Source organism: Raphanus sativus, chromosome 8, assembly GCF_000801105.2.
Source record: "Raphanus sativus cultivar WK10039 chromosome 8, ASM80110v3, whole genome shotgun sequence".
NCBI lineage: Eukaryota > Viridiplantae > Streptophyta > Magnoliopsida > Brassicales > Brassicaceae > Raphanus > Raphanus sativus.
The window spans coordinates 25846030-25988998 of NC_079518.1; the positions used below are offsets into that span (position 1 = coordinate 25846030).

At 33.6% G+C, this 142969-nt stretch overlaps 16 protein-coding genes, 2 long non-coding RNA genes and 2 other non-coding genes across 41 annotated transcripts in view; 10 read left to right on the top strand and 10 right to left on the bottom strand.

Moving 5' to 3' along the window:
- LOC108822275 (phosphoenolpyruvate carboxylase 1) overlaps positions 1-1579 on the top strand; it is a 4496-nt gene extending 2917 nt beyond the window's left edge. Inside the window, exons 8-10 of the mRNA XM_018595312.2 lie at positions 1-388; positions 572-958; positions 1041-1579. The exon at positions 1-388 is cut by the window's left edge and continues 611 nt beyond it. Of these exons, the coding sequence (XP_018450814.1) occupies positions 1-388; positions 572-958; positions 1041-1328 (1063 nt within the window). The 3' untranslated portion in view covers positions 1329-1579. The remainder of the gene's footprint in view (positions 389-571; positions 959-1040) is intronic.
- Positions 1580-2735: 1156 nt separating this feature from the next.
- LOC108822455 (TPR repeat-containing thioredoxin TTL1) lies at positions 2736-5969 on the bottom strand. Its single transcript, XM_018595536.2, has 6 exons — positions 4880-5969; positions 4479-4674; positions 4222-4406; positions 3797-4130; positions 3415-3726; positions 2736-3333 (listed from the first exon to the last, which is right to left on the bottom strand). Exons 1-6 carry the CDS (start codon positions 5680-5682, stop codon positions 3181-3183), a joined length of 1983 nt encoding a protein of 660 aa, XP_018451038.1. The 5' UTR covers positions 5683-5969; the 3' UTR covers positions 2736-3180.
- Positions 5970-15313: 9344 nt separating this feature from the next.
- Positions 15314-18448, top strand: LOC108820431 (protein DJ-1 homolog B-like). 2 transcript variants are annotated; one of them, XM_056991845.1, is made up of 4 exons: positions 15314-15871; positions 16193-16273; positions 16475-16657; positions 16732-18448. In XM_056991845.1, the coding sequence occupies exon 4, from the start codon at positions 17015-17017 to the stop codon at positions 18353-18355; it is 1341 nt and encodes a 446-aa protein (XP_056847825.1). In that variant the 5' UTR covers positions 15314-15871; positions 16193-16273; positions 16475-16657; positions 16732-17014; the 3' UTR covers positions 18356-18448. Both variants share the same exon structure in this region, with proteins under 2 accessions (XP_056847825.1, XP_056847826.1).
- A 7840-nt stretch (positions 18449-26288) lies between these two features.
- On the bottom strand, positions 26289-29161 carry LOC108820942 (ABC transporter G family member 10). 3 transcript variants are annotated; one of them, XM_056991963.1, is made up of 2 exons: positions 29028-29161; positions 26289-28378 (listed from the first exon to the last, which is right to left on the bottom strand). In XM_056991963.1, the coding sequence occupies exon 2, from the start codon at positions 28163-28165 to the stop codon at positions 26399-26401; it is 1767 nt and encodes a 588-aa protein (XP_056847943.1). In that variant the 5' UTR covers positions 28166-28378; positions 29028-29161; the 3' UTR covers positions 26289-26398. The 3 variants fall into 3 exon arrangements, with proteins under 3 accessions (XP_056847943.1, XP_056847944.1, XP_056847945.1); XM_056991964.1 differs by having other exon boundaries at positions 26289-27989; positions 29028-29140; XM_056991965.1 differs by lacking the exon at positions 29028-29161 and having other exon boundaries at positions 26289-27989; positions 28081-28169.
- Positions 29162-29250: 89 nt separating this feature from the next.
- LOC108820430 (uncharacterized) lies at positions 29251-30959 on the bottom strand. The gene is made up of 6 exons (XM_018593374.2): positions 30805-30959; positions 30393-30691; positions 30268-30320; positions 30122-30159; positions 29659-30049; positions 29251-29595 (listed from the first exon to the last, which is right to left on the bottom strand). The coding sequence occupies exons 1-6, from the start codon at positions 30957-30959 to the stop codon at positions 29371-29373; spliced, it is 1161 nt and encodes a 386-aa protein (XP_018448876.2). The 3' UTR covers positions 29251-29370.
- Positions 30960-31080: 121 nt separating this feature from the next.
- On the top strand, positions 31081-33534 carry LOC108820927 (UBP1-associated protein 2C-like). The gene is made up of 2 exons (XM_018593957.2): positions 31081-32197; positions 32375-33534. Exon 1 carries the CDS (start codon positions 31163-31165, stop codon positions 32192-32194), a length of 1032 nt encoding a protein of 343 aa, XP_018449459.1. The 5' UTR covers positions 31081-31162; the 3' UTR covers positions 32195-32197; positions 32375-33534.
- Positions 33535-39139: 5605 nt separating this feature from the next.
- Positions 39140-41030, bottom strand: LOC108820998 (uncharacterized). Of its 8 annotated transcripts, none has more exons than XR_008937625.1 (6): positions 40751-41027; positions 40454-40650; positions 40232-40327; positions 39903-40142; positions 39658-39806; positions 39140-39526 (listed from the first exon to the last, which is right to left on the bottom strand). It is a non-coding gene; the product is annotated as an uncharacterized LOC108820998 (long non-coding RNA). The 8 variants fall into 8 exon arrangements; XR_008937624.1 differs by having other exon boundaries at positions 39140-39519; positions 40751-41026; XR_008937622.1 differs by having other exon boundaries at positions 39140-39806; positions 40232-40349; positions 40751-41030.
- A 563-nt stretch (positions 41031-41593) lies between these two features.
- LOC108822930 (malate dehydrogenase 1, mitochondrial) lies at positions 41594-43684 on the top strand. Its single transcript, XM_018596137.2, has 7 exons — positions 41594-41930; positions 42091-42264; positions 42509-42677; positions 42803-42864; positions 42964-43085; positions 43173-43290; positions 43378-43684. The coding sequence occupies exons 1-7, from the start codon at positions 41688-41690 to the stop codon at positions 43513-43515; spliced, it is 1026 nt and encodes a 341-aa protein (XP_018451639.2). The 5' UTR covers positions 41594-41687; the 3' UTR covers positions 43516-43684.
- A 2461-nt stretch (positions 43685-46145) lies between these two features.
- LOC130498464 (transcription factor TCP3) lies at positions 46146-47711 on the top strand. Its single transcript, XM_056991849.1, has one exon. The coding sequence runs from the start codon at positions 46323-46325 to the stop codon at positions 47382-47384; it is 1062 nt and encodes a 353-aa protein (XP_056847829.1). The 5' UTR covers positions 46146-46322; the 3' UTR covers positions 47385-47711.
- A 3047-nt stretch (positions 47712-50758) lies between these two features.
- TRNAI-UAU (transfer RNA isoleucine (anticodon UAU)) lies at positions 50759-50832 on the bottom strand. Its single transcript has one exon. It is a non-coding gene; the product is annotated as a tRNA-Ile (tRNA).
- Positions 50833-52562: 1730 nt separating this feature from the next.
- LOC108819332 (sodium/calcium exchanger NCL-like) lies at positions 52563-53744 on the bottom strand. Its single transcript, XM_018592345.2, has 3 exons — positions 53469-53744; positions 53071-53385; positions 52563-52987 (listed from the first exon to the last, which is right to left on the bottom strand). Exons 1-3 carry the CDS (start codon positions 53727-53729, stop codon positions 52739-52741), a joined length of 825 nt encoding a protein of 274 aa, XP_018447847.1. The 5' UTR covers positions 53730-53744; the 3' UTR covers positions 52563-52738.
- A 5332-nt stretch (positions 53745-59076) lies between these two features.
- On the top strand, positions 59077-66907 carry LOC108822451 (ABC transporter F family member 4). Of its 10 annotated transcripts, none has more exons than XM_056992548.1 (16): positions 59077-59280; positions 59454-59576; positions 59674-59785; positions 59890-59927; positions 60023-60076; positions 60365-60433; positions 60591-60719; positions 60793-61001; positions 61082-61490; positions 62378-62423; positions 62641-62792; positions 63047-63106; positions 63778-63857; positions 63956-64015; positions 64350-66520; positions 66659-66907. In XM_056992548.1, the coding sequence occupies exon 15, from the start codon at positions 64358-64360 to the stop codon at positions 66488-66490; it is 2133 nt and encodes a 710-aa protein (XP_056848528.1). In that variant the 5' UTR covers positions 59077-59280; positions 59454-59576; positions 59674-59785; positions 59890-59927; positions 60023-60076; positions 60365-60433; positions 60591-60719; positions 60793-61001; positions 61082-61490; positions 62378-62423; positions 62641-62792; positions 63047-63106; positions 63778-63857; positions 63956-64015; positions 64350-64357; the 3' UTR covers positions 66491-66520; positions 66659-66907. The 10 variants fall into 10 exon arrangements, with proteins under 10 accessions (XP_056848528.1, XP_056848527.1, XP_018451032.2 ...); XM_056992547.1 differs by having other exon boundaries at positions 60799-61001; XM_018595530.2 differs by having other exon boundaries at positions 60799-61001; positions 61119-61490.
- A 4564-nt stretch (positions 66908-71471) lies between these two features.
- Positions 71472-72291, bottom strand: LOC108819323 (ethylene-responsive transcription factor 8). The gene has a single exon (XM_018592337.2). It carries the CDS (start codon positions 72185-72187, stop codon positions 71633-71635), a length of 555 nt encoding a protein of 184 aa, XP_018447839.1. The 5' UTR covers positions 72188-72291; the 3' UTR covers positions 71472-71632.
- A 15629-nt stretch (positions 72292-87920) lies between these two features.
- LOC108819570 (uncharacterized) lies at positions 87921-88403 on the bottom strand. The gene is made up of 2 exons (XR_001944266.2): positions 88264-88403; positions 87921-88175 (listed from the first exon to the last, which is right to left on the bottom strand). It is a non-coding gene; the product is annotated as an uncharacterized LOC108819570 (long non-coding RNA).
- Positions 88169-89427, top strand: LOC108819569 (uncharacterized). The gene is made up of 2 exons (XM_018592632.2): positions 88169-88918; positions 89008-89427. Exons 1-2 carry the CDS (start codon positions 88187-88189, stop codon positions 89287-89289), a joined length of 1014 nt encoding a protein of 337 aa, XP_018448134.1. The 5' UTR covers positions 88169-88186; the 3' UTR covers positions 89290-89427.
- Positions 89428-102274: 12847 nt separating this feature from the next.
- Positions 102275-104953, top strand: LOC108822990 (sodium/calcium exchanger NCL). Its single transcript, XM_018596208.2, has 7 exons — positions 102275-102706; positions 103024-103209; positions 103291-103472; positions 103563-103708; positions 103780-104059; positions 104131-104445; positions 104529-104953. Exons 1-7 carry the CDS (start codon positions 102316-102318, stop codon positions 104775-104777), a joined length of 1749 nt encoding a protein of 582 aa, XP_018451710.1. The 5' UTR covers positions 102275-102315; the 3' UTR covers positions 104778-104953.
- Positions 104954-110328: 5375 nt separating this feature from the next.
- TRNAI-UAU (transfer RNA isoleucine (anticodon UAU)) lies at positions 110329-110402 on the top strand. Its single transcript has one exon. It is a non-coding gene; the product is annotated as a tRNA-Ile (tRNA).
- Positions 110403-116284: 5882 nt separating this feature from the next.
- Positions 116285-117749, bottom strand: LOC108820427 (uncharacterized). 2 transcript variants are annotated; one of them, XM_056991743.1, is made up of 5 exons: positions 117274-117749; positions 116978-117090; positions 116769-116880; positions 116627-116664; positions 116285-116531 (listed from the first exon to the last, which is right to left on the bottom strand). In XM_056991743.1, the coding sequence occupies exons 2-5, from the start codon at positions 117011-117013 to the stop codon at positions 116406-116408; spliced, it is 312 nt and encodes a 103-aa protein (XP_056847723.1). In that variant the 5' UTR covers positions 117014-117090; positions 117274-117749; the 3' UTR covers positions 116285-116405. The 2 variants fall into 2 exon arrangements, with proteins under 2 accessions (XP_056847723.1, XP_056847722.1); XM_056991742.1 differs by having other exon boundaries at positions 116294-116531; positions 116978-117100; positions 117274-117747.
- A 17743-nt stretch (positions 117750-135492) lies between these two features.
- Positions 135493-137420, top strand: LOC108820425 (beta-glucuronosyltransferase GlcAT14A-like). Its single transcript, XM_018593369.1, has 4 exons — positions 135493-136039; positions 136114-136189; positions 136293-136408; positions 136885-137420. The coding sequence occupies exons 1-4, from the start codon at positions 135493-135495 to the stop codon at positions 137418-137420; spliced, it is 1275 nt and encodes a 424-aa protein (XP_018448871.1).
- Positions 137421-140776: 3356 nt separating this feature from the next.
- The window catches only part of LOC130498920 (probable serine/threonine-protein kinase At1g54610), a 3110-nt gene continuing 917 nt past the window's right edge, over positions 140777-142969 (bottom strand). For both annotated transcript variants that reach the window (XM_056992756.1, XM_056992757.1), the window contains 5 exons: positions 142320-142922; positions 142005-142232; positions 141807-141907; positions 141221-141731; positions 140777-141144 (listed from right to left, as the gene is read on the bottom strand). In XM_056992756.1, coding sequence (XP_056848736.1) covers positions 140926-141144; positions 141221-141731; positions 141807-141907; positions 142005-142232; positions 142320-142922 — 1662 coding nt within the window. In that variant the 3' untranslated portion in view covers positions 140777-140925. The remainder of the gene's footprint in view (positions 141145-141220; positions 141732-141806; positions 141908-142004; positions 142233-142319; positions 142923-142969) is intronic.

A 142969-nucleotide genomic window follows, 5' to 3' on the forward strand; every position in this document is an offset into this window, starting at 1 on the left:
GCAGTTATACAAAGCTCAAGAAGAGCTTGTGAAGGTTGCTAAAGAGTACGGTGTGAAGCTAACAATGTTTCACGGTCGTGGTGGCACTGTCGGAAGAGGAGGCGGACCGACCCATCTTGCTATATTGTCTCAGCCACCAGATACTATTAACGGCTCCCTCCGTGTCACGGTTCAAGGTGAAGTCATTGAACAATCTTTTGGAGAGGAGCATCTATGCTTCAGAACTCTTCAGCGTTTCACCGCTGCAACACTAGAGCATGGTATGCGTCCTCCAGTTTCTCCTAAACCGGAGTGGCGTGAGTTGCTAGATGAAATGGCGGTTGTTGCAACCGAAGAGTACCGGTCTGTTGTGTTCCAAGAACCTCGCTTTGTCGAGTACTTCCGCCTTGTAAGTACTCAGAATTTCACTCTCCGACATAATGTTAAAACCAATGTTCAAGATGTCACTAAGTAGACGTTTTATATGAGATTATTGATTAGGAGTGTACTGGAGTGATTTTTTGAATGTCTAAAACATTGTTTCGTTTAGGTACAGATTTTTAAACATTTAAAACATTTAAAACCTATGCAGGCTACACCAGAGCTAGAGTATGGTCGTATGAACATAGGAAGCAGACCTTCGAAGAGGAAACCAAGCGGCGGCATTGAGTCTCTCCGTGCCATTCCATGGATCTTTGCTTGGACTCAAACGAGATTCCATCTCCCTGTGTGGCTTGGATTCGGAGGAGCCATCAGACACGTGATTGAAAAGGACGTCAAGAACCTACACATGCTTCAGGACATGTACAAACACTGGCCTTTCTTTAGAGTCACCATTGATCTGATCGAGATGGTGTTTGCTAAAGGAGATCCAGGTATCGCTGCTTTGTACGATAAGCTTCTTGTCTCAGAGGAGCTATGGCCTTTTGGTGACAGACTCAGAGCTAACTTCGAAGAAACCAAGAAACTCGTCCTCCAGGTTAGACCAAAAAAAACAGAGCTTTCTTGATTTTCTTGATTGGTGACAAAACTCAGAACTAATCGCGTTTCTTGTTTTGCAGACTGCTGGACACAAGGATCTACTTGAAGGAGACCCTTACTTGAAACAGAGACTGAGACTTCGTAACTCTTACATCACCACACTCAATGTCTGCCAAGCTTACACGCTGAAGAGGATCCGTGACCCGAGCTACAATGTGACTCTACGGCCTCACATCTCCAAGGAGATTGCTGAATCCAGCAAAGAACTCATCGAGCTTAACCCGACGAGCGAGTACGCGCCTGGACTCGAAGATACACTCATCTTGACCATGAAGGGTGTCGCTGCTGGTCTACAGAACACCGGTTGAGTTAAAAAACAGAGATGAGCCTCTCTGTTTCTCCACAGTCCGCTTCTTTTTATCTACTGATTCGAAAATAATAAATTATGCGGTTGGTTTGTATGTGAATCCACCGTCAAAATGTTGATCTTTGTGTACGATTTACTCTTTTGAGATCATGAACACATGCTCTGTTTTTTTTCTCTCGAATGTATCAAAACAGAGCAAGGGAATCTTTTCTTGTTTGTTTGTCTTTTACTTAACCATCCTCTTTGTCGTTACTTGTTGCTATTTGATTTCGGTTTGGTTTGTTCTAAACCGGATAGTAAGAAATAATCTTTGGTTTAGTTTCGCAGCATATACACTTGCGTTCGTCTCGACTCGGTTACATTCCTGTCGGCTGAGTATGTGCGTGTGGTCCCGAGAAACGGCAGACATGTTTGAGAAAAGAAATCGTTGAAGAAGGAAAGTGGTGCGAAGAAAACGACACGGTGTCTGGATGTTTGGCTATAGACACGCCTTGCATTTTTTCGATTCGGTAACGTCCCAACGGTTCTATTTATTGTGGGGAATTTATTATAGTGTACATGTACGGTATACCTGTTTCTTTTTCACTAAAACGTACTTTATGCGTAATTAAATAACTCACAAAGGTCAAAAAGTCCACACTCGAAAAGTCGGTGTTTGTTAACCACGCGCCGCCACGGGTTACATTGGCTTTTTGTGATATTTTAAAGAAGACGACGAAAGATTATATTATCCACAAAAGAAAACATAAACAAAAGGATATATACGTGTCAGTGGACGACGAATACAAGGCACCGACTAGAGCCGGCGCAGTATAGCACCAGCCAACCACCGTAAAGACCATAACCTTCCAACTTTTTTCATTTTTTAAATAATTTGGGTGTTGGTTAATGGTTATCTTTATTTTTGGGCGTTATATTCATAATTATCTTCCCTTTACAATAACTTATTAGTTAAAAATTAATTTTAAAAGAACTTTGTATGGGATTCTCTTTTCTTTTCATCCCTTAAAAAGAGGGCAACTAACACATAAGAACAAAAGCATTAGCTAAAGTCGCTTGCATTAACAAACTAAATCATTCTCTAATTAATCCGTATCTCCTTTTTGTAGTTGGTAACGACTAAAGTATTTTTTTTTAAATCATCTTTAAAATCAATCACCTATCTCCCTTTTCTTTGGTTGAAAATTTACAGTAACAGTCAAATATAGTATTTATTATTTAATGATAAATATAAAACTATAACCAAATTCTTTTTGTTGGGGAACAACTATATCCAAATTCATTTTTGTCATTTAAATAGATAAATACACATTCAGTAATCTCACATTTTCCCACAAATTTTTCAAATGTACTTATACATGAATTTGAGTTGGATGTACGAAAATAAATAGCATTAATTTTGAGGAAATGAATAAAATTATATATTTTTATTGATGAAAATGTTGTGAAAAAAAGGAGAAATGAAATGACAAGTTTCACTAAGCTCTAAGAGTAACAAAGGGGAAAAAATGAAGAATCCAAATCATCCTCTGTTTGCCCATTTTAGTAAATAAAACCCCTTCTTCACTCACATACAGACTTCTCTTATGTACACAGAGTAATATCCAACCAGTAAACATCTCTCAATATACCTAAACAAGTGAAGCTGAAGAAGGAGCCTATGCCAATCTCAATCTGCAGAGAAAAATGAATGGAAGAAGAAGAAGAAGAACACAGACAGAGAGACAGATCACAGGGCATTGAAGAGGAGGGGAATGAATGAACAAATCATAAAGAGCTGATAACTCTACACTAATGAGGTTCCCTGGTAATGAACTTAAGTGGGATTATTGAGGGGTAAATGAGTGTATTAACTAACTGCTATAGTGTCTCACTGAGTACTCCAACACTTCTTTGCTTGGACAGACTATCTCCTTTACACGAGTACCGTTCTTGTATATCTTTACTGTCGGTACAACCCTCACGTTCTCTGCGTTACCTATAGACGGACATTTATCTATGTCCACCTAACCAATTAAAAAAAAGGTAGAGATTAGTGGTCATTCACTTCCTATGTTATTATGAATTAAAGAGACATGTGACAATACCTTGAGGAAGTGTATAGAAGGATAACGAGTACATAGCGAGTCCACAAACGGAGACAACTGCTTGCACTGATGATCAGAGGCCGTCGAGAAATGAATTACCGAAACTCCCGGTAGGTTCATGGCAGCTTTAAACTGTTCACGGCTGTAAACTTCCTCAACTTCACCACCAAACTCCATATTCAAAACTTCTTCTCCGCGAGACTTCTTCAACGCGACTTGAGCGTGGAACAAAGATTCAGCTACTTCCTTATCATGAGGCAGTTCCTTCCTCAAGGCTTCGTAATCACTCACTGCAGCCGCCCATCTCTCCATCTACACTTCAAACAGAGAAACCTTAAGCAACCAGCTTACTACAACAAGTTATAAGTTGATAGTGTGTTACCTTGCTATATGAGGCAGCTCTACGGAGAAGTGGCTTTGTGTAACGTGGTTGAAAACGCAGCGCTTGGTTACAATCTTCGATAGAGCGTTCCCACATTCGAAGTTTGAACCAACAAGCCGCTCGGTTACAATACAGAATAGCGTTGCAGGGATCAAGCCTAAGGCCTTCTGCGTAAGCTGAGCTTGCTTCCGTGTATCTTTCTGATTTGTACAGATCGTTACCACGAACACGAGCCCTAGCAACCAATGTAACAGTATTCTGTAACGTGGCGACTTCGTTGCTTCGTGGATCTATTTGGCTAGCTTTATCAGCAGCCATAACTGCATTTTCAAACCTGCAAGACATCATCATCATCTGCTCTTTAACCCTTTTTATATTAACTGATAATAGTTTTATTTAACATTTTGGTTTCTTGAATCTCTCACCTTCCTAAAGCCATCTCGACTTGAGCTTTGACATAATACGTATAAGCTTCACAGGACATACCAGAGAACCGAGTCTGAGAACAAGATGCTGGAAACGGCTCTACTTTGGGAGCTTCTAATAGCTTTGATTGGGCCGCATCAAGCCGGTGAAGTTTCAATAGTGCTTCTACTTTACACATACCTAGCTGCATTTTATCAAGACACAACATTTGATTCCGGTTCTGACTCTATGTATCCGAGATAAGTTGAGTTCATACCTGAGGAGAAAAGTCTGCTCCAGAGACAATAGCTGCATCTACTTCCATCAAAGCAGCTTTCCAATCACCTACCCTTCTCGCATCAGCGCATTTGCTCATATGTTTCTCAACAGCTTCAAGCTTTTGCAACTCCATAGGATCTGATGGCTTCCCAAGGAAACAAAGATGCTTCCTTCCACTATCAACCTGCCCTAATCTGCAACCAAGTAAATTCAGACAAACATTGAAACAATGTTCAAGAAAATCACTAGACGTTATTATTTTTTAAAAGTGCGCCTAGACTGATTTTTTTTTTTTTAAATTATCTATAAAACGATATTTAGAACACTGCAAGTTTGAAGTTTTCAGACAACATAAAAAAGGCAAAGAGATTTGTCTCCTCAATGCACCAAGAAACTAACCTAATAAGCAACGAGGCCAAACGTTGATGAGCTCTTCCATAGTTAGGATCCAATCTCAAAGCCTCCTCACACTCCTTCACAGCTTCACCGACACGACCCAAACCCGTCAACGCGGCGGCGCGATTGCTCCGGTAAGCAGCGTTCGCCGGCGATAAAGCTATCGCCCTATCGTACAGCTTCAACGCCTCGCCGAACAAACCTTTCCTATACATCTCGTTCCCCACTCTCTTCACCTCCTCCGCGTCCGAACCAAGAACCGCTTTCTTCCACACCGTCTCGCCGCTTCTGCTAGTCACCGGAGCGACGGTTTTCGCCGGAGATACGCCGCTGCTTCCTCCTCCGCCGCGCATTATGCTGCCGTGGCCGTAAGTCCCCGTGCCGGATCCGAGAACGTCGCTCCTGGACCGGCTCTGCGTCATTCCGGTGAGTTGGATCTTCCCGGAGGGGCAGATGTTTCCGGTGGGAAGCACATTCGACGACGGGGAAGTGGCGGAGGAGGTCGAGTTCGATGTGACCGAGTCGGATCTGGTTTGGTTCCCGCTGCTCGAACCGGATTGAGTACTACTACTACCACCGCGAACCGAACCGGATCTTGAGATAACCGGGGGATGTTGTTGTCTAGTTAGAGATCCGGAGGAGCTAGAGCTGCTGCTGCTTGTTGTTGTGGTTGTGGTGAGTCCACGTGGCTGAGAGCGAAGCGGAGAAACCGGTGAACCGAGATCTAGCTCGCGGAAATCCGGTTTGTTGATCTCTGAGGTGGTTAATGAATCACGGGGAGGGACCGGTTTACCTGACGGTGACATTTTCTTTTATTTTTATTTATTAAGAAACAAACAGTGAGTAAAAAAACTAACGGAGGTTTTCTTGGTGTTAGTGATTGAGAGCAATGAGCCGTCAATGGAAACGGCGAAGAAGTGAGAAGAAGGAGACGAAGGGAGGAGGATTGGATACTCTGAACAAAGGCATGGAAGGAGAAAGTGAAAGAGAGAGAGATGGAGATGGGGATCTTGTGATTTAAAAGGGTGAAGCAAAGAATGAATGTGAGTGCCTAGAGAGAGAGAGAAGAGAGAAGGTTCACAGAAGAAGAGAAGAGTGAAGATGGAGAAGCAGACCGAATATTATATATTAATTTATTTCATTTGACAAGGAAAATAAATTGATTATTGTAAAAAAATCGGAAAGCAAAAGTATTATTAAATTTAAATTTGACAGGACCTTTTATTAACGAACCCTTTAAATTATGGATAAGCAGAAATAGCATGTATATATTTTTGCTTTTAAATCATCTTTAATTAATAATAATCTAAATTTTGTAACTTTTTCAAGATTTGTTTGAGTAAAAGTAACTTTCTCTGCGAGTTTTTTAACTATAAGATGAATAGAAAATTTCGGAAATAACTATATACTAAATGTACAAAATAACACTTCTTCTTCACCTGCTGCTTCACGAGACATGTTTATTTTTACTTTAGTCTTTCTATTTTTTCGCTTTATCGTTTAATCAGAAAATTTATTTTATAATATATCTTGTCTTATTATATAAATATATGATAATTATGTATATTGTAGATAAGTATACTTACAAAATCTGCTTACTTCGATACTGTTTGATTTTTCTTTGTACTTTGACGCTTACATTACAGAAAGCCCACTCGCGCTTATGGGGAATGATGTCTACGCTCTTAGACAATCTATTGTGTGATGTCCTAAAAAGACAATATATGAAGAGCAACTTTTATATATTTTGGCATAAACGCTTTTGGTTACTTCTTGTTAAGTGAATTTGAAATTGATTATAGCAAGTAGAGAAAATTATGTGTTTAATACATTTTACCACTACGTACTTTCTCGTAGTAATAGGCTTCTTAACTGCTTCTTGTTTTTTTTTCACAATAAAACAATTATTGTATACTTAATACTATTTGTATATTGGATGAATAAGTTCAATGTATTAGCGACTAAATGAAAATAGAGAGTATGTCGTACAAGTCACACGCACATAAATACACTTTAAGGTTCCTTGCAAGAGCATCTCCAACCCATCTCTTAGAAGATAATACCACTGATAACACAAAATCCGATAACATGTTTAATTGTTCAAAGTCAGTCAAGTTAAACAACTTTTTACTGACTAGTTCGCATAAGTTCATTGTATTAGCAATGAAATAAAAATAAGTCTCTCGCACAGAAAAATCCACTTAAGATTATTTGTTGGCAAAATATATATCTTCCTCCCAATAGAGTATTTTTTTTTCTCAAATAGGCGAACTAGAGCACGAAAATGAAAAATTCTATAAAAACGAATACTACCCAATACATTAAAACTCATTACCAACTGATACATAAAAAGTGTTTAGAATTCTCACACATAAAAAGAAAATTAATCAGCTCTGAACAAAATGTTGGCCACTGGGTAATCAGTTAATCAGACGCATTTATAATTAGTAGTTCCTTGCTCTCAATTCTTATATATTTTGATTCATTTTATTTTGTAAATAGTGTTAATAAAATTATTTCCGGAGTTTGATCAAAAAAAAAAATTATTTCCGGAGAAAGTTAACAAGTATGATAGGTTTGGGTATGATAGCAAATCAGTAATCACATCAGTGTAATAAGTTACCTCGTAGTTTGCAAGGATCTCTATGGCTTCTTTCGCACGAGATTTATTTCTTCTGGTTTCTTCGTTCCCTTTCTTTATTCTATCTTTAACGCACTTTCGTATACCCAATTATACGCTTACATTTACATGTACACCCAAACGTAAACATCGCATCTAATTAATACGATTACATGTCGATCCGAATGTTATATCAGAATTTGAAGTAAACTTAATACCTTCATCTTATACAGCTAGTTTTAAAAGATTAAATCAAAAACTAAAGTTTTAAAAGTTCTACTATCCAAACGACAATAATATAAGATGTGATTTGTCCAACACCAACATATACACCTTCTTAACATTTGCACCAAAAAAAAAAAAAACATATATACACCTATAGAAATCAGAAAAATAATAGCATACTTTGTGACAAAGATATATGCAGCTATATGTAATCATTGCAAATTTTCAACAGCTGGAAACAGATTCTGTTATTAACATATGAGCTTCCACTTTTTATATTCGACCATTTATGTCAAAGTAATTGAAGATCGAACCATTAAAGTGTGTGGTGCGTATATAGACATATATGTGTCTGTCAATAAACAAAAGCAAAACGTTTGAGTCGATTATACGTATGCCAAAGTATACCTTAGTTGATAATGGAGCCGTTAGAGTATTTTCACTGGAATAATATTTGAAAATATGGGTTTAAACAAGTTAATGAAGTATTTTAATAGAACGTAGTCATATAGTTGAATTATAATATTTAAAGGAAATCTGAAACAATTGGAAAATAACAAAACGTTTCCATGAGTTTTCATGAAACAGTCAAATGATAATATATTTTGGTTCTATTCATTTTCTTTCTTTCTTTTAATCTTGAGATACTTTTTCAGAACCTTCCATCAAAAATGTTTTTGCAAGTTATATTTTTTTTAATGAGATTGGTACAGTGGGGTTTGGTATACTGACATTTGCATATTTTATATGTTTTATCAAAAAAATTGTTTTACAACAAGAAATTATTGAACGTACGTAGAATTTTATGTCATCATCCTCCCGTCTCCAAAAAATGTTTACGGCATGAACTACAAATTTTTAAAAAACTATGATTTAATCATATATAATCCCCAGTGTATATGTATTTCTGCATAACATTTTGTGTGTGTTTTACATAAGGGTTTCCGTACTTAATATTTTGTTTACGCATATAATATTCGGAAATCTTGTGTTATACTTCATATGCTTCGAACTACACGTTTTAATGTGCGTATACTTTGAAAATATGCCATCATGTATAAAATTGATGGTGGTTACGTTTGGAACAAGTTAGGTTGTTTAAAGAACATGAAAAGAAAAAGCTAATTAAAACTTAATTCAAAAGCCTCTTTTCTATATATTATTTAATCTCGTTGACAACTGGGATCTCCGACTCACAAGTTCTCAATAGTGATAAACATGAATCTTGATGTCATCTTTTCATTAAAAAGATACATTTGCATAATACGTCAAACTAAATTTTATATTGATTAATGTATTATGAATAATTCATTAGCTGCTGCATACTTGGCTAGGACATACGGCTTGATTAAACATAGTTTACCATACCAGTAATCTGTCGTCCAAAATTAATGGACTGGTGGTGAACTTATTGAATAACGACTTTATAGGAATGGAGAAAGATGCTTTCTATATATCTTTATTGGTTGTACTCAGAGAAAGTGTTCTATGAATCTTGAATCCAGCTTAGAGATTTCATTTAAATGCAAGTGTCCTATAAATCTTGAATTGTTCATTGTCTATAGCTGTTATGGCTATGAATCATGACAACTAAAATAGAGGTAGTGTTCAATCTACGCTCTTTTTAATTCTTAAAAAGGGAATTTGAAAAGCAAAATTAATATGGGTTAATTTATTTTGATTATTACAACTATATATGTCCAAAGATCATATTAATTCGCCATGATTTCAAATTATAAACATCTTGTTGGTTTTATATGGCTTAAGTCAAAACCTATGGTGTGTTTTTGTTGTCTTTTGACAAACGTGGAGTGTTTACATTTTCAAAATCTCTTCGTGATTGATCTGGACTGGACTATATCACATTCCACTCGCTTCTACATCATCGGTCAAACAAGATTGACTCCACTCTGGTCGGATCGCATTTGTAAATGATCTATATTTGGAGAGAACGCAATAACACATGCTACAACAAGCCTTGTTACTCGTCTCTTTCCCTTTCCCACAGAGAATATCAAATAATTGAATCTCTCACCATGTTTTCTTTCAAGCATATGAAATCCTGATATATTGTTTTACCCGGTTGTCGTGACGGATGTGAGAAGATATAGATTAACAGATGAATGAATAAGAAGAATTGACACAGAGATTTAACGTGGTTAACCCTTAGAGTTTAGTCCACGGGCAAAGAGAGTACTTTATTGATGGAGGCTAGATTTTCAGAGTACAATTCGTGCTACACAATAGGGTAAAACCCTAGATGTATATATAAGAAAGTCTGTAATGAAACTTTCCATATTTCTCGGATTTGGGTACTATCGACCGATACGATAGCACGTCTATCGATCGGTACTCCCCTTTCATATATCGCCCGATCCATGACGTCTGGATCGCCCGATATAACTCAGCTCGCAGATTCAAGGCATATTTTAACAAATCTCCACCTTGACTTGAATCCTCCATAATCAGATGTACCAGAATGCACTTCTCTGTGCTCAGAATACAGATGTACCAGACTCCCTCTTTGCCTCAGATGTTCCGTCGAACTCAGACGTCAGATGTCCCGTCGGACTCAGATGCTCCTCAGAGCCAGATGCCCCTTAGGGCTAGATGCCCATCAGGGCCAGATTAACAGCTTGAGATGTTCAGCAAATCAAGACAATGCTTGAACTTGCTGTGAGGAACCGCCTTAGTGAACATATCTGCAGGATTATCAGCTGTTCCTACCTTCTTCACTTCAATCCTCTTTTCTTCTCTCAGAAAATGATATCTTACATCAATATGTTTGGTTCTCTCATGATGAACCTGATCCTTGGCTAAACAGATAGCACTCAAGCTATCACAGAACACAGTAGCCTGATCATGATGAAGACCAAGATCACTGACCAGCCCTCTTAACCATATCGCCTCCTTAGCAACTTCTGTCAATGCCATATACTCTGCCTCAGTAGTAGACAAAGTCACCGTCGACTGCAAAGTCGCCTTCCAGCTCACAACAGAACCACCCAGAGTAAATACATAACCAATCATAGATCTCCTACTGTCCACATCTCCTGCATAATACCAATCAGAATAGCCTATAACCAGGCTCAGATCCTTGTCTTCATAGACAAGATCAACATCATATGTACCTTTAAGGTACCAGATTGACCTCTTTTGGCCAATCATCTTGCGTCTCTGAAACTGTCGTACCGAACGATGCATAAGTGCTGGTGTCGATCGATTTTCCTTTGTCTTGTCTCTATAGACAAAACCAATCTCAGATGTACCCTTGAGGTACCAGAAAGTCTTACATTCAGAATTCAGTAGCTCTTTCAACTTCTGAACATCACACATTTTCTTGACAACTATCATCTTGATATCTACATACAACACCAGATAGATATGCGAAACATCCTCCACCTTGCTCATGTAAATACAACAGTCATAAGGACTCATGTCGTAGCCCAAACTGACCCTATAGCTATCCAACCTCTTATACCACTTGCAAGTCACAACCTTTCTCCCAAGTAATAGTGTAACCAGATCCCATGTGTGATTCTTCTCGTAAGATTCCATTTCAGCTTCCATTGCAGCAAACCATCTCTCAGACGCATAACTCGAAATAACTTCTCTGTAAGTGGATGGCTCGTAAGTATCCACTTCCTCTGCAACCTGTAGTGCATAACCCACCATATCTTCAAATCGATATCTCGCTGGTGGCCTGACATCAACTCTCCTTGGTCTGTCTTTAGCAATACTGCGTTTTTCAGACCCAACATGTTGATTTCCAGAATAAGAAGACTTTTGCTCCTCATCAGACAACGATCGCTCGATCTCTTCTTGCAGATTGATTGATCTCGTGCTGTCGGACATCGATCGATACTGTTCGTCTGACGTCGATAGACACTAACCATCCGACGTCGATCGACATTGTTGATCTGTCGTCGATCGACACTGATCATCTGAAATCGGTAGACACAGATAATTTGTCGTCGACCAACATTGTTGATCCGACTGCACTTCCTGCAGCTCCACCTGCTTGTCAAAACCCTCTGTAGCCCATAACATCTTCTCTGAACCATTATTTGAAAGCATGCACCTCACTCTCTCATACAAAGTTTGGTTAATTCTCTTTGCTACACCATTCTTATTTGGTGTATCCCTGATTGTAAGATGCTTAGTAGCTCTTGCATCCTTACAAAACTGACTGAACTCTGATGAACAGAATTCCAGACCATTTGCTGAAACTGTAGAACCTTCCAACAAATACAGAGTACCATGAATGAAACCTCTCAGAATCACATCTGAACCCCTGTAGACACTCAGAACCCCATCTCCACCTGAATATTTGAAACCTCTGCTATCCAAAAGACTAACTGAGATCAAGTTCTTGGACATAGCTGAAACATGTCTAACTCTGGTTAATGTGCAAGCTTTACCACCATGTGCCCTGAGCTTTATAGAACCGATTCCTGCAACATCGCAAGCAAAGTCATTTGCCATCTTGATCTTGCCATCAGTCACTGCCTCATACTCTGAGAACCATTCTCTCCTTGGACACATATGATAAGATGCTCCTGTGTCTAGAACCCACACATCCCTATAATGTGTATTTCCATGAGCAACTAGAGCAATATCGTCATCAGACTTAGCTTCATTCTCTGCTACAGCAGCGGAATCAGCTTGTTTCTTCTTAGGACAATCAGATTTCCAATGTCCTTTTTCATTGCAATAATTGCAAATATCAGTTGGTTTAGGACCCTTTGAGAATGACCTTTTATCTTTCGACCTCCTGTCTTTCCCATAGTCCTTTCCACCACCTACAAACAATCCAGAAGCTTGATCGTCTGTACCAGAACCAGATGCCTTGTGACGCAACTCCCTATTGTGAAGTGCCGACCTGACTTCCTCCAAACTCACTGTATCCTTACTCCCTATGAATGACTGAACAAAATTCTCATAGGAGTTTGGTAGTGAAACCAACAAAACCAGCGCCGCATCCTCATCCTCCACCTTAACATCAATATTCCTCAGATCCAACATAATGGAATTTAGACTGTCAAGATGATCCTGAAGCTGTGTAGCTTCCTGCATCCTCAAAGCGAAGAGACGTTGTTTCAGAAATAACTTCTTAGTCAGAGACTTTGTCATATATAGACTCTCTAACTTCGACCACAAACCAGCTGCAGCATCAACACCAGAAACTTCGATGATGATCTCATCTGCCAGACACAACAAAATAGTTGAAAACGCCTTTTCTTCAATAATCTCCATCTCAGCTGTAATAGATTCAACCTTCTTCCCTGACAACGGTGCCCAAAGACCTTGTTGCTTCAGCAACGCCTTCATCTTGATTTGCCAGAGACTGAAACTGTTTCTTCCAGTAAACTTGTCAATCTTCAAGTTCATCCCTGACATCTTCTCACCAGATTCAACCTGAAGCTCTAATACCAGTCTGTTGTGACGGATGTGAGAAGATATAGATTAATAGATGAATGAATAAGAAGGATTGACACAGAGATTTAACGTGGTTAACCCTTAGGGTTTAGTCCACGGGCAAAGAGAGTACTTTATTGATGGAGGCTAGATTTTCAGAGTACAATTCGCGCTACACAATAGGGTAAAACCCTAGATGTATATATAAGAAAGTCTTTAATGAAATTTTCATATTTCTCGGATTTGGGTACTATCGACCGATACGACAACACGTCTATCGATCGATACTCCCCTTTCATATATCGCCCGATCCATGACGTCTTGATCGCCTGATATAACTCAGCTCGCAGATTCAAGGCATATTTTAATACCAGTAATATGAATTGTGTAATCTTTATAGTGATTGAAACTTTGGTCACTCGCCACTTCTGTCCCGCTTCAATTTTCATTTGCTATCATATATAATTAAATTTGCTTTTTCCATATGTTTTAGTTTTGGATTGAGTTAACTTTTTCTAATAGACAACTTCAAATAGAAAAATCAAATATGATACAACTAGGCGAAGTAAATTGTGTAAATGTTTTTGCTCGTAAAAGAGAAAGCAAATTTAGTTTTGGTCAACGATGACGCTTGTCCTTCAAAAGTGGCGTCAGAGACTCAGAGTACGAATTATCACTGGATTATCTGAGTTAGATAGATGTGATTACGCTTCTGCACACTGGCATTGACCACCCACAATCCAATATTAACACGTACACTTATTAATTAAATGATTGTTTTTGTCGTCACTTTTCCTTATTATTATTTTTAAAATATATATATTTCTATAAACTTAAAAAATAAAAAACCGAAAACCATATCAGACACTTCTACCTGTATTTATGTGTATCATTTATACATATCCACACAATAATGTAATAAGAAAAAACAAAAGTAGAAAATGCAAAAAGAAAACAAAAACAAAAATAGAAAATGCAAGTTCCAAAGGAGTGAAACTGAGACACCATCCAAAAGAGGAAGCTACATAGATGCAAGAAAACGAAGTAAATTCAGAAATCCCAAACGGTTTCACTCACTCTTTTTTAGAATGGTTCCATCAGATCATATCTTCTTCCCTTAAGTATTGATTCGTACGGACACTTTTTATAATTTTCACGAATACTATTAAATACTTGCAAGAATTTTATAGTTCGGATTGGAAAATGTATCTATTCAGAATTGAGAGACTAATCGTAATGAATGCTCTATAGATTCAGCACATGGTCATGCCAAGCCACCCACGTGTAACATAATGACAAAAAAAAAAGTTATTCTTGGGTTCACCCCCTAGGTGAACTTTTAGGTTTACCAACCAATAGAAACTTGTTATCTTAGATTGAATATCTTTTTAAAAAAGAAACAAAATAATTATCAAATTACATTATGTTTTTAAAATAAATGTAAAATAAATAAAAATATTAATTAACAAAAAACGAATTTTTGAAAAATAATTTTAAATCCGCCAGCAAAAAACTATACCCTAAACCCTAATCCTAACCCCTAAACCCTTGGGTAATCTTTAAACCCTTGGATAAATCATAAATTCTAATTCATAAATATCAAACTCTAAATCATAAAAACACTGAATTTTTTAATTCTAAATCTTAAACCTTTAGATAAATTCTAAACCTTAAAATTTATATATAGTTTTTTAAAAATACATTTATACAATTACTATTACTTTTATTTATTTTTACTTTTTTAATTTTAAAACATAATATAACTTGACAATTATTTTGTTTCCTTTTTCAAAAGATACTCAATCTAAAATAACTAATTATTATTGGTTAGGTTCATCCTACGGGGTGAACCCAAGAAAAAGTCAAAAAAAAATCCACCCATTTTTCATTGTTACCAAAACGACAGAAAATGCATCAATGAAACTATAAAACGGGACGTTGTGCTCTTCTTAGCCAACCAACTACGCGCCGGTTAACAGATTTCTCCTAAACCATTTTTTTTCTTTCCCTATCGGTACAATGACGTGTAAAACTCAATGGCCTCAGTGTCACATCGTACCAATGATCATTAGACACGTCACGATAATGCTCCGTTTCACGCTTCTCTCTGATGTTAACGACTCTGTCTTCGACCTTATTATGCTACCTGTACGTCTCTGATCCAATCTGGCTTCGCGAGCACGTAACCGAACAATTAGGGATTCGATTGAATATCAAATCTGTTTATATGCATTGATTTCAGATTTTGAATTCATTAGTATATATGAATGAATGGTTTGCATCAGTTTTATGTCTTGTTTATGATATATGCTTTAGAATTTGATAAGTGTAATGTTCTTTCTTAAAATGTATTTGGTGAAGGGAGGACTACCCCTGGGGGAGAGACTCTTAAGGACTGTAAACCTTTAGAGAGTATTATGGTAAAGAAACAAGACACTGATGGACGACTTAATCTGCTATCTGCTGTGCTCCTGCGTTGGCGCTTGTTACTTGGGGTCTACTAGAGGGTAAAAAAGTATGTATGCAATGATCAGTATCCAATAACTTTTCTTTGTTATCCGGTTTTTGTAGAGAAGCTAGGAGCGACGTGTGGAACAGCTGTTGAGTCAAGAGTGGAAGTAGATGGGGGGATAGTGACGAGTAGAGGACCTGGAACCACCATGGAGTTCTCTGTCACGCTTGTGGAGCAGCTATTTGGGAAAGAGAAAGCTGCTGAGGTCTCTGCACCCTTGGTATGTCTCTTGTCCCTCATTATTCTATCAAACATCACTTTAAGTTCACATATTGGGGAATGCCAGATCTTAGCTACCATTTTTATTGTTGCGAAGATTAGTCCAAAGAGTGATAGTTTAAGTAGCTGTTTATAATTTGATGTTCTTTTAATACCATTCCTGAGAGATTACATGCAACTGAAAGATATAGGATACATGAACTTCTCTGTGACAAAAAAAACATTAACTTCTTATTTGCACAAGGAAAAAACTATTCTCTGGTAGCATAGTCGTTGTTCCATGGTATCCTCTTATACTTTCTTCTTTCTGTTTTGACATCAGGTGATGCGGCCGAACCCCGGTGATTAGTACACCATTACCGAGCTTAACCAAATGAGCTGGTCGTTTGACTGCACCCCACAGGTAACTTTCAATAGCCGATAGTCACTTGGTTGTCACCCTTATCATTTACAAAAGAGTTTAGTTTTATTAAGCTATCAGTTTTCTATATGATGAGTATCAAAACGAAAAAAGTTGACGGGCATAAGTGCTCACACTTTTTGTAATGAATGCATGTACTCAGACTCATTGGTTTTCATTTTCAGATTCTTGTACCCATTGCAGGATGGCTCGGAGGAAATGGAAGCTGTTGCTATTATTGAAATCCTGAGGCGGGCAAAAGCAAATGTTGTAGTTGCTGTGCTTGGTAACAACTTGGAAGTGGTAGCATCTCGTAAAGTCAAGCTTATTGCAGATGTGCTTCTTGACGAGGCTGAAAAGAATTCATACGATCTGATTGTGTTTCCTGTGAGTGCTAACTTCTTCAAATGCCGAAAGAATATAATGTCAAACAACATGATGAACATATTTTAATTCACCAGGGTGGTCTCGGTGGTGCTGAAGGATTTGCAAGTTCAGAGTGTAAGCCCAACATCATCCACTAAGCTCAATCCAGATGGAACGGTGAAGAAGCGTAGAGTGAGATTGGTTGCAAAGGGTTATAACCAGGAAGAAGGACTAGATTATTTGGAAACTTTTAGTCCGGTTGTCAGAACTGCCACCATCAGATTGCTGCTGAATATAGTTCTTGCAAGAGGCTGGTCTGTTAAGCAATTTGATGTCTCCAGTGCATTCTTACATGGGGACTTGGTGGAACCTGTATACATGTATCAGCCTGACGGTTTTGTTGATGAAACACGACCAACTCATGTTTGCAAACTGACGAAAGCCCTGTATGGACTTAAGCAGGCACCAAGGGCCTGGTTTGATACCTTTAGCAGCTTCCTCATTGACTTCGGCTTCAGTTGCAGTCGGTATGATCCCTCACTCTTCACCTACTATAAAGATAAGAAGAATCTGGTGCTTCTGCTATATGTAGATGACATCCTGTTAACGGGAAGTGATGATAAGCTCCTCTCTGAACTCATTCAACCTCTGAACACTCGCTTTGCTATGAAGGATATGGGGAGGCCTAGCAAATTCCTTGGGATTGAAATGCAGCCCTACGACGATGGAGTGTTTCTTCAGCAACAAGAATATGCTCTCGACATCTTACATCAAGCTATGATGTCTGATTGCAACCATATGCCAACCCCTTTGCCTACTCGCATTGAAGATACTCCATCTCCTCTGTTCCCAGAACCAACCTATTATAGAAGTCTAGCTGGCAAGCTTCAATACCTTACTATCACTAGACCGGACCTGCAATATGCAGTCAATGTGATTTGCCAGCGGATGCATGCACCTACCCTCTCCGACTTTGCTCTCCTCAAAAGAATATTGAGGTATATCAAAGGTACAGTGAACTATGGTCTTCACATCAAGAGAGATACAGGTCTTGTGTTGTCAGCATTCTGTGACAGTGATTGGGCAGGTTGCAAGACTTCTAGGCGTTCAAGCACTGGTTTCTGCACGCTGCTTGGACCTAACCTCATCTCCTGGTCAGCCAAGCGCCAGCCAACTGTCTCGAGATCTTCTACTGAGGCTGAGTACCGAGCTCTGAGCTCAACGTCACAGGAGATCACCTGGTTGTCTCATCTTCTTCACGATCTGCAGCTCCCTCAAACCCAAGCAATGAAGCTGTTCTGTGACAACCTTTCTGCAGTGTACCTGAGTACAAACCTGGATCTCCACTCAAGATCGAAGCATTTCGATACAGATTACCACTACATCAGGGAGCAGGTAGCACTGGGGAATGTTGAGACTCATCATATTCCAGCAGAGAAGCAGCTTGCAGACATCTTTACCAAGTCTTTGGCCAGACGACCTTACACTGAACTGCGCGGCAAACTTGGAGTTGGTGTTTTCCCCACCTCAAGTTTGAGGGGGAATGTAAGCCCAACATCATCCGAGGCCCAACTGCAGAAGACGAAAGCCCAAGCCTCAGTTGCTGTTCAACGGTCGTCTTCCTCCTCAAAAGTAGAAAGACAAAAGAGGAGTACGGAAGCAGAGACGTTGAACCTCCTCAACAGATTTGATCCTCTACAATCAATCACAGCAGGATGACAAACCTTTACAGCTGTGAATCTTATCTCTTTGTATTCAATCTAGATTGTTCTCAAGCCCCTTTATAAGAGCATTGTAAACCCTCTGTTATGGTGATCGAAAATACATTTTGAAAGCTAAAAACTTATCTCTTTTCTTACATCGCACACAGAGAGGCTAGTGAATATGTTAAAGAAACAGGCAGAATCAAATAAACCATATGGAACAATTTGTGCCTCTCCTGCTCTTGTCTTCGAGCCACATGGTTTACTCAAGGTAACAAAAATAAATCAGAGTAGCATACACATCGTTAGCTAATAGTAGACACTCAGATGCATAGGATATTACTACTTTACTTCAATTTTATGGATGTTTGTATAGGGTAGGTAAGAAGGCGACAGCTTTTCCAGCAATGTGCAACAAACTGTCTGACCAGAGTCACATCGAGCATAGAGTGTTGGTCGACGGTAATCTCATAACGAGCAGGGGTCCAGGAACCTCGTTGGAGTTTGCACTCGCAATTGTAGAGAAGTTTTATGGACGCGAGAAAGGACTTGAGCTCGCAAAGGCAACACTTGTGTAAACTCAAGGAGGTGAATGTCTTAGGGAAGAGTAACTTTAACAAGAAAAAGGCTTTAGTACAAGCTATCAATGAGTGGACCCTTTGTGCTGAATGTGATGCTTGATAATGTTTTATAAAATAAAATAGGTTACTCTGTTATATTTAAATCACAAAACAAATTCAAACAAACTAGGTAGTGATCCGCACCTTGTGCCGGATGAAATGTTTGTAAATTAATTGGTAAATATAACAAAAACTTATTTTCCATCATTATAAAGCAATATAAATGATGATTCATGTTACTAAGAATATTGTATGAAGAATATTGATATTTTTATTTACATTAAGGATCCACAACACCAACCAAAACTCCACATAAATCTGATTGATATTTTTAAACATTATAATATGATTAAATACACTTTAAAATATGACTACCTAAACATACGATGCAAAAACTTAACCAATAAATGGTCATCTTAAAAGATATTTTTTTTCCAGTATTCTCTAACGTATGCTCAATTTACATATTTTTATATTAAATTAATATAGGCTATGTTTCTTTGAAATATGTTTTTGAATTATCTTATGATAGAAAATATGTTAAACTGATTAACTAAATTTTTTAGCATAAAATTTGTTACCCTATATTAATAATTTTACTAAATATGTAGGAACAATAAGATTGAAACTGAATAATAATGAATATGTAGGAAAATGACTTTTGAATAGGTTAATGGCCATCTTATAAACTTTTGGCAGCAACTTATTGTTTCTAAAAACGTACAATTTTCATTTTTATTTTTATAATAAACTTGAAAGGTTTTAGATAAAAAATGAATTAAGAAAACCAATTTGTAATATAAAATAATTATAAGCATAGGAGATAATAATGCTAAATAAAAGAATTGATTAAAATGGATATGCAAAGCTTATTATATAGTGAAAATTAGGTTTAAGATTCATGAGAAATATATTAAAATTGTCACAATCAAATTCTTTAAGTAAATGAATAGAAAATAAATACATAAAATTATTTAGAATTCTATATTAGGAAACACTAATGAATAAATGTTACTTTCCTTAATTTTTGATAAATATGTATGTTGAATAAGATATTGTTTAAATCTATCTTATCTATCTTATTAAAACAGAAACATTATAACTTCTTCTAGGTGGATTTTTAAGTTGGACATCATATTATTATTCTTAGTCTAACTTTTCTTTAAATATCTCCTTAAAAAGTTTAATATCAACCATCTATCATTTAACTCCACTATAAGATCTATGTCTTACATTATATACATCTATTAAACAAAATATCTATTCTTTTCGTTAGAATATACTCACATTATCATATTTATATTATATCAGAGTACAAATATAACACTCCCTCTTTTTTATTATAGTCAAATGAATACAATAAATGTCTCCAATATAAATATTACACGAGTCTGAATTCTTCAAAATATAAATATAAATAGATAGAAATAAAAATAAATATTACACATTTTATTAAAAATATAAATATTATTACACGAGAGGTTGACAAAAAAATACAACTATTACACGAATCTTTTAGCCTGTTATTATACAATTTTGACTATCTTGGTCTGGTTATCTTCTAAACCAATTGATTCAACTAACCAAATAACTTAAGAACACGTTTCCTCCCATCATCAAACTATAATTATCTTAAACACAAAACCCCTTTTAGTTAAAAAAATAATTATTTGGCATCTAATACTGATGAATCTGAAATTTTAAATAGCTTAATACAGAACTTTTGAAACTCAATACTAAAGATATCAGAATATATTTTCTTTGATGCTCAAATAATCGAGGTTTGTTTTGAATATACACTAAATAGAATATACTAACGTATATTCTTATTTCAATAACAGAAACATCAATTTATACTTTAAAAAATCGATTATTGGAAAACCTCTTCACCAAGTTGAGTCTACTATGCCTAAAATCTCGGTTACAATCAAATATTCACAATCAAATTGACAGGTTTGAAAAATCATGAATATGGAAAACCCTCTTCTCCAAATTTATTCTACTATACTTAAAAACTCGGTGTCAAGATATTTTGTATTTATTATATCTAACTTAATAGGTTATAAAATATTCATTTCCTCCCAATAAAATGTGTGTATGAGTACTTGCTTTCGTATTCTTCATTGGGCATTTACAAAACATTCAGAAAAACTCTTAAAAAGCACAATGTCAAAACCAAATAGTATTGGTTGATATTTTTTTTTGAAACTCAATAGTATTGGTTGATATTATATTAGTGTTTTCACCATACATTATATTTTTAATACACCAATAAAAACTATTAATAAAAAAAACAGTTTTAACATTGTTCTTAAACAATACGTTTTGGACAAACTCGAAATTATATAAAACCACACATTATGTGAAAAGTACAAACTCCAAATTGTATTAACTATTATAAAATATATGTTATGTGTTAAAAATAAAAAATAAAATCTGCGCGGTCGCGCGGGTCATGATCTAGTTAAAACAGAAACATTCTATTGGACCTAACATTTATTTTGTAAGTTTTTAAATTAAATACACTTTTATACTTTATAGTTAAATCTACGTTAAATCACTAATGTTCTTTTCTTTATACTACTATCTATTTTTCCAAACAATATACTTTATTCTTTACACTACTATCAATGTTTCCAAACAATATATTTTATATACTACTATCAATGTTTCCAAACAATACAATAATTAATCTTAGTTATTTTATATCCATCATTTTCTCTTTAAAATTTTGTAGAAACGTCATAATTTCATAAATTGCAAAATAATGAACTTTAAAATTTGGATTATAAGATTACAAATTATGAAACTATTACAATTTAAATCAAATTAGATTACATATCGGTCATCCATCAGTTCAATCAATTAGTCTCGGGTTTTAGTGATTTTTTAATATGAATATTTTAAAAACCTAAATTGAATTTTTAGATCTCCGGATTAACCGGTATAATCACAATCAGGTTGAATTAAAAACACTGATTTAAATACAAAAATATTTTAAATACACTCTTTAAAAGTTACCAAAATATTTGTTGAGTTATTAGTGAAATTTTTCATCATAAAATATTCCGCGCTTCCAAAGCGCGGGTCAAGATCTAGTCATTGTTAATTGAGATGATTTTGATTGAAACTGAAAATGAGATGATTTTGCAGTGTAACATGTCTTTTTTAGAACCTAACTGAACATCAATGATAGTTTCAATTAAAATTGTTAATTGGTTAAAATATAATACATCAATTATTTAGTTACCATATATTTTTTATTTCCATATCTATTTCAAAACCTATAGCACATAATGTATGGTAATAGGAATGAGATAGTTACCATAACTTAATTAAATTTAATATATAATTATAATTATTATGATTTATGAAAAAGGTTGAAATAAGTTATATTTAAATTATAGCAATAAGCAAACGATTATGGTTAACCATTTTAAATAAGAATAATATTTTTCAGTTATTACTATAAGTTTATTAAATTTAATACAAACTATTGATTAATATAATTAAATATATTTGAAGTTTATAAATTACTAAAAGAATATTTTGGTACTGTTTTATTTTAAACTCAGTTATTGCTGTAATTGTATTAAATATATTTAATTTTGTTGATTACCAAAAATATATTTGATACTGTTTTGTTTCAATAAATTCAAAATAAGAATAAAAACATGAACTAAGGAGAATAAAAACAAAAGGACGGACAATAATATTTTTGCACTATTTTTGCACAAAGCTCAACAACTTCTTCATCATCATCAGCTTTCTTACAGAAACCTAAGTGTTTGAGTTTCTCTACTTTGGAAAGGACCATAGGTTGAGCTGAAGTGAAAATGGTTTCTTAACCATTCTCGCTTGAGAGAACCCTCTTCTTCCCAAACCACCAAAATGGCAAGAGAGTGAAAGAACCACCAAAATTTGAAGAACTTTATTCATTTTGAAATTCAAGAAAACTTTGAGTTGAGAGAGCGAGCAAGACTGCCTCCTCATATAGCTTAATTGAGTTTGAATTAGGTAAAATACATACCATAAATGTACAAGATTGTGAAAATAAAGTGAAAACATTTTGAAGATTCTATATGGCAATATAATCTTGTGGGATCTCTGTTATTTGACTGTATGGGGGATCTCTGTTATTTGACTTGTGCAGAGGAGAGGAGAGGAGACGTATGCTTTTCTTGTGTGTCTTCTTTCACCGTAAATGTACTAAATAGTGAAAATAAGGTGAAAACGTTTTTAAGATTCTATATGGTAATCAAATCTTGAAAGTATGGGGGATCTCTGTTCTCTGACTTTGTAGCAGAAAAGAGGAGAAGAGACGTATTCTTTTCTTGTGTGTCTCATTTCACCGTACATAAAAATTCATGATGAGTACATTATATAATTGTTTATATATGAGGTTTTATGTCATTGTTTTTCTTTTGAAGATATACTGAATATATAAATTTATCTTCCAAATTATTTGTATGTATATTCATAAATTTTCTTATTGGTTTTGAATTTTTCTACTAAGTATACTAAAATTAGACAATAATCAATATATGTACTTTACAAAACTACAGATCAATATATATATATATATATATATATATATATACAGAACTTACATTTTCTCCCAAAATTCTTTATTCAATATATATATATATATATATATATATATATATATATAGGGTTCAATTTCAATATTGAATTGTTTTTTAATCTATTAGTACTTCAGTATTTTTAAATCTTGATTTAGAGACAATGTTTGAATGTTTGAGCAGCGATGAGTTTGCGGCTCTTTTTCTCTTGTGATTTATTAGTTTATTTTCTTATGTAACTTGACGTGAATCCCGTTTGATCTTGGATCAGCCTTTTTTCTCAGATACGAGAAACTGATGCAACTCAAACATGTTCAATCTTCGGTTCTGATAAGAGGTTTAGTTCTGTAGCTCAATATTTTTAGCTTCAATAATGTAATGAAAACTTTCTATAATCAATGGATGCCTTTTATACCTTTTTTATAATAAAATGTTTTAAGTAATTTTTGTATATTTCTTCTGGATATGTGTGTATTTCGTTTAGGCAGATCTCAGTCATCTTCAGTTGCAAATCGTTTCTCATCTATAATGGTGTCTCCCGCATCTTCAGTTACCAGAAACTCGAACTTGTTGACCACTGTAAACATAGGGACAACAAGTTCAGGTGTTAACAGTTGGATCAAGCTTCAACTAGCTTGGGAAGCAAGCTACCTAATCCTAGTGTGTTTTGGTTATCTATGAGGATTAGGAAAAAAACTGTTTGTGATAAGTCTAATGAATTTAGGAGATTTGTGTTGCTATATAAGGATATGCTGAAATGTAGCATAACTTAGAGATTTGAGAGTTTAAGGTCTTTGAGTTAGTTTTCCTTAAGAAGTGATTAATAAGAAGTGATTAATAAGAAGAGGTTCTTATTTGAGTTTATAATCTGAGTTTGTGAGATACTAAATCGTGTGACCTGAGAACTTTATTAACTTCCCATTGTAATCCTCGGTCTTTACAAAACCGATCCTCACCTCACAGAGAACAAAAAACTGTTACATTGGTGAAAACAAAGCATAAAAATACAAAACATAAACACGCGTCTCTTTTTATATTCTGAGGGAGATAGTAACTGTTGTAGGAACTGGAATGGGTAGAGCATGGTCGCAGCTAAAAATTTAAGAAATAGTTGTAGATGCTAAAACACACACTAAATATTCGAGAGTATTTGTATTTGTGTTCTATGGATTTTGTGCCCTATTTTTTTTTGTTTACAAAACAAAATTAGAGAACAAAACTAGAGAAAAAAAAATTAGGGCACAAAATCCCTAGAACACAATGACGTAAACATATCTGAGTTGACGAGAATGAACTGTATTGATGAATATTGGATTACAAAATCAATTAGGTGTTTTGCCCTCACATACGAGTAATACTCATTTAACAATTACTAATTCAAAGACTACCATAATAAATTATTTTTATGCTTTCAGAAGTCTTAAACCAAAGTATCAAATTATATAGATATATATATATATATATATATATATATGATAAATTTATTCATCAAAATATATATATACATTACTACGTTAAACTTTTTGAAAAATCACAAATATTTTAAATACCTTTTTATACACCATATTCATTATCTCATAAAAAATATTTGAAATCACTCGATATTCTCTTTTCTACTATATAAACTAAGAATTTTATTAATTTCTATATATATATATATATATATATATATTTAACTATGTGTTTTTACAAAAAAAAAAAACTAAGAAAACACATAGTTTTTTTTCTCTTTACAAAAAACTATGTGTTTTTAATTTTAAACTTTTTATGATTAAAACATATTTTCTGATCGATAACATTATATTATATATAGAAATGATTTTTATTTAAAATACATTAAAATATACTATTTTCGGATAATAACACAACATATTTTCTATTTTTCCATAATTTTTATTATATCAGCTTTTAATGAATCATTTGACTGATAAATTTAAAATTTCGTTTTAATTTATTCATCAAGGATAATAATGATTTTGTTACTCTAACTTTCAACGCGAAAATTTGAATACAAAAGTCACTTCACAAAGTTACAAATTAAGCTAAACAATATATCTATTTACTAAGTTTGAAATAGTTAAATTATTTAAAGCAATGACTCAGCAAAAAGCTAATAATAAATCGGTGACTTAACTAAACCTAATTAAAATATGACAAATAGGTAAAATCAACTAAAATCATGAAGAAAATGATAAATAATCAAAATTTAGCTATAATATAATTGAAATATGACAAATAATCAAAACTAACTAAAAACATGAAGAACATGATAAATAAACAAACTTAGCTAAAACCTTATTAAAAGATGACAAATAAACAAAACTAACTAAAATTATGAAGAACATGACAAATAAACAAAACTTAGCTAAAACCTAATTAAAACATGACAAACATTAATATCATAAAATTAATAGTATATTTTCCAGTGATGTTTTAACTTTAATCATGTAATAATATGTATTTGGATTAATATTTTCCAATAAGAACTATCTATCTATGTATATAAAGTAGACTTTTACCTTTTCTTATGACATGTGAAAGAGGAGGTTTTGCTGACTTGTGTCTTTTTTTTTCTTTTTACATTTTAGATCATTTTTCCTTTGGATTACTACAATTTAGTTCATCACTTTCCAATTATGAATTATCTAATCCTTCTAACACTAATCATCATCATTTTTAGTTTGATAATCTATTTTATTGGTCAAAAATGTAAAATATCATGCTATCTATGAGTGGACCTTTGTGCTGAATGTGATACTTGATAATGTTTTATAAAATAAAATAGGTTACTCTTTTATAATCACAAATCAAATAGAAACAAATTGAATTATAGCTGCAGAAAATGTTGTTATTAACCTAGCTTTTTGTTCTGTAACATCTATACCACAAGATGAAGAACCCAAGAACTCTGTAACCAACAATGAAACTTGCCATGATTCCAAGATTGCTCCATTTCTGAGACTCCTCCAGGTCTTGTTCCTTTAAGAGCACGTCTCCTCTGTACTCATTGATCATCAGACATTCGAATGGATACTTGAAGAGGCTAAGATAATGCATGAACTCCCAGTAAACCGGGATCCTGTCCTTTGCAATGAAATAACCAGAGAAGAGGAAGAAAGATCCCATGAGACCGGAGATCACTGATGTCCCCATGATGAAGTTTGGGACAAGAGCACTGAAACATGCAACAAAGGAGTTTGACATGAGAAGAACAATCCATATCACCAACGAGAAGTAAAGGAACCCGTCTAGCTCTCTTCTAAGACCGACCAGCCAGTAAACCGGTGTAGCGAAGAGCATGCTTATGATCAACAGGAAGGGTATGAAGATGAGTGTATCTGCTAAAACATAAGACAAAACTCTGTAAGCTCTTCTCGATGTCTCTCTCATCAGGATCCTCCTGTCTTGCAAGAATATTGGAAGTCCCTCTGTTGTGGAAGAGAGTAAGAAAGTGAGGGTAAAGGCGAAAAACCCGGTCCGCAGGACTCTCCCTTCTTGCTTGTGATCTCCAACGTTCAGGTAAATGGATCCGAGTATTAGACCGGCTATGGAGGCTTGCAAAGCTCTGGTTGTGAACAGCTGCTTGGTTCTGAAGATGTTCTTGCATGATCTTTGCCCAAGTATCTGCACTTCCTCTAACACCGAGTTGCTGTGAGAGTCAGATTGATGAAACTCTCTTCCTGCGTTAGTACTCTTCCATGTTTTGCCATGACCGTAACACGAGATCTCTCTGCAGCTCTGTGTCATGACCGGTTCAAGGGTCCCCGCAATATCAATAGCGTACTCCAAGACATTCACACGGCGAGGAATCTGGTGACCAGAGAACTTGATCTTCTGATAAAGACTATTAACCGATCCGTTCTGAACAACCAGTCCACTAGAGAGCAACACTATCCGGTTTATCTGCTCGAGAATGCGAAAACCGGGCTGGTGAATCGTCAGGACAATGGTTTTGCCTTGTTTGACGGTCATATCTTTGAGAAGCATCACAACTTGAAGAGCAGAAGCTGAGTCCAAACCAGAGGTTGGCTCGTCAATCAATATAACATTAGGGTCATGAACAAGCTCAACTCCAATAGAAACCCTTCTTCTCTCCCCTCCAGAGATCCCGGATCTTGATCCTTCCCCGATCCTCGAACCCGCGACATGTTCAAGACCGAGTTCTTCCATCAGCTTATTCACCTTGGCGACCGCCTCTTTCCTGTTCGTCTTCAGCCTCAGGAGTGCGCTGTACGTCAGCGTTTCTTGCACCGTAAGAAACGGAAACAGAGCATCTTCTTGTGGTACAAACCCTGAAACCCTCCTGTACTCAGGACCATCCATAGGCCTCCCATTGACAAGCACTTGCCCTGAGACTTTCCCCTGAGATACCTTCCCAGCTAGTATCTCTAGTAACGTTGTCTTCCCAGCTCCACTTGGACCCGCGATGGCAGTGATCTCTCCGGACCTTGCGTCACAAGAAACATCTTTCAAGATAACCTTCTCTTCTTTTTCACTCAACAAGCCACATAAGTTTGAAAACTTTGAAGTGTTTCCACCTATTCTATATGATAGATTCTTGGTTTCTAGTCTATAAGAGATTTTCCGGTTACCGGAAACGGGAGCTTTCACCGGTAACTCCATCTAAGAAAGAAAGTGGGAGAAAGAAAGCATCAAGCTTTGAGAGATAAGAGAGGTCAAAAAAAATTGAGCAAGGAGTGTGAGATTAAGTGAAAGAATAAATGGTAGAGAAGATGAACTAACACACCAAACTTTAAGGAACCTGCTTTAGTAGTATTCAAACATTTTGAAAGCTTAAGACTTTATTAGCGTTCTCTTGTTGCCTTCCATGAAAACCTGAAAAGCATTGACTGAGACTAGAAAAAGCATAGATATTTATTATTCCAAACTTAAAATGGATTTTTGGTTCTTAAAAATATTGATATGGTTCGATAAATTCTTATGTTCATATTTTACCAAAAAAAAAATTCTTATATGTTCATAAAACGTACTGCATTTTGTATTTTAAATATCCAATAAAAGTGGTTGCCAAAAAAGTATATCTAATAATAGTATAAACATTTTGTCTTTTCCTTTAATTGGGATTTGAACTTGTGAAGAGGTAGAAGAAAATAATTAGTTTAAAAGAGATGGTTTCTTGTTTAACAAGAATTAACAAGAAAAAAGAGAGCAAAGAGATTGGTTTTTATGGAGATTCTCAATTACTGGTGAGCAGAAAACTTGACCGTAAAACGTTTGTCTTGTTGGTGAACCCTTTTTAGCTAATTTCATTCCTTTATTTTATTAAAAAGAGGGAACTTAGTTTGGTGGTTATATACCTACAAATTTAATTACGTGTTCCGTAACCTCTGATCCATCTAGAGGGTTCACTTCATATACTCGGATTAGTGAAGATAATTATGTCAATCTTTTTTTTTTTCTTCCTTAAATTTCCCTTTGATTTAAAAAAAAAATACGAAATAAACAAAGAGGTAAGTTGATTTACCCGCACAGTCGTGTGCAGTGTAATCACAATATGTGCATGTTGCAGTCTCATATACCACCACCGAACATGAACGAGATCTAGACAGTCTGCAGAGGGCCTCCACTACCTAAGATATAACCAAGTTAGTTTCTTGATTTGTCTGAGGCGTCCAAGAAACTCAGTGTTAGTTTCTGCCTCCACTACAATCCACGGAACTCAAACTAATATGGTCAGTGTTCGTCAGTTAAGCAGCACTCGTTCTGCTAAGAATTGGTTTGTTTATCATATATTTTCAGTCTTAAATAAGTATATAGTGGAACAAGAAGTAAAGGGGCAGCTCTATAAACTATTGAGTTGAAAAGGGTTAATCAAAGTCTATTGATTTCATGGCAAAAAGACCAAATCTTGATGAAAAATCGTTTCCTCGTTGGTTCTTGGCAGCTTGGATCTGATCAGCAAGTGATATATCTCCTCTTCTTCTCTCTTTCCTTATCAGCTCCAAGTCCAGTTTCTCCAGCTTGGCTGCAACTGAGACTACCCTATCCTTTTCAACAGCGATTTTACCAAGACTTGTTTTCTTCTTGTGAATCTGACAAGAACTATCAAGTTAGTTTGTCTGAGGCATCCAAGCAAATAGTTTGTTTCTTTTTACCTTTGTGAGTCTCTTGTTCAGTTTAGAGCGTGAGGCAACGGTTGCACACTCCATGTTCTGCCTTGGTTTTCTAGCCTTTCCTCCTCTTTGGTGTCTCTCTTGACGTTCTTTCTTTCTTTCCACAACTCTCCTCTTCTTCTCTGTCTTGTTTTCTTCCTTTGTTCTTGCTTTCTCTTGAGCCAATTGAAGCTTTTGCTCAGAAGAAATCTCTAGTGCTGATTTCTCGTAGCTGTCCCAATCGAGTTCCACTTCGCCACTACCTCCTCTCCTTGCAGCTTCTGCAATGCTCTCTGACCACAGTAAAGTGAACTTCTCCTTTAATCTCTTGGATCGTAACCTTTCTGCCCAAATTTGTTTCATCGAAGCTCTGATCTTCTCCTTGGTTTCATCACTGCAAAGGAGACAAACTCAGCATTTCTAATTCTACACTTATCCACTATATGTAAACGATGAAGGTACTAACCTGTGTGGTTGTTGATGCTCAGACATCTTATCCCGAACCTGAAAAAGAAGGTAAAAAGAGTTCATTCAACTTTGCCATATGGGTTCTCTCATGTCTAATCTTAACGAGTAGAAAACAGATATGAAATGAGTCTTACTTGACATCACCTTGGGGTTTCTCAAAGCTTCAATAGTTCTCTGCTTGATTCGTCTTCGAGTGTCTGTTTAAGAGGTTGATGATCAAACCAAATTCAGATGTGAAGGACAATTTAAAAAAAAAAAAACAGTCTAACCTGGAGTGTGTTTAATTCCTTTGTTCCATGGAACCTTTCCTTTATTAGCTAACCCAATCTTCCTTCTCCTTTCCTCTTCTTTCACCTTCCTATCAGATTCTGTCTCTTTCTCCGTAGCCGCCTGCATCTTTAAAAGTCCTCGCTTGCTACGAATCTCACACACATTGTACAATGAACGTCCAGTAGCAGCAGCAGATTTCAACGAATTTGATGTGCTAAAGGTGATGTGTTCTTTGAGATTCAAGTAAACTGCATTTGGGAAGCATCGAATTGGGCATTTCATCTCCATCGGTAGCCCTCTGCAAAATACACACAGTACTTTCAAATTAAAACAAAAAAATCTTCGAAATCGAACCAAAATTAGGTCTAATAAACTCAATCTGAACCCCCAAATCAAACAACAAACACTCACAAATGTAGCAACATTCCGCCACGAAAATGAACCGGAGAAAACAAAACGGCACGAAGTTTCTCCTCTTTCAGTTTGATCGCACTCCGGCGAGTCCAGTCCCATTGACGGAGAAGAAGAAGAGTGCGCAGAGCGGGAGAAACGGATAAGGGGAGCATTAATAATGGGCCGTATGGGCCTCGTCTTATTTTATCGACGTCGGCCTTTTTCTAAAAAGCCCAATCTAACCTTATAAATGTCATTCAATTCCGCCTTTTTGGTTTATTTGAAACTCTGTTTCGTGCGTTGCTCTCTCTCTCTCTCTGTCTCGCTCGACTAGGGTTAAGGATTTTAAGATCTTCTACACAAAAATCTTCGATTCATGGACATGTTGAAGAAGCGAAGACTCGATGTGAACGGCGCCGTATCGACTGGATTGACGCCACAGGACGCGAGGAAGCTAATGGAGCGATTCTCCACCGAACAGCTTCTCGACATCTTGCAAGACGCCGTCGCGCGTCACCCCGACGTTCTCGAACTTGTCAGATCGACCGCAGACGCCGATACCACTCAGAGGAAGCTCTTCATCCGCGGCCTCGCGGCGGAGACGACGACCGAAGGTCTCCGGTCGCTTTTCTCCACTTACGGAGATCTCGAAGAAGCCATCGTGATTCTCGACAAGGCGACTGCGAAATCGAAAGGGTACGGTTTCGCGACGTTCAAACACGTGGACGGAGCTCTTCTCGCTCTGAAGGAACCGTCTAAGAAGATCGATGGGCGCGTGACGGTCACGCAGCTCGCGGCGTTTCGGAATCAAGGTTCGGTTGCTGCTGCTCATGTGTCCGCGAGGAAGATCTACGTGGCGAATGTGCCGGTTGATATGCCTGCGGATAGGTTGTTGAATGTGTTTCTCGCTTACGGGGAGATTGAGGAAGGTCCTTTGGGTTTCGATAAAGTTACTGGTGAATCAAGAGGCTTTGCGTTGTTTGTGTATAAGAGTTGTGAAGGTGCTCAAGCGGCACTTGCTGATCCTACAAAGGTGGTTGATGGAACACATCTGCAGTGTAAGTTGGCTATTGAGGGTAAGAAAGGGAAGCTATTGGGCCAGGATGGTGGTTCTGGGCCTGGACGTGGTAGTATGGTGTGTCCTCCTCCTCCTGGACCTTATGTTGGTTACTCACCACAGCCGCATCACATGAACTCCACACCATGGGTTGCTAATGCTGGTCACTACAATGGTCCATATAGAATGCCGCCACCAAGTTCCATGTCTGGTGGTGATTTTCCTGTGAATGGGCACTATTGGCATTCATCAGCTTCATCATATCCTGGACAGCATCAGCCTGTTGGTTCCTCCCCAATGCCAAGAGTTCCTCTTGGAGGAATGTACCCAAACTGTCCACCAAATTACTGAGCGGTGAGATGGTTTTCCTTCTATTTGAGTTGTTCTTTTTGCTTGATATGGCTAGTGGTAGGGCTTTTTGCTAGTGAGATGGTTTTAGCATAGGTTGTTTACCTGTTTTTGCTTGTTGTGCTTAGTTTTGTTTGCTAAGGCTAATAACCAAATTGAGTTGTGAATGGATGTTTGAATCAGGTCTGTGACAAGGCGAAGATGCTTTTTGTGTGCTTAGTGGTGATAGAGTGATTGTGGACTCTTTTAATAATCTCTGGATTGATGAATGTACTGCTGCTTTGACCTCTGTCTCTCTGGACTTGAACTGAATGTGGGCCTTGGCCTCTGAATCCCTAGTTTCTCTATGAATTATTAGCCTAGGATGTCTTCTTATAATTTTTTTCTTGCATAGACAATAGTTGGCAGATTTGTTTTGTTTGCCAGATTAGTGATTTTCAATAATATTGGTTGTATGTGTCTTTTCTACCTTGTTTCCTGGTTACTCTTCCTTTACTCTTGTGGAACATTGACCCATGTCTCACTTGTGTGTGATCTTTGAGGACATTTATATGGTGAGAATCTTTTACATGACATAAATATAGTGGCACTAGAAGATTGTCTTTGTGAATTTATTTTTGACTGGTGTATTCATAAGTTAAACTCAAAAGTGTTGAACATGTGTTGCTTTAGCAGCCTGAGATACAGGAAATTGTATCCTGTCTTTCCTGATTTCTAAGCAGACTTGTGAAGTTTTAACGTTTAGTAGTGTCAAAACCGGACATGATATAATTTTCCTGAAGAGTGCATTTTACGTTGGCATTGTTTGCACACACAGAAGAAATTCTGTTTCAGATGATAACAAATCTAATTTGTCTCTTTTGTGATAAATGCCAAATGAAGAGAGTTAGTTTCCATGATCGTGTTTTGGTTCAATTTTCAGAGGTTTTTGTCATTTTTTTCTTCCTGATATATATGGCTTTGTTTGTTTGGGGAAAAATACATAATCCCAATGGTTTGTGATGTTAAGAGAATTTGGTTGATTATTCTCTGATGAAGACAAGGACTTTAATCTTATCTCTTGCTTCTTGTCCACAAACTGTTTGGCTTGTGTGTCATTATCAGGTATCATTCGGTCACACTAACTTGTGAGTTGTGACCACTTAGTCCTTTTATTTTACCCTTTATTTCATTTTTCCTTTTTATTTGGCGATTTTCTGGTGTGACGGAGGAGGTGTGACAATGAGAGTCGAAGAGCAATGGCGGAATCATTTATTTGGATCATGTAATTGAATATGTGTTGTTTATACTTTGTACGCTGTCATATTCACGTTCTAATAATATAAGCTACCCAGGCCTTTTTTCAAAAAAATAATATAAGCTAACCACGCTAAAACCAGTTTGGGGTGACTTGATGATGAATTTAAGTTTTTTAAATATTTTTTTAGGAATTGTAATTTGTTTTTGCTTAAAATCTCTACTGTTACCATTGTAAACTATGACATTCTTTGTATACTTTCTACTTTTTAACATTCGAAATCATAAGATTAGAGTTTAGTTCTAGATTTAAGTGATACCTAAGAATAGTGTAGCCAGTAACACGATGATTAGTTTTAAAAATATAAAATTTATTTACACTCTGAATAGAGATCAATCTTTGAATACATACAAATTATACTTCTGATTAATTTGGAATAATCATGTTTCCACAAGGTTTCAAATTAAAATATTCACACTCTTACATATCTATACTATTAGAGCATCTCCAAAAGACTCTCTATTTTAGAGTTTGCAAAAACTCTATATTTGAAGTTTCAAGATGTTTTTCTCCAAAAGCAAAACTTCAAACTTAACTTCAAAACTATTTGTATTTTACTCTATGGTCCTTGTATTTATCATAATTAATGTAAATCCATATTTTTTTAATAAATAACTAACACATATATAAAAATATTACAGAAATATTAATTAATAAAATCTTACACTAAAAGATAAAATTATAAATAGAGATATATAATAAAAAAAATTTATGAAATAATATGGTATTTTGTTTGTAGTTTAATATCTAATTATGCATTTTTATTTATAGTTTTATTTTAAAACTAGAATTAGACAACAAGAATATTACAAAAGAAACTTAATAATTTTGTTTAAAAGGGTACATGAAGACATAATTATTATACAATGTGGTATTTTGTTTGTAGTTTAATATTTGATTATGTATAATAATTATTTCTTCATGTACCCATTTAAAAAAGTTTTTTATTATGTTTCTTTTGTCATATTTTTGTTTTCTAATTACAGTTTTAAAATAATATACATTTTATTTTAATTTTTTATTTAATTTATGTGTTAAAATTGAATTTATTAAAACAAATCTGAAACAATTGTGAAATATAAAAACTTTAAGGACTAAAATGATAGACAAAAATAACAATTAAGAATCATAAATGTTATATGTAATTAATTATAAGGATTAAATTGCAAATAAAAAGATGAAACTTCAAATTTGAAGTTTTGAGTAGTGAAACTTCAAATATAAAGTTTTACTCCACAAAACTCTAAATTTGAAGTTTTGAAGTTTCTTTTTGGAGAGCAAAAAACTCTATATTTGAAGTTATAGAGTTTCTTTTGGAGATGCTCTTAAAGCAGGATCCTATTGATTTTTTTACTAAAAATACCTTTTTCTTTACTAACATTTCATATTTCATTAAGGGCAATCAAGTAATATTAATGACATATCTATATTGGATCTTTTTTTTTAATTCAGCCCACTGCCCACATCATATTTTTCTTGGACCATTTGGGCCTGGAGAAAATAAAATTTAATTTTCTAAACATAAATACTCATTAGACCTGGACGTTCGGGTATCCATTCGGGTACGGATCGGTTCTTTTGGATATCAGATTTTTTGGGTTTTGAAATTAAACCCCATTTGGGTATTATAAAATTTCGGGTCAGGTTCGAGTCGGGTTCCGGGTTCGGGTGGGTTCGGTTCTCATGCATAAGAACCTGGAAAAATAACCAAATAACCAAAATATCTAAAACGGGTTCGGTTATTTGTACTCAAAGTAACCAAAGTATCTGATTCGGTTCAAATTTTTGTATCCAAATTACTCAAAAATAACCAAAAGTGACCAAAAATATCCATTATATACAGTTTTTTTGGGTAAACTTTTATCCAAACTATCATATTTTATCCAAAAATCCTCAAAAGTATCGAAAATAACTACTATAGTTAACTTATAATATTAGTTTAAAATATTAAAATAATTATAAATATAATTATAACATATATTTTAGATATATATATATATTCAGATTTCAGATATCTTCGGGTACTCATGCGGTTCTCAGTTTGGGTCGGGTTCGGGACCGGTTCTTCGGATATAGCAATTTAGAACTCATTCGAATATTTATCCCGAGTCTGATCGGGTTCGGAACTCTGATTTTCGGGTCAATTTCGGGTTGGTTCTCCGGGTCCAAATATCCCGAGTCTGATCGGGTTTGGAACTCCTTTAAAATGAAACACGATAAAGAAAGATAAAATGTTTAAGTTTTTTATAAAAAAACAAATATATAAAAATATGATATTTACTAAATATTTGTCAATTTAAAAAAATAATAAAGGAAAATAAACCCGCGCTTTGAAAGGGCGGATCAAAATCTAGTTTTTCCTTTAAAACTAAACTAGGTTTTGATCCGCGCTTTAAAATCGCGGGTTTGTTTTTCTTTTTTTTAATAAATTTTGAATAAGTTTTTGAAATGAAATATTTTTATTTATTTTTATTGTATTGTTTTATTTTTATTTTTATTGTATAAATGGGTATTTATGTTTAAAATTGAACTTGTTTTTTTTTGCAAACATTTGAAGTGGTATTTTAAATTTTTTCAATCAATTTTCACTTTTATGTACTGAATTTTTGAAAGATATAATTTTTAACAGATTTAACTTGTAAATAAATTAATATTATATTCTTTTTAACAATTTTAAGTCTTTCATTATCAATATTAAAATATTTTCAGAAAGTTTTAATTATATTGAGAAAAATAAATAATAATAATTATGTGTAAATATTTGTTAATATCACTATTAGAACTTGGCCCAAATGGCCCAAACGAAAAATGATAATTAGATAAATATTAAAATCGGCCCAATGGCCCAAAACCGTGAAATTAAAGGAACAAAAAAAGTTTGGGCCTATAATTAAGAGACCCATTAATTGAAAATGATATAAAATAACAGAAATACCCTTAATGAAATCTGCGACTTCTTTATTATAGAAGGGTAGGTTTAGGTAAAAATTCAAATAGGATTCTGATTTAATAGTATACACTAGATTTTGACCCGCCCTTTAAATGGCGGGTATATTTTTGGTTTTAATTTAATTTTCATATTTTTTGTTTTTTTTTGTGATTATATTTGTATGTTTCTTTATAATCATATTTGTGTGTAAATTTTAATCAAAATATATTTTATTAAATAATAGCAATTTAAAAATTGATCTTGTATACGCTCGGTTAGGGCTGGATTGCCGGTCAACCCCCAACACACGGTTTCAATTTTGTTTCGGCCAAAAAATTTGTACTGGTATCCGTCCTATTTAATTTTGCGGTTATCTGCAGGTTATAAATTGTTTAAAATAATTATTTAATTTAATTATTATAAAAAATAAAAAATTATATATTTTTAAAATTTTAATTTTTTAATTACCATATTTTTTAAAAAGTGTTTACTCTTCTTTTTATTTGAAATACTTTTCGGGTCCGCGGCCGTAATCCAAAATCTACCAACCCGCACTCACCCGAATAAAATACTCATAATCTGCATCCGCAAATCGATTTTTTCAAATAGTTGAACCAAATTTATGATCCGCCCTTAAAAGGACGGATATATTTTTGTTTTATATTTTCTAAGAAATATAATTTTTATAAAATGCAGGCTGTAACCAATTATATCTCTGAATATTTCATTTTTTTCTAGGATATATTTAATTTTTCTCTCACATCTCTGAACTTATAAAGGTAGCTGCAAAAATTATACAAAATTCACAATTGAGAGTATGATAAAAAGTTCGATATAGATAGACTTTTAAAATATGAGTTTAAGTTCCATGATAAGGAGTTTGATATACAAAAAATATAACATTCCTGAAAATATGAATTTATTCTTATGGAACTTTTTTGATGTTGTTGCAGTTATATCTCAGGCATATACAATTATATATAGGTTACTAGGGGAGCCCGGCGCGTAGATGATAATATATGTTCTAGTGAAATTTAAATTAATTTTGTGGTCTTGAAAAATAAAGTATCCGTATAACATATGAAGATGCATTACTTTTCTTTTACTCATGCATCATTGTTCCTAGAATTATTTTAAAAGAAAATAAAATTTCAATATATGGATAAGAATATATTAGTATTTTATAATAGAGTATTTTGTAACATTTTTGATTATATTACATTTAATTTAATTTTTGAGGATCCATTCAAAAGTTAAACGTAGATTGCTTTTGTTATAATGAAGCTATAATGTGGTAAAGACCAAGCAAATATTATTATACATAATCCCATTTTTCTGGTCGAACTACAATTCATTAAACTAAAAGCAAGTTTACCCAACACAAAGGAAGGGCAAGTTTAGAGATAAAAGTGTTGAGTTTGCCACTGCATCAGCCTCTACATTTCATAATCATATTATAGAAATGGCAAGCTTTAAAGAAGCTGCTGAAATGTTAAATATCAAAGAAAATGACGTTAGTCTCCGTGGTGAGTCTATCTTGCAGCATTCTAATTAACACCTGCAAATTAGACAATAGGAATGCCTTAAAATTGAAACAATAAATATGAAGAATACTTTGTTTTTCATTAGGAAGAATATGATACCTATAAAACATATACAAATGATGTAATGTTCTCTTATATTAGTCGATTTTTATTTAATTTCGATTGCCATTTGTTTTAGATTCAAAGGGTTGGTTATATGTTTTTGTGAATCTTTATGTACGTGTGATTTTCCCTTATATACGGTGTTATGATATTTAGAGCTGAAGTTATTGTGATTGACTAAATCGTATAATAATATAATTGTGGTTCTCTCAATGATTAATTTTAATTTTTACAGTGTATTTACTTGATTTTGTTTGATTTTTTTATGTCATCAATTATCATTATGTGCTGATGTCTTCTTTGTAGAGCTTTTGTGTATTATGAAACTCAATCTCGATTTTTTAAACTATTCACTTTAATTTCAAAGCTAATGTGCGTGATGCCATTTTGCTTTATTCAAGGAATGTGTTGATTCTTTAATGGTAGTAATATGCATGATATCATCATGTTTGATTCATGAAATATTGTTACTTTTCTGAAAAAAAATATTTTGATTATGTATTAATCAGTAAGTGTTATTTTCTATTATTTTATTGTTATTTATCTCTTTTCCAATCTTATAGACTTCTCTATTTATTTTGAATATGTTTAAATATTGTGTAATTTGTACTAAACTACTATCTCTTTGTTAAACTTTTCATCAAACCAAGTTATATTATGTACATCACTAAATTTTAATTAATCTTTTTATATTTTTTAAACTATTTTTAGTATTTTATTTTGATTATGTATCAATTATTAGCAGAATCATTTGTTTGATTGTGTTGAGACTGAACTATTTGTGCTATTTAAGTTGGTGGGTAATTTGTTAATACAACAAAACTACATGTGCTGGGCTTGGTTGAATATGTTAATTGTTTGACATAAGTTATCCAAAGTAGTTTCCTTTTCGTAGTTATATACTTGCTTGTTTGCTTCTTCTTTTTTTGTTTACTTTGTAGACTATTGGATAGTATATATTTATCCCTCTTTTTCTTTCTCAACACTATATATTTATCCCACCTTTAGATAGTTTCATCTATATTATAACTTATTAAAACATTATTCAGTGTTTTTAACTTAATTAGGCAAATAAGTAAAAAAAAAAAAACACAAATTATATATTATTTGCAGTCTTATACATTTGTTTCTTAGATCCATTGATACTTTTACTTTCCTTTATCTTTTATCTGTACAAAAGACTAATCTGTAGCTTCAATTTTTCTTTAGAAGGCTAAGAATGGATGCTCTTCTCTGTCGGGTCTGTTGTTGATGTGTACTGTTGCTTCTGTGAAGTCTCCATGATCAGTTGTTCTGTTAGTGTCGGCATCAGCTTATAGAAAACAGGAAAAATCAGTTCTTTTAGCATCTTATTATGGATATAAAGATAGCCTAGAAAAGAAAAGTAAAAGACTTCCATCTTCCACAAAGTGTTGGACTTTGTATTTGAATAACCTTGCATCATCCCTTTTTCTCACTATATTCTCCAAGTTTTTTACGAAGAATGAAACATCAGATATATTATTTACACATAATACAAAACGAAGCACAAACCTCAAATCATGTTGCAGCATAGGAATTCTGTGCAGGAAAATATTATAAATTAAATACTTACCAAGTCTAGTAGTCAAGAAGAACATATGTTTGAAATGTTCTAACAATAAGAATTTGAATTGCTAGAAGCTTTCATCCGTCACCATGAATAACACGGCCTGATTTTCTTCGTTGTCGTGTTATTGATGCCACAAACAACACGGAAAATATCTGCAGAAAACTTTGGTTAGAAAGGTTGAATACTCTTGGACAATTATTAAACCAAAATTTTTAGCAAATTGAAAAATCAAGATTAGAAACAAATACCCAGCAAATCCACGTTTGTAATAACTAAATGCATTAGCTGCTCATATTTCTGAGACCTGAACTTTCGGTAGAATAAAAGCAGTTATCTCATTGGTCTGGCCATTGATGCGAATGGAAACTGGTGAGTCAATGAGTTTGAAGTTGATATTACTTTCTTGTCAAATTGGATACGCTTAGCTAACAGATGGTACCTTCCTTCAGCAGGTGCTTCAAAGTTTTGAGTATGAGCCCCCGTAGAACCTTGAACCAAGGGGGATTGTAAAAGTTAGCAATACTGGTGATCACTTTAGAAATTTCATAAACGTGCCAAAAATGTTGTGATTTCTTACCCTTTTGAAGATTGAAAATTTCTTGAAGAGCTTACTTTAGTGCTCTCGCATATGTGGCTGCAACACATAATGAAACCAAACAGTTGTGGTTGCAACCTGCAACACATGATGAATCCAACTGTAATCTGTTCAAATCCTCTGTCTCTAATAACTCTTAAGAAACATATAAGAAATCAGTATTAGAAAACAATATTCTTTTTGGGTATGATTGGATGGTCATACCAGGGATTTTTATGGCAATCAAAGATCTGGGTTTTGCCACCGTAGATGGAAGAAGACAGCGCCGGCGAACGCTCTCGACTCCTCTGATTCCTTTGAGATGACTTTGTGATTTCTCTGAGTACCCTGGCGCCATATATATCAAGGTGAGAAATGTGATGAGGAGAAAGTTGATGAATTGATTGCATACATCTACCTGACTTCAAATTGGAAAGCAGCGGAGTTAGCCATTGACAGAGAATAAGTTTTGATTGTAGTTTCATGGAATGAGAAGATGATTTTCAAAGGAATGAAACTAACCTTTCTATAGGAAGAGAAGCCTACATGCACCGCCTTACATAAAACAAATTTACATTGAATGAAAGATAGTGGATGCATTGGGTCAAGTGATTTAAGAAGGCCATAAAGGCGATGCATCTGTAACTCCAAACCATTCGATTGATAATGAGGAAGACTGAACGACGCTATGAAAAACACACAGAGATTCTTATAATCGATTTTAGGCAATCGATTTATCAGAAACTCCATAAACTAAAACGTTGAAGCCCAAACTTTTTTTCCCGAGACCCATGAAAGAAAACGAAGAGGACACGTGCAAGGCTCCCCTTAATTTACTTAATGACGTGTCTCTCTCTCACAGGAGAGAAAACACTAATTTATATAAATAGATAGATTGCAGTTATATATAGTTTATAATTATATAAACTCCACCTATCTATGTTAGTTATGATGATAATATATATTGAAACAAAGAAAATAAAAATGTAAATTTACATAGGAAAAAAAAACATCTATGTACTATCACATATGCAAATAAAAAGGTGACTATTTATTTCAAATTCTATGTGAAACTATATTAGGCTAAATATTATTTGTTCAGATTTTCTAAAGATCTCTTCAAAATATTTTAGATAATTTAAATATTAAATATTTAATATATTTCAGTGGAATTCCTGTAAATAGTTTGAAAAACTAAGGGGATGTATGTTGTTTTAATTGTATTGATTAACCTAAAAGTTTCTTTTTATTACAACAAGTAACCCAGTATCTGTTTTACACAGCAACTAACCCAAAAGCTTTTAGAAAAAGACAAAAAAAACACCCAGGGAGTGGAAGTGCATTAAAAGCAAAGAGTCAAGAGACATATCTCATCATCATCGAGTGTCTCGCCCAAGTGCTTCACCACAAAAACTAAAAAACAAAAAAGACATCTTCTCTCCTCGCAAATCCCCCAAAAATGTTCAGATCTATGCTTGTCCGATCCTCCGCCTCGGCGAAGCAGTCGGTTCTCCGCCGCAACTTCTCATCCGGATCCGTCCCCGAGCGAAAAGTCGCAATCTTGGGAGCCGCCGGTGGAATCGGTCAGCCTCTTGCTCTCCTCATGAAACTCAACCCTCTCGTCTCCAGCCTCTCCCTCTTCGATATCGCCAACACTCCTGGAGTCGCCGCTGATGTCGGTCACATCAACACCAGATCTCAGGTATATAATACTACTAGATCGTGTCTTTGATTTGTCTTTCTCAATTCATGTTCACTTTTAGGCTTGAGAGTGCGTTCTCGATCTGTTATATCAGCGAGAGATCTGTTGCTTTCTAGGCTTATATTGATATAGTTGCTTCATTCATTTGTGTTTTTAATAGGTAGTTGGATACATGGGAGATGATGAGTTGGCGAAAGCTCTTGAAGGAGCTGACCTCGTTATCATTCCAGCTGGTGTCCCCAGGAAGCCTGGTATGACCCGTGATGATCTTTTCAACATCAATGCTGGCATTGTCAAGAACCTTGCCTCTGCCATCGCCAAGTACTGCCCTCATGTAAGACCCTCTCCCATCTCATTTTGCAGTTGAATTTTAGTTGTAAAAATGTCTCCTTTTGTGGTTTTTTCTAATCAAATGGCTAACCTTTGGAGTTACTCTTTCGTTGAATCATGCACTTGTTAATATGCTTCAGTGTGCCAAGAGCATGATTGTTGATTTATTTATTATAGGTATTCTTTTGTGTGTTTTTTTTTAATCAAATGACTGAGACCTTTGGAGTTGCTCTTTTGTGTTGAATCAGGCACTTGTTAATATGATCAGCAACCCAGTGAACTCCACTGTTCCAATTGCAGCTGAGATATTTAAGAAGGCTGGTATGTACGATGAAAAGAAGTTGTTTGGTGTTACCACTCTTGACGTCGTTAGGGCCAAGACCTTCTATGCTGGAAAGGCTAATGTCCCTGTTGCAGGTTTGTGTGGATTCATAGCTGTGTGTTCAAGGATGTTTGTTTTCTTCACATTTTAGCACGATAGGAAAATTGAATCCCAATCCTGAGTCCTAATAATTGAATGCTTGTTGTGTCTCTATCTACAGAAGTGAATGTTCCGGTGATTGGTGGTCATGCTGGTGTTACAATTCTCCCACTCTTCTCTCAGGTTACCTCCCGCTTCCTCTCTCACTCAATCTTCTTATTTCTCTCACTCAATTCTCCCACTCTTCTCTTAATCTCTCTCATTGTGTTGTAAACAATGTAGGCCACTCCTCAAGCTAACCTGTCAGCTGATGTGCTTACCGCTCTCACCAAGCGTACCCAAGATGGAGGTACAGAAGTCGTGGAGGCTAAAGCAGGAAAAGGTTCAGCTACATTGTCAATGGCGTAAGTAATTGTGCTCTGCCCTTTTCGTCGTTAATCTTTGATCTTCTTTGATTTATTGAATCTTGTAATCTGATCATTGTCACACAGCTATGCTGGAGCACTATTCGCTGATGCATGCTTGAAGGGACTTAACGGTGTTCCAGATGTTGTTGAATGCTCATACGTGCAATCCACAATCACTGAGCTTCCTTTCTTTGCCTCAAAGGTAATCCTCAAAACTTATCAAATAGTTTTCATCCTACGGTCTCATGGCTCAAGTTGATGAATGTGATGATTTTGTTATGTAATTCAGGTGAGGTTGGGAAAGAACGGCGTGGAGGAGGTTCTTGATTTGGGCCCACTCTCAGACTTTGAGAAGGAAGGCTTGGAGGCATTGAAGCCTGAACTCAAGTCTTCCATTGAGAAGGGCGTTAAGTTTGCCAACCAATGATCAAACCGGTTTGACTTGGTGGTTGTTTTTTCCAAATTTTCCGGCTAGAGTTTGCCTTCCATAAGATACTACATGATTTGAGTCTGTCTTTTGTTTTCAAACAATCTGTTTTGCGGGTAATAAATGTCACACACCATCACAAACTAATAAGATTACGTGATAGTAACTAGTCTTGGCTAAAAAGAGGGATCTTTAAGGACTTTGATTAAAGTTTTAAAGTCACTCTCTTACTGGATATCTTCAAAACAAGATTTATAATACAGTTTGACATCCCATGTCAATGCTATTGCGTCGCTTGTAAATTGTCCGAGGGATAGGATTAGGAGCGAGCTTTTGCACATGTCCATCACAAAAGTTCCAACCTACAGGACTGTCTTAAATTATCAGCCCATAACCCATTCAACCTTCGGCTGTGAGGCTTGTAGATTTTGCATCTGCTCTTTTACACCTCCCCCATTATATACTCAAATCACCGTGAACGTACTTACTGCCACACATGCGGCCGAAGAACAAGAATCCACGAAAGTAGTAGATTCATACCATCATTGGAAAACTTATGTACTTGTAGAGTAGGTGGAATGGCAGGTGAGTATCATTTATTTGCGCAGTACCATTATTTTCATGAATACGGGCGTCCAGTTACATCATCATATGTCAAAGTTGAAAAATACAAAGCAAGTATAGTATTATACTGAAAATGTAAGAAATGGTCGGTGTCTCTATGGAGAAGTGGTTGGAAAGAAACTGATTACAAAGAGATAAGGAAAATGAGCATAGCCTCATAGCTATGTCCGACATTTCCTCAGTGCTCATGCCACTTTTTTTTTCATATTATAGTATTATAATTATGAATAATTTATATACATAACTCTACAACCTACTGTTTAATTGTTTTACGACATTGATTTTGATTCGTGATTTTAAAGAACGGATTTGATTTTTGGTTAAAAATGATAATTAATATTAAGTACTATTTTTTTTTTGAATTTTGATCTACATATTTATGTTCAAAATAGATATTTAATGTTCTTATATTCGATCCGGATTCGCGGTTAAACATATAAATCCGGTTGATCTGTATATAATCTAGTTCAAATTTAATGCAAGTTTCATTAATTAAAAATTTAAGAAATCAGATAAAAATCTAAAAAATTATCTATAGCCCGTGACCTAATCCTGGTTGACCCATTAAAAACTAAAGAAAAGTGATAATATTTCTAAAATTAAATTTTAAATACTTTTAAGTTGTACACAAAACTGAAAAAACTATTGGATTTGTAAATTTTGTACTTTTATGAATTTTTACTGTTCAAAAATGAAGAAAATAATATTAGAGAAAACCAAAATTAATTTATATGAAAATATTAGTTTTTTGTTATTTATTGTTTGAAGAACAAGTATATAGATGTCAGATCAAACAAAAAATATTTCAAAATATTTTTTTTGTTACTATTGTGAATATATAAATTTAAATTGTTAGGGAAAATTAAGATATATTAACAACGTAGTTAAAAAAATAATTTTGTTTAAATTAATTAAGATAAGAAGACATTAATTTTTTTCCTACAAATAGTATCAATTTATCAGAAAATCATTAATAATCATCTCATTTAAATTGTTACCATAAATAAGACAACAATTTATGGTGATTTTATTGTAAAATATAAATACATTAGACTTAAGGTTAATGTTTTTTGTCATCAACATAAATAAACTCATGTAAACTCTACAAACCAAATGTGGTAACTATACATCTATATAAACGACAAAATACGATTGTTTCTTTGCAATACATATTAGACTTTCTGTCCTATTTAAAGATAATGTTGTAAGAGTATTAACTATATTATTTAGTAGTTTTCAATTTTTTTTACCTAGAAATAAGTTGAATCCAATTTTATGATTCTCTTATAACAGTATTGATTCAAGATCACCTTATCAAATTGTATGCCTAGTCGATTTTATTTGCACAAATTGTATGCCTAATTGAATTGATTTTGCACTATAATGAAGATCTTATATAATCATTTCTTCCTTTAGTCGATAATTGTTTGATAAATTGACTTTTCCTGAACTCAAGGTTGAACTGCCGAATAAAAAACTAGGTAATATCGTACAGTTTTGTATAGGCTATGTTAAATTCAAGTTTTCAAGTATAGAAAATATTAATAAACTTTTAGTCAAACTATCAGATTAATTAACTTTCCACAAATTTGGAAGGTAACAATAAATAAATTATAACCAAAATAACTGATTATGTTGAATTTTTATTGATTCAATCTTTTCAAAATAGTCAGTCACATAAAATGATATATTTATAATCAAGTGTTAACTTTAATCAAAAATTATGTGAATTTTTTTAAAAAATCTACTATTTATAAACCATTAATGTCCGTGAAAGTTAAAATTTATGAAAATTTATTTTTTCAAAAATAAATTTTCAATTTTAAATGTATTTTTATTATTTAAAGAAATATTAACTAAAAATCTCTAATTGATTTAAGTATCATTGATTAATGATCATTTAAAATTATGTAGTAAAAATATTTATTGTAATGTTAATATTAGTAAATACAGTATTATATAAAATCTTTCTTGAGGCACTACAAAACTTCATTTTTCCATCAAAACATACAAGCATACAATTCCAAGAACAGTTCACAAATACGATTTTAACATAATTCAAAAATGAAATAAAAAGCAGAAAGTGTGCAACAGTGATGTGGTGACATATCTTTCTATGACTACCAGCCACTCTCTTCTTCCTCACCATCACAATACTTCATCTTCCTAGATATGCTCCAACAATGGCTGATGAAGAAGAATCCAACCACCACCATATAACAGACTCATCCTCGCCGCCTCCTCTCGGGATGAGACACCAATCAGCGTTGGAGCACGGTGGTTGCGGCGAGATCGTGGAGGTTGAGGGAGGCCACATTGTGCGATCAACAGGAAAAAAAGACAGACACAGCAAAGTCTGTACGGCTAAAGGACCACGTGACCGGCGCGTGAGGCTCTCAGCTCCAACAGCGATTCAGTTCTACGATGTTCAAGATCGACTCGGTTTCGATAGACCAAGCAAAGCCGTTGATTGGCTCATCAAGAAAGCTAAGTCCGCCATTGATGACCTCGCCGAGCTTCCTCCGTGGAACCCCGCCGACACAATCCGTCAAGCTGCTGCAAACAAACCCAAAAGATACAAAACTTTAGTTCCTCCGCCGGCGACGGAGATTCACGGTGGTTCCGGAGAAGAAACAGAGCATCACCCGTCAGTTTTTCTCCCGGCGTCGATTTACCATCAGCCACCGTCACGAGCCGATACACAAAGCCAAGACCTTTGTCTCTCGCTTCACTCCTTCCAAAAGGCTCCTCCTTTCGCCGATGAAACAGAGCATGAAACAGAGCATGCTCTGTTATCCGGACAGAGCAATCCGTTAGGGTTTGATTCATCGACGGCGAGCTGGGACCAGTCGCAACAGAACCATCGGCTGGTGACGTGGAACAACGGCGGAGCAGCTGACTCCGCCGCAAGTGGAGGAGGAGGAGGGTTTGTGTTTGCTTCTCCGGCTACTACAACGACGTCGTTTCAGCCACAAAGTCAGTTTTTTTCTCAGAGGGGTCCCCTTCAGTCCATTAACACACCAATGCTTCGTGCTTGGTTTGATCCTTACCATCACCATCAGTCCGTTACGACCAACGATCATCATCATCATCATCATTACCATCCTTACCAATCAGCAATACCAGGCATTGCGTTTGCCTCTAGTGGTGACTTATCCGGTTTACGTGTACCAGCCCGGTATCAGAGTGAACAAGATGATCACGGCGACAAGCCATCGTCTGATTCATCTGATTCTCGCCATTGAACTAGATCCAAAAAATAAGATTGTGCATTAGAAATGGTTTCCACTCATCAAACTGGTAATAACGTTTCATGGAGCTTGTGTAATAAGGAATGTGTTCTTGTTGTTGTGTGTTTAGGATATGGAATGACTATGTGTGTTATCAAGAGTTGCAGATTCTTGTTTCTTCCATGTAACCAAGCGTTTTGTGATTTAAATCTAATTTGTATCAGTTAGACAATTTTCTGCAAACTCTATTGTGTTTTTCTAGTCATGCAAGCTCACGTCTTGTGTTATTGTATCCTGATTGTGTAGCAATGTGTTCTTGTATTAAATAAATGTGTAATTCCCTTATACTCTTTTTTTTTTGTGTTGGAAACCTCCCTTTAACCCCACTTGAAGCTAAAATCGCAAGTTTTTGTCCTTTATTCCATGTGGGTTTAATGCTTTACTCGAGAAATATTTCTCTTTTTTTCTTCTGCCAAACCCAATGAGGAACAGTGCTTCTATCAATCTACATCGAAATGTTAATAAATTTGTTATTTAGGTTTTAGGTTCATTCCCACTGCTCATACTTGAGTGGCAAAAAGAATTTGGAACAATAATTGTTCTTGTGTTTTCTTAATCACTTCTTTTGGCCCCATTGATGAAGAAGAGTCATTTTCCATGGACATAGTTTTGCAAGTGTTGCTTTTGTGGAATTCAGGATTTAGAATGATGCGGTTGTACAAAGATAAAAAGGAAAAAATAATAATGAAAAAGAGCAAAAGAGATTTGGAGTGTACTAGTATCAATAATGTGTCTTCTTTTAACACATACTATACATTAAGAAGGGTGTAGGAGATCCACCAAACTTGAGTGTGACATATAGTCTTTAATGAGTAAAGAAGAATGGGACATGAGAGTAGTACATGAAGACACCCCATGTTGGTCTAAATGAAGGAAACTCGGAAAAGAAGAGCAAGTCCCTTTTTTGTTATTTTCTTTTCTTTCTTTTCAGACCAACCAATATGTTAGTCCATAACATATTCACATCCATAAGAGAGTAAACTAATAGGGTTAATGTTAATGTTAATTTCATTGTAAATGTGTTTGTCTTTACGCTATAATATTTTGGAAGACTTTAAAACTTTCGCATGTTTAAGAAGAATGACATGAATTCCAATTATATTTTCAGAAAATGATGGAACCAAAATGGGATAAAGGTGGTCAGCTTTAGAGAATTAATGGTCCCCTCTTTCTCTTGTCAGATCTCAATGTTTACAGCTGTTCATGATTTTCTTCATTCTATTCCATACCCCAATGATCAAAAGATTCAAAACTCTAGATTGAGAATTTTTTTGTTTGGTCAAAATTGGCTCATAACTTGATTGTGGGCTGTGTAGTTGTTTAAACCCAATCTTGTCAGTGTGACACCTTTCCTTTACTGATCGTCGAAGTTACAACTTTTGAGCCTTTGAGGTGTAAATAGAAGAACCAAATTTGATCTACTTGATGAGATAAATAATTAAATTAGGACCCCATTATGAAAAAAATGAGAAGATATAAGATGGTCTTTGATGATCGACTATGTTAGTATTGGGTTCCAGGTTTAAAAACTTGTGTAGATGATTTAATTTTTGAATTAAAAGTAAATTAAAATAATATCACAATTATAATGGAGTTTTCAGAGATTGGATCATAAAATTTGGGGGCAAGAGAAGAGATGACCTCAGTTACAAAAAAAAAAAAAAAGAGAAGAGATGACTTCCCCAAAATAGAGAAAAGTGAGAAGTATATGATGGTCTTTGAAGCTCGACCATGTTAGCATTGAGTTCCAGATTAAAACTTGATTTCTAAAACCAAATATAACTTGTTTTTGGTCTTAGTATTTTTCCATGTTCGAAAATACGCTAGGCATGAGTCGGACGGTTGGTCTACGCCTAGCGATTTATCAAGAAATCGGGGATTAAACGGAGATTAATCGGGGATTAATTTTAAGGCACTATACCTTTATTTATTAGTTTTGGTTGATATGCTCAGTATGTTCGTGTAGTCTGGTGGTCAAGAAGTTATAATATAATTATAGAGATCAGGGTTCGACCTACCCCCATGCCGCATTTACATTTTTTTCACTAAACAGAAAATTTACGATTTTGCCTCCATCTCTTTAATCAATCTCTGCAACCCTAGCCGTCAAACTATACATTTTTTCACGATTTCTTTAACTTTTCATGCTTTCTACAGCAGAACAAAAGTAAACAACTATCAATTTCAACGATTCAGATGAATATATAGCAGAGTTTTAGAAGGAAATTAAGCAGGTTTGAGTTATTATGCACTGATTTTTCAGATTACTCCATTAACTCCGAAAAAACTTGCTCCACCGCCTAACCTCGCCGATCTGCTCCATCTCGCCACGGTAAGGACACGAACAGCGAATAACCGGCCGAATACGCGGGCAATCCGGCGCGTTTTCGAACACGGGTATTTTTGGTTCAGACTGGGTTTGAACCCGTGATCTTCGGTTCATAAGACCAACGCTCTAATCAACTGAGTTACGATATCTTTACGATAAAATTATGTGTTAACATAAAATGAAAAAAATATTAAGAGCAGTTGTTAAATGTTAATACTTAGACCATCTCCAATGTATTTTGCTATTTTTTCCTCTATACTAGAGGAACTCCATAATAGAGATGTGATTTGCTCCAATGTATTTCCTTAAAATAGAGATCTCTAAAATATAGATCAAAATATAGAGGAATGCTATTTTTTCCTCTATAAATAGAGGAAAATATAGCAATCACTATTTTAGAAGAAGAAATAGAGTAGAGTTGGAGTGATTTTGGTTTTAAATGCTATTATAGAGGCAAATATAGAGGATGGTTGGAGATGCTCTTATGTTTATGACGATTATGTACATCAGTAGCAATAAACAATCATTATTTAATTCATTTCATCTTTAATTTCCTCTCTTTGTATTCTGCAATTGATGCTGCCGTTTTTATCACCTGCAGAATTGTTAATGACGGTTTTTATCACTGGCGGAGGTTCTATCACCTTCAACCCAAATAAAAAAGTTTAAAGAAATTAAAATCGCAGAGAACAAAAAAAAAGAGAAGAATAATAAAATAAAAAGCTATAGATAGATTGGAATCTCTTTTTTTGTTATTATTATTATTATTATTATTATTATTATGAGTAAATATGAATGACTTAATTTTGAATTAAAAACATTATTACAATTAGAATGGTTCTTTTAGAAATCGGGTAATAAGATATGGGAAAAGAGAAGAGATGACTCATCCAAGATAGAAAAAAGTGAGAAGATAAAAGATGGTCTCTGAAGATCGGCCATGTTAGCATTGGGTTTCAGGTTTAAAACTTGATATCTAAAATTAAATATAACTCCCTTTTGGTTCCGGCGGGGCTCGAACCCGCGACCTTCGGCTCATAAGACCAACGCTCTAACCAACTGAGCTACGGGACCTCTTCAATAAAATTATGTGTTAACACAAAATGAAGAAATTATTAAGAGTAGTTGAATGCTAATACTTATATTTATGACAATTATGTACATCAGTAGCAATAGCCAATCATCAGTTTTTTAATTTCATCTTTAATTTTCTCAAAAGTTGATAAATTTCAGTCACATGAGTGAGATTACAAATGTACTCTAGTTTCTTTTGCAACAACAAGTAATAACATCCGCAATAATAGTAGAAGAAAGATACAAAAAGGGTAGAATAAGATAATATACCTGAGACACAAGAAAGATAATATATAAGCTTTCAAACAAACATAATCACTGAAAAATCTCAAGAATTTAGCTAAAGTTTACACTCTCAAATCCATAACATGAGAGAAAGAAAAACAAAACATGCTATAGAACAAACTCAGTTATTGTCACCAAACCTTTTTGAACTAAGACCAGCCAAACCAGTAATCCAGAATATAAACCAGACCCTAAGAGAATGGGTAAACCAAATATGCTATGAAACATGTCCAAAGGGGATAAGTTGTGCGGAAGCTAGCAAAACCTCCCATCACCAGTAAAACTATAAGAATAACCAACACTTCCGATGAGAAGTTCCACGTTAGTCCTCTTAGGCTAACGATCACTAAGAACACTGAGAGATAGAGAATGTTGTTCATTGTCACTCCACCACATAGATGTGACAAAACAAACACCATGAAAGAGGGCTATAGTAAACTATAAAGAGATAGAAAAATGGCTCAGTTCATTAAACAAACAGACATGGGAGAAAGTTAGGGAAGTTGTTATGATCTTTTTACGAGAGGCGAAGATGATGGCAGAGACAGCTTCACTTGAGTTGGTGGCTGAGGCAAAGCAATGAAAGAAATGAAGAAATATGGGATCCATGTTGCTGCTAAGAAGTTATTAAATGTGTCCACTAAAGGATCAGCAAATGACTGCTCCTGAGAGTAGCAAAAAAGCTTCTTTATTGGTGATCCATTTCGGGTCTGCAATCTCCCCTGATTCCTCATCATTCTCACCATTTTTATTATCTCACAACAGAGCGTGCTCTCTCTCTTTGTTTGCTGCACAAGACACACAAAAAATAAGTTCTAGCGAGAGTTTCAAATGAGGTATCTGTAACGCCCCGCCAGCTCACTCGTCATGTGGGTCCCGTTCCGTCTGACAGACAGTGCATTAATTTTTACAAAGACTTGAATTAATTGTTTACTAACCCTGAAATCACCACATGACATTTTTCCGTGCTTTGGTCTCACTCGCACGCTATCGCGAATAACTTCTCGATAGATCACACATCTTTCCACTACTCAAACTCAAGCACGCTTAACTCTGGAGTTCTATACGGATGTTTGTTGGAAGATATAAGCGCACTTTGTTGATATAGGTATTCAAATCAATTGTCTTAAGCCTTTCCATGTATCACAATTCGAGATGTTACAATTCACCTCCTCTCAAAAAATGCAACGTCCTCGTTACGCCCCACGACATGTCTCAAGACGCCTATCGGATCCAAAATTTTGACAAAAATGATGCGTTGGAAAAGTTCTCTAATGACAAGACTCTTGATGAGCAAGTTGATCATGAAGAGTTTATATGTGGGATTAAGCGTTGGCTTATTCAGGCAATGGGAAATGCTTGTCCTTCTGCTCCTGATGTCGGTACTAGTATAATGAAGTACCTTAAAATCTCAGGAACTAACTTTAAGTTATACACCAAAGAAATAAGAAAGATAATATATCTTTATTCTTTAATAGTGAGTATTTCAAACATCCATCATCACTGACAAATCTCAGGAACTAACTTTAAGTTATACACTCACAAATCCATAACATAAAGAGAGAAATAAAAGCAAAACACGCCAAGAACAAACTCAAGTCTTGTCACCAAATCTTTTGAACTACGACCAGCCAAACCAGTAATCAAGAATATAGACCAGACCCAAAGAGAATGGGTAAAGCAAGTAAGCTATGAAACATGTCCAAAGAGGATACGTTGTGCGGAAGCTAGCAAAACCTCCCATCACCAGACAAACTATGAGAATCACCAACACTTCTGATGAGAAGTTCCATGTTAACCCTCGAACGTAGACGATTGCTAAGAACACCGAGAGACACAAAATGTTGTTCATTGTCACTCCACCACATAGCTGCAAAACAAACACCATTAAAGAGGGTTTTAGTAAACTATAAAGAGATAGAAAGATGGTGCAGTTCATTGAAATAAACAGACCTCAGAGAATGTCAAGGAAGCTGTTCTGATCTTTTTGCGGGAGGCGAAGATGATGGCAGAGACTGCTTCACTTGAGTTGGTGGCTAAAGGCAAAGCGATGAAGGAGATGAAGAAAGATGGAATCCCAGTGGCTGCTGAGAAGTTGTTAACTGTGTCCACTAAAGGATCAGCAAACGCAGCTGCAATGGCTGCTCCTAAGAGTAGCAACAAAGCTGCTTTGATAGTGATCCATTTCGGGTCTGCAACCTCTCCTGATTCCTCATCATTCTCACCATTCTCATTATCTCCCAACAGAGCATGCTCTCTCTTTGTTTGCTGCACAAGACGCACAAAAAGTTAGTTCTAGAGAGAGTTTCAAATGAGGTATCATCAACAGTCTCTCTGTCTCTCTTTCTCACCACATGGAAATGGTCAAGGTACTTCATGGTTCTAGGACCAGCATCAGGACCAGAAGGACCAGCAGCTCCCATCGCTTGAATAAGCCAACGCTTAATCCCACGGACAAACTCTTCTTGATCAACTTGCTCATCAAGAGTCTTGTCAAAATCTTGGAGAACTTTTCCAACAGCATCATCCTTGTCAAAATCAATATCTTCAAAGCTGATACCGATGATAAGCGCCTTAAGCTCAGCAGCTGACAAGCTCATCATCATTACCATCCTTACCAATCAGCAATACCAGGCATTGCGTTTGCCTCTAGTGGTGAATTATCCGGTTTACGTGTACCCGCCCAGTATCAGAGTGAACAAGATGATCACGGAGACAAGCCATCGTCTGATTCATCTGATTCTCGCCATTGAACTAGATCCAAAACATAAGATGGTGCAATAGAAATGGTTTCCACTCATCAAACTGGTAATAACGTTTCATGTTGTTTGTGTAATAAGGAATGTGTTCTTGTTGTTGTGTGTTTAGGATATGGAATGATTATGTGTGTTATCAAGAGTTGCAGATTCTTGTTTCTTCCATGTAGCCAAGCATTTTATGATTCAAATTCAGTTTGTATCAGTTAGACAATTTTCTGTAAACTCTATTGTGTTTTTCTAGTCACGCAAGCTCACGTCTTGTGTTATTGTATCCTGATTGTGTAGCAATGTGTTCTTGTATTAAATAAATGTGTAATTCCCTTATACTTTTTTCTTTGTGTTGGAAACCTCCCTTTAACCCCCACTTGAAGCTAAAATCGCAAGTTTTTGTCCTTTATTCCATGTGGGTTTAATGCTTTACTCGAGAAATATTTCTCTTTTTTTCTTCTGCCAAACCCAATGAGGAACAATGCTTCTATCAATCTACATCGAAATGTTAATAAATTTGTTATTTAGGTTTTAGGTTCATTCCCACTGCTAATACTTGAGTGGCAAAAAGAATTTGGAACAATAATTGTTCTTGTGTTTTCTTAATCACTTCTTTTGGCCCCATTGATGAAGAAGAGTCATTTTCCATGGACATAGTTTTGCAAGTGTTGCTTTTGTGGAATTCAGGATTTAGAATGATGCGGTTGTACAAAGATAAAAAGGAAAAAATAATAATGAAAAAGAGCAAAAGAGATTTGGAGTGTACTAGTATCAATAATGTGTCTTCTTTTAACACATACTATACATTAAGAAGGGTGTAGGAGATCCACCAAACTTGAGTGTGACATATAGTCTTTAATGAGTAAAGAAGAATGGGACATGAGAGTAGTACATGAAGACACCCCATGTTGGTCTAAATGAAGGAAACTCGGAAAAGAAGAGCAAGTCCCTTTTCTGTTATTTTCTTTTCTTTTCTTTTCAAATCAACCAATATGTTAGTCCATAACATATTCACACCCATAAGAGAGTAAACTAATAGGGTTAATGTTAATGTTAATGTCATTGTAAATGTGTTTGTCTTTACGCTATAATATTTTGGAAGACTTTAAAAACTTTCGCATGTTTAAGAAGGATGACATGAATTCAATTATATTTTCAGAAAATGATGGAACCAAAATGGGATAAAGGTGGTCAGCTTTAGAGAATTAATGGTCCCCTCTTTCTCTTGTCAGATCTCAATGTTTACAGCTGTTCATGATTTTCTTCATTCCATTCCATAACCCAATGATCAAAACTCTAGGTTGAGAATTTTTTGTTTGGTCAAAATTGGCTCATAACTTGATTGTGGGCTTTGTAGTTGTTTAAACCCAATCTTGTCAGTGTGACACCTTTCTTTTACTGATCGTTGAAGTTACAACTTTTGAGCCTTTGAGGTGTAAATAGAAGAACCAAATTTGATCTACTTGATGAGATAAATAATTAGGACCCCATTATAGAAAAAATGAGAAGATATAAGATGGTCTTTGATGATCGACTATGTTAGTATTGGGTTTAGAGATGTCAATCATGGACCTGGACCGCGGGTCTGGCCCGTAAAGAACTGTCGCGGGACGGGATTGGGCCGAGATTTTACAGACCCGCAAATTAGCGGGCTTTGCGGGACGGGTCTTTGCGGGACTGGGTCTTTTGCGGGACGGGACGATGCAGGTCTGCGGGATTACAAAGACCCGCATTTTTTTCCTCCTCAATTCTTGTTTTACCTAAAAAAAAAATAAAAAAGAGTAAAAAAGGTAATTTATATGACTTTCCTCTGAAAAAAAGAAAAAAGCTTTCAGCAATGATGATTCGAGCTCCGACGATGATGTTTTGAGCTCCATTAGTGTTTTAATTTGGTGTTTTTAATTAATTTTGGGATTAGCAGCTTAGTTTTGGTGTTTGATTATATTTAGTTTTTATTCATTAAAACTAAAAAATTGGTTATAAACTTAGGAGTTATAAGCTAATGAAAAACATATTCTGAAATTATCTTTAATTGGTATGTAAATATGTTTGAGTGTGACAAAATTAACTATAACTATTTTATTTGGTTAAGATAACATGAACAAGACTAAGCTCTGATCAAAGCGGTAACGAGAATAAGCTATGGTTAGAGCCTTGATCGACTAAGCTATTTAATTCTATAACAATGATGTCATTCAGCTGAAAGAGTTAGTCTTGTTACTGATTAGAGCCTTCTTCGATATGTATTTTATTCTTCATGTTCTCTCGTTACTTATCATTGTTATCTTGTTACATCAATAGAATAGAATATACATTAACATCTCATTTTTACATGCACTTTTTGTTTGGTTATGACTTCATATATATATATATATAATCATCTCATGTTCTATATGCACTTTTAATAGAGAAATATGCATAATATATTACAAATTTTGAAGAATTTGCATTGTAGACATTTCATGTATATTAATTATGTGAACTTGGTTATGTAGGGGAGCAGCCTGAGGCATCTTAGAGCAGCATGCAGCATCAGGAAGTGTTCTGGAGCGGCCTGCAGTGTCAAGCATGATCGGATACATTACATTAACGTATGTCCCGCGGGACAGCCTGTAAAGGAGTGTGCAATTTGCGGTACGGGCTTGGGACGACCTTTTGGAGACCGCAGCCCGCGCGGACCTGACCCGCCGTGACCCGCAAAGAGATGAGCCCACTGCGGTACGGGACGGGACGGGACGGATCAACCTGTTTGACATCTCTACTCTACATAATGACATGGCCAAACTCATAAAAACTAAGGTTGAATGGGTCTTCCATGTGGCTTGATGTAAACCTCCAATAGACTCTAGTCTTGAACTTGTATGGTCTTGGTTATGGACCATCCACTTCATGATTCATAACACAATTATTATTTTTAAGAATGATATTGTGAATATGATGATATGATGGTAATGTTATGTTATGTTAATTCTGATTTGTTCTTGTAAAACTATCTATTTAATTTTTAAAATGAGTAATGAATACTATTGGAAAATAAAAATACATAAACTATTCTTATTATAAAAATTATGAAAAGAATTTATAATTAAATCTTAATCCGTTTGAATAAGATTTACACACTAGTGTATTATACTTTTGATAGATGTTATGTCTTAACTATATTTATTTTTTTGAAACTATCTTAACTATTGTTGTTAATTTAATTACAAGGAATTACTATTGTTGTTAATTTAACTATTTGAATTAACAACAATAGTATAAACAGGTTACAAGGAATTACATTATAGTAGTCTAACTAGACTACTGCTGAAATATTCACCATAATACTGGAAAATAGACTAAATTCAATTATGATGAACTAATATATATGTATTGGTACATAAATATGTAATAAACTAGGATCGGCATGCCCGTAAAATTAACAAATAATTAAAGTAGTTAGAGTAAATGATTAATATAAATGGTTATTATTTTAAAATATACTATTATTTAAATTTTGTTCATGCTATTGTATTTGAAAACTAAATAAATCATGTTATCTGAAAAATTAGTTATAATTTTTTAAAATGAATATACTTGTTATTTTTAAAATATGGTTTTTCATGTTAAAAGGTTTAAGATGATTTCGAGAAACTTAAATTTGATCTAAACCAAATTCAGTTTTAAATATGTTACTTTATTTTCTTTCTATTAATTCTATTATTTATTTCCACAATATAAGGTTTTGTTATCTCAATATCTTTTTCAAATATTAAAATTTAATAAATCATATTATTCAAATTTTAATTGTAAGTACAGATTTTATAAAGTCAATTTTAAATCTATGTAACACAATTTTCTATTTTAAATAGTGTTATATAAAAAAATAAAGTAATGAGGAGGACTAACACACCAAAAGAGACTATAGCATATATATGAATATTGACCTATTTGTGTTTATATATTATAATAATATAATTTTGGTTTGAAAAATTTAATTATAATATTGTAATATTGGTTTGAAAATTTTAAATTATTTGCTGAAAGTAAATATTTATTGCAAGTTATAAAATGTATGTTTTTATTTAATTTTGTAATATCTTGAAAATATTACAGATTATGAGATTCTGAGGAGATGTTTAATATTTTCATGGAAATATATTTGTACCCGTGAAAGAGCTAGTTGAGTATAAAAATGAATGCTCCAATGTTGAGTCATCATCAAACTACTTCATTTCAATGGAGGTAAGTAGAGTAGGACTGGACATTTTATCCGTTAAAACTGGTTCGATTCATTATTCATCCGAAAGTTCTGGATATCCATCTGCAAACTTTCGAAGCAAAAAAAATACTAAAAATTAATATCCGTTAAAATCAAAGAAAATCACAAATATTAAAATTTTGGAAAGCGGATATCCGATACGATCCGACAATAAATAAATACATGTATATCTTAATTATAGTTAAAGTTTTAAATGTATAAAACTATATAACTATTATTCTAACATATGATTTGACAAATTATATTCACATTATTAATTATATAAAAGTATTACATAAAAGGAAGAGAAAAAAATTACGAGAATTATAACTTTTTCTTAAATTTTTTGTTATTATAATCGTTAACTAAATTAAAAAAGTTACAAAATGTGTAGATTCACTAATTCTTTTAATTTTTATCTTATATATCATGCAAAAAAAATATTTTACAAAACAATTTTATATCGAATTTTTAAGATTATTTGTATTAATCACAACAGATGAGATATTCGTAAGTATTCATAAATATCCGCAAATATTTAATTAATTTTTGGATATCTATTTTTCCGAATATCTGTATTTTCTCCGAAAGGAAAAAAATCGAAAAATTAGATATCCATAGCATATAAAACAAATCATAAATACCTTTAAAAATCCGGATATGCTATCCATTGCCTAGGCCTAAACTAGAATATATGTTTTGCGACATCTTTGCTTTATAAGCTAGCTCCACATCCTCCAGCTCCCATACGCATAAACATGTTTTTCGGAGATTTTTCTACATTTGCAAACTAAAACTCCAATCTACCCACTTAGTTTTTGAAAAACTTGGTTGTAAGTTGTATCTTTGATTATCGTAGCCTAGGCTTCGATGATGATTGTGATTCAAAATCATCATAAAAGATGGGAATACAAACAAAAGAATCGAATTTTAGCCTATCCAATCCTACCTTGGGCTCGATCACATGGATAAGCTAAGTTAAAACAATACATGAAGATTCAGCCACAGAGTTGTCGGCAACAACAGACTCTGATTTACTCTCCACTTCTTTGAAGCACTGTAGTTTGCAGATTATGAAAAAGATGTAGAAACCTTGTTAAGTTTAGCCGGCTTTGTATTCTCTTTCGATCTCTCCACCAGTAGAGACGATCTGGATCATCCCTTCTTATAAATGAGGTAAGGAAATATAATACTCCCTTCGTATTTTACTTCATATCTGACAGGGAATATGAAATTGATGATATTCACAAGGTATCTCTTGGATTAACGTAAACCCAGATTGTAAATTGATATTCTCTATAAATTAGCAATGCAAGATTGTCGTGCTCACGTTGTCTTATTAAACCCAGGAAATTTCAGTATTTTCACAATGCCGTTGCCCTTATATTACCGAATACTATGGTTCTTACCTCCACCAGACCAAGTTATGGATCATTATGGAATATATGGCTGGTGGTTCAGTCGCTGACCTGGTGTGTTATTTCACTTCTTTGCTGAGTTGAGATATATATAATTGTTTCTATGGTGATGCTAATTATAATCCTCTTGTAAACAATATTGCGAGTGTAGCTTCAACCAGGTCATCCATTGGATGAAATTTCAATTGCTTGTATTACGGGTGGTCTACTTCATGCTGTTGAATATCTCCACACTGAGGGGAAGATCCACAGAGATATCAAAGGTTTTCTCTGCTAAATATGTTTTTAAATCTTAATGACCTTTCTTGGTTCAACTGTGTTCTCATTGCTTATTACCTGACAATTTGTTTTCTTCCTGTTTCTGCAGCCGCTAATATTTTGTTGTCCGAGAATGGTGATGTCAAGGTATTCTCTACTTCTGAAACTTAATTCAATAAATTCTTGTATGTCCGAGTCGTTTAGTTGCACTGCTGATCTCCAACTTCATTCACGCGTATCAGGTCGCGGATTTTGGTGTGTCTGCACAATTAACCCGGACAATATCGAGGAGAAAGGTGCTTATATCTTATTATTCTAATGAAGCTCCTGGTTCTCTGTCGTGTCTCATTCACTTTTCTACCCTGTAGCTGTGGCTTTGTGCACTTTCTGTTAGACTAAGTCACACTGCACATTTTTCTTTGCATGCTATTCCATAGTCTTAATCATTCTAATGTTCGAACATTTTCAAAATTTTATCTTATAAGTTGACCTCTGAAAGCTTAAGGATATAAACATTTATCATCTATAGCTTAGTGTTATTTTCAACTATTTGTCCTGCATTACTACTAATAGAAAATCGATAGACATTTGTAGGAACACCATTTTGGATGGCACCAGAAGTGATCCAAAATTCGGAAGGGTACAATGAGAAGGTATCTTGTAGCTTCTTTGCTTGTTATAGCTTTTACCAAACTTGTGTATTAATTTGTCATGACTATACATGTGTGATGCTTGTTCTAGTCATCCGTGTTGGTTTGTTGTAACAGAAAAGGATGTATTGTTTATGCTGTCTTTTTATTTTGTTTGAAGAGAGCGGCCAAAGTACCAAGTTAAAGAAGACGAAGAGAGTCCAACAGGTGGTCCAAAATCTCCGGTTGAATCATCTGGGACTGTTAGAGTGGCTAGAGAAGAGAGAGGCCATGGAATTTCTGGAACTAGGTTGGATCTTTGGTCTACTATTCTTAGGATTGCTTCTCTGTTTCTTGTTCATCAAACTGTTAAGAATTTGTAGTTACAGTGTTCAGGCGAGGACTGTCTAAAATGCCGGGTGGGATTTTAGTTTTGGGGGTTCTCAAAGTGCTGGAACTGTTCGTGCCTTAAAACCTCCACACTCTAGGGAAAGGCGCCAAGAAGTTACTTCTGATCAGAGTTTTCAAAAAATCATCACGAGTCAGTAGTAACAAATTGTTTTCCACTTCTTATCAGAATGACTTTCAAGAAGTGAGATTCATTTTCTCTTTGTATTTCAAGTTACTTGGTTAACCGTTTTCAATCTGACTTAAAAGTTTTTTTTATTTTAGATCATACAGTTATCATCCTTGTCATTCTGAAATTTAGGATGATTCATCACTCGGTGGTTCTGGAACTGTTGTCATAAGATCTCCGAGAAGCTCTCAATCATCTTCAGTATTTCGTGATCAAAGCTCTGGGCTAAGCTATTACAAATTCCTTTTCCCTATATTTTTTTCTTAAAGCAAGTCTGTATGCTTTGCCTTAGTCCCTGTCTTGTTCTTCCAATATATGTCTAATTCCAACTCTGTGTAGTCTACTAGCAGGTATACATCTTCTGATGACGCTTCAACAAGTGGAACTGTTGTTATCCGTGGACAGAATGATGATTCTGGATAACCTAGAACACCAAAATCTAGACTAGGATTTCAAGAAAGAAGTTCCAGTGCCTCTGAAGATAGCATAGCAAATCTTGCAGAGGTCAGTGTTTTGTATGTATTACATTAAAGCTTCGGCTGGTCAAGTGATTTGTCTCCTGACCTGAAGATATTATCTTTTAGAAGTTCCAGAGAACATTCTGATACACAAAAACCACTCATAAGATCACAACCAGTGAGTAATGATGAAGACGACTCTGGATTTGCATCATTAATCTGTGTTAGAGGTTCTAGATGGTTCTGGAACCAAGATATATATATATTTGTGATATTATGTAAAGATAAGTCTTGGAGTAGATACGGTTAGATCTCGATAAGGACTAGGTTGTTGGTCTTATCAGGTCGTTAGAACCATCTAGAACCTCTAACAATCTGCATCCTTGTCTCCTCTATTGCTCTTACCATCCTTGAAAGAGGTCAGCTCCTTATATGTGCTATCTAGCTCTAATCTATGAACATTGAACAATCTTTCTTGCATGCCTTCAAATCGAAGACAGAGGATGTTAATATGGGTTTTGATTTGTAGGGTTAGCCCAGCTCGCATCAATTTTTTTTAAACTCAAAGCCGGCTACATTTTATTTTATGTGGGTTAAAACTTAAAATAGGGCCGGTTAAGTTAAGACACGGGTTAAACCCGAAGCCCTTTAATTTGAAAACAAAACCTCTGATATCGGTGAGAAATCAGCTTCTCATCGTCCAGTCCCAGTTCTCCATCGGTGAGAAAATCGATCTAGGGTTCATGGGTGTTTGCTGAAATGGATCTTTAGGGTTTGAGATTTTTCTGCAGCAAACCCATCATCAGGTGGTCCTCGCTTCGTCGTCTGTGAATCTATTCAGATATATCGCTCTTCTCTAATCGATGCGTCTGTGATGGGTTTTGTCTTTAGTAAACTAATTGATTCGGCTCTCCATTTATTATCTCGTTGCAGCATAAGAGCTCAACGGAGGAGGTTGGGAATCACTTTTCAGCCTACTGTAAGCATCTGATGTGCTCTCTACTACCTGTCTCTCACTTGTTTAGTTAGCTTGTTTCTTAGCTGAACAGAGATATCAAACTGATGCTTTGATCGATGAGAGTGTATGATGAACTAAGCATATTTGGTCTTACTTTATTTCAGTGTCTAAAAGTGATGGCAGCAAATGATGTTTATATAGGCCTTTAGCTGATTTTGGTTCGATTGTATTTTGCCAGGAGATTCTTAATAAGAAGGCAGTTGAGTGCAAATTTTCCAGCTATTTTTTAGACCCAATTCACGCAATGGCACCCTCTTGCACGCCAGCCATTTTTTAGACGATTCTGTTCCGGTTCTTGGAGTCAATTCTGACCCAACACAAGCTCACGAGGTACTTAAGCCTGAAGCATTAGTTATGGCCTTATGGGTGTTTTCTTTTGATCATTCTTTTGATCTAGTGATGGATATACAGTATACTTGTTGTGGGTTTTAATCTTAGAGCTATCTGATCAGATCTTGTTTATGTGGATTAATCTTTTGATTTAGTGTAGTACGTTTGTTCTGTGTTTTTAATTCAAACTATCTTGCTCTGTTTCTACTGAATATGTGTAGTTTCTAAAAGATGTTTGTGTGTTTATGGTGCAGTAACAGTAGAAGTCAAGCTTTAGCATCGTCAGAATCCTGTCTGTTGGCTTCCACTCAAAGGTAGCAAGAGAATTATATCTTGTCTTTCTTCTCCCCTCGTGTATCTTCTTGTTTAAATCATCGGTCCTTTGTTTAAATCTCTATTAAGTGTTGCAGCCTATTAAGTACTTTGTTATGTCACTTTCTATGACTTTGTTATGTCACGTTTATGTGCTTTTCAACACAAAGGTTGGGAGCTTGTGTTTCAGGTTTTTACTTTTGTCATCTCTTGCTTTTTCTTCAAGTAATAGCTAAACTTTTATGGTTTTTAATGTTTTTCTTAATGTGTGTAATGAGATTTTAAAATATATACATAGATATTAAAATTATCTTTTTAATGGTATATAAAATGTAAAATTTGATTATGTGTATAAAAAGTTATTAATATTTTACATAATCTGTTTAGGACAAATAAAATGCTATTATGGGTACCCATGGGTAACCCATACCCTATTGGGTTATGTTTTGGGTTTTATTTACACTTTTGATGTTTCTGGGTTTCGGTGGGCTGGGTATAAATTGGGTTGGGTTATTTGTGGGTTGGGCTGGGCTGGGCGGGTTTTTTTAACCACATTAACATCCCTATTTGTGTGTTTGGGAGATTGATGATTGTGTTTTATGATTTAACAGTTTGTGGGTTTGTTCTTATTAGCTTATTTGTGGGTTTATTTGTGTCTTATCTCTTGTTGCAGAGAGTGTTGGAGATACATCAATACATCATCTTCTGGAGAAAGTTGCTCCTGGCACCATTGTCACTGTCAATCCTGATAAGGTACTCAAATCTTTTAACTGTGTATATAGATAGCTTCATAAATGCTTGCTTGTTTTCTTGAGGCTGAGATTTTGTCACATTATGTTTGTTTTTAACAGCCAAGGCGTGGATGCTTTGAGATTCGAGAGGAAGGCGGCGAAACATTCATCAGTCTTTTGGTAAAAAAATTGCCTTTCATTTTTTCTCATTATGTCAATTAGTCGCTGTTCTTGTGGACTGTCCACAAGAACAATCTTCTTCATACACTTTTGCGCCGCGTTGGTACCTTTCTGTTCGTAGCTCACAGCTCATAGAAGCCTTAACATAGATTTTGTCGGAATATATATATATGTGATCTTGAGTGTAATTTAATCCTTTCGATCTAGATTAAGTAGAAACCCTAATTTCAAAATCAACCAGCTCTGTGTTTGGGGATCTCTCTGTTTGGAAAATAAAAATCCAATTTTTTTAATTACTCATCTGCTTTTTTTTTAATTCATGTCTTAATCTCAGATACTCGGATGGGTAAGAAGAAGTCAGACGAGAGTGCCCCTCCCATGAAGGGGAAGTCAAGTGGGAAAGATTCTTCTAAAGAGGCCAAAAAGGAGAAGCTTTCAGTCTCTGCTATGCTTGCAGGTATGGATCAGAAGGTTGATAAAGCACCTAAGAAGGGTCCTTCATCATCCAGAGCTAAGGCTGCTCCCAAGAGTGCTTCCCCCTACGATGACATGGATCTCCCTTCATCCGACGAGGAAGACGAAGGGGATTCCGATGAGGAGCAGAGACAGTCGGAAGCGAGGAGGAAGCTGAAGAGCGAGCAGAGGCATCATCTCGATATCTCTGTGACCGATAAGGAGCAGAAGAAGCGAGAGATGAAAGAGAGAGCGGCTCTCGAGGCTGTAGAGCTTGCAAAGAGGGAGGCTTTGAGGGACGACGACCACGATGCCTTCACTCTTGTTATTGGAAGCAAGACTTGTGTGCTTGAAGGGGAAGACACGGCTGATGCTAATGTTAAGGATATCACGATTGAGTCTTTCTCCGTCTCTGCTAGGGGTAAGGAGCTTTTGAAGAATGCTTCTGTTAAGATATCGCATGGGAAGAGGTATGGATTGGTCGGGCCTAATGGGATGGGGAAGTCTACTTTGTTGAAGCTTTTAGCGTGGAGGAAGATTCCGGTTCCCAAGAACATCGATCTTCTTCTCGTTGAGCAAGAGGTGGTTGGTGATGACAAGACCGCTCTGCTCGCAGTTGTGTCCGCCAACGAAGAGTTGGTTAAGCTACGGGAAGAAGCTGCAGCTCTGCAGAATGATGATGATGATGATTCTGGTGAGAAGCTTGCTGAGTTGTATGAGAGGCTACAGATATTGGGGTCAGATGCTGCTGAAGCACAGGCGTCCAAGATTCTCGCTGGGTTAGGTTTCACAAAAGAGATGCAAGTGCGTCCGACTAAGTCGTTCAGTGGTGGATGGAGGATGAGAATATCGTTAGCTAGAGCTCTCTTTGTGCAGCCGACTCTTTTGTTGCTAGATGAACCCACCAACCATCTTGACCTGAGAGCTGTTCTCTGGTTGGAGGAGTATCTCTGTCGCTGGAAGAAGACGTTGGTCGTTGTTTCCCACGACCGTGACTTCCTCAACACTGTCTGCACGGATATAATACATTTGCACGACCAGAATCTCCACTTCTACCGTGGCAACTTCGATAGTTTCGAAAGTGGATACGAGCAGCGACGCAAGGAGATGAACAAAAAGTTTGAGATTTACGATAAACAGGTTAAAGCAGCTAAGAGATCTGGAAACCGTGCTCAGCAGGAGAAGGTAAAGGACAAGGCCAAGTTCACTGCGGCGAAAGAAGCATCCAAGAGTAAGGGAAAAGGTAAGGCGGATGGCCCAGCACCTGAAGCTCCGAGAAAGTGGAGAGACTATAGCGTTGAGTTTCATTTCCCGGAACCAACCGAGCTCACTCCTCCTCTCCTGCAGTTGATCGAGGTTAGCTTCTGCTACCCGAATAGACCAGACTTCAGGCTCTCAGATGTTGATGTGGGTATTGATATGGGTACAAGGGTCGCTATAGTTGGGCCTAATGGAGCTGGAAAGTCCACTCTTTTGAACCTTCTTGCTGGAGATTTAGTTCCGAGTGAAGGTGAAGTGAGAAGAAGCCAGAAGCTGAGGATTGGGAGATACTCTCAGCACTTTGTTGACCTGTTAACAATGGGGGAGACACCAGTTCAGTATCTTCTCCGCCTTCATCCTGACCAAGATAGCAAACAAGAGGCGGTGCGTGCCAAGCTAGGCAAGTTTGGGCTCCCGAGTCACAACCACTTGACTCCGATTATGAAACTGTCCGGTGGACAAAAAGCTAGAGTTGTCTTCACTTCGATCTCAATGTCTAAGCCACACATTTTGCTTCTTGACGAGCCTACGAATCACTTAGACATGCAGAGCATAGATGCGTTGGCTGATGCACTAGAGGAGTTCAGTGGAGGAGTTGTGCTGGTGAGTCACGACTCTAGGCTTATTTCGCGTGTCTGTGAGGATGAGGAGAAGAGTCAGATTTGGGTTGTGGAAGACGGAACTGTGTCTTTCTTCGATGGCACGTTTGAAGAGTACAAGGAAGATCTCCAAAGAGAGATCAGAGCAGAGGTCGATGAGTGATGTCTTGTGTTGTGTTGTTGGCTTTTAAAGGTAAAAACCGGAAGCTCCTTTTATATTCTCAGACTTGGAAAACTTTTGGACTAAAGTTTATTTTAAACATTGTGTGTGTTTTTTTCATCATATATACGTTAAACATTATTTCAAGTGTTTTTTTATTGAGTGTTGCAGATGGTTAGGTCAGACATCCCGTGATCTTAACCCAAGTTGAGACACGGACAGAAGAAGGGGTTTGTCTGTGACTTTACATGGATTTGATGCATTGAATTTTGGAATTTATGTGTATATTTTTTTTTTATAATATTTATTTTCCTTCCTGTTTTTTTGGAGAGGAAACATCTTAGTTGTATACTTGAAAGGTTGCCTTAATCTGTGCCAGCCACTCTTTTACCCATTCCATTCATAGTTGTTACTCATTAATATATGTTCAAAATCACTTTTTTTCAAAATAACAAAATAATACAAAAGTAATCAATCTTTTAAATATTTGGGGGGTAGTGACTTGAAATAATCGGCTGAGTCTTGTTCTTCTATGGGTGTGGTGTGGTCTTGATCACTCATTTATATCCTTTTTTCACTGAGTCATTTATATTCTTGCATATGAGTTTTTCATTTATTTTTTTAGCGACCCTTCCTACATTAGAAGTGGCTTCTCAGTCCTATGCAGGTAGAGAAAAAGATATTAAAAAAAAAAGCGATTTCATCAGAATAATGACTAAAGCCCTTTAAGATTGTTGGAGGGAATGATTTTAAAGGCATCAATGCATGGGTGATATCTATAAGTTCTCCACCTCAGTTGAAGTAAGAGTCGATCAAGTTAGCTATGATCATAACAAGAAAATGCTATTTCTCACAGGATTCTTCATGGTATTTGTCTATGCTCGATATACAGGTAGGGCCGAATCTAGCTAAGAAACAACTAGGAGAAGAATGTGAGATATAAAACTAAAAACATACAAGAGATAAGTTGTGGTTCTTAATTTGAAGAGGAAAAATGTGAGATATCAAATTAAATCTCACATTGGAGAATTAGACAATGAGTGTCTATATATAAAGAGATGTCCAATTCTATTAGTACGAGGTCTTTTGGAAAGGATACCAAAAAGTAAATTCATGCAGGTTTGCCTATTAGGCTTAAAATAGACAATATCGTAATAATCGGATAATATAGAATTAGACATGTACTCACTAAATTCCAAGAGGGAGAAGATGAAAGATATGGTTGTAATACCTATTAGTGAGTGGCTCCTTTGGCGGGAAATACCGGCTCTTTTTCTTCTTTGTTGTGGTATGAAGATTGTAAACAATGTTTTGGTGTATGCGTGTGGTGTTATCATGGCCACCATGGCCTTCCAACGTATTTGCTTCTCCTCCCCACATGATCACAACAATACATGTGGTGTTATGTTCTTACAATCTATTGCAAAAAATGTTCTCATTGGGAACGCTTATAAGAGACGACATGGAGCTTTGTGTACCTCAGAATTGAGGTTCTTCTTCAGCGTTGAAGCAAGGTTGGAGAAGGTTATTTCTTTTCAGTGGTGATGGTATATATAAGGCTTTTTATTTACGTGTCCATGACTTTTGTTGAAGGTATGTTGCTTGCGCAACAAGCAAAATGTGATGCCATTTCAGATTCATACAAGGTCCACAACCTTGCAACAACATGTTTTTCAAATTCCCCTTGTGCCAAAATATGTTTTCTTATTTGTGGACATCCTAATGATATATTGTGCGTACAAAAGAAGAAGTCATGAAGGCTCAGATGACTTGAGGTGTTGGAGTTTATCTATTCCCACTACCAAGTGCAACTACAATGGACTTGCAACTTCTTCAATGGCAAGCATTTGACGATCTGGATTCGTGGGCGAATCCTTTCCCACTCGGAGGGACCAGAGGTGGATCCATTTACAGAAAAGGGGGGTCAGCTGATACCCCTTAAATATTATAAATGTGATTTGTTGAAATAATACAATTAAATTTCATCAGCTCTGGTGGTGTTTTGACTTCGGCTGACACCCCTAGACCAGAGTTCAACTCCCACTTGACACCATTTTATTTCCCTTTTTGTTTTAAATTTAAAGCCCATATAATTTCTAACCCAGGTTTAAAATTATCATGGGTCCGCCACTGGGAGGGACTGACGCACGTTAAAGCCTTTACATTGGTTTATGTACATATACTTTCTTTTAAAGATAATTTTTTTGAAAAATTCTTTTAAAGATAATTACAAATCTTTGTAGCTTAGGATTAGGAGAACAAACTAGGATCTCTCGTGTAGCATAAATAGGAAGCTCTACAACTTTGTAAAGATTAACTACTCCCTCTGTTTCTTTATATAGGTAGTTTTAGCCAAAAAAATTTGTTTCACAATGTAAGATGTTTGCATAATTCAATGCAACTTTTGCATTAATTAGATATTGTGTGACCAATACAATAATACATACATTTTTTATTATTGGTTGAGATTGTATATTAAATGCTACTTTTTCAAAAATAATAATTTTTTTTGATATTGAGACTTTTAACTAAAACTACCTACAAATAAAAACAGAGGGAGTATTATTTATTGAATACACAAAAACCTTACCACTTTTAGTTCATCTTCCTTGATTGAAGTATTCTTCAAAATCAAAATCAATGATTATCAAAAATCCTCATTTGAATGGTTTTTCTTAGGAATTAACAGTCATTAAATTTTTGTTGAGCGGATATTTTTTTGGAATTAGTGAGTTTCGAGCATATCGAACTTTACATTGCGCCGATATCTAACTATGTTTTAACTAGTTTTTAAGATTCAATTTCGTGAAATGTTAAGATTTCAAATATTACTCTACTTCTACATATCTTTATGATTTCTGAAAATTAAAATAAACAAAATAAATGAAAAGGATAAATAGGCCGATTCAGCCATCTGTGATGGATTCAATCATCTTTATTCCTCAGAAATAGCCTTTCCCATTTTTAATACTCCTTTTATTTCAAATTAATTCACATTTTAGAATATTTCAAAAAGATATAATTTTTACCTTTTCAGTGTGATTTTTAATAGATAACAATGATAAGTTGTAAATTTCAAAAAAAACTAATTATAGTTACTAAATTTTGATTGGTTGAAAATTATGAGAAACGTTAATCACAAAAATTTATACATTTAATATTAATATTTAATGTATTTTATTAATAAATGTGAAAAATCCAAAACAAAAACTAATTTGGAACGAAGGAAGTACATGCCATTTTAATAAAAAATATTGTTCCAAGATAAATGACGTTTTCAATTTTTAATTTACAATTTATTAATTTTATGTTATAACCATTTGTATTCTATAATCTGTTTTATTATTTGTCAAACTGTGTTTAGATAAATAAATAATGATGTTTATGTTTTAAAAGTAAAATAAATAAATAACTTTTTAATATATATATGTACAATCTTAAAACGTCATCTAATTTAAGAAAAATGAAAGGAGTAGTAACCAAAAGGAGAACAATTACGACGTCTACCCACGTGGAAATTATAGTTTGACTTAAGCCGTTGGATCTGAGAGATAGTGCTTAACCTCACCTTCCTTTGTCTTGATAGCAAAGTTGGCGACAAGAATCCAATCAGATCTCACCTTCCTTGTCTCTCATTATGAAGCCACCTTATCTTCTACTTCCATGAAAACGTCATCGTTTTCACCGTTTCAAACTTGTTAATATGCTTGATTAGTCCTTGGAGTTTATAGATTTTCTGCAAACTCAGAAGTCAAAAGGTTGTTCAAATTGTGAGGAGTGAGGCCCATGAAGATGACGGAAGCTGTAACTATGTATTCTTCTAACATACGCCCAGCCAAATATGGGGTCCTTGGTTTATGTGTGCAGGACACTAGGACAGTTGGACCATTGTTTTCAAGCCGACGACTATTCTATTTATTTATCACGTATTCTGTTTTCTTTTTTTTCGTGAACTTAAATCCAAATATAAAATCCACCCATATCTCGTATTCTTATAAATAATAGAACTACATTTATCATTATTAAAGATTATTCCAGTTACAAAAACAAAAAATATTTATAACACGGCCTGCCCAAAAGTAGGGGTGTCAAAATGAGCTAGCTCGCTCAGCTCAGCTCAGCTCAGCTCATAGTAAGCTCGGCTCTTTCATGAGTTAGCTCAGATCAGCTCATTTATTATATGAGCTTCAATATGTAAACTCGTACTCGGATCATCTAGATCATGAGTTAAATGAGCTAACTCGTGATCTAACACAAAATAATTATAACTATATTAAATTAAACATCAATAAAATTACTTCTATAGTATTATTCAAAATTTAATAAAACTATTAATCATAAATAACTTACCGTGAGTTCTGAGTTACGATAAGCAAAGTGAGAGGAGACTTATGTCAAATTTGAGATCAATGAAATTTGTGAGAGAGATGATATGGTTAACGTAGGTTTATATAGAAGATTTTGATAATTTCTAAATAGGATAGTCTTTTTTTTCTTTCTTCGGAAAAAGTATAGATAATTTTTAAAAGTTTTACTCCTATATTACTTATATATATTTTACATTTTAGTTTTAAAGATAAATATGATAAATATAAAAATTATCTTTTTCCATAAGAAATGAACGAGCTCATGAGTCATCTCATGTTCATTAACGATCGTTCATATAACTCGTGATCTTTTTTAAGCTCGATCATTAAACTCATTTATTAAATGAGCCTAAAATATAGTGATCATACTCATGAAAAAATGAGCTGAGCTGAGCTAACTCATGAGTTGTAACTCATTTTGACACCCCTACCCAAAAGCACTATAATTATCCTTTTCTATACTTTTTTTGACTAAACTTTTGTCTTTTTCTGTACTTTGAAAAAAATTGCGAATTATTTATAATGTTCGTTATAATGTACTCTTGGAAATATTAAAAAGTAATCGCCATTTCGATTGACACTTGAACGACATTGAGAAATCAGTTGCAAAAAAAAAAGACCATAACATTTCATCATATCTTATGTTATAATACGTCGATAATATATACATAAGGATCATTACATGTCAGCTTATTTAACTATCTTTATTTTCTCCTAAAAACGGAAGATATTTTTTTAGACAGAAAATAAAAAACTACTAGACTAAAGACACCGCCTATTACGCCGGAGGAGCTAAGTTAAGATCCAGATCTAACGGCTGAGATGTCTTCCCAGCTCCACCTTCGAAATCAACGACCGAAGACGAATCAGACTCGCTCTGGACCCCACACGTAGCAGCAAGAGGGAACGCCGTCATGTTAAAGAAGTAAACAGGACGCGCAACGGGAATCTGATAGCACGCGCCGCCATTGCCTAAGCTGAGCTCGAGCTGCGGAGGCGTAACCAACCTCGCCGCCGTGGGAGAGGCGGAGTCGACGGTGCTGCTCTGACTAGGACTACGGGAGTAACCGCCGTAATTCGCTTTAAGCTCTAGAGACGTCGGGAAATTCGTCTTAGCCTTAGCGCCTCGAAACTCACGCGCCGCAGCGTCGTAGGCACGCGCCGCCTGCTGAGCGGTGTCGAACGTCCCGAGCCAAACGCGAGTCTTCTTACGCGGATCTCGGATCTCCGCGGCGTATCTTCCCCATGGACGTTTCCTCACGCCTCTGTAACGGATCTCTTTGGCATTACTCTGGATCGGACTCGGGTCGGGTTTCAAGCCCATCTTGGTCATGATAATCAGAAAGAAACGAGAAGATCTGTGAAAGAACTTTGTGGTAATGAGGAAAGATGCGTCTTTTTATAGATAGAGAGGGAGAGAGTATAAGCGAGCGCTCCTTTTAGGGTGCTTTCCTGTGAACAGTCAAAGACATTAATTGGTTTATTACAGAGAATCGGTGTTTTGGGTTTTCTTTTGGTGTCTTATCCATTTGTGTAGAGCCACGTGTTCACTCGAAGAATCTAATTATAACTCGATTTCTATAATAAAATAATTCCATACACAAATCGCAATGCGTTCAACGACATGATAGGACTACAATTGATATCTACTAGTTATATCAAGAATATAGAATGCAGTTGGTTTGAGAATATATGCTTCATATGTCCATATTAAATCTACAAAATCTGTCAACATGGAAATTTCCATATGTATGATTTCAAGTAAAAATGAAGGCTCCAAAAGGTGACGAGTGATTAGAATACTAAATTTTATCTTTAATTTTTTACACTATTTTAAAGGTTGATTTAATTATAGGTAATTTTTTCTACCATTCCTTTAATTTTAAGGAATCTATTTTTTTTAGCTTTACATCACTTCTAAAGACGATTTGTTGAATTTAATTTTTATCATTTTAAAATTTCAGAATTACAGTATAGAATAAAAAAAATCTTTTCAAATTGAGAAAAACCAATAGATAATGTATATTTTCCATTTTTATTATTGTTTCCTATTTATTTTTTCCTTCTATCATATTTTAATAAACAGAGGAGATCAAGAATATAATTATTGGTTTACACAATGAAGAAGATAATGGATACTCTTTTTATCCGACTTTTTAATAACTCTCAATTTAAAAATAGTCTGCACAAATAACAATACGTTCAGCAACATGTATAGATGTCTTTACATTTACTGGCTATCAAAAATGTAGAATGCATTGGTTTGAGAATGTATATGTCTCACTTATCCATATTAAATCTATAAAACACGTCAAAAAGGGAAACTTCCATATGTAAATGATTTCAAGTAAATGAGTTGATTTGAGTGTCAAAAAAAAGAAAAAAAAGACAAACAGATCTATCATATGTTACTAATGTTAGCTACCTATTTGGTAATTGGTAAAAGGTTGATATTAAAGGCTATAATACAAAAGATGATAACAAAAAATATCACCCAGAATATTTATTGTATCAAAAAAAATTATCCTACAAATAACATTTTGTGGAATATATAAATAAATAAAAGCTTATTAAAAGGAAAAATCGCATAAAAAACTTTGAGAGTGGTACCTACTGACACTTTAAAGTTTAAACCTTGAAGTTTTTCGACTATCATTTCAAACTTTCAAAGTGGCATTGGTGTCATAAAAAATCTTCAACTTGGCTTACTTTTCCATCAAGTAAAAAATTGACCTGTTGTACAGGTAAAACCGTAAAAGTGATGATATGTAGGTTTTTCCCCCAAAAAACAATTATTTAATTAATAAAATCAATAAAAATTAGAAAATAAATTTAAAAATCAGATAATTAAATAAAAAGTCCAGAAAATTAAAATTCAAAAAGTATAACAAAATTCAAAAAATATTCTAATTTAAAAAAAGCATTATGAATTTTTTTTTATTTTTTTGTTTTTTTCTTTAATTTATAACTAATCTTCTGAATTTTTTAATTTAATATTACTTATTTTTGAAAATTTTATTTAATTTTCTGAATTTTATTTATTTTCTGAAATTTTTATACTTTTTGAATTTTTATTTAATTTTTTGAATTTTTATTTAGTTATCTGATTTTTTAATTAATTTTTTGATTTTTATTTTATATTTATTAATTTTATTAATTAAATAATTATTTTTTCGAAAAAAACCGACATCATCAATTTTTACCTGTAAATCATGTCAGTTTTTTACTTGATAAAAAAGTAAGCCAAGACGAAGATTTTTTTATGATACCAATGACACTTTGAAAGGTTAAAATACTAGTCGAAAAACTTTAACGTTTAAAGTGTTAGTAATTATCAATTTCAAAGTTTTTAATGCGATTTTCTCTTTGCTAAAGAGACGCAGAATTTGGCATTTGGATACTGAGAACTACTTTTAATTAAATAAATTTAATTAAATAAATACAAATCAAGCAACGGCGCAACAAACGCTGAGAAAAATAGGTAACGTGGCGCAATCACGAGGAAGCGCGGCTCAGGAACCGCGTTTTAATGAAAACGCGTGAGTCTCACGTCTAGGGTCCCACTGCCGCCACTCGGAGCCGTTTCGAGGAATCGCTTGAAAGAGCGTTATGAGTTTGACTGCTTTTCGGTGACATATAATCAAAAGCAGCCGCCCTTCCTCTAAAATCCAAAACCTTGGGTCCCACCTCACTTTCTTAAATAGACCTTCTCTTGCCACGTGGTAACTATATACGTGGCTATAGATCAAAGGAGGAGGAAAGAAAGTGATCTCCCCGCCGGTTAACTGCAAGTCTAACGATGGCGGGCCCACCACCGTCAGTATTTTTTCAATTTTCTCTTTTAAAAAGTAGACAGAATTAAATTTGACGGCAGGATGAGACCAAGACCGTGAAGTTCCGACTTGTTTTCTTTGTTTTAAGTTAGTTATCGTGGTTGTGATTTTTTCCTTACCGGCTCCAGTCAACAGAGGCACTTAACACCTTCACGCCTTGATTAATGAATTGGGTTATCTTGTCCCCACAGTTTAAAGAGTTGAGACACACATCATTATCATCAGACATAGTATTTAATTACTATTTAAATACGGGCATGTAATGTTGAATTCTAAAAGATTTATTACATTCAATATCCCTACTAAACAGAATTTTTTGATTATTATTATTTTTTAAATTAACCAAGAATGATAAAAAATACCAAAAACTATACACGGGACTTTATAAACTCCACTTCCAAAAGTATTAAACAGAGTTTTTGATTATTATTATTTTTTAATAATCATGTGTGATCCCAATTTGTTTTATATACCAAATAATTTTATATGGATCACAATTTGTTTTATATACCAAATAATTTTATCTTCCGCAACACTTACACAAAACATAATTAATTCAAAGTCTTAAAATAAAGAATTTTATGAGTACTAATCAAAATTAAATGATAAGCTAATTTGGAATTATTAAACAAAATCTTATATTTCAAATCTTTTTGAAAAAAATTATTATTGAGATATTTTTTATATTTTATTCACTTATATATTGGTAAGCTAGTTTGGTGGAATAATTTAGTTTTTTTGTTTAAATTAGAAATCGTTTTTATTATGATCTATACATTAAACATTCATCAAGATTAGTGACTATTTATAAATTTACCATTAAATCTATAAATAGTCACTACTTCACCATAAGAGCCACCAAAGACAACCACAAGCGATGCCTCTACCTCAGATGATAGATTCTGCTTCAAGCTTCTTATCAGGATTGCATAATCAGTCGGTTCCTGCTGAAAATTTCAGATAACCCAATGTCTCAGCTGTCTTATGCGACTTCTTACCAAATGGTGTTGATTCTCCGTACATGTAGATCCTTCAAAATCTGAGTTTTAATTTTCGAGATCTATCCTTAGTTACTACACTCATGGTTATGTATTATGCTTAGTGACACTATTTATTGCTTGTTAGACTTCCATGTGACTAAAAATCTCTTACATATTATCATAACATATACAGTACTGATAGGTGACTATCACCATAAGTTCTCCCCTATGAATTTGGGAGCCCATGGAGATCAAAATTTTCAATTGCATACGATCCAACATATATAATCCCTTGGTCAATAAGTATATTTAAAGTATCAAAACACTTTGTGTAAGGTCTAAGGATGAAAGCCTTTAAAGCATCTCTTAAAACACTTTATAACTTCATATTTGAAGTTTTCTGTTCTCCAAAATTTGAAGTTAGATTTGAAGTTTTCTTTTTGTAGAAGAACACATTGAAACTTCAAATTTAAAGTTTTACAAATTCTAAAATAGAGAATCATTTTGGAGATGCTCTTAGTGAAACCGAAAAAACGGAAAAAAAGTTTGGAAATCGTGAATGCAATATCCAATGAATCAGTACTATTAAAACACTGTTGTAAAACTAAGTGGGGAAACTTGTTTCTATTATTAATCTCGACCAGGGGTCTTACATATATATATACATCAGGTCGTGCTTATCCAAAGTGGATAAGTACAACAGTCGATAAACATTATCTCCTGCGGTCGGTACAGTCCTGGTCGGTCTGGTTATGTCGATCACAATCTGGTACATAACACTCCCCCTTGATCGACACATCCGGTACTGGTTCGTTGCATGCTTAATGTTGCCTCATTAAAACCTCTCCTGGAAAACCCCAAAACCAATGTGGCAAAATGGGAAACCATGGACAGGAAAAAGAGTACAACACATGAACTCCCCCTGATGAATGCATCATTGTAGTAGACGCATTCCATCTGGTATCCGAGTCTTCATGAACGTTGAAGCTGCATGTGACTTGGTGAAGATGATCAACTGGATACTCCTTGAATGAACTAGTGAATGTTGGACGTCTTGATGTCTTTGGAACTCCATAAAGATGTGGTCAGGATGTACATCTTTGCTGCTGATCACTCCATGTCATGGTCGGACTGATGGCGCTTCGAACGATGCTCGAATGGACTTTATAGTCTGCAATAAAACTTTACTTGCAGGTCCTTTTCATGTCCAACGGATATACTTTGGTTATATGGCTTTATCAAAACGTGGACATTCAATATATATTGAGTCTTCTGACCCAAACACATACGAACCACTTCTCTTTATATCTTTTGCCCATTTGGACTTATTTCTCTTTGTATGTGCCAATTGTTTTATCCATTGTAGCCAATCTTTCTTTATTTCATTTTCTCGATCCATGTTATGTTATAGACCTTGTCTATACACGTCCATTACCATGAGTGTCTAAGGTCATACCATAAATAATTATTTGCTGCAATGGAACTCATCAAACTATGAATTCGCAGTCAAATGCACTTATGTCTTTTATACATGGCTATCGATCTTTTCTTGCCTTTAGCAATACTATATTTATTAAGCCACGACCAGGTATGCTTCTGGTCACTATCTTAGATTATGGTTCTCACTTTAGGTGTGCTGACTTAATCATACACACACTCACACGGCTATGATTTTTCTGCAGTTTTACCATATGTAAGACATAGCCTGTTTAATCAATTGATAACTTGTATCATTGAAATCATTGAACCTCTCTTTAGATTGGTTTGTTATAAACATAACACAAGGAATTATAATATCCTCTATAGGGATATATGGACTGGTTGTACTAATTATTTTCTTAGTCTATCATTCGCAGCTGCCTTGTTTCAGTCCATGAATAGCTTAGCAACAAAACTATTCAATGAGAAATTTTTTTCTCATCTTTCTGATACTCTTATCATTTCTTTATCCAGTGATCAATATGCTACTTACTACATTTCTTTCTTACTTATATCCAGACCTTTTCGAATTTGTAGTAGCATCCACCACATATGAGTATATCTCCTTATAATCTGTTCCTTTGGTCTCTGTGAGTATCCTTGTGTAATCAAGCCATTCCTTGAATACTTTAAATAGGAATATGAACACCTTAGTCCATGTTTCACGATTTCTTTTCCTTTCCCACACAGGACCTATTTTTCACTGGTTTTATCTTATCAGATGGTGTTTCTATATATGGCCAATACACCCATCTCTTTTATAGATTCTTTGAATCTTTCTTTGAACCCCCACGGTTTCCTTTAGTCTATGAATGCATTCTTGTTTTCTCGTGGGTTCTGATCCTCGCTTATATCTTTTAAACTCAAGTGCTATTTCCTTATGCATCTTTATCTTTTATGTGTCGACACTTCTTTTATAGTGTTCCATTGTGTTCCAGACATGAACTAATCGATTAGAGATTTCACTCTTACTAAGAACCTTCATTTACCTTGCAGTTTGGCGTCCAAAACTACATGGTCTGGTACCTTAGATGTTAGCTGCGCAGCCATATCTCAATGTCTGGTCTGGTTTCCCTTATGACCTCGGATATGTCATTTCTATGCACCTTTCTTTTCATTTCCGAGGTTCCTTATCTTATGGAACATATTGGTCTATCTTTAGACTCTATAGCAACTTGATTATGTCTCTTCTAAGACATTAATTTAGTGGTGCTTAAGCTGGTATGACTTAGTCATTCTTTTTCTTTTCTTTTCGGGTCTAATCTGTCTGGCATTCTTTTAGCTAGCTTTGTATGATCTTTCTTTGGACGTCTTAAATCATATTCTCTGGTCCGAGGATCTTGCCAAGACAAGGATGGTTAATACCATTCCATTTCTTTATACTTGTACCAGCTTATTTCTTTCTCCCCCCTGATGTTGGATAGTCGGATTTAATCATGCAATCCGTAAACCTGGCCTTAATCTGATCACCCATATTTGGCTCAAGGTTTCTAATAAAATCGTGGGAGAAAGCATTCTCATATCCAACATATATTCCCAATCTTATTTCATCTTCTTATGAGGTTCCATCCTAGACGGCACATATTATTGTGGTGGTCTATACATAATCTCTTAGGATGGTCTATGTCTGGATCATGACCCTTTATCATTCTTAGATGGGAATATCTATGCTCACTTTATATGGCCTGATGCATATTTTTATTACATGTAAATCCATGTGTTCCCAAGCATTAGCTAGTGATCTTTGTACACAAAGAATTCGGCCAAGTTCTATCATGGTCATAGACCATGTCACTCGGATTTTTAGTGTTGTTCATGTACCACGGGAGTGTCATTTCTCCCCCTCATGAACATGCTTATAAATCTTTTAGATGCTTGGAACATTATAGCCTATTGAGTTTCCCTTGTGTACATGTTACACAACGTGAGATTCTATGGGATAACTCTTTTGTGCCTTTTTCGATATCAATCTTTGCATCAATTTTAAAGACCTGGATGGCTAGTCCAGTCATGCCATAAAGTGTATAAAATTTCGTGGTCAACCTATCTGGTTACCTAGGCCTTTTGCCTTTATCATACTGATCTTTTAGCATAGTTTAGATCAGTTGGGAGTACATTCTCGACCATTTTTATGCCTTGGGCAATTTTTACTTTCTTTATAATCTTAAGGAACTTATATTTCCTTTGCCCATTGGTTCAATGTGGAAACCATTCATTTTTCAAAATTTTATAACTCAAATGGGACTTTTATTTGGGTGAATAATTCATGCCTCTTTTAGGCAATGCCTTTGGTCGGATGATTTTTAATTACTATGCTCATTTTTAAATTTTTATTTGTCATTTATCAATCAAGAAATTATCAAGCAAGTCAAACATGATAATATAAAATTAAAACAACTCTTAATATATATAAAAAATCGTAAATGACAAACAAATAAAACATAAAATCAGAATGTCGAAATCTCGATTCTTAGGCAATGTATAAGCCGGCCACTCCTTTTATTATTCTGGACGTGACTTCTTTGGATTCATCTTTATTTTCTCCAGCCTTATTGGCTTCAGGAAGTCTCATCTCACTGGTTTTGCTTTAGTATCTCATTATTCTTCTCAGCTTGTAATAGATACGAGATCAAATTCGTATAAGTGGTGAAACCTTTTTTCTGTAGGGATATTGTAACAATAGATCCTTTGGATCAGATGTGAGGAATGTTTTTTCCAGTAAATCTTCCTCTGTTACCTCTTCACCACATAGTTTCAATTTAGAAACGATTTTGATTAGAGCTGAGTTATATTCATCTACGGATTTAAAGTCCCGAAATCTGAGATTTATCCACTCATGCCTAGCCTTTGGTAATAACACTATTGTGTATCTGGATTTTAACTCTGTCCAAAGGTCTAGAGGGTTCTCAATATTTAGATACTGATCTCTGAGATCCTCAGTGAGATGTTGGCGAATAATTGTTATTGCCCCATATTTTTCATTTTCAGTTGCATATTCGCCTTTGATGATACATTTGTCAAGTCCTCTTATCTTCAGAATACTTGCAGTGTTCATGGCCCATTTTAAATAATTATCTCCAGAGAGATTTTAGGGTAGTATAATCTGAAGTTTCGAAATTCGACATCTGAAATCACATTATCCAAAACAGGTCTTAATTTATGTTAAGTAATCTTTTTAGAAAATTTTATTATTCATATCAATAATTCTTATCACACGCACCAAAGAAAAAATTTTTTTTTTTTTTTTTTTTAATAAGTATTGATGCAAGCAAAATAATCGAAGTTATGATGCAATCTTAGAAAACATTTCTAGATGATCAATGAATCAGAGAAGTTTCCCATAAAATTCTATAAAAAAAAATTTCAGAAAAAGAAATTTCTATAAAAGAAACTTTCTAAAAATGGAAACTTTATATTTTCGAAACTTTTTATAAATGGAAAATTTCTATTTTCGAAACTTTCTATAAATGGAAATTTTATATTTTCGAAATTTTCTATCAAACTATCAAGTAGACAATCGAATTTCAAGTTTATCAAAAAATAGGGTTTTTTTTTTTTTTTTTTTTTGATGAAATCGATCAGATTTAGATTTTAAAGGGGATTGATCGATTTCTAGGTTTTATCGATTTGATCATTAAGATCAAAGAGGTTTTGAGATTCAGAAACCATTGTGGTTTTGATTTTAATTGTAAAACAATCTCATATCGAACTTTTGGTTTAAGAGTTTCGATTTACTCATGGAAGGGTTTGGACCTATTAATCTTTGCTAGGGTTTGATTTGGGGTTTTGCAAAATTTTAATGGTCATTCCTTTATCAATCAACCATGTTCGATTATGAGTTCTTTTAGGTTTCAAAGTTTACCTTTAGAACTTTGAAGTGTAGATTTGGACTACCGAGAGCTGGAACAAGTCGGATCGCGAACTGCATGACCGGAACGGATCAGGAGCTGGTCGCGTGTCTTAGGTTGAGCAAAAACCTCTTGTATCTTTAGAAACCTTAATCAAAAATGAATCAAAATAAGTTAGTATAGATAGATGAAGTAAATCGCAGAAAATAACAAAGTATAAAGAGAGGCTGCGATTTAGGCTTTTGATTAGGGTTTTAGGGTAGTTGACGGCGCGGGTTGGAACGGAGCTTGAGGGCGCGTTTGAGATCGGATTGATACGAGGTTTGCGGCGATGGATTCTTCACGTCAAGAGCTTCAATTTGATATATTACACGTCGTCTGGATCCTTACGGTTTGAGAGAACGAACGGTTTGAAGTCGTCGAATGAGTTTTAGAATTTCAGGGTTTTAGGTCACTTGACAGCGCGTCTTAGAATAGAGCGTGAGGGCGCGTCCGGAGTCAGATAGAGCCGAGGCCGACGGCGTTAGATTCGCCTCGTCAAGAGCTTTAATTTGATATATTACGCGTCGTCTGGTTCCTCATGGTTGAAGAGATCGATCGATTTGAAGTTGTGCCGAAATTAGGGTTTTTAGGGTTACTGGCGGCGCGTATTGAAACAGAGCGTGAGGGAACGTCTGAGATCAGATTGACACGAGGTTTACGGCGTTGGTTTGGTTTCGTCGAGAGCTTCGATTTGATATGTGGCTCGTTGTCTGGATCCTTACGGTTTGAGAGATAGAGCGATTTTAAGATGCGCCGTTTTTAGGGTTTTTGGGTAGCTCGGGTTTTAGAGAACGTATCGTGCTGATAACGTGTTGTAAAACTAAGTGGGGAAACTTGTTTCTACTATTAATCTCGACCAGGAGTCTTACATATATATATACATCAGGTCGTGCTTATCCTAAGTGGATAAGTACAACAGTCGATAAACATTATCTCCTGCGGTCGGTACAGTCATGGTCGGTCTGGTTATATCGATCACAATCTGGTACATAACAAACACAAGGTTTTTTTTTAAATGACTTTCTGTTTTGAATATATTTACAATACACTGCCACTGATTTATTTTATGATCTTTTAATTAATTTTACCCAATATACTCAACCAATGAAAATGCATGATTTTTTAATCAACATTACTAATGATACCAAATCAAACGAAAACCCTATTTTAAAATCCAGAGATCAAAAGAAACACAAAGGATTTTCTATACAAACAATGACGAGAATAGAAGATCAAACATAATTTTTAAAGGATGCAAAATCTGGGTATCATGAATCTTAAATCCGAGACAGACCCATCGAAAAAAGTTCGTCAACTCCACTATGGCTATGTAATCAACTCCTACGCCATCTTGCGGGCCTCTTCCCGGTAAATCTCAGTTTCACCATCTCTGATTTGATTAGCTCTACTCGGAATCATCATAATCATGATACATTAGAAATGGTAATGTCCAAGGAACAATTCAAGATGTAATTTAAAAGATAACACGGAACATGTTATCTACAATTAGGGTGTCAATGTGAATCAAAAGAAAGATACGCGAGATAGTTTGGTGATTGGTGAAGGGTCAAGGCTCGAAACCTGAACTAATGTATTCGATATGAGAAATACTGGAAAATCGAAAAGAGAGTGACAGAGCTCACCTGAACAATGCTCATAACCTAAACCCTCATCAAAGAGCCGGTCCAAGCTCACGTGGAAAAAATCGTACAAGATTATTAGTATATGCTAGGACAAGCTAATTGAGTTAAAGTTAGAGTCTCAACGATATTAACTACACTCTCACCATCACAGTGGTCGTGAACAAAGAAGCGTACGAGCAATCCAGCCTTGAAAGTTAAACAAGATGATAACGTTGTACTACCTCTACCATCTCAAGGTTTGGTTTGACTTCAATTTTTTTTGTAGCCTCTCTGAATTGAACCTTCTCTTCTACTTGTGTTGCAAAGATGCTACAGTCAAGGTTGGTAGTGGAAGAGCCAAAAGGTCGGTGTGAAGATCGAAGCAGGAGATGGAATTGTGAAAGGCTCGTGACAAGAAAACTTAGTCGAACATATGCATATCAAAATAGTTTTAATTGATCTAGTACTGATTATGGCACTAAATATCGTTGTCTTCAACTATTTTATTTTTTATTTGTACCATTTAGGTCAGAGTTAATGGAAGGAGATATGGGAAAGTGATGAGACTACGCTAAACCAAAGTTCAAGGACAGAGTATTATGACTTAGTCTTCAAGTTATTTCCTATGTTTATGCAAATAAAGAGATCACGACTTCACTTCCTCTTATGTAGGAGAAGAGTGACCCACTTTCCCTTTCACGTTTTATAGGAGTTTGCTTTATGTATCATTGCTATTTAAATCAATGAAAACAACAAAAAGAGGTAGACAAAACTACCCAAAGAAAAGTGTGTGTTCTTAGTTTGTTCTTGAGCAAATTCTCTTTGATTTGAAGAGGGGCCTTAATTGGTATCAAATCACATGTTTCTAGATATCTCTTGGCAAGGCACCTATCATAAAGACTGCTTGAAAAAATGTGAGAGAGTAATGCATAAATGGGAAGAAAGCCTTGGCTCCATGGACTGGTTTGTCTCGGAAGAATTTGAATTTTCTTCTCGAATGGCTATGTGTAAGTAGAGAGACAAATGATGTTCACAAACTGTCAAGCTATACTTCAGAGCGAAATTTATCACTAGACGACCTGGTTTGTAACATGGTGCTCTAAGACTCGGAATTATGTTGGGTTGGTATGTATTTATTTATTTATTTTTTGTAAATTGTTGGTATGTATTTATTCCTTCTTTAAATCATCATGCAAACTATCTAGGATCTTTTGGCAAAAAAAAAAAACTATCTAGGATCGAATTGTCTTCCATCTGGTAAGTTATGTATTTCCTAAGCTTTGAGTGAAATTGGGATACATTGTGAGAGAGTTTCTGTTTCGTCATGCGTTTCTCTTTTTTTTTTTTTCTTTTTTTTTGCTGACTAAATTTCATTATATTAACTATAATTATTTTACTTTAAAATTAAATGCTGAAAACAAAACATTAAACTCGTGTTTTATAAAGAAAATATGTAATATATTTATCAAATGTAAACTAATTGAGCAAATATATTAACTCAATTGTATCACAAAACATTACATTAACATAAATCGATGCAGGAGGGTATGGATCAATAGTTTAATTATTTTTAAATAACTGTAACAAAGTAGAAATTATATATAATAAAATATATAACAAAAATAAAATCAATAAATAACTAAATTTTTAATATGAATAATAAACAATTATATTTAATATAATAATAATTATAAACAATTTGAAACTCCGTTTCTTGGGTCCCATAAATTTTAATTCTAATTAAAAAATTATATTTTTTGCAAACTTAAATCACTAAATTTTAATAGACATATACGAATCATGCTCAAATCTATTTCTTTTTAGTATGTATCCTTTCAGATGTTGATCCATTACACTTACAACAAGACAAACATTAGTTCGTATAGCTAACTTTTTAAAAATTAGAGCATCACATTCTTAATATATCCACTATTCATAAAAAAGTTATGAATATATATATATATATATATATATATATATATATTAGAATATTATAAATATAAAAATTTAAGTCAAATCAGATTATATATTGGTCACCCATCGGTTTAAACACGTTGATGGGTTTCACGTTTTAACGGTTTTTCCGGGTCTTATTGAATTTTAATTTTTTTCTTGAAAACCAAACAAAATTACATATCCGGTTACCAGGTTTGCCGATTTTATTGCTAATCCGGATCAGATTTCAAAATGATAAATATAAATGCTTCATTTGTAACATTTAAATGCAGATACATAATCAAAAATACAAATTTAATTAAAATTTTTGGATTTTTCGAGAATAATTCCTTGCTTTAAAAGCGCGGATCAATATCTAGTATACATTTTACAATTAAAGGTTACCGGATCCAATGAAGAAATTAGTCGCTAAAGACAAATATACATCTTACTAAGATTTTTTTATCTTTTAGTAAAAATGAAGAAAAGAGTCCCTAAAAGCAATAACCACTTGTCTTCTCTCCTTTTTTCCTCATAAGCTGTGATCTTGTGTTTGGAATCGAACTTTCATCTTTGCACAAGCCCATTGTATTTTCTTTCAAACTAATTCAAGATTTGGTGAGTTTCTCATCTTCTAAGCCCACATGAAGTAATGTATAGTGATCGTGATTCTGTTTTAGAAAGCTGTTTGGTTTTTGAACCCAGGGACCTTTATACTGGTTGCACATCATTTCTACTTCCAAGTAGTTAATGTCGATTATTAAGCCCAAAACAGCTCACGTTTTACTAAACAAAAAGGTCCAAAACCTCTAATGACTGTTGTTTGAATAGAAGAGATTAAACTATGTGAGTAAAAAATAAATTATATTAAACCTCTAGTCAGTGCCGTCCCCAACCATTCAGTGGCCTAAAGCAATTTTAATATAGTGACCTTAATATTTGGTCAATTTAATATCTTTTATTTACTTTTATTCTAATCAAAAATTATATTTTTTTTCTGTAGGTTTTCAGTTACATGATAATGATAGAAAAAAGAAACCACACACCCATATATATACATATGTAACTGTTTAGCAAAATATATATATATGTATACATGTAACTATAATAATATGTTTAACATATAAATAAAAGTATTGTGTCAAAAAAGAGATAAATATAAGTATATTTAATTAATTAAGTTAGATGAAAATGCTTCATATAAAGCAAAAAATTTAAATATAGTTCTAGCACACAAAGTTATGAAAAGATTTAAAGAGACATAAACTTCCACAAAAGCAGTACCAAAAACATTTATACAAAAATAAAAACAGATTTGTTCAACGAACAAGACTTGGGTTCATCTCCTATGGTGAACTCTCAAATTCACCTCAAGTCTTAGCACCAATCAAAGTGTCATATAGGATTAGTTAAAAAGGAAATAAAATTAAAAAGAAAAAAAAAAGGAAAAAGGTAAAAAAGACGTCGACTAATTTTTTTTAACGCCATCCATGACTTCTTCTTCATCACCTACACATAATATTGAAAATTTATTCATCATCTACACAGAATATTGAAAGTTTTATTTGTCAAATTGGTATCTACAATCTTCTGTTCTTATATCCTAAATCTAAACCCAAAACACTAAACCCTAAACCTTTGGGTAAACCCTAAACCTTTGGGTAAAGAGATATTCCAAAGGTTTAGAGTTTACCCAATGGTTTAGGGTTTATCCACGGGCTTAGGGTTTGATGTTTAATGTTTAGGGTCTATCCAATGATTTAAGGTTTAGTGTTTTGGGTTTACTAATTTGACAAACAAAGCTTTGAATATTCTGTGTGATTGATGAAGAAGAAGCCATGGATGGGGTTAAAAAAATTAATCGACGTTTTTTCACCTCTTTTCCTTTTTTTTATTTTTTATTTTGTTTCCTTTTTTACTAATCCTACATGGCATTTTGATTGGTGCTAAGACTTGAGGTGAATTTGAGAGTTCACCATAGAGGGTGAACCCAAGTTTTGTTCATGTTCTAACACCAAAAGGAAAACAAAAAATAATAATCCCAGAAATGTAATTATTTAAGTCTCTTACGCATTGATCTATTACCAATTATATTGAATTATTTTGCTAAGCTAATATCAAAACTATAATGTGACCTAAAAAAATAAAACATTTAGATGTGACCTAAAGTTACCATTTCACCCGTCTTATGGTCGGACGGGCCGACCTGCTGCTTCTAATTCACTGAACTATAAAGGAGAAACGCTTCTATAGCTGAAAGTCTAGAGAGAGAAAAATCTCTACTAGTGGTATGAGAAAAGCTTGCTGTTGGAAATATTTTGATGTCAACGTAACATTTTTTTTACTTATATAATGGTACATCGCAATTTGCTGCTTAAGATTAGATTCCTTATTATTATTAGTCTTTTTAATAATACCTACAAGTAGGATTATTATGAAACATTCTTCACTTTCACAATTTCTGGATCTATCTCTTAAGAACGAAGAATGATATCAACGAATGCTTGATTTAGCAATACGCATAAGATTAGGCGTTTGGTAAAATTTAATACGGAAAATAGAGATTTGACCAAATATCAATGTATCTTAAACTACGTACGTACGTGGGCTAATGAACTTCTCATGAGATACAATATTGAACATGTTATATCTGCTCTCGCGACTTTTTAACACCCACGTGATTACATACAAACACAAAACAATCAATGTCACTATATATTCATTTATTAATTTTTTTTTTGTGAAGGCTTACGTTATTAAATAAAATATCATACAATCGTTCTTATCAGTAATTGAACCACTTGTCAGGCAAACATAAACATTGCGGCTTTGTGACGGAGATCCACAACTCGTGATTATTGATTTCTTTATGCTGATTATTAAACTGTAAATATCAAAGTCTTTGTATTTATCCTCCAAGATACATGTTTTACATTTTTAATTTGTATTATTAACTTCTATAATTGTACTATATTCATGCATACACTGATGTATTCAATTAGAGGATGGACAAAAATATATGTTAAAAAAGAGAAATCACATGGCTTGTAGGAAGGTCCTGGCAGTTATTAATTATTATGTCATCTCTTAAGCAATCATAGCTTTGTGGAACCATTTTTATTCTTACTTGCTGCCAAAATTAATTGTTTAATTATCTACTTAGGTACCTCTACTTTCTCATGAATTTCAATAGACTACATTTGATTATTTGTCTCTCTTTTTTTTTTGTCTCTATTGCTCTAGACTTGTAAATATTCTATGCATCGTTATCTTATACCTGAAAATTCTTATAATATTCCATGCAAAAACCAAAATATTCACTCCACATAGATAATAATATAAAATTTGCAAAAATAATTGAGGAAAGGCTGCCCATGTGGGCACTTCCAAGTAATCTCCAGAATCGATGCTTAAAATACATTGGATATTTACTAACAACACATATATGAACAAACAAACACCTACAAAAGAAGATCACAAGACCATATCTTTGTTATAAACACACAACTTCTCTCTTTTTAGCATCTCTTGTCTCCATCCTCTCAACTTTCTAGTCTTTCTTTTCTTTTGTATACTCTTTGTCTGAAAAGGAAATGGATCTCTTAAGTTCAAGTGAATCAATTATTGATGATCTTCTAGATGATTACTGGTTCTTTGAAAACTTACTTACCAGGACACCGAGAGTCTTAAGGTATTGTCACTCAGATCCTTACCCATCTTCTTCTTTGACATCTCCTGAAAAAATGGGAGATTCGGATGAGAGGAAGTCTTTAGAAGCCTCCACAGGGAGATGTTTGATCAGGGCAGCTTCTATAGATGGAAGAAAAGGCGAGAAGAAGCAGTTCTCTGAAAAGATTAGAGTTCAACAACCAATACCAGCTGGATCTTTCTTGCAGCAAAAGGAACCTGTGGTTCTTCCCAAATTTGGATCTTGTTCTGCTCCAGGAAAGATTCAAGAAGCTTCCACCGACCGTTGTTTGGTCCGTGCACCTTCTTTGCCGCCTCGGATAGAAAAAAGAAAAGTGGATCACGAGGCAAAGAAGATGATCAGTAAGCTGACGCGACAGTTCTCTGAGAAGGTTAGGGTTCTGGAACCGACGACAACGGGTGACCTTTTCTTGCAGAAGAAGAAAGGGAATAGTGTAAGAAACAGAATAGAAGGTGGCAGTAGTAGTAGCTCTGACAAGATTAGTTTGCAAAGAACTCAAACGATGCCAAATAACATGAGAAGAGAAGAAGATGATGAATTGGAAGATCAAGAAACCGATTCAAGAATGGGGTTCTTGATCCGTGAAGCCCTCGCTAGCTCACAAAATGTTCCAAAGGTAAGCAAATATCTTATTTATGTAAAAGCAAATGGGTTTTTGAAAATCTGAAAAGAAAGTCAAGTTTAAGTGTTGAACTCTTGATCTAGGTTTCAGGCAATCAAAGGCAGAGACCACCAAGACATTTGAGAACAGAAGAAACTGTTATGGTCAAACAAGGAAGCCCGAGTCCCAAAACGCTGCGTAAAACGGTAAGCAGTATAGAAACAACCAAAGAGATCCAAATGCTGAAAGGTTATGATGACCAACTGGTCGAGCCACATGGATTAGCTACACCACCTATGGTTCCTAAGGATTCGAGGAAAGAAATGAAGGATCAGATCAAGTTTTGGGCTCGAGCTGTAGCTAGTAATGTCAGACAAGAGTGCTGAAAATTCTTTTAATTACACTTATTAACTGGTGTGTTTTGTATGACATGATTCTGTACATATGATTCTTATCTTGAACTCTTTTGTGATCTTTTTTCTTTCTGAACCTCCTGAAATAATGAGATTCCTCTGTTGATGTGATGATGATGTTCTTTTCTTTGGGGCAAGAAGAAAGTCATGATTATCATGTATAAAAGGAGATGAGAGAAAAACAATAAGGAAGAACATTATAATAATCAATTTTATAAAGATAAACCAAAAGAAAGAACATAATATTTTTGTGGTTTGATTGCGATTTATGCAATTTCTTAGTAAAATATTCTTTTAGTTTTAGTAAACATTACACGTAAAATACGTTGAATCATATTGAGTTAAATACATATATAATTGCAACAACGTGGAACTAACTAGATTGAACCGGTTCTTGAGTGCAGAGATCTCTCGTAAGGACCAAACAATAATAACATGCATTCAATCGAATTCAATATCTTAATTAAATGATAATATAAGTTCCGAAAAATATACATTATATATATAGGCCTGGGCATTTTACCCGGACCCAAAGATCCGACCCGAAACCGACCCGAAAAACCGGTCAGGGTAGGAACCGATCCGACCAAATTGCCCTATCGGGTCTTGTTGTAGAGGACCCGCGGGTCTTGGAACCGACCCGACCCGAATCCGAAACCCGACGGATACCCGAATTAATAATATAAATTAAATAAAATGAATCGAGAGAGAGTCGAAGATGTGTTATTTGTCTATAGAGCAAAAGGGACAACCAGTAGGAGACAACCAATAAAAATATTTTATATATAATAAAAACACAAATTTTAATATATATATACACATTTTATATATAATAAAAACACAAATTTTAAATAAAATTTCAAATAGTTTCGGTTATATTAATATTTTCAGATATCTTTTTTTGTATTTTTAAGTATTTTTTAGATCAAATCTGAACCGAACCCGATCCAAAACCGAACCGATAAATTCTAGTTATCCGAATGGATCCAACTATCTAAGACCCGACCCGAACCGAAAATTTGAAATACCCTATCGGCTCCTAAACTCTTTGATCCGAAAGATCCAAAACCCGAACCGAACCAAACCGATACCCGAAATGTCCAGACCTATATATATATATATATATATATATATATATATATATATATATATATATATATAGTAAATGATTATAACTGAATATCATTTGAAAGGATCACTAACGCATATCAGTTTGCACGAAATGATTCTATAACATGTGACCGTTAATTACGGGTCATTGTTAGGATGAATAGTTGCTCCCTTCCATTTTACCATCTCTGCGAACCAATCATCTTACAAAAAAGAGAAACACATTTAACAAACAGACAAATCTCACCAGACTTTTAACACTTTTTCAGATGACAGAAAACAGTAGCTTAGATCAAATCACTAAATAGAATAATGAAGAAACTATGACTTTTTAAAAGCATCAAAAAAGAAAACCTGAAAAAGTAGAAAAGTGAATTTACAAACAAGTAGCCAATTGGTGGTGTAAACAAACCAAAAAACAAGTAGCCACTTTTTGAAAATTACACATCCTATTCTTACTTACCCTCATGTGGAAATCATCTCTAGTACGTGCAGTTAGATTATAGATCACTTGAACAAGACTTTGATTTAAAATATATATCTAAGGTAAAATTGTATCAAACATATGTTAAATTATATAAAAACCTACAAAAGCCTTCAATATATGCATCATCTTATAGAATCTCGGTTTGATGAATTCAACGAATAAGATATTTGATAATAAGAATAATTCTCTTATTAATCTCTTAAGGAAAACTCACTCAAAAACCTTAAGCTCTCAATCTCTCAATCTCTCTCAATCACAAATTTATAAGTTATGCAACAACGTTGTTGCATCTCTTTATATAGAACTCACAATTTTCTAAAACTCATTAGGAATCACACAAATAGATAATTTCCTATTCCATAACTCGGTAGGAAATAAATAGCTTATTCTCCAAACTACTTCAAACTTATCCCAACATTACCCCTTTTAAGTTTGAACTCATTTTCACACACTTCATGAACTCCAATAAACTCCCTTGTTTCGTCATGCTGATTTTCACTCAATCCATCCTCAACACATTTTCTTATGACGACATTCTTCTCAAATGTAGTATTGATTTTCTCTAGTAAATCTCGCAACCAGTCAGCTTGCCATGTAGCTTCAGTGCCCGCCGCGCTCTTGCCGTCTTCCAGGTCAACTCCAAATTTACCCCATAAGATTATTACATGAACAAATGAACAACTATGTTTGTTTCCTTATTTACAATACAAAAAAACTATGTTTGTTTTCTTTGTCAAAAGAAAAGTTTGATAAATTATGTATACATAAGTAAAAAACAAACAGGTAAATAATCACGAATCCCTTATATATTACTCCCTCTGTTTCTAAAAGATGTATGTTCTAGGAAAATTTTTTGTTTCAAAAAGATGTATTTTTCATATTTTCAATGTAATTTTTGTCAACTAATTATGAATAATTGTGAATCTCAAAAACATTAATTACATTTCTTAAAATCTTATTGGTTTAGAAATATAGAGAATATAAAATAACAAAAAACTATGCACTAATAAGTAAGTTTTAATATGTTTTATTAAAAAATGTGAAAATCTTAAAACATGTATTATTTAGAAACAGGGGGAATATTTGAAAAACATTATTTAAGTTGTAACTTATAGTACCATGCTGATGTGCCCGTCTCTCAGCTTCTCTAAGAATCTTTTGAAAAAAAACATTTTGATTACTAGAATAATTACATTGCATGCCACTGAATAAGTTGACCGACCAATTTTATATATAGTAACGACATCTTCTATTAATACAAGGTTTGTATACAATTATTATTCGGCCTTTATTCTCTTGCGAGCCTTAACTATGGCCCATTATACAATATCAAAATCATATTGGTTTAATATTTTACCGGTTATACCATAGTTCTGAATGAAAACAAAATTGAATTGAAAAGAAACATAATTGAATATACTTGTTATCTATTCCCGTCAGACCGCGAGCATCTATTTTTTAATATATACTAAATGTTTTCTTGCACCATGTGCAGTGATAAATTGTTTAAAAGTTAAATTTTATATTTAAAAACTAGGTGTTTTCCTACACCATGTGCAATAAAAGAATTTTAAAATATTTTCTAATAGATAAATATAAATTATATTTAACTTTTATTAATATTATAAACTTTCTTTTTTCTTATCAATATTTTAATATAAATTTGATTTAACTGAACATTAAAATTAAGATAAAAACAATTTTGGTTATTTTGAATTATATTTAAGAATGTGTTAAAATTATAATCTTAGGTAGATTTTTCTATCTATTTATTTTAATTATATATATTAAATAAATATGTAAAATTGCATAATTTTCAAAAATTAAAATTAAACAATATTTATAAAATCTGTAGATATATATAAGAAACTAATGATTTTACGATCTAATTTGATTTTGTGATTTAATTTTTCTAATTTTCTAAAAATATGTATATATTTTTGAAATATTTTTAATTTAAATGATATTTCAAAATTTGAAATGTCATAATTGAATATATATATATATTTTAATGATGATTTATGAGTTATTTCCATATTTCTAAAAAATCCAAAAATATAAATAGACAATAAATGTAATATATGAGTTATTACCATATTTTAAAAAGTTTACCAAAAATATAAATTAACATTAAATATAATTGTACTGGTCATATTAATCTATAAGACATGTCATCAATTTTAATAGTCATGTCACAATTATTAATCTAGGTGTTTTCCTGCACTATGTGTAGTGATGAATTTTTTAAAAGTTAAATTTTATATTTTAAAATGTAATTTATTAATATTACATATTTTATTATTTTGACCAATAATTAATATAAATATTATTAATTAAGCATAAAATTAAAAGAAAATATTTTTTATTTTAAATTATATTTAAGAATATATATATATATATATAAAGTCAAAATCTTAGATAAAAAATTATTTATTTCATTTGGTTAAATTTATTAAATCAACTTGTACAAAATTACTATCATATAAAATTGTATAGTTATCAAAAATTAAAACTAAATAATATTTCTATAATTTGTAGATATCTAAAAGAAACTAATGATATTACGATTTATTTTTTTTTTAATTCAGAAATTTAGAAAATTTTAGATAATAAAATTTTTATAATTATAAAAGTAAAATTATATAATATTTCGAAATTGAAAATTTCATATTTGAATATATTTATTTTAGTGATGATTTATGAGTTATTACCATATTCTACAAAGTTTACCAAAAATATAAATCAATATTAAATGTAATATATGAGTTATTGCTATATTCTAAAAAGATTTCCAAAAATATATATCAGCATTAAATGTAATTGTCCATGTCATATTTAAACATATGACATGTCATCAATCTTAATAGCCACGTCACAATTGTTTTTGTGAAAACGATTGTAGAGAAAACATGTGGCAAATCACTTCTCAAATATAGACTAGGGGATGTAATTTATTAATATAATATATTTTATTATTTTTGACCAATAATTAATATAAATATCATTTAATTAAGCATAAAATTAAGAGAAAATATTTTTTTATTTTAAATTATATTTAAGAATATATATGTTTATATATAAAGTTAGAATCTTAGACAAAAAATCATATATTTATTTTGGTTAAGTGTATTAAATCAACTTGTACGAAATTACTAAAATCATATAAAATTGTATATTTATCAAAAATTAAACTAAACAATATTTATAGAATTTGTAGATATCTAAAAGAAACTAATGATATTTAAAAATTATATTTTAAAAAATTTAGAAAAATTTAGATAATAAATATTTTATAATTATAAAAGTAAAATTATATAATATTTCGAAATTCAAAATGTCATATTTGAATATATTTATTTTAGTGATGATTTATGAGTTATTACCATATTCTACAAAGTTTACCAAAAATATAAATCAATACTAAATGTAATATATGAGTTATTGTCATATTTTAAAAAGATTTCCAAAAATATATATCAGCATTAAATGAAATTTTCCATGTCATATTTAGCCATATGACATGTCATCAATCTTAATATCCATGTCACTTTTTTTTGTAAAAACGGTTGTAAAGATGACATGTGGCAAATCACTTCGCAAATAATGTCTAAGGGATAAAATTGTATAGTTATCAAAAATTAAACTCTAAACAATAATTATATAATTTGTAGATATCTAAAAGAAACTAATGATATTACGATTAAAAAATATAATTTTTTAAATACAGAAAATTTAGAAAATTTTAGATAATAAAATTGTATAATTATAAATGTAAAATTATATAATATTTTGAAATTCAAAACGTCATATTTGAATATATTTATTTTAGTGACAATTTATAAGTTATTACCATATTCTACAAAGCTTACCAAAAATATAAATCAATATTAAATGTAATATATGAGTTATTATCATATTTTAAAAAGATTTCCAAAAATATATATCATCATTAAATGTAATTTTCCATGTCATATTTAGCCATATGACATCTCATCAATCTTAATAGCCATGTCACAATTTTTTGTAAAAACGATTGTAAAGAGGACATGTGGCAAATCACTTCGTAAATAATGTCTAGAGGATAAAAATTGTATAGTTATCAAAAATTAAAACTAAACAATATTTATATAATTTGTAGATATCTAAAAAAAAACTAATGATATTACGATTAAAAAATTATATTTTTTTTTTAAATGCAGAAAATTTAGAAAATTTTAGACAATAAAAATTGTATAATTATAAAAGTAAAATTATATAATATTTCGAAATTCAAAATTTCATATTTGAATAAATTTATTTTAGTGGTGATTTATGAGTTATTATCATATTCTACAAAGTTTACCCAAAATATAAATCAATATTAAAGGTAATATATGAGTTATTGTCATATTTTAAAAAGATTTCCAAAAACATATATCAGCATTAAATGTAATTGTTCATGTCATATTTAACCATATGATATGTCATCAATCTTAATAGCCATGTCACAATTTTTTTGTAAAAACGATTGTAAAGAGAACATGTGGCAAAATTACTTCGCAAATATAGTCTAGGGGATAGTCTGTAGTACACAAATACATTGGTTAGATAACAATGATGAAGAATATCACACTGAATAATATACTTTTTTTCTAGCTTGATGGCAGTGTCAAATATTGATTTTAGATTAGTGTTAAACATATAATAAAAATATTTAGAATTTTTTTATATGTTATATTTCAAATTTTTCTAAAACGACTATAAATTACTAAAAATGATAAAAGTCTCACATTGAAAATTTCAATGGTAAAGTTTTTTAGTTCAGCTCATCATTTTTAATGGTTCTTCAACAATTTTACTGATTAACTAAATAAGTCATATACATAATAGAAAGTGTTTTGGTTTAAAAATTGTTGCATACCCAAAATCAGTATGAACCATCATCATTTTCTTTAAAATTTGGTTACAATAAAAAATATATAGTTGACAAAAATCTGAATTCAAATAACCGAACCAAATCCAATCGAAAAAAGTAATACAAAACTTTAATCTAATTGGTTAGATATCCGAATAGGTTCAAAATTTTGGTGTCTAGAAAACCAGAACCGAACCCGAGTCGGACCAAAATATTTCGGGTATTCGAGTATATTCGAACTAGATATATATATTTAAATATATTAATTATTTTTAAATTTAATATCTAAAAGATTATGCAAAATAAAAAGATGTTTTTAAATTGTCCAAACTACTTGGAAATAAATAAAAATAGTAAAAATTATATATTTAAAATAGCTAAATGTTACTCAAAATATCAAAAATACTGAAAATATATCTATCCAAATATATAAGCTAAACCAATTTTTATATTAAGTTTAAATGTTTTGGTATACATTATTCAAATTAATATGTTACATATTGTTTTTATTCTTAGATTTTGAGAAATTTAAAATATATATGAACTTTAATATTTTTTAAAAATTAAATGGGTTGTCCGAACCTAATCCAAACCGAACATGTAAAGATTCGAATCAAACCTGCAAAGATCCAAACCAAACCTAACTGAACCAAATGGTATCGGCATATCATCTATAATAACTTTTTTTTAAAAAAAATTAGTGATAAAAAATATGTATATTTTAAAATATTTAGATATAACATATTTAAAAAAACTTACTCTGCTCTGTTTGGTATCAAAGAAGTATTTTTTTTTTTGAATGAATGTTAAATTTTATTCATCAAAAAAGTTTTTTTACAAACTAGTGCATACTTAATACTTGAAAAACAAGCAAGAAAGAACAAAAACAACTCAAATTTGAAAAACACCCAACCCTTAATCTCAACAAAAGCAAAATCCCCCTCAAGCTTGACCATGTGGAACAAGTCAAGCTTGGAAATGCTATGAGATTCTCCTCATTAAAACCCTCATTAGAGAAAACCCAAATGGGACAAAACTCTAATGGGGGAAAAAGAGTAAGAATCCCATAGCAAGAGGACTAAACCTTTTCAAACCTCCAACCAAGAATCAACCAAAGACACCCCTAGTTACACTCTAGTGCTAAACCAGTAATGCAGACCATCCACCATAGCTCCTCCTTTCACCATTTTCATCAGACTAAGCTTATTCCTTACTCCTTTATCAACCAGTTTCTGCAGCATGGCAATATGCACAGGCTTCTCACCATGCTTCACCCTATTTCTTTCCCTCCAAATCGCATAGACAGCAGCCTGAAAAGAATATCTGATACAAAACCTGCTTTTCCCACCTCTTGAACTGTCCGAAATTTGAGAAATAATAACAGACCAGTTCTTAGAGTGATCCGTAAGAAGGATGCCCATAGTGAGAGATTTCCAAAGCTGCCCAGAATAATCACAATCAAAGAACAAGTGGTTTCTGGATTCAACAGCATTCTTACAAAGAACACAGGTTGTGTCAGCTCCCAAGGACCATTTCGATACTCTGTCCATAGTAGCCAGCCGATTTAACAAAGCAAGCCACGTGATGAATGAAAACTTAGGAGTAGCCTTTGAAAACCAAACACCTTTTGCCCAAGTGCAGTTGCTATTTGATTCTCTAAGCAGATTCCAAGTTTCATGGGTTGAAAACTTCTTTTTATAACCAGACTTCCCTTTCCACATATCAACATCCTCCACATTATAAGACAACTTCTCCTTTATCAACCGTAACTCTTCTTCAATCTCATTAAGCAAAATATTTCTGTGCTTTCTTCTCCTCCGAACACACATTACTGCATCCTCTAAAGTAGCTTCCTTGCGCACACCCATATTAATAATGCCTCTGTTTCCAAGAATATCAAACAGCATCCCTTTTGCAGACCACTTATCAAACCAAAAAGATGTATGGCGACCATTCCCCACTTCCTTAATATAAAACTGCTTAGCCACTTCTCTCAACTTCAGAAGCTTCTTCCACATCCAAGATCCTACATGGTCTTTATAATTTACTTCCCAAAAACTCTTCTTCTTGAGTAAGTAGCTTTTTATCCATATACCCCATAATGAATCACCTGATAGAACTCTCCAAATAAGCTTCAAACCATAAACTTTGTTTACTTCTTTCAAGCTCCTCAACCCCAACCCACCTTCACATCTTGGTTTTGTAACATCAATCCAAGCTACCTTCGCACCTGTAGACTTTAGAGCAGGGCCAGTCCAAAGAAACGAAGCACAAAGTTGCTCAATTTCTTTGATACACTTACTTGGAAGCCGAAAAACTGAAGCCCAAAAATTCACAATGCTCATAATCACCGAAGTAATCAACTGAAGCCGACCCGCATAAGATAGAAACCTACAGGTCCAAGAACTGATCTTGCCTCTAACTCTCTCAACCAGGGGAATATAATCTTGCTTACACATCACTTTAGTCATTAGAGGCAATCCCAAATAACGAACAGGTAGCTTACCCTCAGCAAAAGGAAAATTCCTCAAAATTCTACTACGCTCCTCTTCTGCTACTCCCGCCATAAAAACAGTAGACTTCTCGATGCTAATGTTGAGATCCGACCAACTCGCAAACTCACCAAACACCGCTAAAGCTCCTTCAATCGAATTTTTTGTGCCCTCCACAAAAACCATTAAATCATCAGCGAAGCAAAGATGGGTTAAGGAGAGAGCTTTACATCGAGGATGCAGATTAAACTTCCCTTCCCTCATACCTTTATCAATCTTATGTGATAAGATATTCATACACAGAACAAACAGGTAGGGAGAGAGGGAGCATCCCTGCCTCAATCCTCTAGCACTCTGGAAGTAACCCGCTAGTTCTCCGTTAACTTGAACAGAAAAAGACGGAGTGGAGATACAAAGATTGATCCAATGAATGAATTTACCCGGAACTCCCAAGGCCTCAAGAATCTGAAGCACAAACTTCCATTGCACTGAGTCGAATGCCTTTGATATGTCAATCTTCATCACACATCTAGGAGAGACACCATCTTTGTGATAATACTTTACAAGTTCCAAAGCAAGAAGTACATTTTCCATAAGAAGCCTGCCTTTAATAAAAGCAGACTGGTTCGCAGTAATCACTCGAGGCAAAATCATCTTCAACCTGTTCGCAAGAATCTTAAACACCACCTTATAAAGAACATTACAGCAGGCTATAGGTCGGAAATCCCTCATCACCATTGAGTCTACTTTCTTGGGGACCAGAGCTAGAATTGTTGAATTCACACCCTTGGGAAGAAACCCAAACCGGAAGACAGACTGAACAGCAACTGTGAAATCATGAGCTAGAATGGGCCAAGTAATTTTAAAAAACTCACTTGGGTATCCGTCAGGACCAGGTGATTTGTTTGAAGGCATTGCAAATAACACCTTTCGAATCTCCTCCTCTGAAACCTCAGCTTCAAGCATATGACAGTCAACCTCTGTACACCGAAACTCCATTAAGTCCTGCAACTCTTCTGTAGAAGTGCCTAAATAATCATCCGGAGACTGGTTTAGAAACTCTGAGAAAAACCTCTCTGCCTCAGCTTTAATCTCTGTCTGAGAAGTAGCAATACTGCCATCATGACACTGAATCTCACGAATGGTATTCTGAGCATGACGAGAACTTATAGCATTGTGGAAGGTCTTGTTGTTCTGGTTACCTTTCTCCAACCAGTGAAGCTTCGCTCTTTGCTTTAGATGATCTTCTTCAAGCTCAGCAACATACAACCATCTCTCATAAGCCTCTGCTTCCTCTTGAATAGCAATACTACTTGGTCTGGCCAATGTGATCTCCTGCTTCTCACAAAGAATAGAATGAGCTTCCTTAGCTTTTTTTGTAAGATTACCCAACTGCTCTCTTCCCAAAACTCTGATAGCAGCTTTAAGAATTTTTAACTTCTTAGAGAACCTATACATCGCAGAAGTGGAGTGGAAAAGCTGTTGAGTAGATTCCCAATAGTTTCTCACCATAGGAAGAAAACTTGGAAGTCTACCAATTGCATTTACGTACTTAAAAGGTCTTCGCAGCTTCTCATAAAGAGGAAGAATCTGGATTTTACACCTCATATGGTCAGAGCAACCACCTGCTTCAAACACTGAGTAAGCACTTGGAAATCTTAGTAACGCAGCATCATTTAGTAAAACCCGATCAAGCTTTTTGCAGATTATCCCCTCCTCTCTCTTATTGCACCATGTGAATAAAGGCCCCTGATAACCCATATCTGAAAGATTGCAGTGCAATACCATCTTCTGAAAATCCCTTATACCACACGGAAGCCTTCCCTGATCCTCAAAACTTGAACTCTCAGTTGCATCCAAAATCTCGTTAAAGTCACCAACAATAATCCAGGCTTTATTTTTGAATAAAACAGAATCCTTGTGAAGACAAAGGTCAGACCACAACTCCTTTCTCTCCTCCAACGAGTTGCTAGCATAAACACTGGTATAGAAAAACTCTTCTTGATTTGGTAACCCAATAGAACAAGTGATAAGCTGATTCGTCTTGAGCACCGGAGTCACACAAACCTCATCCTTCCAAGCAAACCAAATCCTCCCACCTTGACTGTGCTCATAATTAGTCAAGTAGAACCAATCTTTAAACACATTCTTCAAAATATTCTCAGCCTTTTTCTCCTTCACCCTAGTTTCCAAAATACATCCAAATTGCATATTGTTTCTTCTTACCCACTCTTGTACCGCAGATTGCTTAATATTTTTGTTGAATCCACGTACATTCCAGAAGAAGCTTGACATGTTAATGTTTTTGTGACTTAGTCCTAGTGCTCACTGGATTTGCATCCAGAGCTTTAGGCTTGCGACCACGTCTACCCACTTTTACCTCCTCTCTTATTTGCTGATCCAATAAGCTTCTATCTATCAGCTCCTCCTCTTCTACTTCATCAACATCCAGAATCTGCTCTTCAGAAATTATTTCACCATCTTCTTTATCAACTTCCTTTTCTTCTTCAGTGCTCAGCAATGAAAACTTAGAAGCAGATATTAAGACTCCTTGCTCCTTCTGGCTTGAACTAACTGAGAGTCTGCCTATTTTCCCCGGAGATACAAGAGACCAGTCATTTGGATCCTTCACACCCTCACACTTATCCTCCTCTTGTAAAACCTTTGGGACTTCTTCATTAGCTACTCCCTTTTTAACATCATGAGATTTAGCAACTTCCTCATCAATACAGACATTAACAGTTTCCACCTCTTTACCAATCTCCTCTTTCTTATCCTGTGATTTTGATACCGCAACTGGAGTACTCTCAGCCCTCTTCTTCCCTTTTGCCTTCACTGCACAGACCGCTTCTCCATGCCCCCACTTATCACAGTGATTACATCTTGCCGGAAGCCATGGGTAGTAATACTTTACTACAAACTGCTTCCCATTCTTCGAAAAATTGATTTCCTTTGGCAACGTTTTTGAAACATCTACATTGACAAACACCTTAGCCACCTCAAGGTTCGTACAAGCAATGGTTTCTGGATGCAGTTTTACCAGAACACCAACCGTGCTAGTGAGAAAGCTTATGCCTTTCCATGAGTACATATGTAAAGGAACCTTTTCCAGATGCACCCACATAGGGATTGCTTCATCCTCCTGCTTGTCATCCACTGAACTCGGGGTCCATTTCGTGACAATCATTGGTACTCCAGCAATGTTCCACATTCCACGACGCAGAATCTTCTCCCTGGCTTTCTGATTTGAAACCTTAAACCTCATAGTAGTAGGGTTTTCCTCATACACATCCACCTTCATAGCTGAGTCGCCATACTTCCATATTTTGTTGAGAACCATGTGCACCTTAGCTACGTGAGGAGCCAGATCCAAGAACTTTCCAACAATGAAGTCTTCCCATAGTGGCGTAGGATTCTCCAGAACCTCATTTGGAATCTCCACCATGTGAACCCCATCTTTGCTTGATATCTCCGCATCATATTTCTTTAACACCTTCTTCTCCTGCGCTACCTCCACCCATGAAGCTTCCTTCCCACCAATCAGACCGGTATGCTCCTCCTTTGCCTCTCCTGACCCCTTCGATGAACCCTCAGAACCAATCGATGACCCCTTCGTTTTCATCTGATCTATTTCCAACCCGATCTTCTGTAAATCCGTCCCCAGAACCTCCCTCTGATCATCCTTGACAACCATCGGAGAGTTTTGAAGGTCCGGCGAAGCCGCCGAGTCCATCGAGATCGAACCCTAGAACCGTCGCACTCAGTATCGCCAATCTCCTTGAAAATCGCCTCGGTATCAAAGAAGTAAAAGGGAACGTTATGGTTAAAATGGTAAAACAACCCTGCTCTGTTTCATCTTCCCACAAAAGAACTGCCCCACACGATGTATATCTACCTCAGTCAATAAAAGCTCCAATCATACAGAGCATACATGTACATGTGTATATAAGATACACTCTTTTAACGTCCTCCTCCTCTTTGACTTTTTTTTACTCAATCAAAACAGAAAACCAATCATGAGATTCAGATCTCTGATCTCTCTCCTCTTCCTTCTCTTCTTCACTTCCTCCGCTTATGCTAGATTCGTCTCCCTAAACCCATCTTCCACTGATCTCGTCTCCGATGGAGTCAACTCCGGCGAACCTCTGGTCAACTCCAGATCGATCATCAAAACTGTGGTCTCTGCCGAAGAGGAAGCTTGTGAGCAGACGTATGGGTTCATGCCGTGTACTAAAACAGCTCTTGGGAACGTTTTCTTGATCTTGGTTTATGGGTTTCTCATGTTCACGGCGGCGACGTATCTCTCCGCCGGAAGTGAGCTTTTGCTCGAAATCTTGGGACCTGGAATCGTCGGTGGTTTGTTTCTTCCCATGCTCGGAGCTCTTCCTGACGCTATGCTGATCATGGGTACAGTAAAATATTCTTCCTTTTTTTGTGAAAGTTTGGAACTTTCGATATTAGATTCCGACAAGTCCTCTGCTTTGCGAGTTATGTCGGAAAAAAGACAGATTCTTGTCTGAATTTCTTTTTTAAAAGTGAATCTTTGAATCAAATAGTGAATGACAATGATAATTTGATGGTAACAGATGGAATTGTCACAAAAAAAAATGAAACTTATGTTTTCTTGTGTTAATATAACTTTTTTTACTGTAAAGTTTTGATCTTTGCTCTTTTTGTCCTGATGGGTCTTGAATCTTTATGTATGTGTTGGTGTTTTGTTTCAGTGTCTGGACTTTCTGGAGACGCAGCCACTGCACAAACCCAAGTCTCTGTTGGAATGGGTTTGCTCGCTGGCTCCACCGTTATGCTTCTCACTGTCATCTGGGGAACTTGCACTGTTGTTGGCAAATGTGACCTTCGTGACACCATTGCTGTTAACAACCAAGACACCAAAGGCTTCCATCTTAAAGGTAACCATAAAGTGTCTTATGTAACAACCAACAGAAAGTGTTTTTTATTTATTTATATTTATTTACTGTGTGTGTTTGTAGATTCTGGTGTAACTGTTGATGTTTGGACCAGCTATGCTGCAAGAATCATGGCTATATCGGTTATTCCGTTCATCATTGTCCAGCTTCCTCAGATGTTGGACTCAACTTCTGGAAGACATTTGGCTGTGTTGGTTGCTCTTATCCTCTCGGTTCTAATGTTGATCTCTTACTGCGTATATCAGGTAAAAAAATCATATCCTCAGGACTTTAACTTCCATTACATTGGTGTTTATGAGATTTATTCTTCCATTGTATGATGATTATCTATATAGGTCTTCCAACCGTGGATCCAAAGGAGACGGCTTGCTTTTGCAAAACACAAGCATGTTATATCAGGAATCTTAAGGCACTTGAAACAACATGCTTTGGGAAGGCTTCTTAATGATGAAGGTCAGCCTGATGAACATGTCATTCGAAGGTAAGTCATGGTAGAGTGAGCATTTAATAAGGACTCCTCTACCTTGTGCTAAAAGATACTCTGTTTATCAGGTTGTTTGAGACGATTGATGCAAACAAGGACGGACACTTGTCAGCAGCTGAGCTTAAGGCGCTTATCATTGGGATCAGCTTTGAAGATATAGATTTTGACAAGGATGATGCTGTTGGAAAAGTTCTCCAAGATTTTGACAAGACTCTTGATGAGCAAGTTGATCAAGAGGAGTTTGTCCGTGGGATTAAGCGTTGGCTTATTCAGGCAATGGGAGCTGCTGGTCCTTCTGGTCCTGATGCTGGTCCTAGAACCATGAAGTACCTTGACCATTTCCATGTGGTGAGAAAGAGAGAGACAGATACCATATTTTAAAACTTCTATTGAACTAACTTTGTCTGTGTCTTGTGCAGCAAACAAAGAGAGAGCATGCTCTGTTGGGAGATAATGAGAATGGTGAGAATGATGAGGAATCAGGAGAGGTTGCAGACCCGAAATGGATCACTATCAAAGCAGCTTTGTTGCTACTCTTAGGAGCAGCCATTGCAGCTGCGTTTGCTGATCCTTTAGTGGACACAGTTAACAACTTCTCAGCAGCCACTGGGATTCCATCTTTCTTCATCTCCTTCATCGCTTTGCCTTTAGCCACCAACTCAAGTGAAGCAGTCTCTGCCATCATCTTCGCCTCCCGCAAAAAGATCAGAACAGCTTCCTTGACATTCTCTGAGGTCTGTTTATTTCAATGAACTGCGCCATCTTTCTATCTCTTTATAGTTTACTAAAACCCTCTTTAATGGTGTTTGTTTTGCAGCTATGTGGTGGAGTGACAATGAACAACATTTTGTGTCTCTCGGTGTTCTTAGCAATCGTCTACGTTCGAGGGTTAACATGGAACTTCTCATCAGAAGTGTTGGTGATTCTCATAGTTTGTCTTGTGATGGGAGGTTTTGCTAGCTTCCGCACAACGTATCCTCTTTGGACATGTTTCATAGCTTACTTGCTTTACCCATTCTCTTTGGGTCTGGTCTATATTCTTGATTACTGGTTTGGCTGGTCGTAGTTCGAAAGATTTGGTGACAAGACTTGAGTTTGTTCTTGGCGTGTTTTGCTTTTATTTCTCTCTTTATGTTATGGATTTGTGAGTGTATAACTTAAAGTTAGTTCTTGAGATTTGTCAGTGATGATGGTTGTTTGAAATACTCACTATTAAAGAATAAAGATATATTATCTTTCTTATTTCTTTGGTGTACAGTAATATTATTCTCCTATTTTTTAACCATTTTTTTCTTATTCATGGATGTTACAAAAAAAAATATAGTAGATTTTACTTGTAATCTTATTCGTAGCCTAACCTGAGATGAGAATCTCATCATGAGATTGAAACAGTCAATGGTTGTTATTCATGGATGTTACAGTAATATTATTTTCCTACCCTTTTATCCATTCATGGATGTTGGAAAGAAAAAAAAGAGAGTAGATTTTACTTGTAGTCTCATTCATAGTCTGAGATGAGATCGAAACAATTAATGGTTGGCTATTGGTGTACAGTAATATTATTCTCCTACCTTTTTATCCATTATTTTCTTATTCATCGATGTTGCAAAGAAAAAAAGAAAGAATAAATTTTACTTGTGATCATCTCATTCATAGCCAAATTTTACTTATAATCTCATTCATAGCCTGAGATGAGATTGAAACAATCAATGGTTGTTATTCATGGATGTTACAATAATATTATTCTCCTATTCTTTTATTCATTCTTTTCTTATTCATGGATATTGCAAATAAAAGAAAAGAGTAGATTTTACTCGTAATCTCATTCATAGCCTGAATAAATTCTATTTAGTACATTTACGTGAAAGGAGACACACAAGAAAAATATACGTCTCCTCTCCTCTCCTATGTGCAAGTCAAAGAACAGATATCCCTCATACATTCAAGATTCTATTGTCATATAGAATCTTAAAAATGTTTTCACTTTATTTTCACTATTTAGTACATTTACGATACGTTTTTTACCTAATTCAAACTCAATTAGGCTATAAGAGGAGACAGTCTTGCTCGCTCTCTCAACTCATAGTTTTTTTTTGAATTTCAAAATAAACAAAGTTCTTCAAAGTTCGGTGGTTCTTTCACTCTCGTTACACAAACTCATTTTTCTTTAAGAAAGATGATGATGATGCTGAAGAAGCTGCTGAGCTTGAGGAGTGGGTATGAAAATATTGGTTACTATTAATCCTTCTCTTGATAGCCGCTGAAATGATTAGAGAGGAAGAAGCTGCGAAGAATGAGAAGTAGCTGCAAGCAGAAGATGATGATGAAGAAGAAGATGCGAAGAAAAAGCAAGAAGAAGATGTTGGGCTTGATACGTGTGTAGCAACTGAGATGATTAAAGTGTTGGAATGAAGAAGGAAGAAGCAGTAACTCACAATGATCATGTCCCTTTTTTGTGAAAAAATTGTGCAAAAAAATAATGCACATAAATGATGCAAAGGGAAGATCATGAGGTATGCAAAGTCTAATCTATTGGGTTAAAATATGAAGGAAACTTGGCTCTAGTTGGTGACCATATTGAAGAAAAAAAATTAAGATGAATTTATTGTTCCTTAAAATTTATACAAGTTAAGTTGAATATCCAGTCAAATTATTGAGAGGTATGTTCCACATTTGTCCTCTAAATTCCTCATGGAAGCATGAATTTATAAAGAAATTTTTTTCTCAGCAATTTTGATAGAAACACAATGAACAAAAATTCATATTTCTTTTCTATTCCTCAAATAAAATTTTATTTTTCATTTTATTCATGGTTTCCATTCATCTACTAGTCACCAATCGAAGCCTTAGAAGAAGAGAATAAAACATAGTTTCTTGAAATTTTATATTTTCTTTTTGTTTGTGCACATATATGTGTGTGTGTGTGAATGGTCAGAAAACTGCATCTTTTAATTTAGTTTCTTGGCTACTACGTGACAATGGAGAAAATGTACAGCATAATTTGTTTTTTGTTGTTGCTATCATTCTCCAACATACAAGTGTTGTTCCTACTATTCTCCCGAAGAGAAGACCATACAATGTTTTGTAACATAACCAAACTCTAGTCCATAGACACGACTTGCACAGGCTGTAAAATGCCAGATTTTGCTTACAGTTAGACAAAAAGATGCATTTAGAATGTGATATGGAAACAAATCAGTAGACATTGTACTGTGACAAGTGTACATATAACTTCATGAAAAAATAGTTTATTTCGGTATATCAAGAATACTTTCTGTTTTTTTTTTCTAATGTCAATGGAGTAGTAAAATTAAACCCTCTGTTTTTTTCTTACGATGTGATTTTCCCGTATTCATGCACGAGTATCAAAATTTATAAAATAAATATACTATACTAATTATTTTTTATTTACTTTTAATTTATAATTAGTATGCATAGCTTATATTAATAATATTATATTAATTTAATTTGACATATGAATTTAGATATGTTATATCTGGTCGGTTTTGTTTTTACAGTCGATTTAGTTATCATTTGGATATATTGAAATGCATATATTTCTCTAAATTCAACTATAATATTTTTTATTTTAAATATATTAAAATTATGATTTATTTTCTTATTTGCATTTATGTTGGTTGATGTCTTAGAAATGTAAATATATTTGAGGAAGATTATGTGTAAGTTAAGATATATTGTTCTTAGAATAAAATAAAAAAATAAACTAACATGTCTGATTCCAAATTACATAAATTAATATAAGGATAATACTCTATAATATCATGCATATATATAAATTTTATAAAAGAACTAAACTGTAACTGTTAGTTAATCTTTTATTTTCATTTGTAAATATGTTTTGAGTCATCCTAAAAGTTTACATTTATAAAATAAATTATTATTATAAAACTATATATTCTTATTATAGTTAAATATATAATTTTATATATAAGTTGGATTAGTCAAGCCACTCATGTTGTGAGTATATTGAGTTACATATATTCTTTCAAATTCCAACTGAACTATAATTATCTTTTATTATAATTAAGTAAAATCAAATTAATTTTATTTATCGTTTAAAAGTGCATATATTTTCATAATATTTATCATTTATTTATCGTTTAAATACTTAAATATCATAAATAAATAAATAAATAATTACTGTTAATTTAAAATGGATACTACATGGTTCAAAATTTAAAACAAAGTTCACGTATCTGTACTTTAGTTGTCTCTTCTTCTATAAGTTTGACAACTGCACATGTGCAAATAAATAAATTAGTTGTAGCTACCCGCCCATGGGATTTAGGTTGGCCCTGAAAAGCACCAACTATAACCCCTCACATATAAATCTTAAGCTTTTTCAAGGTATGTTGTTGGTGTGCTAAGCGTTCCTCGAACCCATGATCTCACCCTATAACAACTATTTCACAGGATAAGTTGTCACCAATTGACATCAACAACCTACCTGAAGATAGCTCAGGGTTTACAAGTGAAGAGATGGGGCAGTGCTCTGCAGGACCAGTCCAGATCCCACGGGACAGGTTGTTACATTAGTTCTCCAAAATTTTGACAAAGCGTTGGAAAAGTTCTCTAAGATTTTGACAAGACTCTTGATGAGAAAGTTGATCATGAAGAGTTTATATGTGGGATTAAGCGTTGGCTTATTCAGGCAATGGGAGATGCTTGTCCTTCTGCTCCTGATGTCGGTACTAGAACAATGAAGTACCTTAACCATTTCCATGTGAAAGAAAGAGAGATACATTGTTGATGATACTGTAACATCCCAAGTTGTGATATATGGAAAGGATTAAGAGAATTGATTTGGTTATCTATGTCACCAAAGTGCGTTTACTTTTTCTAGCACACATCCGTTTAGAATTCTAGAGTCAACAGTTGACTTAGTGAGTCAACAGCTGTTCACAGCGTGTGAGTGAGTTCAAAGCACAGGGAAATGTCATGTGGCGATTATAGGATCAGTAAACAATGATTTTAAGCCTTTAGAAAAATTAATGCACCACCCGTAACACGCGATGGAGCCCACGGCCCGAGTGAGCGGGCGTAAGAGGCCCATTAGTCGTGGGCAGTTGGGGAGTTACAAATGGTATCTGAGCTGGTTTCTGACCCGAGAGGCGTCTTGAGACATGTCGTGGGCGCAACGAGGACGTTGCATTTTTTGAGAGGAGGTGAATTGTAACATCCCGAATTGTGATATATGGAAAGACTTAAGACAATTGATTTGAATACCTATATCAACAAAGTGCGCTTATATTTTCCAACAAACATCCGTATAGAACTCCAGAGTTATTCGCGATAGCGTGCGAGTGAGATCAAAGCACGGGGAAATGTCATGTGGTGATTTCAGGGTTAGTAAACAATGATTTCAAGCCTTTGTAAAAATTAATGCACTGTCTGTCAGACGGAACGGGCCACCCACATGACGAGTGAGCTGGCGTGGAAGACCTATTAACCGTAGGCGGTCGGGGCGTTACAGATACCTCATTTAAAACTCTCTCTAGAACTTACTTTTTGTGTGTCTTGTGCAGCAAACAAAGAGAGAGCATGCTCTGTTGTGAGATAATGAAAATGGTGAGAATGATGAGGAATCAGGGGAGATTGCGGACCCGAAATGGATCACCAATAAAGAAGATTTTTTGCTACTCTCAGGAGCAGTCATTTGCTGATCCTTTAGTGGACACATTTAATAGCTTCTTAGCAGCAACATGGATCCCATCTTTCTTCATTTCTTTCATTGCTTTGCCTCAGCCACCAACTCAAGTGAAGCTGTCTCTGCCATCATCTTCGCCTCTCGCAAAAAGATCAGAACAACTTCCATAACTTTCTCCCATGTCTGTTTGTTTAATGAACTGAGCCATCTTTCTATCTCTTTATAGCTTACTATAGCCCTCCTTCATGGTGTTTGTTTTGTCACATCTATGTGGTGGAGTGACAATGAATAACATTCTCTGTCTCTCGGTGTTCTTAGTGATCGTTAACCTAAGAGGACTAACGTGGAACTTCTCATCGAAAGTGTTGGTTATTCTTATAGTTTTACTGGTGATGGGAGGTTTTGCTAGCTTCCGCACAACTTATCCTCTTTGGACATGTTTCATAGCATATTTGGTTTACCCATACTCTCTTAGGGTCTGGTTTATATTATGGATTACTGGTTTGGCTGGTCTTAGTTCAAAAAGGTTTGGTGACAAGAGCTGAGTTTGTTCTATAGCATGTTTTGTTATTTTGTCTCTCATGTTATGGATTTGAGAGTGTAAACTTTAGCTAAATTCCTGAGATTTTTCAGTGATTATGTTTGTTTGAAAGCTTATATATTATGTTTCTTGTGTCTCAGGTATATTATCATATCCTACCCTTTTTGTATCCTTCTTCTACTACTATTGCGGATGTTATTACTTGTTGTTGCAAAAGAAACTAGAGTACACTTGTAATCTCACTCATGGGACTGAAATTTATCAATTTTTGAGAAAATTAAAGATGAGACTAAAAAACTGATGATTGGCTTGCTAGTAATGTACATAATTGCCATAAACATAAGTATTAGCATTCAACTACTCTTAATAATTTCTTCATTTTGTGTTAACACATAATTTTATTGTAGAGGTCCCGTAGCTCAGTTGGTTAGAGCGTTGGTCTTATGAGCCGAAGGTCGCGGGTTCGAGACCCGCCGGAACCAAAAGGGAGTTATATTTAATTTTAGAAATCAAGTTTTAAACCTAAAACCCAATGCTAACATCGCCGATCTTTTCACTTTTTTTATCTTGGATGAGTCATCTCTTCTCTCTTTCTCCATATCTTATGGCCCGATTTCTAATTGTAATATTGTTTTGATTTATTTTAATTCGAAATTAAGTCATTCATATTTACTCATAATAATATTAATAATAATAATAATAATAAATAATAATAATAATAATAATAATAATAATAATAATAATAATAATAACTAAAAAAGAAATGCCAATCTATCTAGCTTTTTTATTTTATTATTCTTCTCTTTTTTTGTTTTCTGCGATTCCCATTTCTCTTCTTCTTTCTCTAAGCTTTTTTTATTTGGGTTGAAGGTGATAGAACCTCCGCCGGTGATGGAAACCGTCATTAACAATTCTGCAGGTGATGAAAACGACAGCATCAATTGCAGAAAACAAAGAGAGGAAATTAAAGATGAAATGAATCAAATAATGGTTGCGTATCGCTACTGATGTACATAATCGTCATAAACATAAGTATTAGCATTTAACAACTGCTCTTAATAAATTCTTCATTTTATGTTAACACATAATTTTATTTTAAAGTTATCGTAACTCAGTTGATTAGAGTGTTGGTCTTATGAACCGAAGATCACGGGTTCAAGCCCAGTCTGAACCAAAAATACTAAGACCAAAAACAAGTTATATTTGGTTTTAGAAATCAAGTTTTAATTTGAAACTCAATGCTAACATGGTCGAGCTTCAAAGACCATCTTATATCTTCTCACTTTTCTCTATTTTGGGGAAGTCATCTCCTCTCTTGCCCCCAAATTTTATGATCCAATCTCTGATAACCTCATTATAATCCCCTTACTATTATTCGAGGAGACCACTAATCAAAGTAACCTTTTGCTCATGTGTTTATTACATATGTGTCATTTCCTATGTGGCATCTCCACATTTAACCTCACACCATTTTTTTAAAAGCCCATCCTTGCCTAGAGTATTTACTTCTCATGACATTCTAATGGACATATGTTATATTGAATAGGGAATAAATGTTATTAATACGTGTATTGCTTTATGTTATATTATTTATGATCATGCGGTGGTTACAATACGTGTATTGCCTTACGTGATGTGCTTTACGTTTACTTCTCATGCCATTTTTGGTGATTAAAATGGCACTTTTATACGCCTGTTTTATAGTTTATGTTTATACAGACAATAACATTATGTATACTTCTTTTATATTTTGGTGATATTTTGGTGATGTATTCTTTCTCAACTGAAGTTATAATGCTCATACTAACATAAAAAATATATATATTTTTGTTGCAACAAAAGAACATATATATATATTTTTGTTCCAAGAACATATATATATATATATATATATATATATATATATATATATATATATATATATTGTTAATATAATGCTCATACTTATAATAGTGGTAGTTGTCATATTTTATATTTTATTTATATTTTATCCATCGTTTCGTGAAAACATATATTTATATATTTATTTTTATATTTTATGTTTATCGTAATTTTTATATTTTTTTATTTTTATGATACAACCATAATCCTATTCCAAAAAATGCAATTATTGATTATTTAAACGATTCTAAATATTGATTACTCTACGATTAAATCGGACAAGTCTTCCATATTCAGAGTATTTTTGGTTATCATAATTTATTGAAACTTTATCAATTACGGCAATACACATAAATTCAGGGTCAATGTATTATGTTTTTTTAATTATGTTAAAATTTGATTCCTTCATTCCAATTATAGGAAGGCGTATTATTTTGTTGCCTTTTTTGCATAATGATATTGATGCGTGATTACTAATCCACATTAACTAATATATGGCCTCCGTAACATAATACAGTAGAACCTCTATAAATTAATAATGTTGGGACTTTGAAATTTTATTAATTTATAGAGATATTAATTTACAAAAGTTTCCTTATTTAGATTTTTTCTATTTTTAATTATTTTTATTTATAAAAAAAAATATTTTATTTTACCGTATGTACATTGTTTAAATTTTAGAAATTTGACTTTCATATTTTTTTATTATCTTATTTGTTTATATTTTTATGTTTCATAGAATTGTTAAGTGGTTTTCGGTATAATTTTACCAAATATTATTAAAATATATTGAAATGTTAAGAAAAACAAAGAATTTTCATTGTGAATATAAAACCAACAATATAATATTTAGCTTGTACTTATATAAAAATTATATATAGATAGATTATTAATTTATGATTTTAAGGGGACTATATATTTACATAGAAGTTTTAAAAATATTATTATTTTATCGATTTGTGTTATATTTAACACTAGCCCAATTTGGGACCGGCAAAATTTATTAATTTATAGAAATTATTAATTTATAGAGTATTAATTTATAGAGGTTTCACTGTACATTATAGTCACATTCGGTATCACCAATCTCGGATTCTTGATTGATATTTGAGGCATATTCTTAGTTTGTAGTTACCATAATTATAAAAACTCTTTGTCACATCTCCTATATATTATTTTAGAAGCTCTAAAAAAAATAACATTCACTTCATGTGCTATTTACATAATGTCATTTCCTAGATGGCATGTTCACATTTACTCTCACAACCATCTTGAAAAAACCCTTACATTACTAGAAAAAATTACATGTATATGCCATTAATAAATCAGTCCAAAGTTTAGTATTATTAAGAGTATACACATAATCAATCCCTTACTTATTATTTCAATCAATCATGAGCGTAATTGTTTTTTCCATATATAACATAGCGATACAGTTTCCATAGTTAACATTTTCGTACAATATATAGTTAAGACCAAATTTTATTAAATATTCATTGAACGGCGGTTTTCATTCGGTAATAAGGAAAATAAAATCATAAATATAGGTTGATGAAACTTTATAGGTAAAGGAACTATTAGTTACCCGTTCTCACCTGACAACACTCTATATGGTATTTTAGTAATACAAAATTTCTTTATAATGAATAAAAGGTTCTGAAAAATGATTTTAAATAAATAAGAAAAGAAAAGAAAAGGTTTAATAAATTTTTTAAAAATTATTAATGAATATAAAGTGTTGTGTCCTCTTTCCTTTAGCGTTTTTTCTGTATGATTGAAAATACATTATAAATATGTATACCGTGAATGAATTACGTTTCCATATTAATTAGCATCCATAATTATCGTTTTCATTTTATTTCCATAATGAACATTCCGATAAATTTTACATACTTAACATTTCAATTGCGTTATTCATTTTGTTAATGAATAACCCGTTTTGATAACAACCATTTCATATCCCATTATCAAATTCTGATACAATGAATAATGATCATAACTCATATATATTTGTTAACAATGTCTATAAAACTAATATGGACCAAATAATTAAGTAAAATGTCTTTTCAAATCAGCCTAATTAAGTTCATGTTTTTTGGTTAGGCCAATATATTGTATAAACATATGTCTAAACATATATATAATATTAACATTAGTTGGGTTTTTGGCCAAGATAATATTGTATATATATTTTTGTCTAAACATATATATACTTAAGTTTTACGTTAGTTGGCTTATAAGTTATAACTGATTGTACAATACTTTCAAAAAGAAGTCCATAAATTTCATGCAATCACTTAAATTAAGCACATTGACTTTTTAATTAAGGAATCAACATAACTGTTGACACTGCAAAATAATATTGGATGGAGTGAAAGTATCATTAAATAATATCCTATATTTTATTCCCTTTCATATAATACTTTCCAAAATCATATATTAATTAATTTTGTCTCCATAAATATTCGATCAGGTTAACTATATAGTCAAATATAATAGTCAATGTTTTCTAAATTTTTTCTCCTGCATATAATACTTTCCAAAATAATAAATTATATAAACTAAACTTTATGAATTTTTGGGGTTGTATTTTCGCGAATATTCGTTTGACACAAAACTTTATGAATTTTTGGGGTTGACACTAAACTTTATCCCTATGTGACTATATATATCATACTAAACTAACGTCTTTTGTTATTTTTCTTAATAGCATTCTGAGCACACTATGTTTATATATATATATTTATATATTTTTTTAATAGCATTATGAAGACACTATGTTTATATAATAGCACTCTGAAGACACTATGTTTATATATATATATATATATATATATATATATATATATAATGAATATTTCGATAAATTTTGGAATTAATGGTTTGAATTTATTGTTACAGGAAATATACATATGTTAATAAAATCATATGATAATAAATATTTATATTGAAATATACTATATATCTATGTCAATTTCATTGAAATTTAATTATATACCATATAAAATAATATAATAATTATTTTGATTTATTTACCATAAAAATATTGTAAATAAACAAGAAGTATTGTTTTATTTATGTGATTACTCTAATCCCATATATATATTAATTGAAAAACAGTTGATTACTCTAGCATGTGTGATTTATTAATTAATATTTTTTAAAAAATTTAAAAGAGATGGATACATTGAATATATATTTAGAAGCTATTGAATCATCTAGCGAGAATATGGAACGAGAATATGGATTGCAGAAAAATACTTATTTCCTAATTCTAATCCATGTTTCTTCGTCACAACACCGATTGAGAGTAATTTGAACTTTAAAGTGTCGATTTTGATAATCTGAAATGGCAACGTTTTTATTTCAGCACACTGGTTTCCTTAAATGAGCGTAGAACATTTTTTAATATTTAACCAAATGGGCTACATACATAGTATAATGTGTTTTGGTTTAAAAATTGTTGCATACCCAAAATCAATGCAAACCATCATCATGTAGATTAAAATTTTGTTACAATAAAAATATAGGATTGGGCAAAAAATCTGAATCCAAAATACTGAACCAAATGCAATCCGAAGAATTAGTACTTAACTTTAACTAAAATTGGTTAGATTAAAATTTTGGTATCTGGAGAATCGAACCAAATTCGATTTGAACCAAAAAAATTCGGATATCGTGTATATTCGAAGCAGATTTATATACTTAAATATATATTATTTATTTTTAAATTTAATATCTAGAAGAATATACAAAATATATAAGATATTTTTAAGTTGTCCAAAATTCTTAGAAATATATAAAATTAGTTAAAAATACATATTTTAAAATAGCTAAACGGTACTCAAGACATCAAAAGTATTTAGAATATCTATTGATTTCCTATTCAAATATTTAAGATAAACCAATTTTATGTTAATATTATGTATTTGGCATACATTATTGATATTTATATGTTATATATTATTTTTATTTTTATATTTTGAAACATTTAAAGTATGTATGAACTTTAATATTTCTTAAATGATTTTAATGGGTTATCCGAACCAAATTCAAACCGAATCGGCAAAGATTTCAACCGAACAGAACAAAACCGAAGTAAATGGTACCCGAATGTCCATCTCCAATCAAATGTAAAAATAGTTATTGGTAATAAACTATATGTTATTTATAATATTTAAATACAGCATTTTTGAGAAAACTCATCCCGCGCAGGGCGCGGGTTATCATCTAGTTGTGATATTATTTTAATTTTACTTCTAATTCAAAAATTAAATCATCTATACAAGTTTTTAAACCTGGAACCCAATTAGAGATGTCAAACAGGTTGATCCGTCCCGTCCCGTCCCGTACCGCAGCGGGCTCATCTCTTTGCGGGTCACGGCGGGTCAGGTCCGCGCGGGCTGTGGTCTCCAAAAGGTCGTCCCAAGCCCGTACCGCAAATTGCACACTCCTTTACAGGCTGTCCTTAAGCTTTCAGAGATCAACTTATAAGATAAAATTTTGAAAATGTTCGAACATTAGAATGATTAAGACTATGGAATAGCATGCAAAGAAAAATGTGCAGTGTGACTTAGTCTAACAGAAAGTGCACAAAGCCACAGCTACAGGGTAGAAAAGTGAATGAGACACGACAGAGAACCAGGAGCTTCATTAGAATAATAAGATATAAGCACCTTTCTCCTCGATATTGTCCGGGTTAATTGTGCAGACACACCAAAATCCGCGACCTGATACGCGTGAATGAAGTTGGAGATCAGCAGTGCAACTAAACGACTCGGACATACAAGAATTTATTGAATTAAGTTTCAGAAGTAGAGAATACCTTGACATCACCATTCTCGGACAACAAAATATTAGCGGCTGCAGAAACAGGAAGAAAACAAATTGTCAGGTAATAAGCAATGAGAACACAGTTGAACCAAGAAAGGTCATTAAGATTTAAAAACATATTTAGCAGAGAAAACCTTTGATATCTCTGTGGATCTTCCCCTCAGTGTGGAGATATTCAACAGCATGAAGTAGACCACCCGTAATACAAGCAATTGAAATTTCATCCAATGGATGACCTGGTTGAAGCTACACTCGCAATATTGTTTACAAGAGGATTATAATTAGCATCACCATAGAAACAATTATATATATCTCAACTCAGCAAAGAAGTGAAATAACACACCAGGTCAGCGACTGAACCACCAGCCATATATTCCATAATGATCCATAACTTGGTCTGGTGGAGGTAAGAACCATAGTATTCGGTAATATAAGGGCAACGGCATTGTGAAAATACTGAAATTTCCTGGGTTTAATAAGACAACGTGAGCACGACAATCTTGCATTGCTAATTTATAGAGAATATCAATTTACAATCTGGGTTTACGTTAATCCAAGAGATACCTTGTGAATATCATCAATTTCATATTCCCTGTCAGATATGAAGTAAAATACGAAGGGAGTATTATATTTCCTTACCTCATTTATAAGAAGGGATGATCCAGATCGTCTCTACTGGTGGAGAGATCGAAAGAGAATACAAAGCCGGCTAAACTTAACAAGGTTTCTACATCTTTTTCATAATCTGCAAACTACAGTGCTTCAAAGAAGTGGAGAGTAAATCAGAGTCTGTTGTTGCCGACAACTCTGTGGCTGAATCTTCATGTATTGTTTTAACTTAGCTTCTCCATGTGATCGAGCCCAAGGTAGGATTGGATAGGCTAAAATTCGATTCTTTTGTTTGTATTCCCATCTTTTATGATGATTTTGAATCACAATCATCATCGAAGCCTAGGCTACGATAATCAAAGATACAACTTACAACCAAGTTTTTCAAAAACTAAGTGGGTAGATTGGAGTTTTAGTTTGCAAATGTAGAAAAATCTCCGAAAAACATGTTTATGCGTATGGGAGCTGGAGGATGTGGAGCTAGCTTATAAAGCAAAGATGTCGCAAAACATATATTCTAGTTTAGGCCTAGGCAATGGATAGCATATCCGGATTTTTAAAGGTATTTATGATTTGTTTTATATGCTATGGATATCTAATTTTTCGATTTTTTTCCTTTCGGAGAAAATACAGATATTCGGAAAAATGGATATCCAAAAATTAATTAAATATTTGCGGATATTTATGAATACTTACGAATATCTCATCTGTTGTGATTAATACAAATAATCTTAAAAATTCGATATAAAATTGTTTTGTAAAATATTTTTTTTGCATGATATATAAGATAAAAATTAAAAGAATTAGTGAATCTACACATTTTGTAACTTTTTTAATTTAGTTAACGATTATAATAACAAAAAATTTAAGAAAAAGTTATAATTCTCGTAATTTTTTTCTCTTCCTTTTATGTAATACTTTTATATAATTAATAATGTGAATATAATTTGTCAAATCATATGTTAGAATAATAGTTATATAGTTTTATACATTTAAAACTTTAACTATAATTAAGATATACATGTATTTATTTATTGTCGGATCGTATCGGATATCCGCTTTCCAAAATTTTAATATTTGTGATTTTCTTTGATTTTAACGGATATTAATTTTTAGTATTTTTTTTGCTTCGAAAGTTTGCAGATGGATATCCAGAACTTTCGGATGAATAATGAATCGAACCAGTTTTAACGGATAAAATGTCCAGTCCTACTCTACTTACCTCCATTGAAATGAAGTAGTTTGATGATGACTCAACATTGGAGCATTCATTTTTATACTCAACTAGCTCTTTCACGGGTACAAATATATTTCCATGAAAATATTAAACATCTCCTCAGAATCTCATAATCTGTAATATTTTCAAGATATTACAAAATTAAATAAAAACATACATTTTATAACTTGCAATAAATATTTACTTTCAGCAAATAATTTAAAATTTTCAAACCAATATTACAATATTATAATTAAATTTTTCAAACCAAAATTATATTATTATAATATATAAACACAAATAGGTCAATATTCATATATATGCTATAGTCTCTTTTGGTGTGTTAGTCCTCCTCATTACTTTATTTTTTTATATAACACTATTTAAAATAGAAAATTGTGTTACATAGATTTAAAATTGACTTTATAAAATCTGTACTTACAATTAAAATTTGAATAATATGATTTATTAAATTTTAATATTTGAAAAAGATATTGAGATAACAAAACCTTATATTGTGGAAATAAATAATAGAATTAATAGAAAGAAAATAAAGTAACATATTTAAAACTGAATTTGGTTTAGATCAAATTTAAGTTTCTCGAAATCATCTTAAACCTTTTAACATGAAAAACCATATTTTAAAAAATAACAAGTATATTCATTTTAAAAAATTATAACTAATTTTTCAGATAACATGATTTATTTAGTTTTCAAATACAATAGCATGTACAAAATTTAAATAATAGTATATTTTAAAATAATAACCATTTATATTAATCATTTACTCTAACTACTTTAATTATTTGTTAATTTTACGGGCATGCCGATCCTAGTTTATTACATATTTATGTACCAATACATATATATTAGTTCATCATAATTGAATTTAGTCTATTTTCCAGTATTATGGTGAATATTTCAGCAGTAGTCTAGTTAGACTACTATAATGTAATTCCTTGTAACCTGTTTATACTATTGTTGTTAATTCAAATAGTTAAATTAACAACAATAGTAATTCCTTGTAATTAAATTAACAACAATAGTTAAGATAGTTTCAAAAAAATAAATATAGTTAAGACATAACATCTATCAAAAGTATAATACACTAGTGTGTAAATCTTATTCAAACGGATTAAGATTTAATTATAAATTCTTTTCATAATTTTTATAATAAGAATAGTTTATGTATTTTTATTTTCCAATAGTATTCATTACTCATTTTAAAAATTAAATAGATAGTTTTACAAGAACAAATCAGAATTAACATAACATAACATTACCATCATATCATCATATTCACAATATCATTCTTAAAAATAATAATTGTGTTATGAATCATGAAGTGGATGGTCCATAACCAAGACCATACAAGTTCAAGACTAGAGTCTATTGGAGGTTTACATCAAGCCACATGGAAGACCCATTCAACCTTAGTTTTTATGAGTTTGGCCATGTCATTATGTAGACTGTAGAGTATCTTTGTAATCAATTCTCCCTTTGATTCCACCTTGTATGAACCACTATATATAGTGGTGTAAGCAATAAGAAATAATACAACACATTCTCACAAACCTTCTCTCAAATCTTAACACGTTATCAGCACGAAACTCTCTCCACCTGAGCAAGCTATCCTCCGGCGACCTCCTCTCCTCCGGACAGCCCCTCCGGCGCTCAGCCTTGTTTTCTGCCGGCCAGTCTTCACAGCCCCTCGCCGGCCACTTCTCCACCTCTCTCCACCATCCGTGGATCATCCTCCTCTCTCTCTTAAGGTGGTCCATTCAGAATCCTAGTGGTGAAAAAGTAAAATAATCTAACCCTAAAATCTAAGAACACCACATATCTGAATTTTGATTATAAAGATCTATATGAATCTGAATTTTATATGAATCCTAAAACTTATAAAACAATAGAAATCTATAGATATTATAAAAGTGAAAAATCTGTAGATCTAAAATCATCTCAAATATTAATCTTGAATCCATGATCTATATGAATCATGATTCTAAAAACCTTTTGAATCATAAACAAAAATTATTGAAAGATTGCAAATCCCCTTAGCTAAAAGCCATTCATATAATCGGCTGCTCCTCTCTCCTCTCTCCTGTTGTCATCCATGAATCCGGATTTGATAAAAGATTAAAAACCCATGATTCAATCCTTTGATTGGCCTTATTACCAGATGTGAAAACATGAATGTATACTCTGGCTTAATCAAAAACCCATCAAAATTCTCAAACCAAACTGATGTGATGTTTGCCAAATAAAATCGGCCATTACACACATCAAACTCTTTCTCTTGCTTGGTTTCACAACCAGCAAAATCCAATATCAAAATTCAAAAACAATCATGATCACCCTAAAGCCAAAAATCGTTTTTGATCCTTTGTGATCAGTCAAAATCAGAATAAATGAAATATTAAAACCCATAAATGAAAATCTTTGACCATTTATGTCTGATTTTGAAACTGAAATTTTTTTTTTGAAAAACTTTTATGATTGTTTAAATGAAAATTTTTGACTAAAGTAAATATTTATTTCAAATATTATAAACTATAATATAGTTTTTAAAATTAGTATATCATATAATAAATTTTAAATACTAGTTTTGAAAACATTTGATTATAAAGTGATCATTTGATCACATAGTTATTATTAATCAACCTTGAAATCGATTTTTATGATTGAATTTTATTAGTGATGATTGAAAAATATAAAACATTTCAAACATTCAAAATCCCCATTGATCATGCATCCATGAATTGATCATCTTATTATGAATCATTATCCCTTTATGGATTATTTGATTCAGATGTCGAAAATCAACAATCTTGAGTATGCTGCCCTCAATCTCTCTGGAGACAATTACCTTCAATGGGCACTTGACACCAAGAGCATCTTAAAATCCAAAAACCTTGGTGCTTGTATCACTGATGGCAATGAGTCATCTGAGAAGGATAGATACAGTGCGATCTTATCATACGCCATCACCTTGCTGAAAGTCTCAAAGACCAATACCTCACTATTGAGAATCCTCTGGAACTTTGGACAGAACTGAAATCCAGATATGATCACCAGAGGACGGTGCTCTTACCAAAGGTCCTATATGATTGGAGGAACCTAAGGATCCAAGACTTTAAGTCTGTGGATGAGTATAACTCGCTCTATTCAAGATAGTCTCAAAGTTGAAACTGTGTGGAGAGACTTTCACTGATGCTGACATGTTAGAGAAGACATTCTCTACATTCCACACAAGCAATGTTTTGCTTCAGCAACAATACCGAGAAAAGGATTTCTCCACCTATGCAAATTTGATCTCTTGTTTGTTGCTAGCTGAGCAAAACAATGAGTTACTCATGAGGAATAGTGAGATGAGGCCTCCTGGTGCTAAGGCATTATCTGAGGCACATGCGGCCTAGAGCCGGGAGTGAGGACAAATAGATCATCACTATATATAGTGGTTCATAAGTCATTGCCTACCAGCACATTCAGGAAGTTCATGCAGCAGATTGGCATGCGTAGACTCAAGCAGATTGACTCCACAGAGAAGCACATTTATGAACCACTATATATAGTGATGATTAATTTGTCCTCACTCCCGGATCTATGGCCGCATGTGCCTCAGATAATGCCTTAGCACCAGGAGGCCTCATCTCACTATTCCTCATGAGTAACACATTGTTTTGCTCAGCTAGCAACAAACAAGAGATCAAATTTGCATAGGTGGAGAAACCCTTTTCTCGGTATTGTTGCTGAAGCAAAACATTGCTTGTGTGGAATGTAGAGAATGTCTTCTCTAACATGTCAGCATCAGTGAAAGTCTCTCCACACAGTTTCAACTTTGAGACTATCTTGAATAGAGCGAGTTATACTCATCCACAGACTTAAAGTCTTGGATCCTTAGGTTCCTCCAATCATATAGGGCCTTTGGTAAGAGCACCGTCCTCTGGTGATCATATCTGGATTTCAGTTATGTCCAAAGTTCCAGAGGATTCTCAATAGTGAGGTATTGGTCTTTGATACTTTCAACAAGGTGATGGCGTATGATTAAGATCGCACTGTATCTATCCTTCTCAGATGACTCATTGCCATCAGTGATACAAGCACCAAGTTTTTTGGATTTCAAGATGATCTTGGTGTCAAGTGCCCATCGAAGGTAATTGTCTCCGGAGAGATTGAGGGCAGCATACTCAAGATTGTTGATTTTCGACATCTGAATCAAATAATCCATAAAGGGATAAGGATTCATAATAAGATGATCAATTCATGGAGGCATGATCAATGAGGATTTTGAATGTTTGAATTTTTTTATATTTTTCAATCATCACTAATAAAATTCAATCATAAAAATCGATTTCAAGGTTGGTTTTATATCAAAATAAATTTTACCAAACACATATTTAAAAAAATCGATTTCAAGGTTGATTAATAATAACTATGTGATCAAATGATCACTTTATAATCAAATGTTTTCAAAACTAGTATTTAAAATTTATTATATGATATACTAATTTTAAAAACTAGATTATAGTTTATAATATTTGAAAATAAATATTTACTTTAGTCAAAGATTTTCATTTAAACAATCATAAAAGTTTTTCAAAAAAAAAATCAGTTTCAAAATCAGACATCAATGGTCAAAGATTTTCATTTATGAGTTTTAATATTTCATTTATTCTGATTTTGACTGATCACAAAGGATCAAAAAAGATTTTTGGTTTTAGGGTGATCATGATTGTTTTTGAATTTTGGATATTGGATTTTGCTGGTTGTGAAACCAAGCAAGAGAAAGAGTTTGATGTGTGTAATGACCGATTTTATTTGGCAAACATCACATCAGTTTGGTTTGAGGATTTTGATGGGGTTTTTGATTAAGCCAGATTATACATTCATGTTTTCACATCTGGTAATAAGGCCAATCAAAGGATTGAATCATGGGTTTTTAATCTTTCATCAAATCCGGATTCATGGATGACAAAAGGAGAGAGGAGCTGCCGATTTTATGAATGGCTTTTAGCTAAGGGGAATTGCAATCTTTCAATAATTTTTGTTTATGATTCAAAAGGTTCTTAGAATCATGATTCATATAGATCATTGGATTCAAGATTAATATTTGAGATGATTTTAGATCTACAGATTTTTCACTTTTATAATATCTATAGATTTCTATTGTTTTATAAGTTTTCAGATTCATATAGATCTTTATAATCAAAATTCAGATATGTGGTGTTCTTAGATTTTAGGGTTAGATTATTTTACCTTTTCACTACAAGGATTCTGAATGGACCACCTTAAGAGAGAGAGGAGGATGATCCGTAGATGGTGGAGAGAGGTGGAGAAGTGGTCGGCGAGGGGCTGTGAAGACTGGCCGGCAGAAAACAAGGCTGAGCGCCGGAGGAGAGGAGGTCGCCGGAGAAGAGCTTGCTCAGGTGGAGACAGCTTCGTGCTGATAACGTGTTAAGATTTGAGAGAAGGTTTGTGAGAATGTGTTGTATTATTTCTTATTCCTTACACCACTATATATATAGTGGTTCATACAAGGTGGAGTCAAAGGGAGAATTGATTACAAAGATACTCTACATAATGACATGGTCAAAGTCATAAAGACTAAGGTTGAATGGGTCTTCCATGTGGCTTGATGTAAACCTCCAATTGACTCTAGTCTTGAACTTGTATGGTCTTGGTTATGGACCATTCACTTCATGATTCATAACATTCTCTTTATTTTAGACTCTTTGTTTAGCATTTAATGAAGCTCATATGAATTAACAATTTGGTAATTAGGAGAAAAATAACTTTTCGTAGTTTACATCTAACTAAATTTAAAATTGAAAAAGAGTTATATTAACTGAAGCTAAAAATTTAAAAGTTCAATCATTTTTTCATAGGTGGTTTTGTGAAAACATAACAATTCAAATGGATACATATAATTGAGAACTAAAGAAATCATCTCTATAAAAAAATTATCTGTTTTTAAGTCATGAATAGATGATATCCTAATATCAATATATATAATGGACATTTCTCTTTTCTCGTAAAGCCAAATAAGCAACTATTGCATCAAAAAAAACTAACACTCATCATTCATTTCAGAAATTTATATAAAATTCACAATTTTTAATTTTCTTTTTATTTGACCTAATATCATCTCTTAATTATATCTCTTTTTGTGATAATAAATCATCATCCACAAATAAACCATATCATTTAATATTTAAATCTTAAATCTAAATCTACATATAAATATTTTAAAACAAATATGAAATTACACTTTTTAATAATTTAGATATATAAACGCAAAATACTATTTATAACTTATTTTACTAAACATTATAATTTGGTATACTAATATATTATACATATATAACAAAACAAATCATGATGGTCCATAGTTTTTAGTAAATTTTTATTTTTATACATATTTTGTGGATGTAGATGTTCTTACTATACCCCCTGATCCTAGTATTTGTGCTAGTAGGTCCTCCAGAGCCAGTTCTATGTTAATATTAGTTTATCAAAACTAATCGGTCTTAGGAGTTTTTTTTAGAAAAATATAAACAAGAATAATATTAAATTAGATTTTGATCTGCGCGCCCGCGCGGGTGTCATTTTTCTAAATAAAATCTTTAATTTATATACACTAACATACTATATATGTAACATTTACCATGTTACACATTGTTTTATATGACATGTCTACACAAAACATTTTTAAATTTATATGTTGTTATTTTTGATTAATATATTTAATTTATTTAGTTGTTTGTTTATATGAATATATTTGTGGATTGTAAAAATTAGGAATATAAATTAAAAATAATACATATATATGTTAGGTTTCAACTTGACTGAGTGATGCATTTCTAGGTACATGTTAAGGTTAAATAGGAGAATATACTGTTTTGAATCTATTCTATTAATTCTGCAGCTTGCACTATTGATAAAAGTTGTATCCACCTTTTAAATTTTATAATTGCGATGAATACACTTTTTAAAAAATTAAAATAACTGCCAAAATCGGAGGCCCATTACTGTATCAGTATAATTCTTAATTTCTTAATCAGGGCCTTTAATCCATTAATCAATTGAAAGTTATGTTATTGGGCTTATTTTGTTTGATGTAGAGATATGGGCTCTAGAAACAAATGAATTTTATAGATCTTTGCCCATTTTTTATTTTTCGGCAATCTTTTTCCCGACAAAATTTCTTTATTTTGATTGATAATCTGGGGGCACTTATAGAACACACACTATGCATTATCAAATGTTAAAGATTTTGGTTTTTTCTTTTTGGCTGTTTTTGGCTATTAAGTCTGTGCAAGAATTAAAGGACCGACTTCTATACACAAACGAATAAAAATTAACATTCAGTTTAATCAAAAAATTGCCTAACCAAACAGCATTTGTGAAAGGGAGAATCCTCACTGAGAATACAACACTAGCAGGAGAGCTCATAAATGGATATCATAAAAACAAAGGCAGTAAGAGGATTACCATTAAAGTGGATATTGCGAAAGCGTTCGACACTTTATCATGGGACTTTCTCTTCTCCTGCCTCCGAGGAATGGGCCTCCCTGACCAGTTCCTATCACGCCTTCGAGCCTGCATATGCACACCAAACTTCATGATAGGGTACAACGGGATGGTAAATGGTTATTTCAAAGGAAAGCGAGGACTGAGACAGGGTGATCCCCTATCCCCATACCTTTTTGTTATTGCGATGAACTGCCTCTCTCATATGTTAAACGAAGCCGCTGCTCAAGGTAGAATGGGTTATCACGCGAAATGCTCCAAAATCAAGCTCACCCACCTCTCTTTTGCTGATGACCTCCTTATCTTCACTAATGGATCCATCGAATATGTTCAGTGTGTGTTGCAAGTGCTACGTGACTTTGAGAATCGCTCCGGTCTGGCTATGAGTAATCAAAAGACGAGCTTCTTTGCTTCTGGCCTATCGCAGGAAGAGATAAGCACAATACAAGCCTCTACGGGAATGTCAAACGGGAGCTTGCCTGTTAGGTATCTTGGAGTGCCCTTAAACTCTAAAAAGCTATCGCTCCTTGGCTGTGATACCCTACTGCAACAAATAAAGGCAAAGTTCACATCATGGTCAGTCAAAACACTCTCCTTCTCGGGCAGACTACTTCTGATTAAGACAGTGATATCAGGCATTACTACATTTTGGTGCTCGGCATTTATTCTTCCCAAAGCTTGCATTGCAAAAATAAACACAATGTGTAGTACCTTTCTATGGAAGGGTGACTTGGAGAGTAGGAATAGTGCAAGGGTGGCTTGGGAAACTGTGGTGCTTACAACGGAGCAAGGAGGTCTTGGAGTAAAGGACCTCTATATCTGGAACCGAGCATGTACTCTTCGCCTCATTTGGATGCTGTTCTTTAGGCCTCAGTCTGTCTGGGTTTGTTGGTTCAAAGAAGTCATACTGCAAGGAGAAGTGGAGAATTACTGGATTACAAAGCCAAAACCGTCAAACTCGTGGCTTGTAAATAAACTGCTAAAGCTAAAAAATGCGGCTTACCCTCTGATTCGTTTATGTGTGCAGAATGGGAGGACGGTTAGGTTCTGGACTGACAATTGGAGTCCCTTCGGTTGTCTAGATACCTATCTCAATGGATCAACCACCCGACTAGGCATCCCGTTAAAGGCGTCCATTGCTTCTCTCTACTGCAATGGCTCGTGGACCATCCCGTCGGCGCGATCTGATGCTCACCTGAGCCTTATGGTGCATCTAACAACAATCGCCCTGAACACACAGGATGACTATTATGAATGGGTGATTGATGGTAAAGTCCGCTCTAGATTCAAGGCATGAGAGGTGTATACTTACTTGTGTGGCGAGGTGGATACAGTCAAATGGGCTTCGATTGCTTGGCCATCAAGAGGGATTCCACGCCATGGTTTTCACTGTTGGCTTGCTCTAAGGAATAGACTTCCCACGAGGGATAGGCTGCTTAGTTGGGGGCTTCAAGTGCAACCTATCTGCTTACTATGCAATGCTCTGCCAGAATCCAGAAATCATCTCTACTGGCAATGCAATTTCTCATTTCAGCTATGGTCGCTCGCCTCCTCAAAGTGCGGCTTCATGGCACCTCTACGGAGCTGGGACCAGGCGATTGATCAGATGCTTTCTCTCCCCTATCCACGACCTTCTCGCACTCTGATTCTTCTAGTTTGGCAGGCGACCATCTACTTGATATGGAATGAGAGAAACACACGGCTGCATCAAAACACTTTCCGATCAGTTGATACTCTCCTTTTGATCATTGATAGGCAGATAAGAAACAAGATTCAAAGCTTTAGAGAAAGCAATCCTGCCTTCACTTCAAAGTTGATGCAACTCTGGCTTGGCTAAGAATCACCGATCACCACGTGGGCTCTCTCATCTCGATGGTTCTCACAGAGACTCGTCACTAACCATCTCCAACTATCTCGAACTCTCCGTCTTCCTCTCCTATTTGTCATCTGGGCTTTTATTTTTCTTCATCTAGGCTTCTATGTTATTGGGGTTTCTACTACTATGGGTATTTTCACTTGGGTTTCAATTGGGCATTGCCTAAAAAACACTAGCTATGCTTGTATCTTTTTATTTTCTCTGCATTTATTTTAAGAAAACCAGTTTCAAAAAAAGTTTAATCAAAAAATACACGAGATCCAATTCTTTCAGATACACAAACGGACAAACCCGAATTTCTGAACTGGATGAACGGCGGGTTAATAAAAAAATTAATTTTATTATATATAAAAATAAAGTTAAGTAATTTCTATTTTTTATGAAAATAAATATATAAAAATAAAGTCAAGTAATTTCTAATCTTTTATAAAATATAAAAAAATAATTTGGATATGTATATATTATATGTTTATAAACATTTAGAAAATTTATTAACTTTAGTTTTTAATATATTTTATTTTCGTTTGACATATAAAATATCAAAAATAGTTTAGATTTTTTTCTAAAAAAATGTAGCAAATTAAGATTTATGACATATAACAAAAAAATATCAAAACAAAATTCATAAATATTTATATGTATATAGTGAATAATAAAACTAAACTTCAAATCTAAAATAAACCAAAAATAAAACATCATTAATAAATTTTCAATAACAAAACTAAAAAAAAAATTCTTAATTAAAAAGTATAAAAATAATCTAAAAACATAATTAAAATTTAAAAAAGAAGTAAAAGTTATCAATTGGTTCGACCGATGCCCAGTTTCTGGTTTAAGTGATTTTTTGCGGGTTTTGATAGTTTTCTAAAAAAAAAAATTTCACAAAATCCACACCAGATCTAACTTAGGTCATCGGTTTACCGATTCAACTGCGAATCCCAATCAGATTTCAAAACGCTGGCTACACATATTGTTGAACGGTTGCAGTGTGTATTTCTATAGGCTCTTTAGATTGCTATTGTTTTATGAAATAGATTATGATTAAGATTTATACACAAATATTACAAATAAAAACACAAATATAATTACAAATAAAAGAATAAATTAAAAATAAATTAAAAATAAAAATTAAAACAAAATATATAATGGCGGGTCAAAATCTAGTTATTTATTAAAACATTCCTTTTTATATTAAATCATCATAATAACCGAGATATTCGCTTTTAAAAAATAGCCAAACGTAATCTGCAAGTTTAGATAATGGGTTATGGGTTTACGAAATTTATGGAATGTTATTGATTAGGAATAAACGCAATTATTGGTAAACGATGATATCTAAGAATCTATAGTCAATGGAATTCTCCTGTAATTATTGAGAAAAACTCAGGGTTAAATACAAAATGTACTTCAGTTTTAATAGAATAAACTAGATTTTGACCCGTCCTTAAAAAGGCGGATATGTTTTTAATTTACATTTTTAACATTTTATTTTATATTTATGTTTTTAATTATATATGTGTTTTATTTGTATAATATTTTTCTTAAATGATTAATAAGAAGTTTTAATAACTATATTAAAATAATTGAATCACACATATATCAACATGTCATGTTTTTGTTTTAATAGTATTGATATTGTATAACTTATAACCTTGTTGTGTATGTTTTCTATTCGATATTATTAATATATAATGATTTGGTTTGTACTTTTTATTTTTTTCAGTAAATAATATTTTTTGTTTTGTATTCTTGATATGTTATAAATTTATAATTTTAAACGTATATGTTGGTGCTGATCCATGCAACCGCACAAGTATTTGTTTTTGCTTTTTTTTAAAGTTAATTTTATTTTGTATGAATGGTATAATATACGTAGTGATTAATCAAAATAGTTTAGGTATATATTCCCTATATATAGTCGTCAGCCTAAATCAAAGGTATTGATGATATTGTTATCGATATAATTTATCGTTTGATTAGATTACTGAAAGTATTACTTAAATCTATTTTATTTAGAGAAACTAATTTATTGATTATCTAGATTATAGGAAGTAGTTTAGTCCATACTATATGTAAAAGCTTAAATATCGTTTGATAAAGGTAACCTAAATGTTTGTATAGTATATACATTACTTAATGCATTAAAACATACATAAAAAAAAATTTGATAAACATTTTCTTGAATGCAAGTAAAATAGAGTGAATAAGAAAGAGTTACGTGAGTGGACATTTGTAAAGAAATTCAGTTTTATTAGGAAGAATAGTTTGGAAGAAATTAGCAAATATAAAATGTAAATACAAATTTTATATTAAAAATGTAAACACAAAATGAGAAAATAGATACCAAGGCAGCAACTTTAACCATTCCTCTGTTTGTTGGAGTGCACGATGATCCAGCTTTGAACCGATGTCAGTGTAGATTGATTGATATTTTGATTTGTATTTACATTTACATTTGTTTTTATGATTTTTTTTTTAAAGAACAAAAAAATTGGTGTACTGTGAAGTTGTGAAGTTGTAATGGTCGAGATGCATCTCTTGAGATGATGGACGTCTAGTTTTTGGAAACAAATTATATTAAAGTTCTATTTGTCTTTTTTTTGGAAAAAAAAATTAAAGTTCTATTTGTCGACATAAAGTTTTAATAATTGTTGCTATAAGTTAGTAATTTGTTTAGCAGGAGATTTAGGAAACTATTTGTTAAGATAGGAAAAGATAATGAATGCTTAAATTTAGGCTTAATTATTACTTTAATGGCATAGACAAGTCAATAAATTATTTCAAGATATAATTCTATTTAATTTTCAAGAGAAATTGGAGTACATAAACATAACAATCAAAGAAATCAGGTTTATGACCATTACAACTTATTGGTTATGATATTCTGTGTATTTTTGTATTAATTGCTTTTCTACCCTTCACACCACGCGCACCACCATTTCTTCTTCTCTTTATGTTTATGGTTTTGTCTATTCCTTCTCTGATCATTTCAATTTCTTTCTCTTCAATCATCTCTGTTTTTAACATCACCACAATCGCCATTGACAATTATTTCATTTTTTTATACAATCAGATTTTCCACCATTTTTGTGGATTATATGATTCTTCACCACCACCAAGGTTACCCATGTTTTCTCTTCCACCACTGTCGCTACTCGTGATCTCTTTATTTTTTTTCCACCGTGCCTTTTGAATTAGTAGTTGTAGTGGACATATAAGTGTATCTAAGCAACCCAATATGTCTGTGTGTTATCTCAAATCGAAACCCTGTATATTTTTCAAATCTGATTAGAAAGGGCAAAACGACGATACAAGTATTTTCTGAAAAAATTTAGAGTAAAAGTTCAATCTCATATACTATACCAGAGCAATAAATAGTATAGTCACACGAGTGTTGATGATGTCTCTTGTAGCGCATAAGGCCAGAATATAATTATCATATTTTAGACGTTCAAATTGCCATAATATTTTAAATGAAATATAGTATAACTAACATATTGCCATATTATTTTAAATGAAATATATCATCCGTTGTATATTCCATACTATTTTAAATTATAATATAGTATGATACATTTCTTTTTATCTTCTTTTGCAATTTGTATCTCCTTCTCTACTTTATGGTTCTTCTTACTCACTATTTCATCAGTTAAACTGTTTTGTCCTTCAACATCGTCGCCACTCATCATCTATCTCTATATAAGGAAATTTTAGAGAATTTCATATATACAAAATTTGTGGATGTGTCAAGTATTCCATACCATAATATGTATAGTATAGTTAGGTAATGAATAAGAGTTTGGGTTTAGGGTTTAGGGTTTAAGATTATGGTTTGGGTTTAGGGTATATGGTATATGGTTTGGGTTTAGAGTTTGGATTTAGGATATATGGTTTGGGTTTAGGGTTTAGGGTTTAGAGTTTGGGTTTAGAGTTTTGGTTTGGGTTTGGATTTAGGGTTTAGAGTTTGGGTTTGGGTTTAGAGTTTAGGGTTTAGAGTTCAGATTTGGGTTTGGATTTAGAGTTTGTGTTTGGGTTTGGGTTTAGAGTTTGGGTTTGAGTTTAGGGTTTAGGGTTTAGGGTTTGGGTTTAGGGTTTGGGGTTTAGGGTTTAGGGTTTAGAATTTTGGTTTGGGTTTGGGTTTAGGATTTAGAGTTTGAGTTTGGGTTTAGAGTTTAGGGTTTAAAGTTTGGGTTTAGAATTTGGGTTTGGGTTTGAGTTTAGAGTTTAGGGTCTAGAGTTTGAGTTTGGGTTAGAGTTTGGATTTGAGTTTAGGGTTTAGAGTTTAGGGTTTATAATTTGTGTAATTGTCATAAATTTAATTTTTATAATATAGTATTACTTACTAATACACCTCACAATATCTATTTATATAAAATAGAGTTTTCTCACTCCAGGATGCGCCACATCAGATTACAGGTCATAAATTCGATGCATCAGAGAGCGACACGTGTCACCCATTAATGAAACTCGGCGTTTCGTTAAAACACAAAGCGGAATGGGGTTTTGTTCGATTTTTACGTGCTGGGCTTTTAAAAAACGCTCAAAATGTTATATATTAGGTTGTTTAGTAGTTGGGCTTCAATAACTTATCTATAATTTCACAAACCTAAGCCCAAGATGATTTCTCACGTCCACCGACCCTCTTTCCAAACAGTTCTTTGGAAAGCAACGCCGTTATGACGAACGATGTGCTTTCCAGCGGCTCTGTAGATTCGGTGGAGATCCGACACCGTTACGCAAAACGTTTGCATTCAATCATCGGTATTAATGCTCCATTAACCTACTCTACTCATAAATGCCACCGACCCACTACTAGCACCACGTCTCAATCAATACACCACTTTCTTATGAATCTGCTACTATAAATATGGGCGTTTCTTTCCCTGCGATTCATCACTTTCTCCTTCTCAATCATTGTAATCCAGACAAATTCAGACATCATAATTGCACCAGATTGTCAAGAGACGTTCGTCTAAAGAAAACACCTTCTGCAAGAAAAGTGCTTCTGGGAGACAGGTAAGAAACTGCATTTGCCCGAGATCAACCACAGCACTCGAGAGATACTACAAAAGTAAACGGTAAATCAGAAAACAATCGTAGTTTCAAATGAGCAAGTGTATAACTAAAGGGGAAAACATAACTGTTGTTTTACTCACCAACCATGTATAGCTTCGATAAACGATTGCAGATTTGAGGCGTCAGTGATTCATGTTATACTTATCGAAGAAAGAGATTACAAATTAGTACTGCACAGAAAAAAAACTCACTGAGCTGCTTATTGGGTTATGCTCTGATTCTTTACCGGCGGAGAGATTGTATCAAGAAAAAACGAGGTGATTTGGGCAAACATCAGCAATGACTAAGCTCTGAAAATGATTGCTGGTGAAGCTTACGGCTGGGCACGGTGCTCTCTGCATCAGTGGAAATTCATCTAATCAAAGGCCACTTGCTTAGATGTTGATGCCATAATCTTCCACGTGTTATATTATTTTTTCTTGGGTAAAAATGTTAAGACGTTTTATATTATTGTTATAATGGTTATGACTTATGAGTATGGATATGGGCTTTGGATTATGGCATTTAGTTTGTCACTAACATGCTTAATATCTTTTTCTTTTTGTAAAAGTACATGCATGCTCAACATCATTACTTTAGAATTTAGATAAAACTGTTATGTAGAAGTTCTAAGAATAAGATACGTGCATATATGATCATGTGTTCTCCAGAAATTGTACAAGGGAATCATTTATCAAACCTAATATATTGTACAAGGGAGTAATAATTTTCTCAAAAAGAAAAAAAACTAATAAATTCATGGCAATGCTTAAATATCATTTTCGGAAACTACAGCTCTCAGGCTAACACATAAACAAAGTTCCAATTTCCTGAATGATCACATAAAAGAAACTAACTTTTCACAATTTCTATATATTTCCTGAGATGATCAGATAAGTGATTTAATTTCTTAGGCTATACGATATTCTCATGATATATATGTAGAGAAAAAATAGCAGTCGGAAGAATTTACTTGAACAAGATTAAAGGGATGTAAAACAAGCATATTGGAAATCCATCAAAAGTCATTACATAAAATAAGTGTGAGCTCGAATGTAATTAGATAGATTTAAAATATTAATGAATAAGTTCTTTCTTTTTCATCCTGTAAATTAAAGCATTATTTTTAAGAAAATATATCTTTAGAAATAAAAATAATTTAATTCATAAAACAAACATATAAATGAAATAGAAAAGAACTTTAGTTCACTTATCATTTATAACTCTACTGAATCCAATTAACTGTAATTTATAATCCACAGACTAAAACAAACAATGAAATAAAAACAAATAATTTTAATTTTATATTATATAATAGATAGATAAGAATATATAATCTCTGAAATAAATTAATAAATTAAACATTTTAAAGTAGATTTATATTATTAGTTTATATATTTGCCCGCCCGTAAAGCGGGTTTAACCTAGTTTATATAAAAGTGATAGACTATTCTATGTATTTGTATAGTACAACGGAATTTATCACATGGATATCACATTCCATCTGCTTCCACACGCGCACGCGCTTAAAGGGTGATTTTCGTCAATTTTGGACGAAACCTGTCACTTCAATGGGTTCATATTGTAGTATGGCTATATTCTCTATTTTGTTGCCCCTTATGAATATCCCACAAATTCTCCCAATTTTCAATGGCAATGAATTTTAATTTTTGTACAAAACTAAGGGGTAAATATTAAATGTACTTCAATTTTAATAGATTAGATGTTTGTTACTCCTTGTGTGTGATGTTTTAGCTTCTTTTTTTTAAACTGATGTTTTAGATTTTAGTTAATGCATTTTAAAACTAAAACATAAATTAAAATCTAAAAATATGAGTTGTATAATTTTATTGGAATTTTTTTTTAAAAAAACTAAAAATCAATAGATAACAGTGTATTTTTTTTTTATTAATATGTGTATAAATTCTTAAACATCATTTTGCAAATATGGAAAAATTATCAGTTTCGGGAATAAAACGTGGTTGATAAGTACATTCATAACTCATTACCATTTACGGGTTTATTTTTCTGATCCAATTATTGAAACTATCAAATAATTTTACCACTAACTTAATTGGTTATGAGAATTGAATGTTAGGTTTTTTCGGACACAAGAATGTTAGGTTTATAATTCAAATTAAATACGTAATTAATAAAATTTCATATATAGAAAAGTTTCTTAGTTAAAGCAAAGTAATAAGTTTTTTAAAAGCGAATGGTATTGGTAACTTGGTAGTGTTTCTGCGTTTGTAGTTGAAGTGTTGTTATTACCTCTGCTTGTGCATATATGTAACAATTGCATTAGCCCAATGATAACGCCAGATGTTAAACTCTATACTGACATCTGGACACTAACTCTATATCATCTGTTGGAGTATATGTTATATTAAAATATCAACCGTTCTTTATCTTTATCTTTTTCATTTTCATTTTCAGCTTTGTGATGCAAGAGAGTGACGGTTATCTTCCCCCAAAAGAAAACAAAATGAGACTAGTATTTAAATGTACCAAGATAGTTTACATTCATGTAAAATTTGCTTAAATATAAACTTTATGATTCAAGCATAACATGGAGAAGTCTATGTCTCAAGGTCACAAGTTCTCTTCATCAATGGGGTATGCAAACATGGAGAAGAAATGGGTATTCTCATTACTAATAACATCTCTAGTTTTCATTTTCCTCATCTTAACTTACTTCAACATGAGTCTATTATTGTCTTCACTTCGACCACCAATCATTGAAACTTCCCCACATTCCAAAGTTGACAAGCTCCCACGTTTCGCTTACCTTGTCTCGGGATCTAAAGGAGATCTTGAAAGCCTTTGGAGAACTCTTAGAGCATTGTACCATCCAAGAAACCAATACATTGTTCACATGGATCTTGAATCACCCGTTGACGAGAGACTAGAGCTGGCTTCTCGCATTAGTAACGACTCTATGTATTCAAAGATTGGTAATGTTTATATGATAACTAAAGCTAATCTTGTAACCTATACCGGACCAACAATGGTGGCGAATACTCTTCATGCTTGTGCCATTTTTCTTAAGAGAAGCCCTGACTGGGACTGGTTTATCAATCTCAGTGCTTCGGATTATCCACTTGTGACTCAAGATGGTAAAAAGGCTTGATCTTTCTTTCCTTATCTTCTTGATCTTGGGTTTCACCTAACAATGTTACATGTTTTGAAGATTTGTTGTATACATTTTCAACTTTGGACCGTAACCTCAACTTTATTGAGCACACAGCTGACTTAGGTTGGAAAAAGTGAGCTTCTCTCTCTCTATTTATATATATACATGAGTTCCTCAAATTCTATTTTAGTTTCTATTGGCTGAATCTAATGATTTCTTGGTGTCTCATGATGAAGCAAATACCGAGCAATGCCGTTAATAATTGATCCTGCACTCTACATGCTAAACAAATCAAACATTTTGTGGGTCAGGCCTGGTCGAAGTTTACCAAATGCGTTTAAGTTACATACCGGTCAGTATTTTCTTTTATTCCTCAAGTTAAAAACTTATTACTATGTTCTTGTTGCAATAAGCAATTATAATTAACTATATGGTCTTGTCATGTAGTTAAAACCACATATATTACCATGTCCTTGTTGCAATAAGCAATAACTATTCTTGTCATGTTACAATGTTCTTGTAGCAATAAGCAATAACTAAGTTCTTGTCATGTAGTTACATATTACAATGTTCTCGTTGCGATAAAAATAACTATGTTCTTGTCTGCATGTAGTTAGTTAAAAACATATATTACCATCTTCTTGATTCAATAAGCAATAACTCATGTAGTTAAAAACATATTACGATGTTCTTGTTTCAATAAGAAATAACTATGTTCTTTTCATGTAGTTAAAACATATTACTATGTTCTTGTTGCAATAAACAATAATTATGTTCTTGTTGTAGCTATAGTGAAGTTTAAAACTTCTTGTCGGGTTTATCTCACAGGATCAGCTTGGATGGTTCTCTCGCGTCCATTCGTGGAGTATATCATTTGGGGCTGGGACAACTTACCAAGAACTTTACTCATGTATTACACAAACTTTGTTTCTTCTCCTGAGTTTTACTTCCACACAATCATATGTAACGTGCCTGAGTTCTCCAAAACCGTGTTGAACCATGATCTTCACTACATTGCGTGGCACAGACCGCCCAGGCAGCATCCTCGCTTGTTGTCCTTAACAAACATGAGACCGATGATTGCCAGCGGTGCTGCATTTGCTCGAAAATTCAGTAGAAACGACAGTGTTTTGGATAGGATTGATAAGGAACTGCTTATGCGTACGAACCAAGAGGGTTTCACTCCCGGTGGGTGGTGCGGTGGGAAACCTGAGTGCTCGGTTGTGGAAGACGTGGCTAGAATTAGTCCTGGATCAGGAGCAGAGAGGCTCAAGGGGCTTGTAGATAGGTTAGTTTCAGAAGCTAAATCAAGAAAGAGTTGTGGGAAACGTAATTTACTACAATGGGACCACGGGTATTTGTAAAAATAAAATAAAAAAAGATAAATCAAAATTACAATACTGAAATAAATTGATAGAGATGAACCCAAGAATCGACAAAATAGTTTTACTGAAATAAAACTTAGTTTGGACCGGGTAGTTGTTGGAAATACTTTATGCTAATGTTGTTGAAGACCTTATGTATACAATGGTAGACTCCAAGTCTGAACTAGGCTACTTTGTAGGCCTAATCTGCATATTTACATCAACACTAAAAAGATCATTGGTCAGCAAGAAATGGGTATTAAGGTATTCAAAGGGTATTGTGAATTGAAGACAAGACTGACACTCATAAAGCATTCAGAGTTTAGCATTAAAAATTCACTATTCTCATTATACAATTACATACATATACAAGCACTTCTGGCTCTTTGAACAACCGAACCCGAGTATATGTCATATAGTAAAGTTGTGAAAGAAGCTCTTTAACTAAACGTTTTATGCACGTAAAGAAGGGTGCAACAACTCTTAACGCCAGAGCAGTCAGATGGTGATTATGTGTATTGTCCTTGCTAAGATGTTTAGATTTACAAGTAAAAAGTTCATATATTTTTCTGTTACAAAAAAAAAAAAGTTCATATATTTTTATAGAATTCAAATAAATAAGGTAATTTTAATGGATTTTCTGATTTCTAATTTCTAATCCCTTTCTTATTAAAAGAGAAGTAAAATAAAAAATTAATCTTTAAAGTATAATATATTTACAAGTATGTCATTTGCTTATGTGTCAACTTGAGAGTCTTCCTCGGCCTCATTTTATATCAATTCTTTCTTATCTAGACTATTTACAATGCATTGCCATTGGTAACACTACTAAATAATTACATTAATATTTGAAACCTATGGTTTTCTATTCTTCGTGGACTTTTCGAAAAAGAACATTGACAACAAAATATTTTACTCAGTTATTCAATGCAAAGATATTGAGTGGGAGTTATATCAAATTTTCTTAATTACTAAGAGTTTCCAAATTTAAGAGATTTTTTTGTCAATCACGCATTCATTTATATGGTTTAGTGTCAATCACGTGCTCATTGTCATGGAGTTACTATATTACCGGAATTAGTATAGGAAAGTTTTCAAAGTTAAACTATGGGGATGATTGGTTGGGTTGTAGGAAGTGACTTTAGCTTTAATTTTTGTCTACAACCCTAAATATCACCAATCATGCTTTATATTAATTTTTACAGCTACAACCAAAAAAATAAAGCTACAGCAAAAAAAATAAAAAATGGCTTTAAAAGCCTTGTTTTCTAAAGCTCCATCTTTTTAGTTGTAGCAAATTTTAAAAATACATCTCTTAAAGCTAAATCAAAATAATCTACAGACTAAAGTTTAAAGTAAATTATTTACAGTTACATCTCAACCAATCACCCACTATATAACTTATATTAACAAAGATTCTCCTCAATATTTATAAAGTTATGGTCTTATATACACATTTCTCTGTCTTATATAAATTTATGAATGGTCGGATATGATTTAGTTTTGTTTATAACTTTTTATACATGGGTTTTTAATGGGACACCGACAGAGTAAATGTTCTAATTTTCGATTTACAACAACCCAAATTTATACCGATCAAATTATGATCCTAAAAGAATATTTTCAGTAAATTAATTTTGGTCAAACACACGTATTACAAGAGATAGAAGAATACTTATTACTTTTTTCCATGTATGTTTTTATCGTCAATTTATTAGTTTGTGTATTATTAATTTTCTATATATTAAAAAAGAAATATTTGAAAAATAGTAACTTCAATTTTGTATTACAAGAGATAGAAGAATACTTTTACTTTTCCTATGTATGTTTTTATCGTCAACTTATTAGTTTGTGTATTATTAATCCCCTATATATTGAAGAAGAAACATTTGAGAAATAATAACCACAATTTTGTACTAATTAAAAAAATCCTTTGCTTATATGACAATCAATTAGATATCCAATATTACTATGTGTCATCATTACATTCAAATTGAAAAACATGATGATCCAATTTAAAAAAATAATTAATTATTAATATAAAATTTTTCTCCATTTATTTCTAAATAGAACATACGAAATTACCTAATCTGATCGAATAGATATGCTAATTAATGATTTTAAATAATAAATATTTGACAATAATTTATACATCCTCTATCATTTTGTTTTATATTTATAATATTAAAATAAATTAGACAATAAAATTAACCAAATAATGAAAATTTTGATTTTTTCTATATATGTTATATTTTGAATTTTAAAATGAATATAAATTAATAAAATTTTAAAAAATCTCACTTTGAAAATTTGTGATCAATGGTTTAATTCCTTATATATTAATCGAGGAAAGATACAAAAATTGTTATCATATATTTATTATTCATAATCATTAATTATTCTTAGAAAAATAGATGGTTACATCTTAATTTATATTATATTTTTTATCAAACTAACTATCAAATTGATAAATAGTGTACAAAATAAAATTCTCCCACTTTCCTTAAATAGAAACTACGGAACTACAAAATATGATCAACATATATATATATATGAAAATTAATGATTATGAATAATAAATATTTGTTAACAATTTTTTGTACATTTCTTCATTTTTGTCTAATTTTATATTATTAAAAGAAATTAAAAAATTACATTAACCATATAATATAAAAAATTAGATTTTTTCTTTTATGTTATATTTTGAACTTTTTAAACAACTATAAATTATTTAAAAAATGTAAATCTCACTTTGAAAAATTTGTGACCAATTTCTTAATTTGTTTTGTTATAACAAAATACAAATTATCATAAAATTGTATTAATATAGATTTTTATTTAATAAATATTCAAATTAAATAATATATATATTCAGCTAGCAACTTAGAGTAGGAAAATGGACTGCATCAGTTTAGTCGTCTAGTTGAAACCGTTCAAAACTATGTGAAAAACTAAGATCAAAGTAATTCGATTTTGAAAAAATACAAAGCTGCTGGTTTTAAAATTATTAAAATAGTTCTTAGTGATGTTACAGTAAAGTATTAATTGTAGAACATATTTTGTAATAAAAGTTCATTTCATGGTTACATTACGGTTTTTATAGGTATAGACAAGGTGATAATTTTTTTTAAGCTTAAATCGATCGGGCTCATCATAAATTAAATAAATTTTGTTCCATAATTACAATTACAAATGTTCAGCCCAAAATATAGATGATTATATTAAAATACATAATTGTATGCATATTAAAAAAAATTCAAATAAATATACATATTTCGGTCTTATCCTAGTTATAATATATAACCTGTTTACACACCTCTTATAAAAATCTAATACATGGAATCAAGACGTGACAAGATTTGAATATTTGATTCTATAATATATATATAATCTTGAATAAATAAAAATACATTATTTTCACTCAAAATAGGACGTGTTAAAAAGGTTTAGGCAGATGAGTTTTTGGTTTTGAACATATATTCATATGCTCTTGCCTCTGAGATAGTCAACGGCTAGAAACAGACGAAGGATGGTTGGTTGATACTTGTTGGCTCGATTCTTCATCAGCTTGATGTTTCCTAACTCTAGCCTTATCGATTCTTGCTCTTCTCACAGCTTCTTGAATATGTCGGTCATGGTCTTTCAACACCTGATCCATGTTTCCTGATGGGACCACCAACGGTCCTGAATAATGAATCTTATGCCCTTTTGATCCATAACCCAACTGCAACCACAAAACAAAAGAATGGTTTCTCAATAATAGTCATTGGTAGTTACTAATAATAGCAAGAAGGACTTACAAGAATTGGTTCTTTCTTGTTGCTTCTACCATCCTCTTCTTGGTTTGCTTCTTCAGAGGTTTCCTTGAAGGAACCTGGAAGAAGCCGACTCATTCCTCTGCCTGTCTCTTGTTGTGATCCACCTGTTCTTGTCGCCGAGTAATCAGCAGCTACGGATGAAACTTTCTGAGGATCTTGGTAGTTCCTTCTACCCTTTGCAGAAGCAGATCTACGCGTCAGAGGACCTGAATGTGAAGCTCTCTTGTGAGGAAGAACAATGTTGCCCTGAGATTCTCTGTTTGGTTCAAATGCTTGTGATGATGTCCTTGGTGGATCGATTGGGAAGCCAGATGCAACTTCTTCAGGATGTGGATTGAACTTCTCGCTTCTGCTTCTATTAGTAGTAGACTGGCTCTGCCTTTTCTGCATTGATGTAACCAGCTCTGCATTTGCTTCAGGGGCAGGGATGGCTCGAGATTCCTTAGTCCCTCTCCTTTCTTGGTGTCTTTGTTCCCTGTTTCCTCCACCTTGTCTACACACACAGATCAAGAAAGATGATGTCAGACCTCAGCATAATAGCTTGCAGAGAGTAAAGGTGATGTGAGACCTTCTGCTTTCTTCATCACGCATCCTCGCATCAAGCTCTTTGCTGGGAGGATATTTAGGCAAGCTTGAAGGATCACACGGAAGAGGTCTAGTGGAAAAGAACTGAACAAAAGGCATTGATTGACAAGGAGTTATGTATATAGATAGAAGCATAAGAACAAAGAGCATCATCTAACTGCCTGAGAGATGATGCTATTACCTCACTCTGGAGGGCTGAAATGGCGGTTCCACGGTCGTCTGGATTGACTGAAAGCAGAGTTTCAAGAAGGGATAAAGCTGGCTGAGGAAACTCCTTGAACGTTTCATCAACCACGCGTTTATACGGCTGCGTAGGCTTGAAAATCGTTGCATGAGGCAACCTTGATTTAACCCAATACTCCTCGGAAGGTGAGCCACATAGCTTGAAAATCTTGTGCAACTGTTCAACCTGTAAACACAATGACCATTAATTACCAAGAGTCATTTCAAAAGGAATCAAACTAGTCTCACAGAGATCAGAGGAGATGAAATCTACCTCGGTTCTACCAGGCATGATAGGCTTGCCTGCATACAGCTCAGCAAGAATGCAACCTGTACTCCACAAATCAACAGCTGCTCCATACCGAGTAGCTCCGAGCAAAAGCTCAGGCGGGCGGTACCAAAGAGTGACAACACGGCTAGTCAAAGGCTGAGTTTGACGAGGATCAAAGAAACTAGCTAAGCCGAAATCAGCAATCTTCAAAACTCCACTGTTATCTATCAAAAGGTTCGATCCTTTTATGTCCCTGTGAAGCACACCGCGGCTGTGACAATGGTCTAGTCCACTTAACAGTTGCTGCAGGTAGCATTTAACCTGTGATTCAGAGAATTTAACTGAGGGATGCGAGGCTAGTCCAGCTAAGTCATGTTCCATGTACTCGAAGACGAGGTACAAGCTGCAAGACATTCTTGATGTCACTAAGCCTTCTAGCTTTATGATGTTGGGATGATCAAGCCGGCGTAGTATCTGGATCTCTCTTGCCATAAACCGCACACTCTCAGGCTCCAGGTTATCAAACCTAACTTTCTTCAAAGCCACAATCTTCTTCTGATTCAGGTCTCTAGCTCTGTACACATTACTATAAGTACCCTGACCTATCTGCATACACCAAGTCAAAAACCAATGCATCAGAAATATGTTTCTAA

Coding starts and splice junctions, on each gene's coding strand:
- LOC108822455 (XM_018595536.2), bottom strand. CDS start 5,682: ATGTCACCGTCAGGTAAACCGGTCCCTCCCCGTGATTCATTAACCACC. Junction 4,131..4,221: donor GTCGAGATGGCTTTAGGAAG/GTGAGAGATTCA, acceptor GATGTCTTGCAG/GTTTGAAAATGCAGTTATGG. Junction 3,727..3,796: donor GAGCTGCCTCATATAGCAAG/GTAACACACTAT, acceptor TTTGAAGTGTAG/ATGGAGAGATGGGCGGCTGC.
- LOC108820431 (XM_056991845.1), top strand. CDS start 17,015: ATGTATCAGCCTGACGGTTTTGTTGATGAAACACGACCAACTCATGTT.
- LOC108820942 (XM_056991963.1), bottom strand. CDS start 28,165: ATGGAGTTACCGGTGAAAGCTCCCGTTTCCGGTAACCGGAAAATCTCT.
- LOC108820430 (XM_018593374.2), bottom strand. CDS start 30,959: ATGCTCCCCTTATCCGTTTCTCCCGCTCTGCGCACTCTTCTTCTTCTC. Junction 30,321..30,392: donor AGGAATTAAACACACTCCAG/GTTAGACTGTTT, acceptor CCTCTTAAACAG/ACACTCGAAGACGAATCAAG. Junction 29,596..29,658: donor TGAACAAGAGACTCACAAAG/GTAAAAAGAAAC, acceptor AGTTCTTGTCAG/ATTCACAAGAAGAAAACAAG.
- LOC108820927 (XM_018593957.2), top strand. CDS start 31,163: ATGGACATGTTGAAGAAGCGAAGACTCGATGTGAACGGCGCCGTATCG.
- LOC108822930 (XM_018596137.2), top strand. CDS start 41,688: ATGTTCAGATCTATGCTTGTCCGATCCTCCGCCTCGGCGAAGCAGTCG. Junction 42,265..42,508: donor TCGCCAAGTACTGCCCTCAT/GTAAGACCCTCT, acceptor GTGTTGAATCAG/GCACTTGTTAATATGATCAG. Junction 43,086..43,172: donor TCAGCTACATTGTCAATGGC/GTAAGTAATTGT, acceptor ATTGTCACACAG/CTATGCTGGAGCACTATTCG.
- LOC130498464 (XM_056991849.1), top strand. CDS start 46,323: ATGGCTGATGAAGAAGAATCCAACCACCACCATATAACAGACTCATCC.
- LOC108819332 (XM_018592345.2), bottom strand. CDS start 53,729: ATGGTAATGATGATGAGCTTGTCAGCTGCTGAGCTTAAGGCGCTTATC. Junction 53,386..53,468: donor ACCTTGACCATTTCCATGTG/GTGAGAAAGAGA, acceptor CGTCTTGTGCAG/CAAACAAAGAGAGAGCATGC. Junction 52,988..53,070: donor CTTCCTTGACATTCTCTGAG/GTCTGTTTATTT, acceptor TTTGTTTTGCAG/CTATGTGGTGGAGTGACAAT.
- LOC108822451 (XM_056992548.1), top strand. CDS start 64,358: ATGGGTAAGAAGAAGTCAGACGAGAGTGCCCCTCCCATGAAGGGGAAG.
- LOC108819323 (XM_018592337.2), bottom strand. CDS start 72,187: ATGACCAAGATGGGCTTGAAACCCGACCCGAGTCCGATCCAGAGTAAT.
- LOC108819569 (XM_018592632.2), top strand. CDS start 88,187: ATGGATCTCTTAAGTTCAAGTGAATCAATTATTGATGATCTTCTAGAT. Junction 88,919..89,007: donor GCTCACAAAATGTTCCAAAG/GTAAGCAAATAT, acceptor CTCTTGATCTAG/GTTTCAGGCAATCAAAGGCA.
- LOC108822990 (XM_018596208.2), top strand. CDS start 102,316: ATGAGATTCAGATCTCTGATCTCTCTCCTCTTCCTTCTCTTCTTCACT. Junction 102,707..103,023: donor TGACGCTATGCTGATCATGG/GTACAGTAAAAT, acceptor GTTTTGTTTCAG/TGTCTGGACTTTCTGGAGAC. Junction 104,446..104,528: donor CTTCCTTGACATTCTCTGAG/GTCTGTTTATTT, acceptor TTTGTTTTGCAG/CTATGTGGTGGAGTGACAAT.
- LOC108820427 (XM_056991743.1), bottom strand. CDS start 117,013: ATGGAATATATGGCTGGTGGTTCAGTCGCTGACCTG. Junction 116,881..116,977: donor GTGGTTCAGTCGCTGACCTG/GTGTGTTATTTC, acceptor TTGCGAGTGTAG/CTTCAACCAGGTCATCCATT. Junction 116,665..116,768: donor GATCCACAGAGATATCAAAG/GTTTTCTCTGCT, acceptor CTGTTTCTGCAG/CCGCTAATATTTTGTTGTCC.
- LOC108820425 (XM_018593369.1), top strand. CDS start 135,493: ATGGAGAAGTCTATGTCTCAAGGTCACAAGTTCTCTTCATCAATGGGG. Junction 136,040..136,113: donor TCCACTTGTGACTCAAGATG/GTAAAAAGGCTT, acceptor CATGTTTTGAAG/ATTTGTTGTATACATTTTCA. Junction 136,190..136,292: donor GCTGACTTAGGTTGGAAAAA/GTGAGCTTCTCT, acceptor CTCATGATGAAG/CAAATACCGAGCAATGCCGT.